General features: G+C 37.2%; 1 protein-coding gene across 1 annotated transcript; it reads left to right on the top strand.

The window, feature by feature from the left end:
- The first annotated feature begins 34,960 nt into the window (after positions 1-34,960).
- Positions 34,961-130,562, top strand: RERG (RAS like estrogen regulated growth inhibitor). Its single transcript, XM_081058208.1, has 5 exons — positions 34,961-35,341; positions 38,785-38,948; positions 118,754-118,810; positions 127,196-127,269; positions 128,849-130,562. Exons 2-5 carry the CDS (start codon positions 38,888-38,890, stop codon positions 129,254-129,256), a joined length of 600 nt encoding a protein of 199 aa, XP_080914334.1. The 5' UTR covers positions 34,961-35,341; positions 38,785-38,887; the 3' UTR covers positions 129,257-130,562.
- The last annotated feature ends 13,617 nt before the right edge of the window (positions 130,563-144,179 follow it).

Below are 144,179 nucleotides of genomic sequence, written 5' to 3'. Positions count from 1 at the left end.
GGTAGATATCTGTAGTGACAGTTTGGATAAAACGTGCACGTGTGTGTGTGTGTGTGTGTGTGTGTGTGTGTGTGTACCTAAAAAATAAATATAACTGTTTTTCTTTCATAGCAGGGATTTGATCTTTTTCAACCTTTCTCAGGACATCACTATTTTTGTGCTATCAAGTCCCACATTAATGAACTCCTCCAGGTATTGTTATCAAATGTCTGGATTTGACAGCGGTATCTTGAGTATTGCAGCCTTATTCTAATACCAGTATAGACAAAAATTGACATCAAATGGAATGTTCTTAAAACAAAGTGTATATTATTCTTAGCTGGCAGGATCTTGCTAGATATTAGTTTTGTACTGCTGCTATAACAAATTACCACAGACTTAGTGGCATAAAACAATATAGACTGATTATTTTGTAGTTCTCTAGAAGTCTGACATGGGTCTCACTGGACTAAAATCAAGGTGTGGGCAGGGCTGTGTTCATGTCTAATGGCTCTTCTCTTGGTGAGAATCTGTTTTATTGTCTTTTCCAGGATTTGGAGGCTTTCCTCACTCCTGGACTCCGAGCCCTCATTCTCCATCTTCAAACCAGTAAAGTCATATTGAGTCCCTCTCATGCTCCCATCTCTCTGATTCTCTTTTCTGATTTTCTCTTTTCACTATTAAGGATAATTGTGATTACATTGGGCCCACCTAGTTAAACCTCCCTATTTTGAACAGGATAATCTCCCTATTTTAAGGTCAGTTGATAAACAATCTTATTTCCCCTTTGCCAAGTAATATAACATCTTCACAGATTCCAGGGATTAGGATGCAGACATTATTTTGGGAGCCAAAAATCCCAATAAAGTGTTATCACATTTTATACTCGCATGAGTTTCAAATACATGAAATTTATACAGACCACTTTCTTCATTGTGAATCTAATTGAGAGGTGTGTTTTTTTTTTATGTTTTTAAGACTAGTGAGGTTTCTAAAATGGAATATATGATATCAGGACTATTAGGATCAAGTTAAAGTTTCTGCTGTCTCTTTATTCCTACCCCAGGTCATTCAGTGTTATCCTTTAAAGAACATTATAATTTCTTTTAATTGGTTGTACACAAGCTTGAGTTTCTTAAATGGCATTTATGAAAAGTAGAACATAATGTTTATGGAAGATGATGTTTGATAACCTAGCACTTGGATACTTTTTCTCATCTGATGTGTTACATTTGATAAATTAAGGGCTACTATACAGCAGAAAAGTTAACTTAATAATAAATTGTTTTTAAAAATCATAGACTTGCCTTTTATGAGCATATCATTATTCATACAAAGCATGTCATACAAAGGAAGAGAAATTCCATTATATTATATCTTAAGGTAATCAGGATGTATGCAACAGGGTGATTTCCAGCATAGAAAAGAATAATTGTTGATCAGAGATCCAAAGAGAAAAGCAGCTCGTTAAAACTATAAAGTAATTGATTCACAAATTATGCTTAACATTGTTTTTTGCACATCTATGTAATTCCACATGCATTTTGAACACTGACTCTATGCAAAGCCTTTTACTAATGAGGCACTTTGGAGGAATCAAAGCTCACAGGCAGTAGGAGAGGTGGACATGTATAAATGATTCTAGTATGAACCAGCTGTAATAAATACGATGACAGAAATAAAAATTCCACTAGAACACAAGCTCTAAAAAGACAGAAATTTTTCTAATCCCCAAAATTAAGATATATGCCCAGTAATATGAATGAATGCGCTATAGGAATATGAAAAAGGAAACACAAAATTCCAGAGCACTATCAGGGGAGAAAAAAAAAAAAAACTTTGGGCACCATGATTTCTTTAAATTTCAGGCCTTAAGCTCTTAAAGATCGGGAAGAGCGTCATTGAAATGGGTTTCATGACCTCACCCTGGCTTGACTTCTGAAAATGTTATTATCCCTCTCTAACAGTAGGTGGCACTACAAATGCAGGCATTGACATACGCACAAAACCTTTTCAGAGATTTGTGATTACCTACTACTTAGAATGGGATTCATTTGTCTCTTCTTTGGGTCTTTGCCCGACTTAGCTTGAGCTAGAGGAAATAAAATACTGAAGGGAGTAATACAGGGGGCAATTTTGTGCAAGAATAGGCATTCCAGCAAATACTTTGGTTTTCATCAATATTTCTTTGATTAAACTTAGCATTTCAAAATTAAATTTTCTTAAGACTTTAAGTTTGCATTATAGATGTTATTTTATATTTAATGTGTAGTAATTGGGAAAAAAATGCTTTTTTGAATTTGACATATCAAATCAAATTTTTTTTCAAACATCTAACATCATTAACTAATCAAATTGCCTTGGACATGTTAAACTACCACAATTCTAACACATCTGGATTATCTTGACTGTTTAACTGTCTAAGCATACAGATTTTATTAGAATCATCCAAATACAGATCTAACAACATCTTACTAAGCACTGAACTTATAAATAAAATTAATCAGATTTACAAATGTAGTAGATCAAATTCTTGTAAGCACTTCAAATAGCTTGAGACCCAGACCACAAACAGAGCGTCATCATGATTCCCTCCTAATAGGACGAAGCCAGCCATGTTGGTGTGGGCTCTTTTGCATTGTCACATTTTTTGATTGTCACGTGAACAAAAGCTTTCTAAAATTCTGTCTTTTCCTCTGAAATTAATTAGTTTTACATTTATTTGATTGCAACCCAGTGCCTTCCCCCAAGTAATCCGTCCCCTAAATTCAAAGGGGATTTTCAAGTCCTCGGATTTAAAATCCATTTTTTTAAAAATTATTACGTGATGGAATTCAGAACCTCTTTCTTGGGCTGGGGTTACATGTCTTTTCACTTTCATAATTTATGTGTCTCGCTCACCCCCACTTTAGACTCATTTCATTGACACTAGCCTGAAACTTCCTTTTCATCCTGTAGCAAGAAAGTACCTTTGTCTCACACTGAGTTCCTGACACCAGACACTGGAGTCAAGATATGCAGTTTTGAGCTTTTGATCAAAATTGTGCCAGACATACAGTCTTAGCTGTTAGTTTATGGAATATGGTGACAGTCAGATGAATTTCTCTACTTTTCAACTCACCTCTGCTTTCATTTTCATATTGTCTATTTGCCTACCATGGCCAAATGAATCAGAGAATTTTATCTGAACCTAAAGTATCAGACACTGTCAGAGATCATAGTCACTCGATGCCATAGTTTTACATAGAAGGAATGCTGAGGTTCCTCTGTTGACTTGCCCAAGGTCAATTAGCTGGAGAAGGGCAGAGCTGAGCTAGCACCCAGGGATCATTCTCTTCCTCTGAAGCTCCATTGTATGTGATGCGGGTTTCTGATGGGGGCAACCTGTGTCTTATGCAGTTATAAGACGCAGGGAGTCATTTTATCTGATCCACTTATTTTATGGAAGAGAAATCAATAATCTCTAGCTCACATAACAGTGACCTTAGAAAACGACTTTATTTTATGGACTTCAATGATAGCTACTATTTTTAGAATAAGTACCATGCACCAGAACTGGAATAGCTATTTTCATGTATTAAAAAAAAATGTATTTTACAGAAGGTATTATTAACTAATTAAACATATGAGGAAACTGAAACTAAGATGTTAAGTAACTTTCTCAAGGTGAAAAATAAAATCAGAAATGAATTTCAGAAACATCTGCTCCCAAACCAGTGTTATTTCTTTGGCATCGGAAGGCCTCTTCATTGCTAGCATTTTTGCTTAGTTCTAGTGTTTCACCTGCTTTTTAAAAAAATATATGAGACATTAGAATTTTATTGTTCAGTAAAAGTTTATTTCAAAATTGCTTTTGAAATTATCATCTTTCATCTGGGTATATTACTGATTTTAAGTTAAATCTCAAATGACTGTTGGTCAGTGATTTATATAACATAGGTTCTAGATGGAGCCCTACAACCATGATTTCTGTTTCTCTCCTTCTAGACAGAGTGAAAAATAATTTTTGAGAGCCAATATTTTGGAAATACTTGATTTTAGGGGGGTAACCACTGCAATTGAAGGTATGCGATGTCAGGAACCCAGAGGTAGGTGGTCCCAAGCTAATACAGCCTTGCTGGTAGGACCAGGGTTTGGTCCAGATTTTTGCTCCACAATCTGTGGTGTTTGCTTTAGTCCTCATGCTTCTGGCTTCAGAGTGGAAAGCTATACCTGCCAGCATCTCTACCATATCCCATACAAGGAGAAGGTCCCATTATATCAAGAAAGCAGTTTTCCAAGGAGCCCCAGGCAGCAGATTTTCTCTTTGTGTCTCTCCACTCCCATGAAGTCACCCTTAGACAGAATGATACTACGGGAAGAGGATTGTGGGTAACTGTTGGCTGAAATAACCCACTGAAGATGAATCACCAAAAAAACCTCTGGGACTTAGAAAAAGAGTAGACAAGGGATGAAAACTCAATGACAAATCCTGAAAAGTATAAGCCCGTTATAGCCTCAGGATTTCAGCAGAGTCAGGAAATACTTTGGGGCCTGCCATGCTCCAGAGTACTATGCCAAGTTGGGGAAAAAGCTAAATTCACAAAGTGGGAACGGCTCATCTGTCTCCCAGGGATTAGTGTTAAAGTACGCATATTTTCTCTTGAAGCTCCTTTAGAAATGAATCAAGTTAACCACTGACATATTAATTCTCAGTAAGTTCAATGTAGCAAATTTCTACTTTAAGTTTTGGAAATGATCTTTATATTTGGTTTACCACCAGATGAAATAGTTGGCTTTCATTTATGCACATTGTTATATGAAGAAAAATATATACCTTTAAAACTATAATCACACTCTAGTATTTCAAATGATGGATAGCACAAGTGTAGCAGACACTGCTAACTCTTTCCCCATACCTGTTTTCTTCTTTCTCCTTAAACAAAATCACATTGTTGTCATTGTTGTTTTATTTTACCTTCTCAAACTCAACTAGGGTGGCTACGTGACTCATTTCTGACTAAAGATTGAAGCCATTGAGTGAACCCCCCCCAAAATTAAATGTTTTTATTGTAAAATATCATTAAATATAGAAAAACATATAATGTGTATATTCAGTTTAATAAATAATTATAAAGCAAGCCCCTGGATAACCATACCTATCACATTTAACATTTTTGTTTGGAATAGTCATCCATGTTTTTTTGTTCGTTTGTTTGTTTGTTTTCTTGTCACTAACTCTTTTTTTCTTTAACATTTTTTATTAGTTTCAGGTACACAAAACAATGTAATAGTTAGACATTTATCATTTATATCCCTCACACAGTGACAACCCTCTTCCCCCATCCACTACCCCTCTGACATAGCACACAGCCATTACATTTCCACTGTCTCTATTCCTAATGCTGTACTCCGCTTCTTGTAACTACATATATATATAAAATTATAGTTGACATTCATTATTGTTCAGCTTCAGGTGTACAGTGCAGTGATCAGGCATCTACATCATCCCTGAGGTTTTTATGCCACTTTTGTCCATTTCTTTTCATTGTTGCAAGGTGTTCCATTGTATGAATATACCCTGACCTGTTTATTTGCCTACGTCTACTTTGTGTCTCATTTTGCTTCTTATTACACACTCTATGTATGTAAAACCTGGTGTATAGAAATCATTATGTACATTGATTAACTAAAATATTATATACTTAAGAGTGGAATTGCTGGATTAAGGAGTTATGGATACATTTAACTTTACTAGATGATATCAAGTTGTTGTTCCAAACTGTTTGAAAATGGTTGTCAGCCTACTGTATGATAGTTCCTATTGCTCTACATTCTCACCACTAATTGGTAGTGTTGCACTATTGCCAGTCTCATTGGTGTGTAGCAATATATTATTACTATTTTAATTTTCTTAATTATTAGTTTGATCAGGTTTTCCTTGGTTTGTGGACCACATATTAGTTTGCTAGGACTGCTGTGACAAAGTTCCACAAACTGGATAGCTGAAAGAGAAATTGATTGGTTTGTGGTTTGGAAGCTAAAAGTCTGAGCTCAAGAATCAGCAAGGGTGGGGGGGGGGTTCCTTCTGAGGGCTGTGAGGGAGAATGTGCTCCATGACTCTCCTGGTAGTTCACCGGCAAAGCTTTGTCTGATTTCTTGCTTTGAGAGGAAGGTTAAGACCAAAATTTAAAAATTTATCCATGGAGCTCCAAAGAATAATTTTCATGAAAAGCAAACTGGCATAAAAGATTCTTAGAAATGTAGCTTTTGCCTTTTTGAAACATGACCATGTTAAATCAATTACATAAGAATGCAAGAATCTCTTCCTGTGCCAGGGATGAAAGGGTTGTCTACCTGCCCCAGATGCTTAGATCTTTTGCTTCATAGGAGAGAAGATTTCAGAGAAGTGGGTGATGATTTGTGCTTGATCCCAGGTACAACCAATCACCTCCTGAATGACAGCACCACTAAGCAGGGGAGTTTGCTCCCATTTCTTCTCTTCCCCTTAATCTCCCTCTCAGCAGAGGGCCATGGAAAAGAGCTAGCATATGTTCATGAATTTTTCCTTTGTCTGAGTCCTCCAGTTATTCCAAACTGATATGCTTGCTGAATTCAGCTTAATAAATAAGTCTAGGCACCAACAATCAAACTACTTTCCGATTGGTGTAAAATCATGTACGGTAGGAGTGAGTCATTTCTCTTAAAATGCCTTTTTGTCATAGATTGGGAAATGATTAGGGTTAATTTTATACACAGATTCAGTAATAACAAAACTCATTTATTTATTCATTCATTTACATTTCATTTAAAAATTTATTGTCTGCCTATTTTCTGCCAGGCATTGTTCTCATTGCTTCGGATACTATTTCCCGATAGAGACATGACTCACTTCAGCTATTTCAAGTACTTACTCACATTTCATTTTCTCAGTGAGACATTCCCTAACTCTTTGTAAATTGCAAACTACCTTCCTCCTGATTCCCTCTTTTGTGTTTTATTTTTTTAATATATCACTTAACATGTTTGGTAATTACTTTTTTAAATTCGGTATCTACACATTCGAAAATTTGCTCTTTAAAGAAATGAATGTTTGTATGTTTTGGTATTGCTGTATCCCAAGGGTGAATGTGTGTGAGGGTGTATGTGTTTTAGATGTTGTAAGGCCTTGTAGTTTATTGTAAGGGTCTTAGATTTTACCCTATCTAGATGAAGAGCCATTGGAGGGTTTTGATAAAGGAGTGACACAATTTGAGGTACATTTTAAAGAGATTGCTCTGACTGCTTTATTGAGAGTAAACTGCAGGGTCAGGGGGAGTGGTTAGGAGGTTAGGGAAACAATTTAGGGAGGGAGATGGTGGTGGTTTATACCAGATTGATGACGATGGAAGAGATTAGCAGTAGATAGGTTTTGAAGGCAGTGCCAACAGCATTTGCTGTGGAGTCTGGGAGAGAAGAGTTGCCAATGGTGCATAAGAGAAAAAAGTCAAGAATGACTAGAATTTTGTCTGGTGCAAGCTGAAAGATAGAGTTGTCACTAAATGAGATAGAGAAGATTGTGGGTAGAGTAGATGTACTGAAGATGAGCAATTAGTTTTTGACTGCATTTTTATGAAAAATCATATAAGCTATCCCAGTAAAGCTATAAGTAGAATATAAAAGTCTAGAGTCTGTAAGAGAGGTCTGGACTGCTATGGGAATAATCAGAATAGAGATAACATTTAAAGTCATGAAACTGATGAGCGTGCAAAGAAGAGAACAGATGTAGAAAAGAGGAAAAGTCTAAGAACTTAAGCCCTTGGGTGCTCTAAAAATAAAAATTAGAGAGAAGAAGAAGACTCACCAGAGAAAATATGACCAGTACTTTAGGGACAAAAACAAGAATGCATGTTCTGGAAGCCAAATGAAGAAAGAGTTTCAAGGAAGATGGTCTGTGAATAGTATCCATTGCTGCTGGTAGTTTAAGTATGCTGAGAATTGACCATTGTTTTGAGTTAGCAATATGGAGGTCATTGGAGAGAGGATTTAGAAGAAAAAGGAAGAGAGGAAATAGAAATGGTGAGAACAAACAATGCCTTGAGGAAATCTTGAAAAAATAATGAAGCAGAGAAATAATGTTTTGTGGTTATAGAGTGTTTAACAATCTTCAAAGTAATTTCTCATTTCTTTTTTCCATTGAAACTCTGCATAAGACAGGGAAATGATTTTCCATTTCATAATTAGGAAATTAAATCTTAGGAGGGTGAAGTGTCTTGGACATTATTATGCAGCTTGCAGATGACGGAGCTGGAAACAGAATCCAGTTCAGACTTCTAGTCCAAACTGTTCTAGAACACACAGTGCATATGCCATCCATGGTGACAATAAATCCCGCCTGCTTAATCGTTCTGCTTGAGGCCATGCGCAGCTGGGCTAATCGTACGTCTTAGTCCACTAGCTGATGTTTCGCAGGTTGATGAAGTAATTTGTTTGTTCAGCTCCAGGAACCCTGTGGGTGTTCAATATGTGTTAATTCATTGATTGATTCTCAGAGGAGAGTTGTAAATCCCAGCATGTTTTCTTTATTGAAGGATATAATCACAATTCACACATAATCACTAGAATCACATATTTACTCCTCAAACTGAGATCCTTTTGATTTTCTCAGTGACAGCTGGGGACCTCATTTCAGTTGCTGCTTGTAGTGTAGAATCATCCAAAGGGCCATTATTGTCATAACTAGCACATAAATTTAATGTAATGTTTATAGCTGGGAGAGGAAGTTATTCAAACACATAATATGCTTTCTTGGCCCCATGCAATTTATTTTTACAGGAAACTAGTTAAGTCCAAATTAATGGCCATCAGATATGGATGGGATGTTTTCCAGAGATATGTGTAAATATGCATTTATGTCCTTATGTTACAAACAAGGCTTTTATGAGAGGCCATCAGACCACCAAGTGAAATTGCCGGCTGTTTTTATGTTGCTGTGCTCCAGCACAGAGAGAAGAAGCCATATATATATTCCTGGAATGAAGGGGTCAGTGATACTGGGAAAATGTTTTAAAATGATAAATGATAATGGTATTAAAAAATAAATAGAATTATCCCAATAAAGAATTGGAGACAAACACATGAGGCCCTGCCACGACCCTGTGGGTTCCCAGGTGCTAAGATATGAGTACTTGGACCTCACAACGTTATAGAGGCTTGTAGTCTACCTCAGAGAACCATGGTAGAAATATTTCAGTGGAATTGCGCTATGAGTGGGGTCAGAGAGCTGAAATCAAAGAGCTCTCCTCAGCTTCTAAATAGCTGGAGAACGAGGAGAGTGGGTATTAGAAGTCTGCAAGCACACAGGTTCGGGAAGAATTCCTGACCACTAGTGATGTTCATGACACTTAAAAGGGAGACAGATGTTTGCTTGAAAGAATGTCAATGTTCACATGCAATTCACAAATATCATGTTTATGTGGATTCTATAATCATCTATACATATGTAAACATATATCATGTGATTATGTATTGTTTTCTATGTGTAGCTCTTTATATTCACAGTCCTTGTAGAGGGGGTGTGAGTTTCCTGGGCAAGAACTGTTAAATTTTTTCTTTGCTTGATTAATTTAAGTCTAATTCTAAGCTCCTATGCCACCAGTGTCTCTCACTACATCCTAAATGTCCTCCAGGATTGCGCAGAGATCCTGGGATTTTATGCAAAGCAGATATTTGAGATCCACACTGGGAACCACACAGGATCCAGTATGACATCCACACTGGTTCCAGCTCAGATGCCCATTGTTTATCAGCCGTCTTGGTCCTTTGAAGTCCAGAGCCCTGGTGCTCCTTTACGGGCTGCAGCATGGGGTCGTGGCAGGTACTGCAAGTACCGACAACCCCAGGGCACCACCAGAAAGCAGTGCGTTCCCATTCCTCTTGCTTACTGGGCTCCATCCTCTTTCTATGCTGGGAGACACTGGGTTCTTTCTTTTCACTCTTGCTCTCTTCTCACAAAGATCCTTCTCCCCTCCACATTCTGGAAGCATATATCTTTCATGAGTGTAGGCTTTTCTAAAGCACAAGATTGATTAGGTTCATACAGTTTCTACGATCTACCAGTTCGATTATAAACTACCCGCTTGGAGGCAGGAAAAAATAAACTGCCATAAACTGCAAGGTAGAGAGAGGATGAACATTGCGAATCCAGTATATTAGATTTTCTAGGAATGCTTGGTGAGATTATGAGATGAAAGGAATATCCTATAGATTAGTTCTGAGCTCTCTATGGCAATGTGTTTGACTCAAAGGCTGCGTATTTTTGTTAATCCCCGTACAATAACTTTACTATAGCTCCCTTTAAAGTGTCTTTACTTTTTTTTTTTTTTTTTGAAGTTGTGGGGCATAGAGAGAAGCAAAAGAAGGATTCCAAGGAGATAGAATGTGAGCATGGGAGAGGGAATGGGACGGTCACAGAGAGTTTTTGTATCCAGTTACTTGCTACTAAAATCCTAGAATGCTGTTCTACAGAAGCGTGAGTTGGAAAGCTCACTTTCATTTCTTCCTTTTGCAATGCGTTTTCAGGTGATAAATGACAAGAGCCAAAGGGGAAATGGAGAAAATGGAAAATGTTACAAAATTAGAGAAGGAGGTGGTAAAGAATATTCTAACCTCTCTAAATCTTTTGGGGAAAAAAAATGCTGCTGTGAGTTGTCTCTCTGTAGCCTTCCTTTTCGTCATCTCACTTCTCTTCCTCCTCGTTCTTTTGCTACACACACACACACACACACACACACACACACACACACACAATCTCTCTTTGCTCCTATCCTGCCTGTCGCACTGCTATCTATCTCTATCTTCCCTGATTTCTAGAATCTTTCAACTGTACTAAGTAGTCATAGTTTTACTGTAATATATTTCTGAACACTAAATTGAATAATAAAAAATAAATTCTTAACTTGTAGAATTCTAAATACCTTCTCTATTTTTCTATGCTTTGGTTTTAATAAAATCTTCAACCAAGTGGATGAGAAATCCAAATATAAGGACCCAAATGTGTCTGGATCTTGTTTTATTAGCTTGTAGACAGACAAATTGCATACTTTCTTCATGTGGTAGAGAAAACTAACTCCAAACTAACATTGACCAAAAGCCAAATGTGGTTGAGAGAGGCAATCCTTCAGTTGATCTCAAACAAAGCATTTTCTTATTCCTATGTATTGAACCACTACAATCAAACTGAGATAAACCTGACTTTAATTTGCTTATCTTTGTTTTTTAATGACAAGGAGAGTTCCCAACAGATCGTGCTCAGAAAAATGTGTAACGTGGTGCCGACCTGGTGGCTCAGGAGGTTAGAGCTCCATGCTCCTAACTCCGAAGGCTGCCGGTTCGATTCCCACATGGCCCAGTGGGCTCTCAACCACAAGGTTGCCAGTTCAATTCCTCAAATCCCACAAGGGATGGTGGGCAGCGACCCCTGCAACTAAGATTGAACATGGCACCTTGAGCTGAGCTGCTGCTGAGCTCCCGAATGGCTCAGTTGGTTGGAGTGCGTCCTCTCAACCACGAGGTTGCCGGTCGACTCCCGCAACGGATGTTGGGCTGTGCCCTCTGCAACTAGAAACGGCAACTGGACCTGGAGCTGAGCTGCGCCCTCCACAACTAAGATTGAAAGGAAAACAACTTGACTTGGAAAACAGTCCTGGCAGTAAACACTGTTCCCCAATAAAGTCCTATTCCCCTTCCCCAATAAAATCTTTAAAAAAAATAAAAGAAAGAAAGAAAAATGTGTAACGTCATTATGTAAACATTTTATCCCTTGTTTCTCTTAATATTTGTTTTTCCTAATGCAAGCTGATTCACTAAACTTTCTAAATAATGCTTTAAAGAAAGAGGTCTTATATAATCTGGGAAATGTTCAGCATAAGAAGGTGGGGATGCAATTTTACTATGATCTGTAGAGAAATTTAGGCACAAGTCAATATGTCATAAAAATTTTTGAGATCATGATCCATTCTGGGACACAAAAGCATTTTTATTTAAGAACCACAGTATATGTTCATTTTAGTTAAAATAGCATTTCAAGCAACACAATTGAAGAAACTTATAGTGGTTGGCAGTATGGTGATGAGGAAATTGGCCAGGTAGGTGGGAAAGAGTAGGTGCATATAGTTGGATGGTGTGGGAAAGAGAACATCAGTGGGAAGGAGACACATTATCAGCTCAGAGAATCCAAATTGTGGAGTTGAGTGCTTATATGCTTATTTTATCCTCTACCACTTTATGTAAGAGATTTCAGGCCATTTACAAAGAATATGTAATAATGTACTAACACAGTGATTCTTAAACTATTTGTGGTAAAGAGACAGCTTTCTTTCTCTTTCTTACTCCCTTCCCCATCCCTCCCCCCTCACTCCTCTCCCCATCTTCTGTCCCTCCTTCTTCCCTCCCTCCCCCACCTCTTTCTCACACCAACACAGACTTCTACTTTTGAAAAAACAATAAGAATGAATTACCAGAAAAATGAAATATAAAGAAAACACCGAAACCAGCCTCTTCCCTTTTCAGCCGGTTGAGTTCACTAATTATATGCCTAGATGTTATGGTGATGCCAAATTGCTCTCAATTTTAAATGCTTACTCTCAATTTCTGCACTGATTCTGCCACAGACCGTGCTTTTAGCAGCACTGTACCACTCAAATATAAATTAAAACAAACAAAATGAAGCTGACAGACAAGCAATACCCCACAGCCTCCAGAAAGACACATATTAGAATAGGATGTGCCCCTGCTGAGTTTGCTCTTGTACTTGGTTTTAGACTCCGTTTGCATTTATATAAATCCCTGTGCTTTATATGCAGTAGTAATCACTATTTTCTGGTTTGTAAATGTTGGAAACTTAACTAAACTGATTTCAGTTGGAAAGGCGTTAATTTACGTAAGTCCTAGGAAGACCATAGTTTTTACTGACTTCAGAGATTCTTGGAACCCAGCGATGTGGTTATCACGTAACCTCCATTTTCTTTTCCTTCTGTATCCACAAGCTTCTGAATGTATTGGGGGAGAGGAAGCAGGTGCAGGAAGAGCACCTGGACGTGCTTAAATGGAAACTTCACCAGTGTTTGAGTGGCCCTGTGCTAGAAATAAGGGGTATCATGATTTAGAGGGAAGTGCATGTTGAGAGCCTTCACCCCACTCTAGGTTCTCAGTTTCTGAGATGTGAGGAACTTGGATCTCACAGCTCCGTGTAGAGGTGCCAGAGTTTTGGAGAAAACATGGGACTGTGGGCTTGTCAGGGGGTTGGTGTGGAACGAGAGGTGTGTGTGCCATAAGAACATGGAGTGGGGCTGCTGCAGCAGGGTGACAGCCAGGAGACATGGCTGACTGTGACAGGGGACTGTCAGCGTCCAGGAGAGTGCTAGCACCCGTGCCCTGCAGGGCATGGACAATGAGCTAGAATATAAGCTACCAAGCGAACAAGGAGATGGTCTTGCAGAGGCAGTCACAAAGGAGAGCACTCTGCCACCCTCGTCTCTTGTCCTTATCCAGATCCAGAGAGGACAGAGTCAAGAAAAGCCAGAGGCCCTCCCTCCACTCAGAACCACCGGGAACTGCAAGTGCCACGTGGGCTGATGGGGTGGGGAGGACAGCTGCACTGGATACAGGTGAAAGCATTCAAATAAATAGCATGGAGTCTTAGAAGCTGAATGAGACAAAGTGATAACATGTGACTGAAAACTTAGGGAATTAGGCTGAGATATTGCCCAGGAATATGCAACCTAGCAGGAAACAGTGGCTTAGCAACTATTGGGAAAGGAAAAACCTGTTTGTGTTTACACCATAAGCGTTGAGACGCCTTAATAAAATGGTTACATAATTAATCACTGTGGCTGCTATGTTGAAAGATTAAGAAAGGGCCACCAAAGATGTGGAGAGGCCAGTTAGGGCACTATTTTAGAGTGATCTGGGTGAAGCATGATTGTGCCCCAGACAAGGATTATAACAGTAGTTATGGGTAACATGAGGATGTACTTTGCAGATAGAATCGACAGGACTTGCTAAAATATTAGATTTTTATGGTGGGAAGAGGAAAGGATCCCTCTTGGTTTTTTTGGCTTGGGAGAGGGGATGGCTGATAAAGCCTGGTAAGAAGGCGCGAAAGGCTGGAGGAAGAATTTCATCAGTGTTGAGGGGCTACAGTCAAGTTTGGGACCTGCTAAGATAGAAATGTCTACAAAGCATCTACATGTAGATGTCAAGTGTTCAGCTAAATATTAAAGTCTAGAGCTCAGAGGTCTTCACCTCTAGGTAGATCAGAAGAGTGCAAACCATTATTTGGAAGGATCTGCACCCAGTTAGATAAAAGGAGAAAGCAGTTTATACAGTTTCCTCAACCTGTCTTTTTAACTCCTTTCTGTTGAATTGTTCTTTCCCTCCGCTTGAATAGAGAAATCTCATATATATATTTTCCCAGATTAGTATCAGGCTACATAAAAATTCATTGTATTTTCCAAGCTATTAAAGTTCCAGATACTCATCCAATGTGAAATCTCTGCTCTCTCCTATCTATCCCATATTTGGACTCTGAGCCCCACAGTAGGGTCTGCCTTCAATGATTGTGATTGTTCTGGGCCTCTGCACGACTCCAAGGAGCTTTAGTCATAGAAGAGAAATAACTGGTATGATTGAAATGCAGCATCGGTGCCCTCTGGGGAGGGTGGAAGTGAACAACAGCTATCCACCGAGCCAATTCCTGCAGGAGTCACTTCATTCCTGGCAAGGAGTCTTCCTGAGAAGGGCCTGTGGGGACAGAGCCCCAGAAAGCAGTTTCCAGGCTCTCGGCCTCATGTGGAGAGGTGCTGGCTCGGATAGTAGATGGCCGTCAGCTGTGGCTGGTTGGCCATCAGCTGTAGCCATTAAGCCATTGGTCACTGATATAACTGCTGCGGCTACGGAGGAGAGCCGAGGAGAGTGAAGGAGGAGAGTAAGGAGAGTCGAGGAGAATCGGTCGGTTGGCAGCAAAGCGGACAGCAGATCGCACATCGTGTAAACCCAGCCTCCAGTGAGACCATAGTGGTATGACTTCCCTACCTATGGCTCTGTGGGTGTTCCTTTCTGGCCTCACCATGTCCTGCGTTCTTATGTGGGGAGCGGGAGCAGAGACCCCGCAGGCTGCCCCGCCAGACACCCTGCACGACAGTCCTGTTTCAGGACAGCTCATGAAGTGCACATTTGACAGCTGGAAAACATACATCTTTACCCTGAGTTTGAGAGTTTGCAATCCATCCCACTGAAACCTTCTTTTCTCTATCTCTAGAGCTCTTTATGTGTCCTTTGTGGGAGTCTAATACTAGTCCTTATGTGTTTCAAAAGTTGTTCAGCTAAATGTTTAGTTAGTTGTTTCACTCAATGGTTCCCACAGATAAGAGGTGAGTACCCATCAACCCTAAAAGCTGAGTGGAGAACATGGAGGAAATCTCTAGCATACTGACAGTTTCCTCCAAAGAAACCCTATACTACTGGCTGCTGCAAAGCCCATTGATCCACTGCCTTCCTTTGTACATTCTGAAGGGAGGCAATGGATTAATGCTAGTAGTGCTGGTTTCACAGTCCCCCAGCATGACTTCCCCAAGTGACTTAGCCTCTTCTCCAGGCTATGGAAGTCCTTGCTAAGAATTGTGTTGTTCTCAGCCTCTGGGGCTGGGGAACTTTACAGTTCTCACAGTGTTATGTAGATGCAGGCATCATCTGCACAGAGATAACATTTAAACTATAGGACTCCTGAGAAAATTTAGAAAGAGAGACAGAGAAAATGAGGGGCCCATCTAACACTCTAAGAAGCACCAATATTCAGGTTAAGGAGGAACCTGCAGAGGTGTTTAGGAGGGGATGAAGACAGAGATGAGAGGAAAAATAGATAATAACACATTATTTTAAAGAGTAAAAGGTAGAGTTCCCATCTAGATCCTTCTCTACCAAAGATGAAGTTTGCTTTTGCTGTTGTTCCTTGACAGATGTAAATACATTAGTCAATGTTGGGATATACTGTAATTTATAATAGGATTAAAAGCATTGGTGAACCAAATATTATAAAATGACCTTTTAAATAGAAGTAAATTGCTTTTAGTTAATTTGATCAATAACAACATCTAACCAATGGAAAGTACTAGTGAGCATATTTTAGTTTTAAAGTTTTGTGAGGCAAGAAGGAGAATTTAAATAAGGAGGCAAAAATTAAAATAAAAACAGAAAACCCATCAATCAACCAAAAAAAAAAAAAAAACAAAATAAAACACCAAACATTGGGAAAGCAGCCAGTATTCATTTTCACTCTCATATCTAAATACTAGAACATAATACCTGGTTCTTTTATTTGATTTTAAGAAGTTGACATTTGAGCTGAGACATCCATTTCTAGGCTGAAGTAGAATAATCATATTGTACATTGACATTTTTTACTGTTCAAATACATTTCAAAGGAATAGTCTTAAAAATATTTGGCATGAGTGAATATATAAATGAATTAAAAACATATGTAATAATGTACTGTTGATATAAGAGCATCCAGACCTGTAGAAAAATTTTATACTAGTTTATTAGTTTATTTGAGCCAAATAGAGGTTACACCTGTAAGCAAGATTTCAACAGACTAAAAAAAAGTGCTTCCCAGAATGACTGTTTGCAGTTTCTTTTATGCATCTTAAATTAAGGAGGAAAATGTAAGGAAGATTACATGAAGGTGGGAGAAACCAAGATGGAGATTGGATTACAGGACAGTTAACAAGATTATGTGCTTTCTTGAGTGTGGTTACATCTCTGAGAGGTCTGAAAAAGAGGCTTTCAAAGGTGTGTTAACCTTGATGCACAGAAAGAATGGATAGGGCTTGCTTAAGGCAAAGATAAACCTTTTTCTAAAGAAACTATAGGCCTGGGGAATGGCTACCCACCATGACCTGCCTGGTTAGGAATTTATGATCAGTTCACCCCGTGAGGTTACTTACCTTTATTTAGATTTATTACAGTGCCCCTTTTTCATCCTCAGTACCATCCCGCAAACAGCATGAAAATTTGAGAATGTATGGAAAGTCAAGTTAATATTTCTCCACCTGCTTTCCAAACAAGGCATCATGTTTTAGTTAAGGAATGTGCTAGAATTTATCCTAATATAATCTATGCTCTAAAAAGCTTTTAATTATAAATTTTGTTTTGACTTTGTAGTTCAAATTATTTTGACTTCTGGTGGAGACAACAATTGTGTATATAATTTTAAAGGGAGGTTTAGCTGTTAGGGTTAAGAATTAATTTTTAGATTTGTTTAGTTTTAGTCTTTCCCTAAAATAATTTTATAAAGACTCAAAAGTAAGACAAAAGGACTTGAATGATATTTTATGCATTACTGGAACAACAATTATTGTCTGTGAAGTTATTTTGGACTAAAATATAAATTTTTTGCCATTTTCTAAACTCTGGTAAATAACTTTACACCTTGGAACCTAGAAATTCTAACTAATACATCAACTCTTTTTCTGAGCAGTGATAATAAGAACTTTGCCAAGTAGAAAACAGGTTTTCTGGCACAAAGATATGCCTTCCTAATCATATAAAGTAGTAATTATTTTCATTCAAGGCTATTTTTAAGTTGTTTGCACCTGCTTTCAGTCCTGGCCACAGTGAAGCTGGATCTAACTAGACAGATCTAACTAGGTAGATTAGTTAATAAAAATCACTAATGGCTTGCTATGATAAACGTGAACAGAAAAAAACAGTGATTCCTGTTTTCTTTAAACTTCATCATAGGAATTCACATTTAAAACATCATTATCCTTTGTTCTCAAGCCACTCATTTTCCAGTGGGACAGCTCAGTTTACGTCTGCAGATTCTGTACACATGTACTGCACTGGAGCCAGTTATCCAGAAAGCGTGGCTAGACTTTTAGTCTCGGAAGAGTAGATCCAGGCACAAGCAGTATATTAGAGGGGGTTCTGGTCAGTGCTTAGTCCACCTGGATGGTTCAGTTGCCAGAAAATGAGGAAGCAGAACCATGTCACAGAGTTGTTTATTAGCAATGGAACCAGGGTCAGTGTCCCCTATGGTTGCTAGGAGTCACTCCAGTGTCAAGTCACAGGGAGCCAGGGATACCACACTCACAGGCTACAAACAGCCAAGAGTGTGGGTAGAGCAGCAATTCTCAAAGGGTTATGGGATTTCTGATCACTTTTTGTAGTTTTATTTAAGTTATTATATGTTTACAAGTAATTACATGTGCAAATGAAAATACTCGAAATGTATAGATGGGTATATAATGAAAGGTAAGTACTCCTCCAAGCCGTCAGCACCCTGCCCCAGAAGAAACCACTGTAACAGTAGCTTGTGTATCCCCCTTCCAGAAATGAAGGGGGATGCCTGTGTGAGTAATCTTGTACACATGCATGAAGACAGTAAAATATAGAAATTGTATCATTTTGCTCTTTCTTTTCATTCAACGACATATCTTGGAGTTCATTCTTTATCAGTGCATAAAGAGGTGATTTATTCCTTTTAATGACTTCTGCTGTCTTTTCATTCTATTAATTAGGGCTCAGCTTAACTTTATTTCATCTAACTTACAGAATCTTTGCCTTATATTTAAATAAAATTAGATGGATTAAGCATCTAAGAAAATATCTGGTATGGAGCAGACTCTTCTGCTTCTATTTATGTGACATTAAGGAAGTTATTTAATTTCTCTAAACTGCAGTTTTTTCATCTATATATTAGAGATATAATAATAATAGAGATACTATAAGAATAGATCTACTATCTGCCTGGATCATGTGGCCAGTATGACTGGCTGTCTATCCAATGTGTGCTCTATCTTTCAAAGTACAAAGTCATTTCTGGGAAGAAGCTGTCTAGTCAGAGACTGCATTTCCCAGCTCCCGTTAGATCTAGTGTAACCATGGAACTAAGTTTTGCCAATGAAAGATAAGAAGTAGTAATACCTATCAATTCAAAGCAATTAAAACCATAACTACATACTAAAGCATATCGTTGGGGTAAAGATTAAATTCAATAAAATAACATAAGGAAAGCATTAAGGCATAGTAGTGCTAAGTAGCATCTATTATTAATATTATAACCCTATGGCTCTCCATATGAATAACCCATAGTTTTTCCTGTACTGGCTTTAATAAGGACACAATACTTGGTCAGGTGCTCCAAAGTCAAGTGCACTTCAGAGAAGCATTAAGGAGCAATGCAGATTTTAATTGAAGAAACAAAGAAGTGAATTTACATTGCACACCTCATAGCAATCAACTTATTAATAATCTCCATTACACGTTCTTTCTCCAAGAGTGATTCTTTAGCCAATAGGTATACCAGTCAATAGTCTTTCTTTCTTGATGTTTTTCCTATAAATTTCTGAATTATTCACTAGTGGCCCAACAAATTCACATCCCACCTAAAACTGACATGACCTCACTTAAAGAACTACTCAGGGTGACTGGACCTACCCTCCATAAAAGGCAATTTATCAGCAATACATTGTTACTCAATTTGCCTTTTAAGAGTCTCAGCTCTTATTTAATTATATTATTAAAATATTCATCCAACAAAAGTGAATCTTTACCTAAAAGGAACTTTTTATGCTAAGGAAAATAAGATTCATTTCTCTTACTCCCAATTGGAATTATAAAGAGGTGTCTCATTTGACTAATTGCATTCAGGAGATTAGGAAATACTCTCTTTTAGACTAGAATCAACAGGCTCAGAGATAGCTCTCAAGGGAATCCTTGAGTTATCCCCTTAAAGGCAACAACTGCCAGCCAGCAACAACTGTTCTTGTGAGATTCACCACCGCTTTTGTTTCTGACCCTCTCTTGGCAACCCTTCACCCTTCTCTATGGAATGTACTTTATGGACTCTGCCCCTGCATATGCTGAATTTGGTCCCAATGACCTACTCCTCCTCCCTGTACTATCTTGGGCAATTCCACCTTTGTATTCTTGCTCATGTCCCCTTCTCTAGGACTCTGCATTGGAACTCAGCTTCAAAGACTTCCCATTTCACTGAACCTCTGGGACACTTGATTTCAATCCCTGGAACCCTGAACACCGCAACCCCGTTTATGTGCAGCTGATGACTGTTCTTTCAGAAGTTACCATCCTAATGTCCAATGAATCTGGGTCTACCAATAGGTTGTGGTACACAAAAGGAAGGTGGAAAGATACAGGCAATCTCTGTGACTAACCAGGGTGCAAGTGTAAAGAAAACTCCTTGAAAGTGTTTTGGAAGAATGGAAACATGTTCAGTAACTGTCTTCCCCCAATAGTTACTTAGGGTAACAGTTACTTCCCCCAAAGTTCATACAGGAGATGAACTTTGTCTGAATTATTCCCTGAAGTCTCCTAAGAATCTAGCACAGTACTTTGGATATATCAGGCCCTCAATGTTTGTTCAATACATAAATTATATAGATAACCTAGAAGTAAAAGATCACCTGGTCAAATATATAGTATTTTGCAAAACCAAATCGATATTCCATATTTAAGATAATATAGCTAAGTAATCCAATAATTACTATTAAAGAACAAAATTTGAAGATCTAATTGGTTTTATTAAGTCATTCATGAATCAGGAAACATCCCATTTTGCAACTAGAAGGGACTTTGAAGGGTTGTACAAAATGGAAGGTTTTTATAGGCAGAAGGGTGTGGTAGGGGAGTTGTTAGCAAAATAAAAGAAAGGATTATTTTTAGACCAGGTCATCTTTGGGAGCAAAGGAATGCCAGGGGTTTTATCTGGCAAATTACCTCACTAGTCCCCAATCAGGGAATTCCAGACTGATTAGTTTAAAGTTCTACTCCTGGGAGAGGCTGAAGCTCCTATTAAGTTAGTTATTAAGTTTTAGCTTGGTGATGTGGCTTAGCAAAAGTGACTCCATTTTGGCCTGTTGTTTTCTTTTTTTAGCATTACTAACTTTGTATATTTAGACAAGATACTCTTAAGGCTCACCTTCTTTATTTCTAAAATGAAACTAACGGTAGAGTGAAAGAAATTGCAACATCATTAAAGTGCTATCTGAATGTCAGAGACTATTGTTTTTTCTCATATTGGCAATATGAGGTTGATAATCTGGTTGTTACAATCTGAGGATGTTAATCACCTGGAAGTTTGTTGCATTATAATAAAAGTAATGTGTCTCCGTGACAACTTTATAGGCGTTCATCTCCCGGCTTGCTGCCCCTGAGATGCTGGGCAAAAGAGGCATTCCTTACCTTTAAAATGAATATAATGCTTATCTGCTTCCCTGTTAGGTTACATGTATTAATTCAAGGATGTGTACCAATTCATCTATCCTAAGATTTTTCTTGTCCTGGAGCAAGAATGTGTCTGTGGTTAAAAGAAACAAGCAATTCTTTTAATCTGTTATCTGTGTTTTAGATTTTAAGCCTGCTGTTTTCTATCAAAATGTAGAAACAACTGTTAAAAACTTTATGAAGTTTATTTAATGCAGAGATGAAAACTCAAAATTAAATAGTTCCGTATTCTGTTCTTGCTGTTAATAAATCCCCGTTAACTTCATAAATAAACTATTTCCTGAACTAAAAGAAACTTAAGTGTATTGTCACAACATATTAAAAGCAAAACCTTGTAATGGTTTTTATCCATAGAGGGTAAACCTGAGGATACTTCCATAACTAATAAGTAGCTGTAAAATGAAGGTCATTTCATTATAAAGTGGAGATTTAGAGTAGTAATGGGCAATGTCTTCCAGGAAGCACTCAAATCACAAACTCTTTTTATTCCATCAAAGTTGCTAGAGAATTTTACATCCCTGAATAGCAGCCCTTATCATAGCAATGGAGAGGACAGTGGAAAACCTCCCTCCTCATAACTATGAAAGCTTCATGGAAAAAGGAACACCCTAGTCTCCTAAGACTAAAGGTCATTTCTTACGGAATGTTTCAAGATAATGGATAATGACGGAAGTCAAATTTCAAAAGTGTTTATTGAAAACTGCTGTTAAAAATCAAAATTCAACGGAGTAAAATTTAAAAAACTTATTGGCTTTATTCAAAGGTTCATGAATCAGACACCATCCCATCTAGCAAATGGAAAGGAGCTCTGAGGAGCTGTACGAAATGAAGGCTTTCATAGGCAGAGGGAGCAGGAACAAGGAAGTTATACTAGCAAAAAGGGGATGGGTTGTGGCAAAGTCAACTTCCTTTAGGAGATGGCAGGGGTCTCTCAGGCAGATTATTACCTAACTAGTACTGACCAGGTAATGCCAGACTGACTAGTTTAAGAGTGCATCCTGGGGGAGGCTGATATTGTAATTAAATTAGGTATTAAATCTCAGTTTGGTGATGTGGGGCTTAGCATAAGTGACTCAATTTTGGGCCTGTAATTTTTTTGTTGTTTTTTTGTTGTTTTTTGTTGTTTGTTTTTTTTTAGGTACCGTGCTAGGCTAGGACTTTGAACAGGGGCCAGCAGCACCAGAATCCCTGACCTCAACAAAGGGAGAAAGATGGGTACTCTAAACACTGTATCTTCAGTATACACAACTCTCATACTGCCTATAGATTTGATTATTTCATAGGTTCCAGTATTTTCTTATATAAGTCAATCTTATGTTGTAATGCTTCCTCGTAAGAAAAGTTATGCTTAGTAAAATAATTCCCACAGAAGAACAATACTAAAGTAGATATCCCAGCCTTTATATCATGGAGTGACCATAACAAGGCTCATACGTATTACAAACAGCACTGAGATGTCCCATAGAAAGCTTGAGAATGCGGGAAATAAATTTGCCTTCTTTGAGTTACAGTAGTGAAATTGTCAATAGTAAATAACAGATGTGAAAAGAAACCAATAGATTGTCTATAATTGGATGATAAGATTTTGAAAAGTATTTTATCTCTGAACTGGGGATAGAATTTGATTATAACTTAATAGCAAACTGCCTAATCAAATTTATTATATCCTCTCCAGGGAAAGAGAACAGAAGAGAGTAAAAATTTAAAAAAAGAAGAGAAAAAAAAAAAAAGGCTGGGTTCTCTTTTCTGGGTATATGGTGCATTTCAAATATACAAAGATATCCCTCCTACTGCATATACACAACTGGTACATATTTCTCAATTTAATAAGAAAATAACATAAAAAATAACTAAAAATGAAAAGAATGAAGTATAATGTGCCATGGTCTACTCCAGATGAAATGTTCCCTTGTGCCAATTTTATATTATTTGGAATCCTAGTGAATATTATTTTGCTCTCTAGATACACAAGAAAGAGAGTGACCAGAATGGGCAACTCAAACTTTCTGGTCACAAGAAATTGATGTGCACCATTAAAATTTAATAGCCAGTCCAACGTATGTGTGTCTATATTTTATAAGTTTCAAGTAATGTGAGTCAGCTGAGCTCAATCAATTCTGAGAACTGAAGTCTGAGAATTAGACCACGTTTTATTGTACAGTCTAAAGATAATGCTACTCTAAGAGGCCTCTTCCTAAACTGATAACTAGAGTTATTTTGATAACATCCCAGTCTAATTGCCTCCCACTTTTATTATTACTTTTTTTTACCTTTATAAACATTTGAGTGGTATTCAGCTTCTATTACATGCACCATATACCTGACACAAATGATAGACATCATAGATAATTCACCAAAGTGAACTAAGACTCTTGCTCTCTTCTCTTTCCTAGAAGAACCTGGGTTGGGAAATAGTCCCAACTTTTCTATGGTCTGTAAAGAGCTAGATGACGAGAAATGGCTTCCAGTTTACATTCAAATTCTGCCCATGGAATATTGACTAATGTAAAGCCAGCTTTAAGCATCCCTGCCTAATTCCACTGCTTTGCCCGCCTACTGCCAGCTTCTCAAGGTTGGGAACGGTGCCTTCATCAACTGAGATTTCTCAATTCTTGCCCAGTTCCCAGTCCATTGGAATTTTGTAGACACGGTACCTAAGCAGTGCCCCTGTTTCACAACCAGTTTTGAGTTCAGGTGGTCAGTCCAGATGTTTCCATTCCATATGGTTTTTCCTCTCAAGAGCCTGGCAATCCTTACTTGCCTTTACAGCTAGCGACCTCTTTGAGCTCACCCAAGTTCATCAGTCAGGGTCAGTAACTTTGAACTGCAAAAGAAATGAGGTCTAATTCATAATGCCAATCTCCCCTGAAGGCTCCATTTACCTCTATTTTAAATTCATGGAGGCAAAGAGATCTGTAGGGGAGACAAACTTTATGATCCCTATGAGAGTAACTAAAACTCAGGCTCTTGGCAAGTAAAAATAAGCAAACTTACAATAAACAAACTAACTCCTCCCTTTAAATTCTTTTCCCTAAAACAACACCTTATAATCCAAAAGACCTCTTAAGTAGTTCTTCCTAGAACAGAAGGAATCGGCCCCACTGATGTCACCACAGAAAACTTTAGCAACTTTAAATGTTAGCTTCAGCTTCTCTCCCTCCAAGAAATAATTGAATTTTGATCAACATCCAGAAATCCATTTCATAGCTTATCTAATGCAATCCTCACAAGAATCTTATAAAACAAGTATTATTGTTCTCATTTAACAAGCATAACAACCTATAGCCCAGACAGACAGCTAAGTGGCAAAGCCTAGATTCCAACTTACGCTGTTCCGCGTCTTATGCATGACGCTATTGTCCCAATTAACACCTGGCAGGAATTAATTTATCAAAATGCTCTGTCACTGAGCCAGGAGATAAGAAATTGAGACATCAGACAGGTACATTTGATAGAGGTATAAGTGAGGAGAGGAGGACAAATGGAGATGAGCCATGCAGGTGTTCTACTCAGAGAACAGACTCAAGGTACATTGTAGTTGAGAACATGTGGACTTGGGCATCTGGGAGGAAGTGGAAAAGAGGATTCCTAAAATAAACAATTGTCAAACATAGTATTTATTTAGCGCCTACCAGCTTTCGCTTTTGCTTATCTCTGGGTCACAGATTCTTGCTTCTGTATTTTGACTTTAATAAAACGTGCCTCTCTGTCCCCCTTTGATTTGACAACTCCCCACGCCTCAATATCTGCATATTTTCACCTTGTCATGTCCTACCCACTCTATGCAACCCTAATCCCTGCCAAGGTTCTCTGGTTGGGCTGGCAAATCAGTTCATATTAGGTGAATGTTTCCCTAGCTTTTTGTCGAATGATGTAAGAATAGATACGTGCTATGTAATACAAGGGCTTCTCCTCAGAAATGCACGCCTCTCCTCTTCTACCAGCCGGGATCAGCACACTAGAAAGCCTCTGAATACACAATTTGCCTCTCTTGCTGTGCATTCATCAGACTATACGATGCAAAACCACACAAACTTTTTTTAAATGTTTAAACATTTTTTAAAAATAGTTTTGATGAGAGGTCTGTTTACTTGATTTGCAGGAATTTAACAAAAGGGTTAGCGGGATTTTACCTAGTCTATATCTTTTGTGGAGTTTCTTTAACTTGAGACTTGATGATGAAAACAAAAATACATAATCTGAGAATGATTTATGTTGTAAATTTATGAATAATCACACACATTTGCATATATTACACAATAGTCTTCTGACATTACTTTCCAATTTATTCCTGCTAGGGAACTAGTTCAAGTCTTAGTGGCAGCTCGGCCAGGAGAACCAGCTCTCCTTCCTTGGTTCCCAATTTATTACATAATCCAGATTCTTCTGCCAGTATTAAGTTATTACTGTTCCATTCTTAGCTGACAATCACTTCTTTGTATTGGAACTAAGGAATTCTCAATTCTTGTACAATTAAAAGTTCACTTTCATTATAGACCTTTAAGGTACTAAAATGTGAAGAAAATTGCTTTCTGCCAATGTTTTTGGTAAACACTTAGAAATAACTTGTCGGTCTGTTTTGCCCACCTCTGAAACACAGCTCTGTGCATATTAAACAGTAAATTGTAAATGTGGGGGTTTGCTTTCCAATAGGCTCCAGCAATACTACCTCCTGATAGTACCTTCCTAGCTAACAGGAAAACAAGGGGAAAAGGCAAGTTATGTGTGAAATGTAGAAAAGGGTACTTTCAGCAAGGCAACTAAAGGTGACTGCGCTGGAATCGGGCTTTTACAAAAGTGAGCCCTTTGTGCAGTCAGCCCCGGGGTAGCACTAATATGCCATGGACCAGCAGGACTAACAGCATGGCTCTTGCTCCCAGTCCCAGAGTCTGACATGAATGACAGCTTCTTTCAATTTACTTTCATGGCTTCCCATCATCACCCTTCATGAGCAAGCTGGTTACAATGTTATTCACAACCACCAGAGAAAAGTGTATGAGGCATCTTGGCAGCGTTCGTGTAAGAGATAAAACTGCAAAATCCAACCATTTATTCATTTTTACACTGATGATTTTGCTGCAGATGGACCAATTTTCCTTGACAAGCTTTTCCAACTATCTCCAGAATACATGTATTAACTTTAGAGTTCATATTTTCTTTATTTTTTAAATAAAAATGTAATTTTTATTTTCTAACTAACACATATATCTTCATTATATGGTAAACTAAATCAAACAAACTAAAATATTAAATAAGCTTAGCACCTTTTTATTTACCAGCACCAACCTTAGATGTCTCCCAGGGGTAACTGCTTTCATGTTTTTGCTTTATATCTTTCCTATATTTTCTATGAAGTCATGTGTGTATGTGTATATGTCCATATAGCAATAACATAGATTGTTGTTTTTTACACAAAGGATACTGTATTTTATATATTGCATCTTGTTTTGTGTTGGAAATATTTTTATGTCGGTATATATGGATGTATTGCATTTTTAAAAGATGATGGATAATAGTTCTAATTTTAAAATATATTGTTTAGATGGTTAAATAGACTAAATAAATTGTGCTTACTACATAGTTCCTTAAAACCATGACAAGGTTGCACTCAGTGAGGCACGTGCGTAGGTAAGACCTGAAAAGATCTCTAAAACAGTGGGGAAAAAACCATTTGTAGATTATAATTCAGTAAGTAAATTTTTTTTAAAAAATGTATATTTTGATGTATGTGTATTCATGTATGAATATGTTAAAAAGGGTGGAAGCATACATCCTAAACTGTTAAGTGGTTGGTTTTATTTTGCTGTTGGCTTTAGACTTTGGTGTTGGTGTGAGCTTTCATTTTTATGACTGTCTTATTTTAGTAGGAATTTTGGAGACACTTAGCCAAGGACAGCTAATCAGATAAAATATATTAAACCAGAAATTACTATATATTTATCATATGCTTAATTATCCATAGATTATACATATACTTTCTTCATTCTATTTATTTTGGTCAACAATAATGAAAATGAATTGAGTTCCATTTCAGTGCCAGGCACTACATTAAGCTGTGGATAAATGGTGAATAAAGTTGTAATATTTTTCACCTTCTATAGTTTTCCCTGTTAGCTGTTTATCTGAATCAGGTGGTGGCTGTTATTAAATTTTAAAATTTCTAGTAGCTGGTGAAATATTTTTAGCCTTCAACCCCTACTCACTCATTTTCCTATTTCACTATCTTCTCATTCTAGTCCACGGCCATAATATCAACTATATTCATAAAATTATTATTACATTTAAGAATAGTTTCTTCTTTCAACCTAATATAAAACAGAACAGCTAGGAAAATGACCCCAGTGCGTATGGTTTCTTAACCTTTTCTTAACCACACACCATATGTCTGGTTATTTCATTCTATTTTGTGAGGTTTGAAAAATGTTCTGGTTCAGAATTGTTTTCGTGTATCAAGGTAAAGTTAAAAAGTGGAAAACCCGGGGACTTTCCTAATTTAGCTTTTTACATTGACTATGGTAGGCCAGTTTTCATTATTAAAATGTTATTTCAGGGTCCCACAAATTGTCAGAACTTTGAGAATGTGTTTCTAATTTCCTGCTGTTTATTAGGTTAAGATCATCTTATATCATCTGAGCAGTATTAATAGCCAATAAAATCTTCTGCTATTTCATTTGAATTTATTAATTTCTTCAAGTCCAGCATATATAACTATTGTGACTACTAAATTACATTCACTGTGAACAGATAATCTCTCTCTGTTTCTCAATTTTTCTTTCACTATTAACCTGCATACACACAAATAATCTTAAAACTGTTCTACTGCCCACTCAGAAATAAGTAAAGACAAAAGTGATAGAATTCAAGAAAAATTTCCATTTTATTGGGACAATTTAATCTCCTCATCTCGAAAAATAGTTTCAATAGAGATGGACTGCTGAGAGCTAAATTTGGTTCAGGGATTATGGTTCAAAAATCTACTCAACTAGAAATTTGCTTTTGTGCCACATATGGGCATTCACTGTGTTTTCCATTTCCTAATAAAGGGGGCTATCATTACAATAATCCTGCCCATCATGGCAGGGAGGGTGATTTAGACTGAGGAACCTGTGCAAAAGTGATACAGAATTTTGGCCATAGCTTACTTTCCTCTAAGTATCCTCATTCCTAGTATTTTTGTTGTCGTGCTCAGAACAACACAAGCTAGGGAACTGAGAATGGAAAAGAGAATGGAGGAAATCAACCTTGGCCACAGCAAGGAAATCTTACAAAAGGAGATGAACTCAGCAACATTATAACTACTAGAGCATAATGATTAAAAACATGGGTTTTTGGACTGACTCTCACGTACGCAGTGATATGGGGCAAAGCTCAATTGCAGAACTTCCATTTCCTTTTGATTACTGTTTTCATGGCATAACATTTTCCATTTTTTACTCCCAGTCTATCTGTGTCTTTATATTTAAGGTGTGTTTCTGTAAAATACACACACACACACACACACACACACACATATGTATATATACACACATATATATTTGCATTATTTAATTGGATACATCTTGTCATTTAATTAGTGTGTTTAGTACATTTACATTTAATGTAATTACTGATATAGTTAGATTTAAATCTACTATCTTATTATTTGCTGTCAATTTGTGCCATCAGTTTCTTTATTCCTCTTTCTTTGCCTTCATTTTTATTAATGATTTTTATTTCATTTAATCTTCTCTATTATTATATTTTGGGATCCTTTTAGTGTTTTCCTAGAAATGGCAAATGCATTTTTAAATTATTAGTGTATCTTAAGTTAGTAATTTTGCCACAGCCAAAACTATGCTTTCCCACCTTGTCTCCTATTGTCGTATATTTTACTTCTGGATATTATTTTACCTCAAAAGACACTTTAATGCTTGTGTATTTTAATAGTCAATATTCATTTATTTTTACTCATATATTTACCCTATCTGAAGTTGCTGATCACTACTTAAATTTTTTTATTTCCATCTTAAATAACTTTCCTTTTTTTATTGTTCTGTCAATAAGTGCTCTCAAATTTTTTTTATCTGAGAATGATTTATTTCAGTAAATACAGAATTCTTGTTTGGCACTTTAAACATGTTATTCCATTGACTTATGTCTTTGGTAGTTTGCATTGAGATGTTATTACTCATTTTTATTGTTTTTTTCCTCAAAAATAGTGCATCTTCTTTGTTTTCCTGGCTGTCCTAAATATTATTTCTGTACTCTGTTTTCTGGTAAGTTGACTGTCATGTGCATAGGTGTCATTTTCTTTTTATTTATTTTGCTTGGCATTCAAAGAGCTTCTTGAATTGGAGGATTACTGTCTTTCTTCAGATTTGCAATTTTTTTCAGCCATTATCTCTTCACCTGTTGCTTATATCTCATTTTTTCCTTTCTTTCTAGAATTCCAAATGCATGTGTGTTAGACTTTTTGACCATGTTCTACATTTTTTTGTGCTGTTTAGCTCTTTTCATTTTTTCCCTTTTTAGTTTATTTTGGATGTTTTCTAATGGCATATCTTTGCATTCCCTAATCTTGTCTTCTGATCTTTTCATCTTCCGTTAAACCCATTAAATGAGTTTTTACATTATATAGTTCTAAAGTTTTTTGGATGATTTTCATAGGTCTATTTCTCTGTTGAAATACTCAAATGGATACAAATGTAATAAATATTTAGTATACTATCTACTTTTGTCTAAATTTCCTCTATTGTCTTCAGCACAATAATCCTAGAAATTTTGAAGTCCTTCTCTATTTACTCCAATGTCTAGTTCATCTATTAGTCTATTTCTATTGACTTTTATCTTTTTATTGTTGTTGTGTTTTTTTTTTTCATGTTTCTTTCCTGTCTAGTAATTTTTATTCTATGTGTTATGGATGGAATGTTAGTATCCCTCCAAAATTCATGTTGAAGCCCTAACCCCTAATGTGATTGTACTGGGAGATAGGACCTTTACGTAAGTAGTTCAGGTTAAACGAGGCTGTAAGGGTGGGGCCCTAATCTGATAGGATTAGTGTCTTCATAAGAAGAGATACCAGACAGTTTGCTTTATCTCTCCACGTATACAAATAAGAGGGCATGTGAGCACCCAGCAAAATGGCAGCTGCCTACAAGCCAAAAAGAGGCCTCAGAATAAAACCTAACTTGCCAGAATCTTGATCTTGGAATTCTCAGCTTCCAGAACTATAAAAAATAAATCTGTCATTTAAGTTACCCAGTCTTTTATGGCAGCCCAATCTAACTAATATAATATGCTTGACATTATAGGTGATAGTTATAGTGACTTTGGATTATGTTATCTATTTTCGGGAGGTGTTGAGTTTTGTTTTGGCAGGCATTAATTTACCCGTGGATGAACTTTTTCCTGTCAAGGCTTCATTTTAGTCTTTGTTTGGGGGATAGGGTGTATTTCAAATTCAAGTTATTCCTAGATAATAGCCCTTACTCATATTCTTAAAATACATGGTCTTCACTCCTAGAATAAGATCTTTCTGAGGTCTCATTTGAACGTCCAGGCTGTTCACAAACTTCTCTGAACCCTGGCTAGGCTCAAGTCCATTGTCTTCCCAGGACTCAGAGATCTCTGGAATCTCCACTTATCTTTCAGACCCTAGGAAGCTGCTCTTTTACTAGGTCTCCCAGAGACTCATCAGGCAATGTGCAACCCAAGAAATAGCCAAGGTCCTAGGGACATTTCTATGCAAATATCTGGAGTTGTCTCTCTGTGGATAGCCTCTGGGATACTTTAACCTTCTTAACCCAGTTGCATTAGTAGCCCTGAACTTGAATCTCTTACTGTTGTGCAGGTTCAACTTTCATGGACCAGGGCTCTTAAAATGCCCCCAAGGAGAAAACATGGGTGAATGTGGGACTAAACTCAAGTGCATTTCCTCTGTTAGGGATTACAGCCCTGCCTTGGTTTTTTTCCAAGACTTCCAAACAGCTATTTTGTATATTTTAGTTAGCTTTAATAATTGTTCCCCATCAGAGGGACAGTCCAATCATGATCCAAATCAGACTTCTCCTTGCCCAATATTGAGCTAACTAAACAATAACAGCAGCACACACACACACCTCAAGTCAAAACATGATCATTAGCAGCTGCAAAACAAGGAAAGGGATATGATTTCTTGCCAAAAAACTTCAAAATGAAACTTCTAAGGAAATAAAAGATCATGGTATAGACTGCCGTGTCTTCTAGAAGCAGAATTAATGAGTCATCAAATCCTGAGTATTCTTTCTCACCAGTGATGAATACCTCCAAATTTGGAGTGAAATAAACTGAGCAACTATCTTTATCCTTTTGTGGCAGCAAGTGGGAACAGAGAGAGTAGTTATAATGAAAATGGCTTAGGGCTCCAAGAATGAATTAGGGGAGCCATCTCAAGCCTGAGGGAATCTTTTCTTTGGAAATGTTGTCTGATCCTGACTGTCTACACTAGATCCTGGTACAGGGTCTTTAATAAAACCTCAGAGAAAAGCAGATCATGTAACCTTTAACAGAGGCCGCACAGAGACTCAGATGATCTCTTTTCTTTGCTTTATCTTCTCATCTCAGGAGGTACACAGAGTGAAATGCTCAGCCCTCAAACCCTTGTTTCATAGACAAAACAGGTCTCAGATAAGGTAGGAGCAGAGTCAAGTAGAATTCACTTATTATGTATCACTGAAAAATATATCTGATTAGAAAATAACCAATATAATAAATACAAAATATGTAGGAAAAAGGAGGAAAGAATCATAGTAAGCAAAAGTAAGGTAAAGACAAAATAAATTAAAAACAAGGAAAGGAAGAGATGAGTATTCTCAGTTATACAATACAGCACCTATAAGACCATGAAATATAACCTAATGAAGAAATAAAGGGATTAATCAAAATCAAGAATCAGTAATAGAAAAACTACAGTAAAATAATTAAATGAATTTATCCCATTTAAATATAGAACTAAGTTTAGCCCACTTTGGGAATTCAAATTACAAAACAAATGTAAATATTATAAATCTTGATGAAGAATAAATAACACAGAAGTAAAAGTATAGGAGGAAGGAAGGGGGAGTGAGAGGCATAAGACGAGAGGTAATTTCTTTTTAAATCGTAAGAAGTCGAGTGATATTGACTAAAACAAATATATGGTTAAACATAAATATATTTATGTGCGTATACATATATACACACACACATATATATAACCATGTAAATATAAACAAATATAGGTTAAACATAATGTATTCAGATCTGAGTTTATGTAATAAATTTAACTATAGAGGAATCTTTAGGGTAAAATACCTCATAAAGTCAATAAACACCTAAAGTCTTCACATAATCATTAGCAGCTGCAAAGTTCAGTCATCTTTTAAGGTTCTCTTTGATTTCTTTATCTTCTGCTTAATTAAGAATATTTTAAAATTAAAAATAGCATTTATTTATTTAAAATGGTATGGTAGCACTTAGCATAGCCATATACCATTTAACATATCTATCGATTCTTCTATGTTCTACAGATTCCTGAATGATTGTCCTCTCATGATAACTGGTTATTTCTGGGGAAAAAAAAAAAAAAAAAAAGGTTATTTCTGAATATTGATTTGGGGGCTGATTTTCTACTTCCTTGCATTTTTTTTCCTACTACTTGAATTATTTACAGTGAACATGATTAATAACTACAGATACACACACAATTCTAGTTTTTAATGTTCTAGGGTTGTACCGACTCTTCATCTACTAGTTTGTGTTAGAAGCTTTAGCTTAAGCCTAAAGCCAGCCTAAGAGACTAGAGGACGACAAGACCTCTCGCCAGGGGAATTCCTGCCTAGTGAACAGATATTGTGAAGTGCTAAGTGCAAAATGTTCTCTGTCCTTACCGACCCATGAAGTAGGCAGTATAAGGGAGAGTGGCTCCTTTTTGCTGCTTCTCAGAGACAAAGGAAATACTACCATTGAATGTAGGACACGTACTGAAGATATAGCACTGGGTATCAGGCTCCAATATAGTGACTCATCTCTCTTCGTATACCCACCAAGAACTGTAGGCTGTCAATGCAAATACTTCCGAGTAGAGAGAGGAGTGCTGGGCTATATGGGCTCAGAAGGAAAATGGAGAGAAACAGGTTCTATAGACAATGTTCCAAAGAACTGCTACAAAAGGTACTGGATTGAGCTTTCTTCAATAATTCTAATTAGATAAGCGTGGCAAAGTCAGAATTTCAGCTTAAGTCTCTGTAAATAGGAGATATATATCTATATCTATCTACATATCTACATACCTATCTATCTATTCACAGATATTTTGTGTTAAATCTTTCTATGCATACATGAGTTGCTAGGGAAAGAAAGTAACATGTGAGAACATCTTAATGCCACAAAATTCTATGTAATTGGATTTCTATAAAATTCTACGTAAACATCCTGGGCAATTTTTTAAATATAGTCAGCTTCAAAGACTTCCTGCATGCTGAGACATGAAATCTCTTTCCCGGGTTTCTTTTCTGAACTTCAGACCCATATGTTCAACTTCTTACTGGTTATTGTATCCCCCATTCAGCATGTAGAAAAGTCAAACTTCCCCTGTCACAATTTGTTCTTTCTCTTCATTCTACTATTTTTTGAATACCCACTAGGTGTCAGGCACAATGGTAGAGGCTGGCAATACAGAGATACATACTATATATCCCTATGTTCAGGTGATTCAGGTTTAATGGAGAAGACTGGGAACTAAACATAAGCACAATGCAGACACAATGGTAGATAACAGGGTGCTCTGAGACATAGAGTCAGGCCATCTGATTCAGGTGTGTGTTGGCGGGGGGAGATAGCTTAGTGATCAGGAAAGTCATACAGGATAAAATTTGAGCTTTCTCAAAGAATTAGCAGTTCAATTCCCGGACAGCTAGGCAATTCCAACATCCGCCACACATCTAGCTACTCCATTCAGTCTGGCCCAAACTGGTGGCTGTGGTGTATCTCCAGGTCAGCACTGGCCCTGGAAACTGCCTCCCTGGTTACGTCTCTTCCACCAAAGACACACAGCATATTGTTCACTTAGCTTTAGGCCCCTGTTTGCTCAATATTAGAGGCCACCTGGTATCTTGGTAAGAACATCCAACTTCTTAAGGGAAAAACGACAGCCTAGGTATTTCTGCTCTTTTGATAGTTTTGGTAAATCATTTAACTTCTTGGAAACTCACCTCTTCATCTGTGAAAGGCTAGTAATTACAATACTAGTGCTTACCTCACGGGAGGGTGTACATATAAAATGAGATGAGAGGTGAAAGCAGGTCTAACATATAACGAATATTAACCATCTTTGTAAAGTTTTGAGCATGGGAGTATGACTTTGATTCAAATATTATAATGCTGATCTTGTAAGGAGGATGTGAAGCTTTTGGAATTTTCTCAAATCTATAACTATAAATTTCAATTGAATGCAGTATTTATGATCCTTCTAGCATCTCTGTTTCCAATCCGGCCTAATCTTCATTCCAACAAGATACTAGCCTTGGACAAGTTATTTATCCTCTTTCAGTTTCCTCTTGGTTATCATGGAGATAATTAAATGTACCTCAAAGGGATGTTGTGAAGCTCATTTGAAGTCGGGAATAGAAAATACTACGTAGTGATGCTTTCACACGCAACATTTTGACTGAGGAAAGAGGTCCTTGGGTGAGAACGTAGAGGCGGGGAACTGAGCAAGGGAAAAGGGACTTGGGTGCAGCACAGGGGAGGATATTCCACGCTCTCCGGCGGGAGGCAGTTCGGCGGGAAGAGCGGGCTCCCGGCCCCAGCAGGGGTCGCCGAAGCGCCGCAGTGCAGCATCCTGGCGGCCGAGCTCCGCGGCTTCCGCCGGGCTAAGCTCGCCCTGCCGCAGTCCCTCCGCCGCTAGTGGGAGCGAGCGCGAGGGAGGAGACCCCTGTCCGTCCGCCCATACTTGCAGCTGCTGCCGACGCTCCCACCCGCGATCGCAGCAGGAAACACAACCTGCACCCTGGGCTGTGCAGCGTGGGAGGGTTTCGCGGTCCCAGGGAACGATTCTGAACTTGCAGGAGACCGCGGCTCTCCTGGGCCTGGAGAGTGTGAACAGGTGAGTGTCACGCACGTGCCCAGGTGGCTCTTTCGGGACGACTTTCTGTAGACCCTTCTGTGCCTCTGAACCCTTGGCTTCTGGGTTGGTCTTCCTGGTCACTGGATCCCTCCAGGTTGGCTTGGAGGTTCGCTGAGAGGGAGACGTAAGTGCTGGCGCCCGGAGTTTGACAGCTCCCTTGGAGCTGAAACCGAGAATGCCGTTTTGACTTAGGCTGCATTTGTCCTCTAGGTTGAGAGCAAATGACCTGTAGTCAGTCCTCAGTGGGCCTGTTGATCATTCCAGGATACCTGTTGCTTTGGGAGCAACGCCATAGCCAGGGAGTCTTGAACAATTATCCTCCTCGCTGTGGGTGGTGCATTGTAAGATGAGGGAGAATTTCTGGTAATGAGACCAGGAAAACTTGATTTCAGAGCTAGAAAAGGAGCGGCCGGGAGAGAATCTCGTTCCCACGACCAGACTAGATTCTTTGCTTCCCTAAACAGCTGCACTTCACTTTAATGATAAATACAGAAGTTAAAAAAAAAAAAACAACAACAACTATTACCTTATAAAGATGCTTGCTTTTTTTTTTCCTCCAAGAGAAAGTGGAAAGCATGGTTCTTGATAAGTACAGTCTTTGGAATGATTTGTTATGAATAAAACCTTTCTTTAAATAAAATTTAAAAATCAGGTTTCTAGTAGTGACCTAAATGTCACAGATCTAACACATTATAAAGTCCTGGAAGGTAGCCACTTTGTTTGTATGCACTTGGCATAAATGTGGAATGAATCAATTAATGCATTAGTAATAACATAAGATTTGGAGGCTAACTTCTTTTTTTCTTGTTTCTAAGTGTTCTTTTAGTTCCTTTATGTTTAGAAAAAAATAAATCACCATTTAAATATCTCGGTGTGATTTTAGCTGTAGGAGTGACAGGGACTCAGAAGTTTTTGTGCTAATAAAGCATTGTCCACATGCAAAGTGAATGGCAACTTCTAGACTCAGACAGAATATTTCTGCACAACAAAATTAAACCAAATGTATTTTTTAAAGATCCATGTTATGGAAGGCCTTGGTTTATGAATTATTTTGAGTATCAGAAATTTGGCAACAGGTCACTTATTACAAAAATTTGCACATTTATCTTTTTTTTAATCTTTTTCACATTTTCATGTGAGAAATAAAATGTTGAAGGATGTAAGTCAGTTTTGTATATTCCTCTAAGTAATTTTTCTAAACATGATATAAGAATGACAATAACCAACTTTATTTTTATTATAGTATAAATTTAAAAAACAGCCCAAACAATTTCACTTTCTTATGTGAAATTCCTATGCCTCTGAGGCCATTTGGGAGTCACTGAAATATTTGACCTAACAAATATGTTTTTGTTTTTAAAATCACTTTTGATGCTACTTTCACTAAGCATCAATCAGATAATTACTTAGATTTTATGTGCATGGGAAACAGACAGTTTTCCATGAAATAACAAATTGTTGTTTATAACTCTCCAGACACTTTCATGGACGATGTTTCAAAGAAATGCTTGCCGTTATTATTTAGAATTTGTATAGTTAATGTATCTCCATATATTATGTTTCTGTGAAGCTTCTGTGATGAAGCACTAACCATAGAAGCCTTTTCTTACTGAATACATATAAAATAACAAATAAGAAAGTCCTTTTATCTTTAGCCAAAATATGGGATTGGACATATTACAGATGTTACAGCTTCTGGTTTTTGTAGTATTAATGATTACTAAGAATCTTTTTTCATTATTGGGGATGAAGTAAACAATAGCTAATGTTAATGTTGACCTTTACCTCTTTCAGAGGATGGTCTGGCACTTTAGAAATCAGCAAATACAAAATTTCTTAGGTACAGATTGGTGACTTAGATGCATAATGAAGAAAACAATTATGTGTTAATGTCTTTGTAGAAATACGTTTTCAGAAGGATTTTTACTTTTATCCTTTACTCGAGATGCTGTTTTTGAAAATTTGTAGATGACAATATGCTGGCAGGAGCAGTTTACATGTAAAGATAACAGATTTGTGTCTCAAAATTATCTTTACAGTCTGGAAAAATGGATGAAATGAAGATTGATATGATTAAGTTTAATAAGGATAAAAGTGAAGTCTTGTACTTAGGTTTAAAACATTGATTGCAGAAGTTCAGAAAGGGGGGTCTGCAGTTCAGGTGGAGGATGTGAGCCTGCATATGAGTGGTCATCATGGTCAACCTGGTCAACCACAGTGCCCAGATAAAGAATAGGGAAAACCTCAGTGAACTTTGGCTGGGTCATTTTGTCAGCTCAAACCCCAAGTGGTGAATGCAGTGGGTGCCATGTTTTGAGAGTGATTAAAATGGCAAGTGCCAGTGGAGAGAGTTGCATATGGTGAAGAAGGAAGGTGAAGGTCAAAAACCATAAACAAGACCATACATCCCGTGAGGAACAAGGGAAGATGCCAGCCCTCATTTGCCTAGAAAGTAGAGCCTGGAATGGGGCAAAGGGTCCTCAGAGCAGCTAGGCTAACTTGAAGGGTTCTGAGTGAAAGAAAAGAAAAAGCTGCTTAATGCTTCCCCCTCCCTCCTCTATACCGGGAAGTGGTAAATTAGACACAGGATGCTTGTTGGATGGTTGTCTGATCATAAGGAAGGATTCCTGCGACAGCTGGAGGATTTCCTCGGTTGATCCCAAGCCTCCTTCCAGCTGTACATCCCATGTTGGTGTCAATCCTAAAACACCCACCTATATAAAATGTGTGTACACTGTATATAATTTCTGAAAATGTTAGGAAAATCCAATAAACTAATTTGCTTGAGGTTGTCCCAAAAAGCGAATCATTTATCTTTTGTGTACCAGGGCATGGTGCACAGAAAAACATAAAAACATGAACTAGATGTTATATATCAATTGCTGGATTGTGCATATCTGTCACATGAATTGATCATGTGATGTAATATGAACTGAGATCAAATTTAAACCTTGAAATACAAATTCAATTGTATTGCATTGGGGTTAACTAATATGATGTATGTTATGTAGCCCAAAGGGAAATAAAGAATTCCAAATGTGATTCCCCATCACGTTTGTATATTGGATGTTTACAGACACAGGGTAAATATATGTATTCACGTACTTCAAATATTTATCAATTACTGACCAAAAACAATGCTTTCATAAAAAAAACTTTTTCAAGAAGTACTTTAGAAAATGCTATCGTATGTGAAAATATGTTTTAGAACCAAAACAGATCTAAGTTCAAGTCCTGGATCTGTCATTTAATTAGCTGAACAGTTTGTAGTAAATTACTAATAGCCATCTCAAAGAATTGTAGAGAAGATCAAAATGGAAAATGTTGATAAAGTTGAATGATGGCTGGCATACAGAAGATGCTTAATAAATATTAATTCCTTTTCCAGACACCTATGAATTGCCAAATCTCCTTTGTTTTAGGATTGCAGATTTACAATGATATGGTGAACCCAAAGGCCGGAACCAAAACAATTTTCTCAGTTTTCTAATTTGGACAGTAGTGAATTGTCTGCTAACATCCAGCATGGCTAAAAGTGCAGAGGTCAAACTGGCAATATTTGGAAGAGCAGGCGTGGGCAAGTCAGGTAAGTTGTGTTATGGTTGTTTGAGTGTGTGTGTGTGTGTGTGTGTGTGTGTGTGTGTGTGTGTTTGTTACTGCCTCTTGGGATTGGGCAGAAAGGTGGTTGACATTTCTCATATTCTCATGTGTTGTTCTTTTAGATGAAGTCTCTTTCTCTTTATCTAGAACTTTTATTTTGCATAACCAAGTTGTATGTATTCTTGCTTATTTGTGATAAAGTATCTCTGTTGATATATATAAGGCAGTGGATACATCATAGGTCTTTGTATTCTAAGGAAAGATATTAAACAAACCTCCAAAGAAATCAGATTACGGAAATTAAAAATATATTTGCTCTTTTTTCTATATATGAGATCCTAAAGGGCCAATTTTATATCTCATGCATCTTGATAGTCTCAGCAACCGGCTAAGACCAAGCATGTGTCGGGTGTTTAGTAAATACTTGTTGAATGAATATATCTTTACAAGAAACAGAATTGCATTATTGTCCAACACTTCTAAAATTGGGAAGGACTGGTGAAAACTTAGAGTGACCGAGCTAGACGACTATTGCCAGGGCCTCTGGGGTGAATTTAATGATCAAAATCTGGCTCACATTCGTAATTCTCGCTAAGTAATAAAGGCTTTTTTATTCGCCACCTAAGAAAAGGATTGCAGACCTTTAAAATTAAGGGTGAAATGGTGGAAGTGAAGATGCATCTCATTCAATTTGAAAAATATATCTCAAAATTAAAGAATACTAAAGTCGATATTGCTGAAATGTCAGGGCAGCATGGCTTTTCAGATAATGTTGCCTTAATCTCTTACCGGAGGAGAGGCCTGTAATTGACTTTGCACGTGGAGCTTTTGGTTCTTAGGAAATGACTCAAACAGCTATCTAGTAGGTGTGTGTGTGTGTGTGTGTGTGTGTGTGTGTGTGTGCGTGCGTGTGTGTGTGTGCAGAGGGAAGCCTGTTGGGATCATCCCATACAACAGGTAACCACATAATCTTAAATGAACTCACATGAGCAGATTTTAATTCTGTGATCAACCTCTCTTTCCTACCTGCCCTCTGCTTTAATTGCAGCAGTAAATCTTCCCTATTCTAAATCTTTCTCTCTTTTTTCTTTCAATTTTCTCAAGCGTGCTTTTTCCTGCCATCACCCTTTTCTTCTGCTTGCTGCTGGCTCTTGCCTCTGGCAGAAGCCAAGGAAAGAAAATAGTCCGCAAGGCTAAGACACTGCCAGCCTACAAGAGATTGAAGATAGTTAAACTCCTCCCCACTAATCTCCTCAGTGTTTCCTGATAGCGTGAGAACCTAATTTCTGTAGCTGGTGGAAGGATCTGGAGAATGAGGAAACTGTTCCAGTGAGTGCAGGATGAAGGCATGGGAGTGTGTGGGAAGGCCTGGGCTGCCAACATGGGCTCATCTAAGTCTTTCGTGAGTGAAGGCTCTAGGCCTGGAGCTGACTGTTTATTGTTTATTATTCATTTATTCATTCATAGGCAATAAGGGAAGGGCATTTCTAACCTCAAATCATTTACCAAAACAAATTCCACATGGTCTGAAAAGTTAAAAATTCAATTGAGAGAACCACTTAGCTGTGTGTATATCCATCTTTCCCATCTATACTCTCTCAGTGCAAACTGTGTACTTTCTGTCAAGGTTGACCCATCAGCCTGAGCTTTGTCCCCAGTTTCCTTTGTCTTCCCCCAAATTGTTTCAATTATTGTTTCAATACTTCTTCTCATTCTTTACTGACCATTTTTCCTTAAGCATTTCTTGGTTCACGCTCCATCTTTTTCCTTTTCTCCAAGCATATTGAATGGAGGCTCTACCCTTACTGTCTTAACTTTTTTTTTTTTAACCTTCCATTAATTGCTTAAAATCTTCCATTGCAATCATGCTACAGAAACTACTTTTGTGAAGGTCACCATCGATCAATAACCAACAAACATAATGCACTTTTCTAAGTTCTGGTCTTCTTGGGCCTCTTGTTACTGTTCAACACAACCACTTATTCTACAAGTCCTTCCTTCCCAGGATCCAAGGACATCCCACTTCTTGGCATTCCTGCTTCCTCCCCGTTGTTCCTAACCAGCAATTTCATGGGGTCCTCTCCGTGAGTCTACCTCTCAAAACCTGGGACTCCCAAGGATCTACATACCGTCCTCTTGTCTTCTTACTTCATATGCTCTCCCTGGGGCTGAAGAGAACACCTGCCCACGAGTACAAATTCTGCTGAGCTTGGTTTTATGTTATGTAAAATGCAAAAGCTGAACTTGTTCACTAAGGTCCTTGCTAACTCTAAAATTCTATGAGTCTTGATTAATACAGACTTGGAATTCTTTGGACTGATTTTTCTAACTACCTTTTATCCATCCTACCATTTATATTTATTTTCATTTAGGTGAAATGACAATGACAGATTACACGCCTTGAAACAATTGCCTTTTGTCTGTCATGTATACACAGATCATGTTTTCCTATTTCAACATTAGACTGTTCTCCTGAGACCTTGTAACCACACCTCACATTTAAAAGTCTGACTACCAGTTTGATTTACCCATGGGAGACAATTCTGAGACCTGTACCCATAGTTCAGTAAACACAACCACAGAGTACTTCATAGCTATCAACTTTGAAACCAGACTGTAGCAAGACTGAATTCATGTTTATTCTAATTCTTTGTTAATATGGATATATGATGTCTCTGCCTAGTCATTGTACCGCACGTACACTTATTGCACAGATAAATCAGATTAGTATCTTTTGTTTTTTTAAGTCTGCAAGAAAGTCAACCTGCTGGAATGTAACTGCCGCTCCTCACTTACTTATATGCTTCCCCCAAAATGGACATGGTCTTTGCATGGACTGAATCTGTTTCTCTCCAAATACCCAGCATTCAAAGTATTCCTCGGGAAGCCAGATTGAGATCTTGAAGTGACAGAAGCTGAGTGTCTCTGTTTTAACTTGGGTCCACGTGAATTGCATTAGAGGTCTTAGGTCTCACCTGTCTCACCCACTTTGTCCACACTCAATATCAAGTTGGAATTTGGGGTAAATAAGACCATATTGTCCATTTGCTGACAGAAAGCAGTAGAGCCTAGAGTGGAAAGAATGAGCTGTTTGATTTGATTCCCAAATCTACACTTATTAGCTGTGTGAACTTGGCAAGTTACTTAACTTCTCATTTCTTCATAAGAAGGATATAATAGTGCCTGTCTCAAAGAGTTGTTGTTAGGATTGAATAAGTTATTGCATGCAAGTTTACTAGAACAGCACCTGGTATATAGTATGTGCTCCAGAATTAGATTAGATTATAATTTTTTTGACTTATGCTCATTTTAATTTATAAGTTATTTACTTTATAAGTTATTAATTTATAAGTTATTAATCAGAGATATATTTACATTCACATGGGTATTTTGGTTTTTAGTAAAATTCAGAAAGTTTATAAGACAAAAATTCTCTATTGCTACTCAGCACACCCAAAATACACACAACACACACAACACACACACACACACACATGCTTTCTCTGTTTTTCTCTCTTAAATCATCTGGTTAATGTCAATTACAACTTGACCACTAATGATCATAGAACTTTTCGTGGCTTATATCTTGAAAATCTTGGAAAATAGCCAGAAATATGTTAGTGGCATCAGTAAATTAACACCCTTAAATTTAAAGTGCTTCTGGTATGTAGTACACAGCTTCCTAAGCCCAGGTAATAGATAGGTCCTCTATGTTTAAAACAGAATTTAACGTTAACCAGCAATTTTTGTTTGATGGGTTGACCACAGAAGTGATATTGCAGGCAAAATTTAATAATGTGTCTATTACTAAGAAGCACTGATAAAACGTGAGGCGTGAGTGTGTATGTGTGCGTCCTTGAGCACACACATGGCAGAATTTAGATGGTCTTTTTTATTGGGAAGATTCTTTTTCCTTCTGTCTAATTTTACCTCACAGTTCCGTCATACACTGAGCTTGCTTGCTGGCTAGAGAACTTTCTGACTTGGTCTGGTGGGTATGCTGCTGCAAAGCACAGAACAATCGTTTCCCAGCCCATTCCATCTTCTCTTGCCCCAGCAGGGCAAACACTTACCGGTACCTTCGCTGACTAAGAGAAAAGTCCTAATCACATGGCATGTAGGACGTAGATTTCCATACTTGTGTGTGTCAGCTACACTTTGATAGGCTCCAAGTAATTAAAGCAATAAAACCTGCCATAAAACCTAGAATGCACACCACATTTATTTAAATGCTTCCTGTATTCATATTATTAAGATTTATAGTGAGTGTAGGTGGGGCTGAGAGAAAAACAACTGAAATTTTAAATTTAGTTTCACAATTGACATTGTCATTTTAGAACTGAAATATTGTGTGCCGTAGTGAAATATATTTCTTGAAACAGCTAGCCTTTTTCAAAGTTAATTGAGTAATGCTATCCTCTATTTCAAAAGCCAATTGATGCAGTCATCCATGAAGGCTTAAGTTCATAGATTCAGATTGCCTACCTAGAAATTAGGTGCCAAACACAAACAAGTTGTGATACTTTTTCCCTTCACACAAAGAGAAGTGATTTACCTTTTCCTCCCATTTTTTTGTCCTTACCTGCTCACTCGCTTCCTCTCTCTCTCTCTCTCTCTCTCTCTCTCTCTCTCTCTCTCTCTCTCTCGCTCTCTCTCTCTCTCAATTATAAAAAGTTTTTAAAAGGATTTCATCTTATTTTCAAGTAGAACAGGGACCATTTTGATTTTCAATATGACTTTTCCAATGAACATCAAATGCTGCTTTAACATATACATGTATTTTATGGTTGTGGTATGTTTATGAGATCTCATATATTCTCATATATATTAAATAAAAACAATATCAATAATCTCTTAGATACATTAGTTTCCTTATGTTATAAAACTAACCTTTGTATTTTAGAATTTTTCCTCTACTTAAGTAGCTATAAACCAGTTTGTTCCCTTCACTTAAACTTAGTGGTGTAGTAGGATACTTCTTGGACATTGTTTTCAAGGCACTTCTAAAAGAAGAGGAGAAAGACCTAGGGTAATTGGGGCAGGTAAGCATCTCATTACAATCGTGTAGTTATTTTGCAGCCTTTATTAATGATATAAAATGTATGCAAAATTTAATATCAATGCATAATATATCTATGTTTGAATATAAAAACTATTTTCCCCCAAACCAGGGACTAAAATGCACTCTTCAGGAAGAGGTGCAGGTTGGTCTGTAGCTTCAATAACAGCTAGGCTTCAGGTCCAGTTTGGGGACCACAAGCCCAGGAAATAGCCTCACCTGCATGTGAGAACTGGCAGCAGTCCCTGTGCTTTTACTGCTTATGGTCCAATCAAGTCCTTGGTCATCCTTGTTCTAAGATTATATGATCCTAATGCTAAATTAAAAACAAATAATAAACTGTCTAAGTAAGAAAAGGGACAGACTGTATTTCAGGTGGGGGCAGAATTTCCACAGCTCCTGAAAACGTGTGTGTGTGTGTGTGTGTGTGTGTGTGTGTGTGTGTGTATGAAGAAGCCTTTCCTAGATGCTTGTTGAAATTGAAGGATTACCAGAAATGAGGCCCTTTAGTTCCTTGTATAGTTTATGGTTAGAGGGATAATTATTTTCTAAAAGATTGGGCCGAAGGAGGAAGGTGGCATTGAAACAAGTTTGGATAGGGCTAGAAAAATAGCCATTCTGTTGTCATAAAGTATGGTGATATGGTTACCTGGGGGCTTTCGAGCGTTTATACCTTTCTTAACCTGCAAAGATAGAAAAACAAAAATAGACAAACAACATAGGTGAGTTGATTTTCATTGTTTCTTCCACCCCAAAAAGAATAAAAGCGTATTTTCCAATTGCAGGTATATACCTATCAACATGTGTAAAAGTCAGACCTCAGTGCAAAGCCAAAGTTACACTGACATTTCTTGCATGCCCAAGAAGCAAATCAAAGGTGAGGAATGGTGCTTATGTGGGCTTAGAAAAAGAAAAGAAAGGAAAAGAAAAAATTAAAATCATCAAAATCAGTTGTTCATTGGTGGATAGTTAAACATTTTGTAGGTTGGCAATGACCAATTTTTAAGCTGTTCTCAAGAAAAATATAATTAGGGAGGAAACAATACTGGAAAACAAAACAAAACAAAATCACACACTGTTTTCAAAGCCAAAATAACATATCTCTGTCTCTGCTTTTGGAATATATTATTAAAATTCAGCTGCCCTTTATTGTTAACTGATGACTAATTTATTCATTGAAATATTTTCCCATAGTTATCAGTCGTCATTCAGTTCCATTTTGATTTTGACTTGTTTTCTTGGCAACTGACAAGGACTAACATTGAGAGAAGAAAGCAAATTGTAAATCATCCTTGTAATTCCCCTTTTTATTCCTGGTATTTCTCCAACTTATGGGTTTGGGGAAATCAGCCAAATTTTCAAGGTGGTACTGGCCTTGAAGCCAAAATTCCAGTACAAACGCATCTCTGTTGCTACAGCTGCCTTTGAAAATTGATGTGGTTTCAGAAAAAACAGCCATAATTCCTTCCATCCCATTAAAAATGAAAGTAGTTATATTATAAAGAAAAGGCAATCTGAAGCAGGTAATTTCAGCATGGAATTAGCAAATACATTAAGCTAATATACACACACATATATAAGAGAAATCCTTACCAGCATCGTCGTGCCACAGCCAAGTCTGGAGTCTTGGTTTGTGACTGTGAAGGCGTTTGCAACTCTACTCCGAACTGTTTTCACTTTGTATCACTCCATTCTTTTCCACATCCTTTCAAACACCTTACATTAGGAAATGAGAATTAGAATTTTATCTGAACCTTATAAAACTGATGAATGTTGTTTTTATAAAAAAAATTTCCCATAATCAATAAATAACCAGTTTTTTTTAGCAGTACTCGGTATGTTGCCGTTCAACAGCTAAGAGTCTCCGCAACCTGTATATATAAGAAAGTGCTCCTGCAATGTAATATTCCATTTCTTATAGGTTTGGATCAAGTGTAAGGAAGCTGCTGAATCATTTTCTGCTTGAGAATCCATTTCTTGTAATCAAAAAAGAACATGCTGTACTATGTCCTGTCAATGTGATGGGACAATTTAAAAAATGCACCCATTGTACTGACTGGAAGATTTGGGGTTAAAACTTAAGCCTCATCCCAATCAGGACTCTTTGTATTCATCTGCCAAAGGATACACTCATTGGCTTATTTATTTATTCATTTATTCACACTGGTGCTGATAGGATAGGCTCTGAAGGTACTTTGAAAAATTACAAGAGTGATAAAAATGTGGTCTTAATACTATGATGTTCTTGTTATTGAAATCCATGCAGTTCTCCCTTGTGTTCCTTAACATGTCTGTTTGGCAAAGCAGTGTGGGGGGTTCTCTGGCTGTGCATTGCTGGAGGCCAGAGCGACACACTCAGTCCAGCAGTTGCTGGGAGCGTTCCTCCCCGGAGTACATCACATTGCAGACTTCACGGAGATTTTTGTTTCTATGCTTTGTAATGTGCCCTTTCAAACATGGGAAATGAATAGCTATTGATTTGTTTTTTTCTTTTCTTTTCTTTTCTTTTTTTTTAAGATCAGTAGGTAAGAGGGGAGGTGAGTTGAGAAAAATAATTTAGTGTTCTGCCTTATTGGAGAAGGAAGTATGACATGTTACACAATTTTTTAATAATCAAATCTTACCCTTATTAAAAAATTAATAATTTAAACACAGATATTTTCGATAGAAAAATTTCTCAAATAATACACGTATGTGTATATTTATTTCCCTATTATCTTAAAATATGGTCTTATTTATTCATTCAATTATTCATTCGACAGGTATCTGTTGAGCACCAACGGGGTGTTCTAGAATAGTTTGCACATGGTACAGAATTCACGTACATTCCAAAAAGGCAGAGCAGTGGCTGCTGGATCATTTTCTGCTTAAGAATCCATTTCTTATTGTAATCAAAAAAGAATATGCCGTACTATGTCCTGTTAGATCTCTAGAGCTTCACACAGTATTTGACACAGACTGGGTCCTCAGTAAAACAAATACATTGTTAGACTATGTGGCCTATACACGCTCTATAATTTTATTAAGAGGCATATATTTTAAATGCACTCCCTATTATAACCAAAGTGGTTTCCTGGCCTGCACCTGAATATCTGCAGTGACAGGAATTCACCGTGACTGGAATAGATCCATCCGTGTATGAGTCACAGTCCTCCAGGGAAACAGAATCAATAGGACACACACGTGTTCTATCTATCTATCTATCTATCTATCTATCTATCTATCTATCTATCTATCTATATCTACCTACCTACCTACCTACCTACCTACCTACCTGCCTACCGTGTTTTCCTGAAAATAAGACCTAGCTGGACAATCAGCTCTAATGCGTCTTTTGGAGCAAAAATTAATATAAGACCCGGTATTATATTATATTATATTAGACTGGGTCTTATATTGATTTTTGCTCCAAGGACTCATTAGAGCTGATTGTCCAGCTAGGTCTTATTTTGGGGGAAACACGGTACCTATCTACCTATCTATCTGGGCTGGCAAGACCGAAATCTGTAGAACTGGCTGGCAGACTGGAAACTTAGGCAGGAGTTAATGTTGCAATCTTATGGCAGAATTTTTTTTCACTCTGAGAAACTTCAGTTTTTGTACTAAAGGCCTTCCAGTAATTGGGTGAGTCCCACCCACATTATTAAGGCTAATCTCCTTTACTTAATGTCAACTGATTGTAGATATTAACCGCATTTACAAAATACCTTCACAGTAACCCCTACATTAATGTTTGATTAAATAACTGGGTACTATAGCCCAGCCAAATTGGCTCATAAAACCATTGCAACAACTCTTTCTGTTTGTTGCTCTACCTTCATTGGAACCAAAAGCTGTTCATTAGTTTCTACTCATTGACTTTAAGTTTAACCCCTTAGAGTTACATAGAGCACTTTAAATTTCTCTGTCTTATGACAGCCCTTAACATATTTGAAGCTAGCTAACTAACATGCCTCAACCCATGCCTGAGTTTCTGCTTCTATAGTCTAGTTAACCATAGTCACTTAAATGGCCCTGCAGAGACCATGGTTTCTAGTCACAGCACCATCCCTTTTGTTCATTCTACCCATGCACTCCAGAAATGTCTGTTTCATTTCCACACCCCATACTGGGTGATCCAGTATGGGGTGTGGAAATGAATGCAGACATTTCCGATGTGGGAACAGACCAGGTCAGCGCACAGCTGTGGTTTGGCTATTGGCTGCTGTGCTTCTGCTAAGACAACCTAACGTCACTGTTGCTTTCAGGGTGACAGTGGATGATGCAGTGTTGGCTGCTGTGGAGTTCACTGCAAATGAAGTCTTTTTTAAAAAATATGTGCTGTTGCTGAGTCAAACCTTTCCAAACTTGTACCTGAATATGTGTATGTTTAACCCAGGTGCAGAAGTTTATTTTCAGCCTCTTAGATTTTCTCTATCCTTTTGGCCTGTCAGGAGCCTCTTGTATCCAGCACAGGTCCCTTCCCTACTTTCTGTCATCTAGAAATATGTGAGTTTGGGAACATTACAGGCCCTTAATGCTCTTATTGAATCATAGAATATTCCACGTTGGTATTATTTAGCTCATTGAAATGATGAAGAATCCCAGTGAGGTTTTTTTGCATAATAAAGAGTTAGTAAAGAAAAACAAGGGTCTTTGGCTCTTGGTGTTGGGGCATTCACGTCCTATCACATTACTTCCATGTTCATTAAACAAGTTCTGTTTAGATTTTCCATGAAAAGGGTCATCCGGGAGGAAGGCTCACAGTTATAATCCCTTGTTTAATATTTTATTTAACATTTGTTGTTGCTGTCTCACATTCTTGTCTTAGGGCTCAAGGTACATTGATATATAAAGTGTATAATAGTGGTCAGCGTTTGTTGGTCCGAGTATCTGTTGTGTTCCGAAAGTCATTTTCCAGAGACTCATTGCAAGATGTACACTTCTGTATTAAAGTGGCTGAATTTATGTGATTTGGAACTGTTGCTGCAAATCAGAGCTGAGTGCAGGAAAGGGTTTTCTTCACTAGTTTATATTGTTAGATATCCAACTTTAGCCTGCCTCAGAATCACATAGAAGGCTTGTTAAACTGTGTGTCAGGACCTGATCCCCAGAGGTTCTGATTCTGTAGGCCTGTACAAGGGCCAGAGAATTTGTATTTCTAACAAGTTCCCAGACGATGCTGATGAACCACATTTTGGGAACCCTTGTGTTAAGTCTGCTAAATACTCAATTTCCACTGGAAATTGAGTGGTTTCGGCTTTGAGAAAGCATATAACTTTTTGTGAGCCTCATGTAATAGACATTGAGTACTAGGCACGGTCATGGGTATTGGCGATGAGTGGAAAACAAAACAGACAAGCTCTCTACCTCCACGAAGCTAATATTCTAGTGGGAGTAGGCTAAATGAGCCAAAACTAATTCTGTGGGGCAGAGCAAATGGGAGGCTTTTCTGTGGTTCCATAAGACTAGAATTTTTCATTCACATCGTAGTAAGGTAAGTTTTGTTTAAAACAAACAAAAAAAAGGTGTAAGCCTCAACAACTGTGACATGCTCAGCACTGGTTTTAAGACGATACTTTGAGCTATTTGGCAATAGTGAGAGTGAGTTCGGCTATACTGCAGTGTTAAGTGTCTGAGGGTTAAACATATAGTCCAAGACCATGGTACCAAATTTTCTACTGAGAGAAGCTAAGTAACCCACATAGGAATTGCACCCATAACCTTCAGCTTAATAACACCAAGCTCTAGCCAGTTAAGGCTAACGTAGAATCAAATTAAACTAGGATAGTTGTTCTTTCTCCAACATTTGGAAAACATGATTTTAAATTGCTCTTTGACAGTGTCATTTATAAAACTTATGCAATGGTGTGTAGACAGAACTGCAATATTAAGAAAAGTTCGTAAGTTTCCACTGTTTGGGGTAGAAAGATAACATCTTTCTCTCAAAGATGCATTTCCCTTTCTTTTAAAAAGTATTTTTAAATGTTCTCTTTTGTTGTATGCCAGTGGGCAGTAGTTGAAGAGGTGAAGTCAAAATAAAACAAGTAAGAATAAAATATTGTGAATATGTACCCGTCTGAAAAGTATTTGACTTCTTTTTGCATTGTAAACCCCATACATTATGACTGAACTTAACAGCTGAGCCAGCCTCCTAGTCATTTGGCAATACATGTTGATTTAGATGTTTTAAAGGAAGATTCAGCTACACATGGTAGCATGAGTAATGGTTATCTGTTCCAATGCCTGGGACTATTTTTCCATTCAAATATTTTATATCTTGAATCTGTTTTTCTAGCAGTGTTCCAAAAGAGGTGAAATCAGGAACACAGTCACTATGCATTTAAATCCTTGAGTCCTCAAATTTAACCCATTAGTTGTTATGTCTCCCACTTATTAATTTACAAATTTCATTAATTATGAAATTCCCCGCATGTTCCCAACTCTTCCACCCTCTCCGTCCTCCCATCAAAGACCCAATACAATGTCGATATTTGTGGGAAAAGTCCAGAGAACTATATGATTGTCCTTGTTTTCAGGGACCTTATAATGTTTTGCCAGGCATGTATGACTTAGAAATTAGGTAGTGATAGTTTTTGTTCCAGTAGAATGGTTGATTTTTATGAATTTTTATCTTGAAACATTTTTTAAAAATTGTCAGAGTTGCGAGAACAGTACAGAGAGTCCTTTCATACCCTTCACCTAGCTTCCCCAAATGACAACATTTTACATAACCACAATACATTATCGAAACCAGGAAATTCTCATGGACACAATGACAATTATATGGCATGAATGCAACTAAGCTGCAGATCTCAGAATGATTCCTTTTTTATTCAATTCAGGCCCAAGGCCCATTCGAAAAGCTATTTGGGGGAGGGATACAGAAGGTGAGCCTTCAAGAAAGGATCAAGCTCATCATGAGTTTTCAAAAGCTGAAATCTAATAAGCTACTCAGTATTAGTAATTTCTATGTTGAGGTATGTGCAATTTAGCATTTTAGATCGTACATCAGACAATGTTCTAGCAATCGTTCAGGCCTTAAATGCTATAGGAATTGATGAGAGGAAAAGAGAAATCAGTGGGAAATACTTGGGGAGGCCTTGAAAGAGACAGTGAAACTAACATACTGTAAGTTCAGTGGGATTGTTATGGTGAGGAGCAGAACAAGTTTCCCTCTTATTTTTTATCTTTCAAAATTCTGACGTTTTCTTCCTACCAATTCAAATATGTCATCACTGTTGGAATCAGAAGGGGAGAAAGGACAATGAAGTGATAAAAGCGAGGAATAAGAACTAAATGATGTTTAGGAAGGGAGACGAGCTTTCGGGATCTTGCTGATTCATTCACAGCAAAGGCCCTTTTAAAGCTTCCAGAGTTAGCTCATCAGTCCTCATTTTCCTTCAGTGCATGGGTTTGGAGTCCAGTCTGACAGACCATTTAATTAACTGTGTGCATGGGCAGCTCACTTAACTTCAGGGCACTATAGCTTCCTCTTCAGTAGAATGCAGATGATAATAGCCATCTTACACTAGGGCTTTTGTGCACCAAAACCAAATGATGTATAATACAATCAGCAATCAAAATATATAGCTAATGCTTATATTATTGACTGTAAGCCAACAACTCTTACAGGACTGGACATGTATGAATTCAGATAATCATCACAACCAATAAATCTGACTGTTTTATTATCCCTTCTTTACAAATGAGGAGTTTGAGGTCCAGAGGAGGAAGTAAGCAACTTGCCCAGAGTCTGACAGGTAGTGATGGGATTCTGGCAGAGCTAGGATTGAAACCCAGGCCGTTTGCCTCTGGTGTCTGTGTTTTTATCCACAGTACTCAGAAAATTTCTAACAAAATCTCATGCACAACTGTAGGTGCTCAACAAATGTTTTCTTCCCCTCTCCCTCTCTTGTCTTCTCTTTCTTGTTACCTAGAGACATTCATTTAGATTAATCAATAACTATGAAAAGTACTTTACTTCACTGGAACCACTACTAGAGAAAAGCGAGGAACCAGAGGAAACTGCAATTAAACTACGAAGAGATCTTATAGCCTCACATGACATTTTTATTCAATTCAGTTTTAAAATAATATTTCTATTCCAAATCCTGCCTATGATTTCATTCTAAAAACTCTTATTTGGCTTTTGAGGCCCAGTAGTATGTGAAGGAGGTTGTAAGGGAGGAGGATGGGAATTATAAAGAAAGATGGAAGAACTTAACATTTAATATGTGAAAAATGTGAAGTGTTTTAAACATCCTCAGCGGAAAGGGAGGATACATTGATAATTTGACCTGGAAGAGGCCCAAAAGCAAAACTCAGAAGCTTTTAAAAATAGGAACATCCTAGCATGTCAACATTTAGGAAAATATATAGTCAAGTCAAAAATTTTAAATGATGCTACGTGTTAAAAATATTGGATTACAGAGATTTCCTTCATTATTTATTACAATAGGACGGTGTTTTTTTCTTTACTGAAATACAAGATGTTCTTGTGAACCAAAGAATCAGGCCTCTACATAGGGCAAAATGCCAGAAGGCTTCAAATATGTTATGAGAGCAGATTGGGTAGGATTGGATCCCATCAGATAAGTAGAGATCTTTTATCTGCCATGAATAATTCGTGATTAATTATTGCTGGAGACTTCTAGGTCAATAAATATTGTTAAAGCCTATGATACTTCTCATAAATGCCACTGTCATCTTAATTGATGACTGCTTTTGATTCCATAATTCAATATTCAAAATTACATTATGGTGGTGCCATTTTAGACAAATAATTGTCATAAACAGACTTCATGGCAAAATGGAAACTTTACATATACTTTTTTCATGTCATTTTTTCAGATTCAGTAAAAAGAAGGTTTTTGTTCCATACAAATTAAGAAATTCCTCAAACCAACCATCACGAGGAAACATGAGTCTTTGTAAAAGTGTTTAATTGAAGGTACCATGAAATAAGAGTTTCAAATGATCTCTTATTTATGCAATGTAGCATTGCCATAGTTAGTAAGTAAACACTTTTATCTTACCTGGTCACTTATAGTATATTCATTATAGTCTACCAAATATCATTGTCTGTCTGCTCAGCCAAATTTGTTGTAGGGTCCTGTACACCTTGTGCCGAGTTCCAGTGTCATTCACACTATTGGTAGGTTTTATTTCTAACATGTCTGGGTTTGAATGACCCAAAATTTACTGTGAAGTAATTTTATTACAGTGAAAGTGTTTCATTTTATTGAGGCACAAATGCAAACAAAAAGAAATTGCCAGGAAATATCGAGTTCATTTTGGAATGCTTTTTCTATGACGATAAAGGGAGAAACAAACTGAATTTCTCAAGCTCACATTTTAAAGATACGGGATAAGCCATTAGATTAAATTAGATACTTTTCAAATCTCCACTGTTATTCGATGAATGTGCATGCGTGCATGCATGTGCTGGCTAAGAGTGCTACTCCAGAAAATCAGAACCTACACCAACTATGAACAGTAGTGTCTTCTGTAGTTTAAACCTATGGAAAATGTTGTGATATTAATGGGCTTACTAGTTAGTTTCTGTGTAGACTCACGTTTAGCTTTTTCTCCATACGTGGCAAACACTAATCTAGAATATAGGAATATATGAAAAACATGTGACTAAGAGTCGAGAATTGAAGTAAGAATGAGAAGATTGAAATGGCACCTGGTAGATAATGTTGGGGCAGGCAGAAAAAAAAATCACTTATGGTCTTTTCAATAAAAAATGCCTCAGAATGCTATCACCAAAAGGAAACATTTGGTTAAAATGTGTACACTATGGAAGCAACAGCAATTGCATATTTCTAAACATTTGCAGTGGAATAATCCTACCTTATGTTGCCACCCAAGACTTTACTCATACCTGATTTAGGTAAGGTAGATAATGAGATTCAGGAGTTTTGAGCTGAGGAGGTCTAGAGAGATTTTGCACATTGAGTAGGTACTGTCATGGGTTGAGAATACTGTGAACCTTAGAATGGCATGAGTGTATTTGCATGTGGAATTCCCTTTGGTGGCCAGAGAGAGGAATGGGAGGGGCAGAATAAACTGCTCCAAATATGTTCATGTGCTAATCTCCAGAACCTGTGAATGTGTTACCTTACATGACAAAAGAGACTGCAGGCTTCATTGAAGGTAGGAACCTTGAGATGGGGAGATTTTCCTAGATTACCCAGGTGAGCCCAACCTAATCACCTGATTCCCTAACAGTGAAGGACCTTTCCAGGGGAGGTCGGAGTCTAAGGTCAAGGGGAGATGCGACAAGAAGGAATGGTCACAGAGATGTAACATTGCTGGCTTTGAGGATACAGGAGGAAACATTAACCAAGAATTGTGAGTGGATTCTTGAAAGTGGAAGAGGCAGGAAAATGGATTCTCCTCTAGAGCCTCCCAAGAGGCCCTGACGACCTGTGTCAGACTTCTAACCTACAGACGTGTAAGTGGTAAAGTTGTGTTGTTTTAGGGCACCAGATTTGTGATAATTTGGATTCTTATGCATGAAAATTGAGTGTAGCTCCCAGAAGCTTTGATTTCATATAGTAAGAGACTGCTGAGAATCAATATGCTCTTTCACAGAACAAGGTCTCTGAATCTGTGCATACATTTTCCCTCTTCCCGTGAATTTCAAAGTATCCTGTGAAAACTCAGGAATGGAGTCCAAATCAGACTTAGGGAAGAGCAAATGAATGGGGATAACCAACATCCTGAAGAGTCATAGCTAGGCAGTTTCCAGGTCTAGTTGATCACACTGAGTGATCCCTTGAGTGAGACGTGGCCTGAGTGGACTTGAATCCTGCACCTCTTTGGGCAAAGAAGGTGCCTTTGAGAACCGTGCACGTAGGAGAGGAGGCTACTAACAGTAGATCAAGCCATATGGATTTATCAGTGGACAGACACATTCTCAGTAAGAGAGAGGATAGGAAAATGGAGATCAAAGAAAACAAAGCCAGATTTTGTGAACTAACGAGAACTGAGGCACCAGATATGGAGCCGCCAGGCCAAGTGACATCGTCGTGGACAAAGTAGTTTGCGATCTTTAGGCATCTTTGATTTCTGTGGTCCTTGGCTCACCTGGCCATTCTGAGGGGACAGATTTAAAGGAAGCAAAGTTGATGACACAGGGTGAAAGACTCCGGCTCCTTGATAAAGGGAGTGTAGTATCTGAGACAGGCTAATTGGTGCCCCTAGGCAGTACAGAGCAGTCTGCCCTTCTTTCTCTCTGCACTAACCCGTGCATGCACACACTGAAGATAGGTGGCTACAGACATCTGTTCTGCTTCAATCTGCGGAGTCAGGAATTTATAAAGCAGAGGCCTCACATTCCTAAGGTAACTTAAATTAGCTTCTGATATTCTGTTCTCTAGGTTTGATGGCCCATACACAGCAAGTAATAAAAATAGTTTACTTTATATAACACCAGGCACTTTGCAAAGTATTTTATTTATCATATCTTATTTAAATAGCTCACCTTGACACAATAAATTAGGTCTCATTATAATTTTTCTCTTACAAATAAAGAAATTGAGGCTCAGAGAGGTTTAACAACTTGCCCAAAGCATACATGCAATAAATAGCAGAGTCAGTACTTGAACCCAGCTGTTCTAACTCCAATGCTACCTCTTTCCAGTTTCTGGCCCTGCTCATACTATACCAAACAAGGTTAATAGTTCAATCACAGCACTCAGGTAACAACCAAAAAACAGAAATGTCTCCCAATTGTTTCACATTTAACTGTTTATAATTCATGAGATTCTCATTAATATCTAGAAGAGACTGCATTTTGTGATACCTGCTAATAACTATAACAACTTTGTAGCCCAGTGGCCAGAATTCTTGGATTCAAATGCTGCTATTGTGCTTCCTGGATACACTAGAATGTAAGCTACAGAATGCAGACCTTTTTATGTGTTTTGACCAGTGCAGTAGCCCCAGCACCCAGACTAGTGTTTGACATATTTTAGGTGCTCAGTAAATATTTAGCAAGTAAAAGACTGCCTCAGTTGTCATTGTAAGTATTACGTAGAATAATCCGTGAATGTACTTAGAACACTGCCTAACAACCAATAAATGCTTCGTGTTAGTGATTGTTTTATACATGAGATTGAAGCCCTTGATCTGTGATTGAAGAGGCCTGTGGTCCCTTGAGATGGCAAAGATGAGGAGGTTTGATTGTTTTATGATTAGAACCATTCTCCCTCATTCTTGCCCTTTCTCATTTCTCTTCTCATTCTCACCTAGGACTGTTTCGTTTTAGTGGCAGCAATTAAGAAGGATTACACAGTATTTATAAAATATAAACTGTACTTTGAATGCTTAAGAATAGCCTTTCCTCTCTAGTATAATTATGTATAAAATACCTTTCTCTGAATGAATTACAGATAGTAATTGGGGAATTGATACTTCTAAAGGTCTTTAAAAACAATCTCTCACCTCAGAGAAGTGGCATGGGTTTTGTTTTCAGTGTAAACTAAATGTTCACCAGTGATCAAAAGCTTTTCCTGCATTCATGCATTTACTTAAGTCGACTCTTAGCATATTTTTGGTGCGAGGTCCACAGTCTTAGAAGCAGAGGAATCCCAATTGACCTTTACACCAGGGCTTTAAACTTGAACACAGTCGCTAATATGAAGCCCATGCTTGGGATTGCATCTGCTTGAGAAATACTTCTTCAGGGGAAAAGAATAAGACAAGGTGTCACTTTCTAGCATGTTTCTGCCAGCCTGATAATGACCTGGTAATATTAGTTATCTCTGTCCAAGGACCCAGGGTCATCTCTTCAGTCAGAAAAGCTGTGCCTAGGTAAAACAAAATGTTCTTTTTTCCCCCACACTCATTTCACTGGGATGGGCGACATGCTCATTCCCACATATCTCTACTACTGGGCTGCTTCCTCATTTGACTTAAGATGAATCCTGCTCAACAAATTGTTGACTGGAGAGGGCTCAGTCGTGTAAACTTGTGGAGGGAATGCCGAAACTTTTCCAGATTTTGTCATGAAAGGAGAAGGGAAGTTATTGGATCACGTTAATCAGGTAGGCAGAGGTCACACAATCAGCTTTGGGGGTGTCTTTCTGGGTGAAACTTGTGTGTATCCCATGAGCACTGGGATGGATGGCTATGTCCCTCCCACATGCTGGTCCATTCAGCTTGTATAGTGTTGCAAGATACACAAAACAGAAAGCCATCTGATTGAGTGGCTCTTCCCCTTAAGTTTGGCATACATCCAATTTAAACCATGATTCAGGGACAGGAGCGTAGGATGAGAACTGAAGCTGTGAGCCGTCTGGGGAGGAGGATGAGATATTCACAGTATATTTATCATTAGTGATGCAACTTCTAGGTACCTGCTTGCCTCAGTTGGTGCCATATGGCAGCCAGCACTCTTTTTTTCCCACCTTCCTGAACTGATTTTTTTTTTTAACCTCAGTTCAATTTGAGACAAATCAATGCTAATGGGCTTAGGTAATTAACCAAACCAACAGGGAAAAAACAAAACAAAACAAAATCACAGCCAAGCTTGCTGTGCATTAACAAAGTAAATGGAGATTTTTTATGGGTGTTTACAGAACCAGGATACACGATTATTCATGGAACATGGTGAAGGCCACCTAGTTAGCAGAAAGAAAATGGGTGGGCAGAGAAGACTGAGAGATTAACAATGACCTCTCTCTGTTGATCCAACTCTTTGTTTCCTAATTAGTCACCCTTGGCATTCAGGGCAATGCTACTTGTGTAGGAGGCAGGAAGGGGATGTGAAGTTGTCCTACGAAGTTTGCACCACATTCTAATTCTGCCACCTTAGGCTCATCCTCAGTCCTACTGGACCTTACCCAAAGCAACGCTCCCAGGGGCATTGTGGGAATCTCCTTAATTCTGCCACCATCTCTAGATGGCTACTTAGAATCTTTCCATTTCAGCAGTGATTTGTTCACTAGCCATGACTATAATGATGTTCAGAAGAGCTTTACGCAAGTCTCTTTGCAAGCATTCATTTGATAAACTCTCTAGCTTCTGGCTAGTACATTGAACTTTTCCACAAAGTGAGTGCTGGAAGATAATACAGATAGATATTTTCAAAACACAAAACAAAACAAAACAAAAACTCTCCATTTCTGATGGATGTGAAGGGTGAATCCTTGATATAAGTTATCATATGCCCCCTGGCAACCCAGAAATTGGTCTTGCAGAGATAATGGATATTGAAATGGCTGTAGAAATCATACTTGGAGAATCTAACACCACCAGTAAGAGTTTCTCTATGGATTTCATCAAGTTCTCAGTGGTCAAACAACACATATCCTACAGCAGCCAGAGGGTGAAAAGTGGACATAGCAAGAGATCCTGCTATTGTCAACAGAACTGCTATTAACCAATAAGGCAAAAGAGAACATCTTTCTTGGCATCTGTGCACTGGACATCATGTTAAGCATTCCTGGAAGAGATGGGCTCCAGGCTTTGAAACAACACCAAGACTGTATATATAGTGTGTGAATCTGAGGTAATGGAATGCTAGTAAAAGAGCGAAGCGTTCCTCGTACAGATTTCACTGAACAGCAACTTTTTTCAGGAGATCTGGCTTTTCTTTTTCTTTTTAATTAAAAACATTCAGTCTAATAAAACCTATGTTCAAAATCATAGGTTCTAAGGGAAGAACTTACATATTTTGGGAACTGGCGAGCTGCAGAATATGTGCAAGAGTAGGAGAAGAGTGTCAAGAGATCAGTTTCTTGTGACTGCTGAATGATCACTTGTGATCACACTTCATGTCTTTGCCTTTGTTCCCTAACAGCAGGCCTGGAATGTGCTGTTGGAGGAAGTCACTGTTTGTTATTTAGAGTCCAGCCTGGCTCCTGTGAATGTGTGTCAAGAAAGTGTAGATGTCCTCCAGCTGCATACTCTCTCCTTTTCACCCTTCAGCATATGATTTAGCATAATCCCCTGAAGGTTCTCAAAACAGGGAAATCATCTTAAATCCTTGCACAGAGTTTGTGAGTCATTGTTTTGATTGTTCTTGTAAAGGTACTTACTTTTTCTTCCTCCTGGCAAAGTGAAATCTCACATTCAAATCCTTGTGGGGGAGGGATGGGAAAATAGAGAATAAAAAGGAAGCAAATCTTTTTATAGTATAATAACCTGAATCATTTGCCTCCCATTGAAATTTGGGAACATGAAAATGCATGCAGGGGAAATAACAGCCAAGTGTTCTTAGGCAGATTTCTCTCGTTTGCAATGATATTTGTAATTCTCTTACTTATACCCTGTTTCCCCGAAAACAAGAGTAGTAAAATAAGACTAGGTCTTATATTAAGTTTTGCTCCAAAAGATGCATTAGAGCTGATTGTCCAGCTAGTTCTTATTTTCGAGGAAACACAGTAGTATCTTTTCTATCCAAACCAGACCCAGAGTCAAAATGCCAGATAATCAGGATTGTCTCCCAGCTCTAAATTCAGTACTCTTTCTGCCATATTGTATTGTCATATGTCCATTATTATGTCATGAACCCATATAGGTTTCTAAAACTGTCATTATGTCTTAATTTGAGAGAAGCAAAAAAGAGGGCTCCAGTGTGGGGAGCATGGAAATGGGCATAGAGTTAAGACTATCACAGTGTTCAGAGAAGCAGGTATAATTGTCCAATAAAAGGAATCAGAATTCTTAACGAAATGATCGATTCCAGGGCTGGGGCAGACAAATGAAAAATGAGCATGAAACATCTTGTGGTACCAGAAATTAAGGAAGTGCTGAAAAATAAGAGGCGTGTCTATCAACCCGAGGGACTGCTAATAGCCAGAGATGGAACAATGTGAGCAAACCAAATAACATATATCCAATAATTGTATTGATTATAACCCAAAGGATAAAATGGACATCCTTGAGTCCGTACTGATGTAAACAAGTAACTGAATAAATAAAGAAAAGAGGAAGAAATGACAAGTTTCCTTATAAAACAATTCCAATTAATAAATGCAGAATGAATGAGGGAAATAGAACTTTAGAACAATCACAGTCATAATTGCTGCAGATAACCATTGATGGAGTTAGCAGGTAAAAGTTTGAGCAGAAACAGAATATTTGCATAATCTCAAAGTATCTCTCCTTAAAATAAATACTTATTAATTACAATGGGAAGAATAATAATTTTTCCCTTTGTAATTAGCCTGGCAGATACCACCTTCAAAGAGTGGAGGTCAGCATCACTAAGAAGGAGGCATATCGACATGGTGATGGGAGGCACTGAAGAGGGCACTTAGCCACTGGCATTCTTTCCAGTAATGCATAACCTCAGTCTAATCATGCATGAAAAGCAGAAAAACCCAAATTAAGGGACATTCTACAATATATATATATATATATATATAGTGTTTGAAATGCTGCTTAAAATGGTCAAAGTCTAGAAAGACAAGGAGAAACTGAGAACCTGTCACAGATTGGAGGAGACTAGGAGACATGATAGCCAAATACAACATGGAATCCTGGATTGTATCCTGGAAGGGGATGGGGGGAGGACATTAACAGAAAAACTGATGAAATCCAAATACAATCTGTAGTTTAGTTAATAGTGTTGTGCCAATATTAATTTCTTAGTTCCTTTCATTGCACGATGGTTATGCAAGATGTTAACAGCACATGAATGTGAGTGAAGGGTATAGAGAATGCTCTGTACTATGTTTACAGCTCTTGTCAGTCTAAAATTATCTCAAAATAAAAAGTTATTGGATGGGTGATAGTTATCTCTCCATACTTTGCAACTCTGGAAAATGAACAGAGTGTAAGGTATCTGGGACAGTGGCAAGATAGTTGCTTATAATAAAACTTGGCGTTTGTTCATTCAACAAATACTCAGCAGCCACTAGATTGAATCACTGTCTCAGGGATGTAGCAGCTAACAAGGCAGACAAATTCTACCAAAGCAGTAAGGGCCAGAATAAAGGTAGTGTGTGGTTCTATGGGAAAACACAAAAGCAACACTTAACTTAGGTGGGGGGCATCAGAGATCACAAAGCTGAAGATGAATATGAATTAGCCAAGTTCAGATTTGCTGGGGGAGAATGGGTGCAGGGTGGACCATGGGAAAATCGTGATGTGTTTCGGGCATAAGAAACAGTATAGCAAGAGTGGAGGCAAGAGAAAACATGGAACTTTTGAAAATCCAAAAAATAGTTAACTTGGCTGGATCACGGAGGTCAAGGAGAGCTAGAAAGGTGAGCAGAAATAAAGTCATGTTAAGAAGTTTATAACTTCGCCTAAACTTGAGGGGTCGCTAGTAAAGAGCTCTAAAAATGGAGTGATGTTATCAGATTTATATTAAAAAAAAAAATTACTCTGGCTTCTGTGTGAGGAATAGATTATACAGGGGGATGGGGCCGAAGCAGAGGGGTAGAAAGACCAATTAGCAGACTAATTGCAGTAGTTCCCAGCAAGGGATGGCGATGGCCTTGACACAATGGTGAGTGCTTTAAAGTGCTTTAAAGAGAAAATGGACGGATTTAAGAGGTTTTAGGAAGGTATAATCAATAGAAGTTAATGCTTTGATTGTATGAGAGTGGTGAAGGAGAGGAAAGATATACTGTTTAGAATATTCATTTTTACATCTAGAATCTGTAAGTCATTTCTTAGTCTACACATAGATCCATACTATCATGTATGGCAATGGAATGTGACTCAATATGATTATTTTGAGATCTGTGATGATGCTTACATGGGTGAGACAGATACACAGTAAGAGGACCCATAATGAGTCATGTCCCTTCCCCTTGAGTTCAGGCAGAAACTGTAACTTGCTTCTAACCAATAGAAAATGTCAAGAATGATGGGATGTCATTTCTGTGATTAAGTTACATTACATGAAAGTCTTTCTTAGCAGGCTGGAGTGAGAGAGACCCCCTTGCTGACTTTGAAGAAATAAGGTGCCATGTTGTAAGAGGGCTACATGACAAGGAATTATAGGTAACTTCTAGGAGCTGAGAAAAGAACCAGCCAAAACACAACCAGCCAAAAAAAACAGACAGCCGAAAAACAAAAAAAGAAAAGAAAAAGAAAAGAACCTTACTCCTACATCTACGAGGAGCTGAATTCTACCTACGACCTGAAGAGGCTTGAAAGTTGACCTTTCCCAAATCAAGCTTCTGATGAGACCACAGTCTCAACTGACAACTTGACTGCAGCCTGGTGAGACCCTGAGCAGCGTAGTTAGACTTCAGGCCCAAGAAACTATGAGATAATAAAGGGTGTTTTGAGCCACTAAGTTTGCGGCAATGTGTTATGCAACCACAGAAAATGAATACACTTGTCCAGATGCCTTCATTCCCTCCTTTGTATTTCCTGTCTTTAGCTCTGTGCATTATTAGGGTCTTAAGCCAGGGATCTTTCTTCTTGCTTTTATCTATCCTTCAGTTTTCAGCTGTTCAACCTGGATATTACAAATATTAAAAACTCTCTTTGGCTCTAGTACCAGAACTGGGTTAACTTACACATTAAGGAATATCTTACCATCTTTGGACAAACATAGAACTATGCTGTGGCCATAACCCATTACCAATGATATTTGCTTTAAGGTGTTGGAGTGCCCAAAGGTCTTCCTGCTGTTTAAACCCTGAGGAGCTACTATAGACCCAAGCTGGCTTCCTGTGTTCTTCTGGGTCCCTTACAGTGGGCCTGGTGGACATACGGTGCTTGCAGACTTTATTTAAGCTATCACCATCTGCTTTAATTCTTATAGTTCTTTGAAGGCCCCCTAACCTCATCCTTAAAATGGACTCTATATAGTGTATCCTCAACTCCTCCCTGTTTTACTAAGAAAAGTAACATTTTAGATTGCTACTAGGAAATGGATCGATGATTATGAAAATAGCGTATTTGGGATGTTCATAGTCTAATAAATCACACAGGTTCCTTAATGTTTTGTATTGTTGCTGAAATCTGTGATAATTAGGAGGCTGTGGCTTTCTGACTTTTCTGGGAATTTCTGAGGACAGGATTCACCATGCACTCTACTTCTGAGCCCTCACTTTTAGTGACGGTCATGCAAGTTCCTTTCCTAGACTCCTTCTTTATAATTGTCTAGCTATAGAAGTATTTATTCAACCAATGTTTGTTTACCACCTACAATAGGCTAGCCTCGATCCAAGGCTCTAGGAATATAGTAATGAACAAAATAGTTAAAAACAATAGAATTTGCATTCTAAAGGGAAGAGTTATCATAAGAAAACAAATATCTACAATGTATATTGTGTCAAATGATGATAGCTATAATGGGGGAAAAATGGGAATAGAAGCAGTGTTGAGGGCTGCTATTTTAAACAGAGTGTTCAGAGAAGATTTCAATGACAAGATTGCATTTAAGCAAACATCTGAAGAAATTGACGGAGTGCATCATGTGGTTATCTGAATAAAAGCCATCCAAGCAAAGGGATCAGCAAGTGCAAAAATCCTATGTATGCAAGGACAACAAGGAAGAAGTCCAGTTTAATTGAAGAGAAGAGGAATAGACTGGAGTGGAATGGAGTAAGGGAAAGAGGTCAGAGGCATTCTTGGGGGTGGTGAAACCATATAGGTTCTTATCGGTCACTGTAAGGCTTTCACTTTTACTAGAATGAAAGCTATTGGAATATTTTAAGCAAAAGAGTGACATGATATGGCTTATGTTTTAATAGTACTACTCTAATTTCTATGCTAAGAATGGAATATGGTTTGTGTTTGAGGAGGAGGGATTGAAAACAAGGATAGGAACAGAGAGACAAGTTATGAGGTTATTTCAATAATCCAGCTAGGACAGTGCAAATATAAAATATTTCCATCATCACAGAAATTTCTATTTGACATATTGGGAGGAAGTACAATGTGGGATACCATGGCTTCCTTTGCTGACTGATGTCAAGAGATCAAGGGCTCTCTCTCTTTAGAGGGCATGGGGCGGGGGGAGAGGAGGGGTTGGGGAGTTCTCTTAACTCCTGCCAATGAAGAATGAAAAGCTGTGGAAGCAATAATGGATTCCTCCTTCTCTCAAGTAGAACATTTATTTTTCTCTAAGACTTTTGATTTTGGCTGGAAAAGCCCTTTTGAAGAAGAGCAAATAAAATCTTATTACAATTTTAATATGATATTAGCATAAGCACACATTGTGTCCACCCATTATGTGCTAAATACAATTTAAATGTTATCTCACTTTTATCTTCACACTTAGTGTGTAAAATATATGTCAATTTATTGGTGAAGCCAAAGTTGAGAAAAAATAAATGACATGCTCAGGATAGGAGCTAGTGTTGGAGCAAAACTGGATTCCAAAGACCATCTCCTTTTCATTGACAAAAGTTACATTGCCTCTTTTCTGGGCATTTCTTCATGCATGATGATCAAAGGAGAATGTTAATAGATTAGAAATCTTTGGATATGTGTTTGTGTAACTTGAATATATCTGTAGAGAGAGACACTGTGACATTCTTCATGTAATAGTGGTTAACCAAGCTTGGAACTTTGAGCAGAGTGTGCTTTCTTACCCTTTGTCAAAGCCTATTCTATTACAGCCTGAAAGATAAACATCTTTTCTTCAAGGAGGCATTAAAGCTGGCCATGTGAGAAAAAAGAACACACTGGTGGGAATACATGAACATTGAATTGGGTGGGGGTAAGGGACAGAAGTTATGGGCTTGACTTTGCCACTAATTAGCCTTATGACCTTGGGCAAGTAAGTAATCCATTTCTCCGGATATCTGTTCTACACCCTTAAAATAAGACTGCTGCCTGTTTAAGAGACCATTCTCGCTCTGGGTGTTCTCTATAACCCAGCAAGGTGTTCTCTCTCATTTACTCTGATGGGAAAAATTTTTCTAGGTCCTTTGGTATTTGTTTCTTTGCACCTCCAATTTTGGCTTATTTCCTGGTAATGCAGAGGAAAACAATATGTAACCACATAATATTATAGTAAAGTCTTACTTCAATGTAATTCTCCTGGTACAATTAAAAAAAAAAAAGATCTTAACGTGTTTAGCTTTGCAATTAAAAACAGCCAAATGACCAAGAAGGAGTAAATATGTATGGCCTTAATTCACATTTGTTCTTAACAAACGTTAAGAGCTAACAGGGCTAACAGTAACCAGCGTTACTGAAATATGAGCAAATTAATAATAGCGCTGAAGAACTTTCTGGCTGCCAATCAAATCACATTTAAATTTTGTATTAATATGTTAATGTTTAGCATTTGGTTGTGTTAAATACTGCATTTCTTCTCAGGTACATTGTAAGCTTTGTTCTTCAAAAAAAGTAGTGTCTTTTACTTAGATTTCATTGTTGTGCCTTAATCCTACTTGTTGACTTGAATGCTAGTTATATCACCTCTGGAAAGGTCAGTTTTTATAAAGTCTATCCTTCTTCCATTTCCATCTCCTTCAAAATTATCCTAGTCATAACTAGGAGAAGAGATTTATCCAGTTAAGAGATTTGAAGAGTGAGAGATGAGCTAGACAGTCTAATTATCTCTGTGGGAATCTTATTTGAAACCAATCTATCCCTTCTGTTAATTTTTTTTTAATAGGAAGAAAAAGAAGAAAACAAAACAAGCACCCATGTACTCTTCCATTTTCTGCTTAATAACAAAGTTAACAAGAGGCTTTTCCTGGGTATTATTCATTGACTGGGATCATTTGGGCTGTCCCCAGGGCCATCGACTCTTCCCAGCTGCTCCATGAATCTCTGGGAAATCCCCAGCACTGCAACTGTCACTATATAATTAAATACTTTGTTGTTTTCTGCATGGTCCTGTACTTTGGCAGCTTATTTTCAGTCATAGCAGGGCCTGTTCTTTGGCACTTATGCCATATGGCTGTGAAGAAGTAGCTTTCTAATCTTTCCTCTTTTTTATTTCTTGTTCTTCTCTTTCTGAATCAAGCAGTTTCCTCCTCATCCTCCTTCTCTTCTTCCTTCCCCTCTCCTTTGCTCCTACTTCTTCTCCCTTTCTTCTTCCCCATCTCTCTGACTCAAAGCCAGATTCTCTAAACAACCATATCAGATGAATGGCAACTATTTTTTTAATATTCATTCTAACCTCTTCTTCTTGAAGATTTAAAATTTTAGAATTAAATGTGCATTGCTTTTATTTAATTTAATTTTTTTCTTTAAATATTTATTTGGGGGAGAGGACACCACACTTCTACTCAATTAAGAGAAATACTTTTAGCAGTACAAAGGTGGCTTTTTTTGTTTTTTGGGTTCTTTTTTGTTTTGTTTTACACTTTTCATGCCAAGAATTCATAGGGAATGTGTTTCAGCAGTCAGGCTCCTTTTCATTGGTTCTCACAAAGTGTCTTCTCTGGGTGAGGCAGGCTACAAAACCAGGTACCTTTCTCATTGACTTCCATCCTTTTTTGATCACTTTCTTTCACCCATTTCAGGAAGCTATCTCGGCTCTTAGTGTGCTTCATATGCTCAATAGGTACATTAGTTCTCTTGGCAAGAATCTCTCCCTTAACTTGTTTGTTTACAATAATGCCCATTGCATTGTGGGTAACATTATAGCCCCTTCCAGTTTTGCCATAGTGGCATTTGTGGGGCATTCCTTTTTGTATAGGGCCCATTCCTTTGATGTGTACAATATCACCTTTCTTGTAGATTTGCATGTATGTGGCCAAAGGAACAACTCCATGTTTTCTAAAAGGCCTAGAGAATATACAGCAGGTGCCTTTCCTCTTTCCCTTTGTGTTGGTCATTTTGACAAATTACTGGAAGATGGCGGTTTTGGCTGAAAGGCAAATGTGCATTACTTTTAAAAAATTTTTCCCATAAATGTAAATCTTTGGCTTAAGCGAATGGTCCAGCAAACATCCAGACAATATGGGTTACCATAAAAGCTGAACAGGAAAAAGAAAAAGTAATTTCACTTCTTGATGTCATCATGCTAGGAATTGCGTAATTACCACACCCTGATAATACAGAAAGGTATTTTAAAATCATCATGTTTCCCCAAGAGTCAGCCCTCAGCATTTTCCTTTAAGATATCCTATTATTGTTTAAAAATGATGCCATTACTTTCACATGTTAGAGAGATTTCTTACCACTAAATGAGGCATTGTCCCCTAATGGATGGTACTGTGATCCCAGGAGATCTAGGGGAGTGAGGAGTTCTAGGAGCAGATGGTCACGGAATTGAATTACAAGGTCCCCAAGGAGCTTCCCTACCCATTTTTGCATCTCCTGTCCATTGATTCTTAGCCTTTGGGTGCACATTAGAATTAGGTGGGGAAGATTTGAAAATCCTGATGTGTAGGTCACTCCCAAGAACAATATGTGAGAGGGTATCTTGATGGGGAGAGAGCATTAATTCAGTAACTCCAAAGAAGAAAACAATGAGAAGTGGCTAACAGTTCCTCTTGAGGCCAGGTTTTTACAGTTATAAATTTGGCATCTGCCTTGGTATTTCATTTTCTCCTTCAAGGGAAGCAGTGTAGTGGAACAGGCAATCCTTGAACTCTGGAGTCAGCCCTCGGTAAGAACTGGCCCCACTGCCTCCACAGCTGGAGGAACACTGTTGACCTCACTGAGCCTCAGTTCTCTTATTTGTACATGGGAATAATTACACCTAGTCTGTATGTTTGCCATGAAGTTTCAATAGGAAAACACGAATAAAGTATGTCGATAAGGTGGGCACTGCCTAAAAACCCAATATGGATGACTTATGGTCTCATGAAGGTGGTTAGCATGATGCTACTCCACAAGTCATTTCTCTTCCACAGTACATGGTCCATCACTCACAATTCTCTTTCATGAATCCATTGTTTTGAACATGTTTTTCATTCTAACCACAAGAAGCTATCCCCTTTGACAGTTTACTTGTCCAAGTAATGTTTATCCTTCAAGACTTAGCTCGGTTTCTACCTGTGAAGCATTCTTCAACTTACTTAACCAGACCTAGTACTCCTCAGGTAACTTTCCTTCTGAACTTTGTACCTACCTTGTAAGGGTAAAAAGCATGCTAATAATTTGAAGTCCCAGCTATTTTTCCCGTTAGATTCCAGTTGTTAGGTCAGGAATTAAATCCTTTTGTTTTGTATCCCAGTGCCTAGCACCATACCCAGAACAGAGTAGGTGCTCAATAAACATTTTTTGGAATGACTGAACAAATGAATTCTTTTAATAGCTCCTTCACAGAAAGTTTGGAGTTTGCCCAGAACACTATCAGGAGTCAGAATGGAGAGGAAAACACTGAACGCTAGTCCTCCAATGGTAGAGATGAGCTGGTAGTCAGAGAAAAGAAACTTGGAAGATGGAAAGAGGATGGTCAGATGCCATTAGCCTCTCAAGGAACAGGGTTTTGGTTGCTTATTGAGAGTTCAGATTTAATTCATTCAATTGAATTGAATTGCAAACTTCCTGAGGATCTTCCATATCCATATTGTTTCCTATGTCCACTGACTCTCAACCTGTGGTTGCATATTGGAATTACCTGGAAGCTTTTAAACAATTATAGGCAATATCCTAGATAGGCATCGGCATTTTTTAAAGTTTCCCTAGTGATTTCAGTGAGAAGCCAAGGTTGAGAGCCATTGCCTAGCCCAGAACCTGGTTTAGTTCCTTGTTCACAATGGAGTCTGAAAAATCTGTTTTCTAATTGCGTAACTGAAACTTTCACTCATTGCCTGACTCCCTCATCTTAGCTGAGAATGAAAGCAAATAGCAATGTTTTTTCCAAATACTGAATTTTAATCAGCACAAGTCTTTAAAACTGCCAGGAGCAACTAATTTGTAGCTTCAGGGAATGAGTCTTTGTTATTACTGGGTTTTCACTGTGTGCTCATTTTTGCTGTCAAACTAATATATTATGTTCTTAGAGCGGTAAGACAAGTCTGAAACTATTGTGGCAGGAGATGCTGTTCCAGGGAGGGAGCTAGAGTGCTGAGGCCTATTTCTGCCAATGGTCCATTCATGTATCTTATCATCAGAGCAAGCAAATGATTCTCCCCTGTAGACATTGGTCCGTTCAGCACTCAAAGACTGCTAGGCATGCCCCCACACTGTTGCTCTGAACTTAACTGTTGATGTCAGAGCAGAATTGCATAGCATCACATGGGAAAGGGAAGAATCCATGAGGATCAAAATAACCTGCACTCCAAGAAGTGAGAGAATGTTTATTGCATATTTGGGGACAGCGGGTGAAGGAATAGAGGAGATGAGGAGAAAGACCATTTTTAACTCTGAATGGCCTTACCATCTTGGAAGTAAAACAAAAAAGTACTAATTTCCAACCAAGCTTTAGAACGGGGGTGTCCAAACTGCGGCCTGAGGGCCAACTGCGGCCCATGATCCATTGTTAATTGGCCTGCAGCAAATTCCAAAAATATATTTAGTTTACTTAAATAAACCAGGTGAGGCAATACGTACTTCACCTTGAGTGAGTGGCCCGGCTGTTTGTGTATTTTACCGCATACGGCCCTTGGTGAAAAACGTTGAAAAAAGTTTGGACACTCCTGCTTTAGAACCTATGGATTCATGTTGAAACGTGCAATGCCAATATGCTGCTGATTGCTTCTGGAACACTGGCATGCCATATAGAGAAACTTTTAAAAGCTCATCTTTCATTAGCATTCCTTGAGGGGGTGGAAAGGATGTTGCTTATAGATTGGCACAGATGTGTGTCATTAAGTAGACTGACTTCTAATTGTTCAGAAGAGCATTGCCATAGAAGAAACAGTTTAACTCTTTAATCTTCACAGATGTTTAATGTAGTACCTTATACCCCACGTGCCTAAGAATCATCTATTATAAAGATAGCTGGTATTTGCATTCGTTTTCTATTGCTGCATAACATATTACCACACATTTAGTCACTTAACACAACACCCACTTATTATCTCACAGTTTTCATGGGCTGGAGTCCAGGAGTGTCTTACGTAGGTTCCTTGCGAAGTGTCTCAATCTAAGTGTTGGCTGGAGTACATTCTCATCCAGAGGCTTGACTAGGGAAAAATCTGCTTCCAAGCTCATTTAGGATTTTGACAGAATTTCTTTCTTTACACTTGTATGCCTGACGTCCCCATTTTCTTGCTGACTGTCAGCCAGGGACATCTCTCAACTCTAAAGCTGCCTACCGTTCATTGCCATGTGGCCTTCTCACAACATGGCAGCTTACTTCTTCAAAGCCATCAAGGGAATCTTTCTCATTCCAGTCTTGTATTAGAGAACATAATTAGGAGAGTGATACCCCATCACCTTTGCCATGTTCTGTTGGTTAGAAGCCAGTCACAGATTCCACACTCAAGAAGGGGTGTGAGGGGAGGTGTACGCAAGGTTGTGACTGGTTGCTGAGACCCTAGAGTCTGTATTCACCGCAATATTCTAAGCAGGCATTTCACTAAAGTTGTTAATTTAAAAGAACTAACTTTGTAAAAGTGGCATTGTGTGGAGTAAAAGAAAATGTACTGGGATTATTGTGCTCTGGGATCATATAGTTCCATGGCCTTTGACTAGCTAGTTAAACATTGAGACTCCGTTTTATTTCCAGGAAAATGGGAATAACGGACATCTACTTTATAGGGCTGTAAATATAAAATTACACATGTATTTGAAAGTTTCTGTAAATTGTTCAGTGAATCTTAGTTTCCATTAAAAAGTTATCAGCAGAGATTATTTTAGTGTGTCTGTGTCCTTTAAGCCCAAGATCAAGTCACCAAGATTAAATCCTTCTTCCTTTAACTCAATTTCTGGAATTTTAGCAGCTTCTCTGAAAATAGTGCTTTCTAACTATTTTCTCTAGCAAGCTTGAATTCCTATATGTGGGGTCAACCTCCAGTTGAATCCTCCAGGGCCAGATTATATACAGGGAAATATAATCAGGCAAATAGAGGTAACTTAGTTACCATAAGCTTTTCCCCTCCCTACAAAAAAGATGGAAGAGACACTTTTTGAATATGGAGAGATAATGAAGGTCTTAGAATATCAAACTGCAGGTCCAAGAATTTCATCCCAGCTCATACTGTTCCTTTTTAGGGAATGTGTTTGAGGTTTTGGTTGCTCAAGAACACTATTTTAGGAAGAGTGACCATATCTCAGGAGCAAAGAAACTAAATGTTTTGTGTTCTATAGTCTAGTTGTTGAAACATTACAGAATTTGGGTTCAGCTTATGTATATTCTGGCAATTATGGCAATCAACATGAGATCTAACTATTTGAGGGAAATGAATATTATATAAAGATAGCCATCAGAAAAAGGGTGGGACCTTGTCTGCCTAGGAATGAAGTACATGTTGGGGAAATCACATGGAGGCTATTTGTGCAGTGCTTAGTTTATGTATGACAAATTACTGGAGCTGCTTTTCTGTCACTTTCCATCAGGTGTTATATTAGGTTGAGGGAAAATGAAATTACATCTAAAACAGAATGTCTTTCTTTGTTTCTGCCCCCACACTTTTTGTGTGTGTGTGTGTGGTATTTCAAATCATTCCATCTAAGAGGGACTTTGTAAGTACCTCAGTTCACATTCTGAAAGAACTCCTGAAGGTTGGGCCTCTTAAGCAGTAAGAAGTACAGGAAAATCACATAGTCGCCCCCAAAGTGACTCGGTGCTACGCATTTTTCACAATTCGCCTCTGACTGCTTTTGTGACACACCCTCTGTCATTATGATTTGCTGTCGTTAGATGCTATTAAATTCATCAGTTCAAACACACTCTGTTCCCAGGTTTACAGCTTGTAATAACGATTTGAATCTCGGTGCATTCCTGATAAATTAGGTCCATACGATCACGTAGCATGCATGGGGAAGAAGGTTTACTGGATTAAAAAATTTCAGACATTCTGGTTTATTGTATCTTCTTGAGGAAAAAATTTTTGTAGGTCATGTTTCTTTCTTTCTTTCTTTTTCTTTTTTTTTTCTTTTTTTTTAAGAAGCAAGCCAGAAGTTTCAAAAAGCCAATGACATTTATTTGAGGATAAATAAGGCCTTCTTCCCTGTACAATGAGTCCTATATACAAAGGAACATCTTTTCCTTTTGTTTGGACTAGGCCCATTCGGATTAACTACCTGTCACTACTGTACTAATATGTTATTCACATTATTAAAAAACTATACAATGTAGACATTTTTAAAAAATTAGATTCAAATTAATAGAAACAGAAGTTTGTTTTCTTTCTAAACCCCTTTGGAGACAACTGATAGGGATGAGGAACAGACTGAAAGGTGGTAAGTAAGCCTCCCATTTCTTCCCTTCTCCTGTTTGTGCTCACCCTTGCATTCTGACACATAAGTGGCACTGGGTTTAACATGTGTGTCTGTTGGTTGCAGGAGCCGCAGAGTGACAGCAATGTAGAGTGGGTTCCATAAATTCACATCACAGATTTTACTTTTAGAAGCTCCTAGGCTTCCTACAGAAATTTGATAGGCAATCAGACATGCTAAGTGTTTGCTTACAGTCTCCTCATTATACTCTTCATAGAAGATGAAGAGAACCATAGTTTTGATAAAATGGGGCATTGTTCCCAGCTGGATTCATGTCAGGCTAACTCTGAAATGTGTTAGTTTAGGCTTAATCAGCATAAGCCTTTGCTTTCCACACTATTCCTGGGCCTATGTAAGAGCAATGCTTTTTTATGAATTTAGGATAAACTATAATAAAACATTTTTTTCTAAAATAATATATGAAGGCCAGTTATTTAAAGAGAAGAAAATATTCTAACAGCTTTCTAATTCTTTGACATCTCAGAATGACAGATTGTAAAATAAACATGCTGTAGGCATAAAACTTTACATAGCATCAGGGAAAACATTCTTCCTGAATTAGAAATTATGCACCTGAACTAGACATTTGGATCAAATACCATTATTTCATGCCTTCACTGATTTTTTTCTTCTCCCTAAAAATCTATAGATTCCTATATTTTTTAGCTGACCAAAAAAAGTCTTTATCACTATATCTTTTAGGAAGAAGACACAAAGTTTTGAGTTTCAAATGGTTTAGAATGAGTATGCCATTACACATTTACATTTATAGACAAAATTATTTTTATTTGGCATTTATTTTTCAAAATTCTAAACCACGTTGATTACTCAATTTTAATACTCTAGTACTTTCTTGATCATAATTATATGTTCTGTCTGTTTCATGGGTTTATGTTAAAATTTAAAGGATATTGTGACTGAAAGGACATTTTCTAAACCATTAAATGATAGATAATGAGTTATTATTACGTTATGTATTATTACATAATATTGTATTATTGTTATATATCAAGTTATTATTTTTACATTCATCGCAATTTAGGTCTTCTATTCCACACATCTTCCATCCCGATTTTTCATAATGTTTGGACAGGAATCTCCCATTAATTCTTTCTTAATGAGATAATGTCTGTAAAATAATTTGAGGTCATCAGGAAGTGAAATATCATTGTTAAGTCAGAATGTGAACATGAATTGTTATATCAATAATTTGTTGTTGATGTCATTTTGGAATCAACATGTATATGCAGTAAGCATATATTTTGCAATTTAGCAATTGGCTTGTCTCTCCTAGAATTACATATATGTTTTTAAAGACTTCAGATGAGGAGAAAAGAAATAAGACTCATAGATCTTATATCTATGAGTCAATATTTGATTATTTTTAAACCCTGAAACTCTTGTTAGCCCATAAGCGATCCTTCAGTCCTGTTATGTTTAAGACCTGGGAGGAATTACCTGGTGTGGTTGGATAATTCTTTTAGCAAGAAGCCAGGAGACCCTTTCCAAGCTTAAGCTGTCAGTTGTTTTCTTCTTCTGAGATAAAATTGTGTCGTGAACTGTAATTTAATTCTTCAAAGTATGAAAGAGAAAATGACTGGATTTCCAGATGGCTCCTGTCAGGGTCCATAATGACATTCTTCCAGAGTTTACTCTGTGAATAGCAAAGCCATTTGGCCACACAGGGCATTTTGCACCTGCCTGTATGTGTGACATCACCTATGACCTTTTCTCCACTCTCCACTCTCTCTTCACTGACATAAACATAGAGGGCCACCACAGCAGACTTTAATCATTTCCTTTCTTCCAATGTGGGATGGAAAGAAGGTTCACCCAGACATAATAACAAAATAATAAAATCTGATACGCCAGGAATTGTTCTAAACATTGTACATATATGAATTTATTTCTTAACCCTATGCAATAGCTAACATTATTCCTGCTTACAGATGGGGAACTTGAAGAGAAGAGGTTAAGTAAGTGGCACAGCCAGGGTTTGAAACCTCACAGCCCTGGCTGCCAATACCCTATACTGTCTCCGGACAATAACTCACTGCTCACTCTCTAAGTCTGCAAAGCCCAGCTATTAGCAATCTTGATGAATGGGGTGTCTGTGAACACAAACAAGGAAACAATTCCCTGCCAGCTTTTGAATTGGATGTGGAATTTCATAAAAGTGTTCTAGCTTAATATTTCACATATTGTTTGGATTATTAAGATTTTTCAGGAGGAAGACGACTAGCTTGTTGGCTGTTGGGTTCCTGGGTTAAATCCACATGACTCAGTCATTATGGGACTCGTTCAGGGCCTCCTCTGTCCTGGGAGGGTGGAGGCTTTATTTGAACTGCTATAATGTCTTCTAAATGAAACCAGAGTCTCATATGCAGAAGGTGAACCAAAACCAGATTTTAAAAGCTATTGATGTTTATGTTTGGTTTCTTCCTGGCTAAAAGATGTTTCCCAAGAAAAAGGAAATCAGTGGAAAAAATGAATGTCTGGATGCAATAAAATTGTCACTATTAATCATTTATACATGTTAGAAGAATTGAGACTGAGAACATATGAAATATCTTTATATATCATGGTCTGCCTAACAACCAGAAGCAACCTAGCTGTGTGGTCCTATTCCCCAGTTTCGATGAAGAATACTGGAAAATTCTGCTTTCCACTCATAGAGCTGGGAGCCCCTCCTCTCACTCCTTACCACATCAGAAGGGGAAGATACATCCCCATGGAGTAGAGTGAGGTTTGTATCCTAGGAGCGAGGCTGACAGATCCACCTCAGAGATTTCTTCATCAGCAGTGCAAAGGATGGATGGATGGATAGAGGGTCAGCACCATCTAGTTCCTAGCAGACACGAGGCTCCACATCATCCCTACTGACTTCAGCCCGTGTGACTTCAGTCTCAAAGCCTGCGCCTCCGGTTAGAGGGTGCTGTGGATGATTAATGGGATTTGCCTGAAGGGTGTGGGGTTTTGCATTTGAACATTCTTGGCCACAGTCTTCGGAGCTACTGCTTGCAGGAAGCTTGGCTGCCGGGCCTGTGCAGAAAGACAGGGCTCCCCCTTATGCCAGAGCCATAGGCAGTAGCTCAGGCACCAAGCCCCCAGCTCTCCCACCGCTCCCTCCAGGATAAGGACAGGTTTGAAGAAGGCCTCTGGGCAACAGAATGGCCCAGGGCAGGGGCTTCCAGAGCCCACAGTAGATGTCCCTTGTGGGTTCATTTAACATTGAAAATAGGGCTACATCTTTACTTTTTATTTTATTTTATAATTCAAAACTGTTCACTTCCTTGTCAGCCCTCTGCAGAAGAATTCCAAGGTCTCAATTGCTTGTAGAGTAATATTTCTCTCAGTTTGAAAGGACAGCATTACATTCTATTTCTTGACTTTCCAGTTTAGGAAAAAGGTAAATTCCTAGCTAAGGAATTCTGTTGTCCTATCTTTTTTTCTTTTGTTTTCCTTCCCTGGAAACCTCTTCAAACAGATTCACATATGTGAATTTCGTGTCTCTTCTTCCTCCTTCTTCTGAAAACTACTGAGCTCAACCCACCTGCTTTTTATTACAACTTTGGCCTGGCCACTGTCCCTGGTGATCTGTGGTCAAGCTTGTGAAGTACTATTCCATGCACTTCATGCAATGTCCAGACATGATGTTTGGAAGCTCCCGCTGTGCTAGGGAATAAGCTGCAATAAAGCACGACTATAACTGGAGCTGCCCACACTATAGCCCTCAGTGTCTCATTTTGCTTTCTCTTTACATTGGTAATTTTCTCTGGGAAAAGCCGTGAATCACTCTGTTGTGGCTCTCAGGGATGGCAATTGGAATAAGAAAACCCGTAGGCATTTTCTCACACATCTCTTAATGCCTTGATATTTTTGGATGTTACCTAGCAGCAAGCAAATGTTTCCTAACAATTTTTTGGAGAAAGATGCAACCTAAATATGGAAGCTAATACATTCAGGGGAATAAGCCAGATATTTCAAAAAATGTTGGTGGAAAGTCAGAAAATCTGCACATTTAATTGCAGCGCTGAGGGCAGGAGATTGCTTTCGAGCAGGTATGGAACGCTCGTCCTGAACTTGAACAGTGACTGATGGCAGAGATCTTAATGCGGTTCTACAGTTCAATTTAGACACATAAAAGCAGTGCAGAACCCCAGCTTTCAGACTTTCTCCAAACTGCGTTGGCTTTTGAGACCTTTTGTTGCCAACTGCCTTTGAGATTGCAAAAAGTTATGACCGATCACGTAAGAAGAAAATCACTGCTGTCTTTAGAAGCAATTGTATTAACTAAAGGACAATAGAGGGCTTTAACTTGGTCCCAGGATAGCTAAGAAGCATAGACACCCTCACTCCTGCCCCCCCCCATACACATACATACACATTCCTACCCCCACTCTTCCCCACCCTCGCATAAACACACATTTTTTCTTGTTCCACCACTTCCTTTCCTTTCTTTCTTTAACTTCTACATTTCTGAAGTCCAAAATTTTTGTTTAACTAGGGGAAACAATTGTTTTAGGCAACACATCAGCTACAGAAAATAGTAAGTTATAATTTCAACACGAACTCTTAGTAATTAATTAAAACTCCTACTGTAGTTACTCCCTTCATGTAACTGAGATGAAAGAGTTATAGCTGATTTCTAACACAGCTTTAACTCCAGAAAACAGGTTTGTGCTGATAGAAGGAAACTCTCTAGAGAAGCAGATTTCCCTCCCCCCTCCCCCACATTTCTAACGGGATGATTCCTTCACAGAATCTCCATGTAAACTGGGGAACTTGGAGACTAATGCTGTGCACGTGTCCTAGATGAATGTCTTGGAGGTTTGTAGAAGTCAAGCTTTCCTTTTAATACAGTCATTTAATTTATGTTTATGATTTGGCTCTCACAACAGGTTTCATTATCCACCTTTTGCAGATGAAGACATTGAGGCTCAAATGTAGTAAGGAACTTGCATAAGGTTACATAGTTAGTAAGAGAAGTACCTGGAATTTAAATCTAGGACTCTATAAATTCAAAGGGTATTCTTTCCCCAAATAAAACAATGGTCTATAAAATGAATGAAAAGAAAAAAATGGATATTCTCTTAGGTGCCTCCTTTGACAGTATCGATCATTTCTGATACTTTAATTTTGCAGAGCATAGATGAAGTCCATTCAGTAGTGCCAAGGTCCCAGTATTCATATTTTTACTAGAGACTTGAAGAAATATATAATAGTAAACATTGCAGAAAACATAATGATATCATTTTCAGTGGGGTGGAAATGTAGCACATTTCAGTCAGAAGAATGGTTGAAATGAATAAGAAGAATATAGTTAGCCTGTTCTAGAGAACTTAGAGTTACTCTTAAACTTATTTCATTATAGAATCACGTTCTTCTTTATACATGGTCGAAATGAGAGAATTGCAGAGTATTCCTCCTTTACAGCAATTATCTTTCCCCTTTCCTGCTGCATTTCAGCAATATTAATATGAAATGTGTTCCTTTAGCCATCCAGGGAAGAGTTTCAACCTTTTTGGAGGAAAAGCTAAGAAGGAGCTATTTGGAGATTGTAGCATTTAAATGTCTAAATTTAGGCTTTCAACTCCCTTTGTTCCATGTGCTCTGTGCTTCTGGTTAGTACCACAAATAGTAAATGTAGTATCATGGTTATAAGCAGCAAAAGTCATTTGATAGGTGATGCAAGATGAAAAAGAAAGAGATGGGGTCAGGAGGTGACAATTTTAGTCTCTCATTTTGGTCTAAATTTTTCATTCCTTATTGTCCTTCATAGGCTCTATAATTCAAAAAACTTTTTTTGTCTTTGCTATAGAGTTTTAGATGTAGCCTAGGTGTTTATAAAATAGAGGTTGATAACAAATGTTTCTCTTTAAGCTGACAGATTTGGTGTCTTCGATTTTCAATATACTGTGATTATTTTTACTGCTTTTCCTGTTCAAACATGGAGCCATCGAACTTATCAGAAAGAAATATAGCTTGAGTTGTTCTAGTATTAAGCAATGGTATGAATTTCAGAAGAAACTCACAAGTTAGTCAGGTAAATTATAGAGTGAGAATTTTTCTGTATGAGTTTTAAAGTTTTTAAGAAATTAGAAATTATCATGCCAAATATATTCTTAACTTTATTTGAAAGTAACCAAAGGATTTGCACACCTGTATATCATTTAGATATAGAAAAATCGAGTAGGGAGATTTTCAATGAGGTCAATGGTTTTCGCACATTATGATAATATTTTAATAAAATATCAGAGAGGTTTTGTGGCCAAGTAAATTTGTTTATCCTTCTTAATTCTTGTTTTTTTAAGGTGTGTGTGTGTGTGTGTGTGTGTGTGAGTGTGTGTGTGTGTGTGTGTGTGTGTGTACGGCTAATTAATGGAAGTGAGTTCTTTTATTGAATGAGCAAATATTAGAAAGGTGCTATAAGGTAATGCATTTCCAAATGGAACAAGAAATCTTACATCATTCCAGTTTTTTAAAAAAATATTAAAATATCTTTAAGGAATACGAAAATAAAATACCAACTAAAATTTTGTGTACTCTGGTATATTAAATTAGATCCTTAAAATCATGAAAGATGGATGGATTTTTTTTCTTTGCATTGTTTTATAAAGAACTTACAGGCATTATAGCAGGCAGTTGTAAAGATGTGTTTCATCAGACTAGCATTCTAGCCATTTTCAAATACCAATGTAACCAAGTACCTTATCTCTAAGAGCGAAAAACTAACCTATTCAGCATCTGTTTTACAATTTTATCTAGTGTCCTACTTCAAGCTGATACTAGGTTCACATACTCAAGCAGATGTGCACATTGAACAAGGACAATATAAGCATAAAACCTATAACAAGGGAGATGAAAAAGCCCTGCTATGTTCTGCAAAGGTCTGATTGCATAGGAATATTCTGTTCTGTTCTCGGTACCAATGATAAGAAAGGCATAACCAAAATAAGGGAAATAGAAAGGTGGGTCACTTAGGAAACTGAACCTTCTATGTAATATGAGGAACTATGTGATATGAAGAAGGGGCTGAAAAGAAGTAGAAAAATTTAGGTTTCTGCCACATGTCATACATTCATAAATTTTGAACTAAAATTTGTAATCACTAAAATAAAGTAGATGAAACTAATGATGAAGACTCACATATAATGTATGAATTTTTTGACCAAATTCCATTTCCCTTTAAGAATAAATAATGGTAGGAGACTTTTGGAATGGCATAATGAGGACCTCTATAAATTTTCCCTTTCATCAAAGCAATGAAAACACTAGTAAAATTATCAAAATCAACTTTTTAGACCTCTGGAAACTAACAAAGTCTTGTAACAATGTGAAAAGAGCTTATTTAGGGAAAACTGATGAACCTCATTAAGAACTGTAGGGTTTCTGATATTTTTAACTTTATCTACGATAATCACTCTTTTTCCAGCTCTGCAAGTAGCCTTGAAAACCAGAAGCCACACAACCATGGTAGTTATGAAAAATGACAGCCTTGCAGTCACTACAGAGGCAGGCAGACCAGATTTGGAGCACCTCAAAAAAACTTCTACCTGCACCACATTGTCACTATTTGACTTATCTCACAGCCTCTGAAAAAGCTCATTCAGGCTACTTGTGATTTGATGTGACTCAGAATATCTAGTGTAGAAAAAGCCCTATCCCTAGGGCATTTGACAAAAATAAATAAATAAACAAACAAACAAACAAACAAACAAACAAATAAATAAATAAATAAATAAATAAAATCAATGGTGATTGTTTTACATTACAAACAAACAAAAGCCTGGCCAGAAACTTAAAAGGAAGGAAAATATGATGTCCATAGGACATTTTGAAAAGCTCAAACATACTGCCAGGATCTAGAGGCTGTATTCATGTATAAAGCTGTATGCATGCCCAGGAAAGATATGAGAGATTCCCAGTCTCTCCCCTCTGGCTGACCTTGAATCTCTGTGCAAATAAAGTCTAAGGCAGAATAGAAAACTGACTGACCGAGCATTGAAACGATGTCCCAATACATACATAGAGCCTGACAGTAAAAGGTGGAGCACATATTTTTTCAAGACATTTAAAGAAATCTCTGACTAATTATTAGCTGATTAATAAGTTAACTGAACAGACACTTGAGCAGTTACACACTAAAAAGAATACAAACTTTACAGGATTGGTCCAGGAAAGCTACAAAACAGACAGCAGCAGCAACAATAAGAAAATAATACAGCAACCACAAAACCTCAGTTGGGAGGGCGTGATCTAATTTCCAAAGTTTCCATGTTATATTATTTAAAATGTCCAATTTCAACAAAAAATTATGAGACACACAAAAGAATAGTAATGTATCATTCATACACAGGAAAACAAGCAGTCAATAGAAACTGTCCCTGAAGGAATCCCAGATCTTGGACTTACTAAACAAAGACTTTATATCAGCTTATTAAATTTATTCAAAGAACTAAAGGAAATTCTGTCAAAACAAGTAAAAGGGAGTATGACAATGAAAGTTACCAAATAGAATATATCAAAAAAGAGACAGGAATTATAAATAAAGAACCAAATAGAAATTCTGGTTTCAAAGTTATGAGAACTAAAATGAAAAATTCACAAGCAAGGCCCAACAGCACATTTTAGCTGCCAGAAGAAACAATCAGTGAACTTGAATATAAGTCAATTGAGATTATCCAGTATGAAAAAAAGGAAGAAAAATAGAACCTTAGAGAACTGTGGGACACCATTAAGAATTCCAACATATGTATAATGGGTATCTCAAAGAAGAAGAAATAATCAGAAAGATTATTTTACAAAACAATGCCCCAAAACTCCTCAAATTTGATTTAAAAAAAAAAACCACCTATTAATCTAAATATTCAGGAAGATAAAAAATAATTTCATTAGGATAAACTCAAGGAGATCCACACCTATATTTATCACAGTAACAGCTTCAAAAGACAGAGAATCTAGAAAGGAGCAAAAGAAAAATTAGCCATCATATGCAACAAAGCCTCATTATGTGTAACAACTGAATTCTCAGAAATCTTGGAGACCAGAAGGTAATGGGAAGACATATCCAAAGTGCTGAAAGAAAAAGATTGTCAAGTGAGAACTCAATATCCAGAAATAAGAGGGAGAAATTAAGATACTCCTCCAAAAACAAATCAAAGAGAATAATTATTAATACATATAGCTGAGATTTTGACCCAAAGGGCCTTAACATTGCAGAATTCCTCAAACTTCCTAATAAGGTGGCTGTCCATCATATGTTCTAAAAAACATGTTCATTTAGAACAAAGGTCAGTGACCATAAATTAAACGAGAGTTTAGCCTCCAAACCAACATATTGTTTCAGAGATTGGAAGCGATTGATCCCTGCTTCTTTATGAAATGCACTTGACAGCAATGATTCTGAAAACTACAATTCCAGAAAGTGTGCCATTAAAAAAAATATATGAATATTTTATTTTTAGAACAGTTTTAGGTTCAGAGATAAAGTGAGTGGAAAGTGCAGAGAGTTCTCGTGTAAACTCCTGCCCTCTGCCTCCTCCCTCACTATCAGCTTCCCACACCAGAGGTACATTTTTTTGCTATTAGTCAACCTACAGTGACACATCATTGTCATCGAAGTCTATAGTTTACATTAGGGTTCACTCTTTTAATATCTATTTGTAAATAATTTAGAGCATTAATTTTATTTAAATAAAATTTTATCTGTATAGTAAAGTGATCCTAAGCCATATGAGTAGTTGAATTCAGTTATGAGTGCCATTTTTATATATGTATTTCTAACTTATGTTAAATTTGGTGGGGTTTACAACAATTAAAAATATAAAACACTTTGCAAGCTGGGTCTTCTGGTCTCCCCAGAATTCCTGCATTGTAGATTACACACACATACACACACACACACACTTTTAAGTGGATGATGTGTAGATATGTGCCCCCCCCCTTCATTGCTTATGTGGTGTCTGGCTTCTGTTACTGTTCCCACCTCCTGCTCTCTATAAAGTGTGGGTTAATCAGTGAAAGGGGAAGTTTAGTATGGGCCAGGGATTGATGTCATGTGAATGCCTGGCTAAGAATATATAAAACTAAATTACTCTACACATTTGAGAGGGAACCCTTTATAGCTACAAGGAATGCTACAGATCTATCTTCATGCATTGCCTCTTGTAGAACCTGTTATGAGCTGAAACCATTTAAGCCTCACCACTTCAAACCCTGTAGGTTTGTTTGGGTTTATGGCTCATTTCACTGGCAAACAAGAGAGAACTACCATTATCTTGTTTTATTTCCTTGACTTGAGATCCCTTTGTATCTGTAAACCAGAACTTTCCTTCTCAAAAGTCATTAAAAATAATATTCTCATATGAAAAAGACACCTTTAGTGTATCAGCAGAACACATCTTTTGTTTGGCTATCTGTCTGTCTGTCTGTCCATCCATCATCTATCTACCTACCTGCCTACCTACCTACCTACCTACCTGTCTGTTTATTTAAATTTAGTTTCCAAAAAGAAGAAACATCTTATGGATAGAAAGACCATGAAGTTTTTGGCAGGGCTGGGTTCTACTCCTTACTATGAACTTGGGAAGAAAATAAGAATCTGTATCTTTGCTTTCTCACCTATAAATTGGGGGAAATAGTACTAAGTTTACAGGTATTTAAAGATTAAGAGAGATCATGTATTTGGAAGCACCTTTATTACCTATACCGCAGCAGAAAAATGTTATGTAGTGGTGAGTGGGTGTGGAGCCATCATCTCTCGTCGGTCTCCAAGTAGGAACCAGTAGCACACATTTGAGACACCACTCACTGGAAACAGAAGCACAGCCTGTGAGCAGAAGTGCAGCCTGTGAGCACAGACCAGGGTGAACTAACAGTCCATCAGTGAGAATACACTATGCCCATAACATGACACCAAAAGAAGGAGACTTGCCATTCTTGAGATTTAAGTTTCCAAAGACCTCTCACCAATCTTTCTTCCTTAATTTGAACATCAACACAACCTTCTGAAGTAGTCCAGGCACAGATTATTGGCTCCATTTTACTACTTAAAAAGTCTGGTGAGTCAAGGGCTTCCTGGAGGTTCTGGAATCATGAGCATTAAAGTTGGATGGAGGCTGAGTCTGCAGACTCAGAATAGGATGCCCTCACTCGCTGGGTTGCTCTGTTGCTAACAAGGCAAGCAGTGTGAGGGCAGTGGCTGGATCGTGATTATACCTCACTCCTGGTTTGTGGTGGATGATTGAAGCTACAGAAGATGCCTCCATGTCATTAATATTAAACCTGAAGACAGCACATAAATCTCATGACATGTAATCTTATTAGGAAAGTAGGGAATTGCACAGTTTTTATTATGATGGAATGTTCTATTAAAGTGGAGCCTTGGAGCTCTGAGTGTGACAACAAAAAGCCTAAGAGCTTAATTGGTTAATTAGATGAGAAGCAATCATAAACCAGACTTGCAAGTATAATGTAGGGGAAAACTGAGGTCTAAAATTGACCCTACCTTCTTGCGGGGCATAATTTCTAATTATTATTCAAGTTACAAAGGACAAATTGTGAATCCATGTTGCCTATCTGAAAGCCTTTTGCCTTGATTTGGGAAAAGAACCAATTAAAACTTTACTTTTATAGCCAGACAGGGGGAAAAGACAAAACAAACAAACAAAAAGCAAAGATTTGTGTCTTTATAAAAATTTTAAAAGTAGAATCTTATATGAAAAAAGACTATTTACTTAAATGTAACTTATATAACTAGATTATCTATTTTTAAAGTTTATATCCATCAACCATCTTTTAAAAGCACCTGTTTCCGTCAGAAACAGCTTCCATCAGAACCAACTCACAAGACCGATTTTGAGGCACATTTACAGGATTACAGGATTATTTTAAATACCAGCATATGTGATGTCTCCTCCAGAACAATGATTCTCAACATGTGGTCTTCAGACTACCAGCAGCAGCATCTTGGAAATGCAGGTTCTCAGGCTCCATACCAACCCCACCTAGTCAGAAACTCTGAAGAAGCTGGCGTTCAGCAAGCTCTGCATTACAAGCCCTCGAGGTGATTCTGAACTTTGAAAATCACTGCTCTAGACGAGTCAGGCATTGAGCTGGGGGTGCGATGGGGTTCTTCCAACACAGATCCTAAATTCCCCTCTGATTTCACTATAGAACAAGCAGGGAGAGCCAGTGTAGAAGCTGGACTCGTCCCACTGCAAGTAGACAGAGAGTCACATTCAACCCAGGCTGGGTCTTGTCTCTGGAAAATTCTGGTGTGCTTAGGCCTCCAGCGGGGCCCAGTTGGAAAAGTCAAGTCAGACTACCCTTCAGGAATCTTTACACATGCCCTACACTAGGTAAGAAAATCATCCTCTTGGCATGCACTTAGCAGAGGGGATATCCAAGGCTTGTTTATGCATTGTCCTCTTAATAAGACTTGTCTTCCTTGTAAGACATTATATTCTCATTGGTGTTTTGACCTTAAGTGATGAGAGAGAGCATGACATTTAGGTTAATAGAATCTTAGGGTCAAAGGAGTTCTTAAAAGCCGCCTGGTCCAGCCCTTTGTCAGGCAGTATCGTGGTTGATTAAAGCATTCTGAGTAATAATAATATTAATAATAATAATACCTGTGAAGTACCATATCTTTTATAATTCTGTGTGTGTTGACTTGATTTTCAAGTAACCTCTTTATTAGGGAATATGAGTATCATCATCATCGTCGTGATGATAAGGAAACTGAAGCTCAGAGAGGCTATGACTTTTCCAGAATTCCAAAGTTAAATGGGAGAGTCAAGACTGAAATTCATATTTCTCCCATCCTCTTTGCATCACACCTCCATAGAATCAAGGAATTAGATTAAATGGGATGAATTGCATGAATATGATTCTCCTTGCAAAGCCATGAGAGTGGATATTCCTTTCAATATCTTTTGGACCATAAGCATCCCTGGGATCACTAGCTACGTTCTCTTGCTCCTCTGCCCTTGGCAGCCACTCTCCTTCACTGCCTCCACCACACATCCTTGCCCAGGATGACAGCAGAGCAATGTCTCCTGCTTTTAAGAGGTTGATAACAACAGAATTGTTTTTGGAATTCTTGCCCAAATTAGAAATGATGGTTTCTCACGGAGCTAAGTCCTCCTTCACCTTGTACATACTGAAACCTACGCATGGTACATACACACCACCTACGCGTCCTTTTCCACTTCTCTTATAACTACTGACTACACTTAGGAGATGATTGGGGGAGCTCACTGCAGTCATGGAGCAGACTGTTGTGCAAGCAACTCCTTTCTTTATCCTTCTATCTAAAAGATTGAGACTGAAGGGGGAGAGGATAAGGTTCTAAAATGAGCAAATTGCAGAGTAATCCTGGGGGTTTGGAGTGAGGGGTGAGGTGATCCCTGAGCAGAGTTTCAGGGAACCCTAAAAATGTACCATGCTGGGAATATCATGGTTATTGCTAGTATTATTTTTTAACCTTCTTGGATCCCTGGTACCAACTCCAGGGCATCATGACCCCAGTTTTACAAATGTATTCTGCTCATGAAAGCCTGCCCAACACATCTGGGGAGGGCTGTAATTTAAAGCCACTCCAGTCACTGCATCCTATAAGTGGAGGTATCTTGTACCTCTAGTAATTCTTACCACCACGTATGACAACAAGATAATTTGCCCAAGGGCAGGCAGTGCATGAAGGAAGGAAGCCCAGAATCCCACATCATCCATTCCATGAGGTCCCTTAGGGAAGCACAGACTGTATATTTTCAGGAAGTACAGTTTATTATGTTGTTTGAAAATGTTACTCTGAGCAACAGATGTTATTTTTGGAGCCCAAGCAACTTTATTTTCGTGAAAAAAGCCTTGGCAGAAGTTAAAAGATTGTTGGCTAGAAGAAGTGGTTGGTATATGGGGTTCCAATCTCGTCTCCTTAGTTGTAATGTGACAGTTTACATGCAGAGGCAGAAGTCCGTAATTTGCAGTCTTCCAGTGGCTGCCGCCCTGCTATGACTAATGCTGCCAGGACTCAGCAAGAGGACAGAGAAGGAAAATGGCCGAGCATCTGTGTCCACAGAAGCCATTTGGGTTTTGGTACACTTCATGCCCCCTCTTCATTTAGTTTGCGATCTGCTCTAGAGAAGCGGTTTGAAGCCTTGAAGAGAGCGCATAATCATCAGTGCCAACAGGATTATGTAAAATTTGCTCTCCCGTTTTGGTGAAGAGAGCACTTCACTTTCAATTAACACCCTTTGTTGGATTCTCTCCAGGGGCAAAAGTTCAGTTTCCAAAGGAAATTTGGTTGTATTTCTATCTTATTTTCATACACCTCTCACTATTTTCTGCTCATTCACATATCTCATAGGTAGCAAATTAGTGAAGGAAATTAAATAGGAAAACTCAATGTGGTTGCTTAGTGTCCCAGGGGTGATCCCAGTGTAAGGAAATAACTAGTGGTTCTGTTTCCCCAAACTGATAGTCTACAGATGAAGACATGGTGCCTCATGGGAAATTCCTGTTGACCACATCAAGGAGGTCCAATCTGGTGAGTGGGGACACTCACTGGTAGTAATTAAGGACATCTCATAGATGGCTGTACTGAGGCTCCAGATGATTAATCCATTTTGGATCAGCAGCCCAACTCAAAGTTGAAGGTTCAGGCCTTGCTCATATCCTTTAGAAGAAAGAATTAATAAGAACTACTTAGGCTGTCAGGGTCTTAGAAAAATCCAGCAGGTCCAGAGTAGGCTTTTGTAGTGAGCTGGAGGTTAACTTTATGTTGGCCCAAACACTTTGGTTGTTTAGGGAAACGCTGAAGTTTGGCAAATAAAGTTTGGAGCTGACTTCAGAAGCACTGGAGAGGAGGATGAACCAATCTAGGCTCCCTGGGAATGCAAGTGCTGATGTGAAGCTTGCTTCAGTCAGGATTGGCTCAGAGATCAGTGGAGCAGGATCTACTGGGGTCCGGCCTCATTATCGGTGATGTGTGCTGGTCAACTACCTGAGTAATTTTTGGTTCATTCCCAACCTTTCTCTGCTCTTCTCTGTTTCAAATGGAACTACACTTCCTTGGGCCCCTTGGCCTTTACCTTCCTAGTATGTTTGGCCAATGTGTCAGAAGATGGAAGGATGGGAAGAAGGCGGAACCACCGTATTTCTCCCTCTTTCTCTCTCTGTTTCCTGTGGTGTCTCCTGCAGTAACTGCATTTCTTCTAGAGTTCTAATTACTTCAAAAAATCCTCTCCTTCAGTGATTCCATCTCCCACAAGGCAGTCTCCACTGACTTCAGCTCCTTCCAGGAGGTTCCAGATTCTTTGGTTACCAACTTCCTCCTTTTGTCCCTTCAGTGCTAGTTGTGATTATAGCTTTCTGCTGTTACCTCCCCATCTCCTAACTAGCTTTTCAGTTCTCCCATCATTTTGGATAACACTTTTCTTCTATTAAAAGTCCTCTGTTTGAAAGACCTAGAGTGGTTTCTGTTTTCCTGCCTAGACCCTATGACACACTCCCACTGAACAGATCTGGAATTGTGTCAGAGACCATCTGACTATTAAATTACTTCCTTTCCTCTACTCCAGATTTATGACCTATTTACTAGAAACATTTCCCCTTTCTAGCCCAATTATTCACATCCATGTTGAATTTTAGTTCTTTTGGATCATTGTCACTTTTGTCTCAAATCTGTATTTTCATCTTAAAATTAACTGGTACTGTTTGAGATACAATCTAGGAAAAATGGCTCTATGAGCCACAAAATTAAATTATAAATGTTAATTTTCATCCCTTCTTCTTCGCTCCAGACTGAGTCATCCACCTTTCCTAGTATGTTATTCCTTTCTCGTTTTGTCAGGCCACCTGGCAGAGAGTGTGTCTGCTCAGGTTTGCGTACTGCTTCCGGCATTGTTGGCTCCCAGCAAGAGAAAAGTGCACGTGATTTCCACCTGCAGCTGTCATATTTCAACAAAAGGCAGAATGCCATGTCATCATGAAGCCAGGGAGCCTCACTAACACAGCCATGGACTGAAGAGCAAATAATACTTGCATCGCTTCAGCAAAGGGTCAAAAGTCTTAGCAAAAACTTAGGCTTCATGTGACTAACTTGCTGTAAAGCTATTGCAAATGGTAGTAATTTAAACTGTTCACAATACAAACATATATTATAGGCTTCCAAGGGCAGGTGTTATGTTGTAAGGAGGCCGGGTTGTAAGGATTCCTCACTATGCCAGTCATTACCTGTGTGACCAGAAGCAAGACTTTCTTTTTTCTGCGTCCATTTTCACATGTGCAAAAGAAAAGAGTTGGACTAGATAATCTCTAAGAGCCCAGAAATATAATGTTATAACTGTGCAGTACATTTGGTCATGATTATTTTTATTCTTCATGCTTTATTTTCCTTCCTTGAGAGTAAAAGAGATCCCCATGAGCAGAGAAAGAAAAACCTTCGCTCCTCTCTTCTCCCATCCCAGTATTAACCAGATGCCTCATTATCCCTTTGCTCTAGAAGCAGTGCTCTAGCACTTGGCTCTAAGAATGGGAGAAAAGACTCATGAGGTTTTTGATTTTCATTTATGTGGTTAATATTCATATCCCCAAGCTCTCCCACCTCTCTGAGCTGGAGTATGAATTTGATACATTGGAAGGCGTGATCTGATTTTTTTTTTCTTTATTCTGATTGATTCATCCCATGCTTTCTCCTGGTGGCAGTGCCCTGTATGGGCTTTGGCCTACTTTGCACATAACCAAAGAAGGCAGCCTTTACAACAATGAGATTTGGGTTCTTCTGCCCTCAAACATTTCTCTTCCCATTCTCCTACCTTTGTCCTGAGTAAGAAAACTGACATAGTCATAGGAGACTCATTTTGATTAAGGCGGTTTCTCATTTTTCAAGTTTCAGCTTAGACAGCACTTTCTTAGGAAAGCTTTTTATTTATACCCCAAGTGTGGATTAGAGTATGTTTCTACAATTCCCTCTACTTTTCTTACCAGAGAATAGATACCAGAACCAGACTGGGTTTAAATTCTGCCTCTGCCACATAGTAACTGTGTGCAAGTTACTTAAGCATCACAAGACTTAATTTTCAAACTTGTGAAATGGAAATAATAAGAATTTTTTGAGGTTTTGTTTTGTTTTTTTTTTTTTTAATGTAAAACACTTAGAACAGTGCCTGGAAATTAGTAAGTGCTCAACAATAGTTTGTTATTATTATTGATTATTATTAACATTATTGATTGTTTACTTGTCTCTGTCACCAGACTCTAACTACATGCAAATAGAGACTGTGTCTCTTAGGCATGGTTGGAGTCCAAATTCCTGATACAAGGCCTGATACAGAATGGGTGCTACATAAATATCTATTGAGTGAATGAAGGAAGGAAGGAATGAACCTCTATAATCTCTGCCTAAAATGCATGTACTTCTAGGAGAAGCAACTGAGTACATAGGCCATTCACACTAAGTGAAGGGAGTCTGGGTAGCTCCCAAACAGGCAAAATATAAATAGGAAGAAAGTGGAAGGGAAATTTAGAGCATACAGAGAGAAGGTCTGTGCTCTGTGGCAGGGGCTTTCAGCAACTAGCTTACCCCGGAGATAGGAGAGTACTTAAAGAGAAGATGAACGGGCCCCAAAGAATACACTTTCATCAACTCTGAGGTTTCCCTTGGGATATAGTCCACACATGGAGGTTTTGCTGTGTGGTAATTGCTTTATACCGGATAGACCTGAATATCCAAACATGCCTCAGCTTGTAAGAAACATTGTTCCCTAAAGATGTCAAATTTTCTGATATTGATCATTGTACTGTTATTATATTACAAAATATTTTTACTATTAAAAATACATGTTGAAATATTTAGAGGTAAGGATGCACAATATCTCCAACTTACTCTCTAATATTACAGAAAAATGTGAAAAAATATATATCTATATAAAGGTGAAAAAAATAATATACAGAGAGAGACTGATAAAACAAATGGGACAACATGTTAATAATGGGTGCATCTGGATAAAGAGTGTATGAGAGTTCCTTATTCTATTTTCATAGTTTTTTCTGTTTGACAATACATTCCAAAAAAGTGACCAAAGAAATACTGAAAAGCAAAATTTCCCCAATAATTTGCATTTCACTAGGATAAGAAAGAAAAGCTCAGCTTCCTGAAATAAGCAGCCAAAGCTTTCACTTCCTAGTCATCCGTTGTCTTTGTGCCTTTGTGTGTTTTGGAGTTAAAGTTCTGTTTTAATTTTTTGGTTTTGTTTTGCTTTTGTTTTTTGCATTTTTAAGTATAAGGTGAGAACAAAAAAAAAAGGAAAAATGATAAGTTTAGCCGTACCATGTAGGGACAGGAAGCAGTGGATCAGCTTTAGCACAATATTTTCATGAAACAGGAATATGGCTGTTTCCCAAGAATGACCATAAATTACATCCTTCAAGTCAGCCCCAACTGGTGGGAATTCATATGACAAATTACTTGCTAGTTCTCAAGCTTCTTGCACGTCCCTCATGACATTTTGGCAAAGCAAAACTGGGGGTGGCTAGATTGTAAAATATTTCCCCAAATTACAAAATATTTTAGAGCTGATACCAGACCTACACTCTTATCTGCTGACTACAAATAGTTTTCAGCTATTCTGGTATGATTGAGCCTCTGCCTTATAGGCAATCTAAGTGGCCTTTTCTATTCTTCTCCTGCCTTCTTGTACTAAAGATACCTAGAGTCCAGAATGAAAAACAGAGCCTATCCAATGAAGGGAAGAATCTAGAGAAGATTGAGGAAAAGAAGCTGAAAGAGAAGACAGGCTGAGAGATGACTGACATCTGTATCCTGTCCTCATTTTCTTATTTCACAATAGGCAACGGATACTTTATGACAGGCAAAGGGTTAGCATTTTATTATGCATTATCTTTTATTCCCTTAGTATTTCTGAGATGGGCACTATTTTTATCCCCATCTGACAGTTCATAGAACTAAAGTTTAGAGAAGTAAAGTGACTTCACTTGCCAAATGTGAGTGGCAGCGTTGAGATTTGAACAAAATTTTGCCTGACATCAGAATCTCATGAAACTTTATCCTATAAAACCTGTTTTATTAACTATATTGATCACCTCACTCTTATTTCTTTCTCCTGAGGACTCATGGTGCAATGGTGATGCCATTCCACACTCGCGCATAATTTGTTGCATATTCTGGTTTAGAAAGAAAATACCAACAATTATTACAGGTTTTCTGAACCCAGAAATTTCATTACCCAGAAAATTCTATTTTCATTACCCAAAAAATTCTATTTTCATAGTTTTTTCTGTTTGACAATACATTCCAAAAAAGTGACCAAAAGTGGACCAACAAGCCTCATCCAACCTACAATAGTATTTGGTACAGAGTTACCTCTTGGCATACTGTCAGCTTTTGAATTGACTTCTGAATCATCGAAAGATAAACATTAACTCTTTTGAAGTTGGTAATTATAACACAATGGCTAAAAACTAATATGGTATTTATTTGATGTGGTATGTGTGGTCAACTGCTGTTTCAGGACAGGTGAACGTCTACATGAGAGTTCTTAACATGCAGTCCAGACCCACCAAGGAATCTATAGACAGATTTCAGGGGCCTGTGAACTTGGATGGGAGCACATTTCATCTTCTCTTTCACTACCCTTTACAGTTTATGTGAACGAAATTTAGCACTGCCTCCCATGATGAATGTAGTACAAATCACAGTCCTGAAAGTCACACCTAGGACTTTCTCACCAATAGAAATCACAGATTTTTCAATCATATCAGTTGTTGCTCATATTTTAAAATGTCATTTATGCTCATAATTAATTTGAAATTATAAGTTTTAGGTAATTATTAAACTTGTGACTAGATCTTATTTAACATGGTAAGAAAGAAGCATGCAATTGCTATGTCACGAATTTGTTCTTAACAAACTTTTGTAACAGTATGCCAACCATTTTGAAATATTTTAATAGTGCTATTTCAACTTAGCTGGTTTTATGTGTAATTATATGTTTGTCATGTTATATGTTTTTAAATATTATTCTGAGGTCATTGGTTTACAGGTTATGCCAAAACGCTGTATGGCACAAAAATGGTTAAGAACTCTGCTCTGTAGCATGAACCCATCACAGCCTAGTAGGGAATACCCTAGTTTGACAACTGGCTGCTTTCAGCATCCCATGGGGGTGTTGCAGTGACCCCAGGAATAGAGAAAGGCTCTAACTGCTAGAATGAGATAACTGTTAGGTACTACTAGGGCTTCCAACCTAGTACTTCTAAGTCGGAAGAGGGAAGCTACCCTCCCCCACCCAGCCCCAACCTCTTCCAGGACCCAGAAGGTTGGGCAGTTACTCTGCCCAACCCCACTGCCTGTTCTCCTCCCCACTCAATTTTAATGAAAGCAGCTCTCTGGCAGCAACTCCAGTGCGACCCCAGTGCTCTGGGGAGTTGGGCCTGTGTTAGCAGGCCACAGGGGTGGACTGCAGCCAAGACTTTTGTGATTCTCTCCACCCTCATTTTCTTGTGAAAACACAGCCCAGGAGGACTTTGCTGGAGGGTTGATCAACTTAGCTATATATTTGCTTTGCTGGAAACTTAAGTTGTCCTTTTATGTGTCATTTTCTCTATTTTTTTTTTTTAATCCTTTATTTTCTAACAGGCAGATTCTGGTCACACCTACACAGGTGGCACCAGGTGTGTGCATATTTTTCTGATAGTCACAATGCATCACAGATCCTTACTGTAAAATGAAAGATGAAAAAATTTAGTGGTGTTAGATTACTTTATATATTCTAACACTATGCCTGCCCTTTCCCCTTTATTTTTAATTGCTTGCTTTGTATACTTCATCTAGGTTTTCTTGTTGGGTCTTTTTTTTTTTTTTTCAGTCTGAATATCCCTGAGCTGAGATTCTCATCGTTGTCAATCATTTTATACATCCACGAGGCATGATCAAACAATACAATGAATGTTTAAATAAAAAAAATTATTACAGTAAAAACACATTGCCATTAATCCCCCTCAAAATACTTCCCCTATTTGATGTATTTAAAAGTGTATTTCAAATACACTTATCCCTTCATTCTTGCTACTTTCTGAAGCAGTTCTGGAAGTCCTCTTTTGTGAGTGTCTTTAATTGTGCTGTGGTGGCTGCCTCAATATCCTGAATCTTTTTGACTTTGGGGAAGAGCCAGAAGTCACATGGTGCCAGATCCAGTGAAGAAGGTAGATGAGGACACACTGTAATTTTTTATTTGACATAAATTGCTGTACCAGAAATTATGTGTGACACACAGCCTTGTCATAAAGGAGGATGGTTTATGTCACACTTTAAAACACACCTTCTGTCAACCGTAGCTCATATCCGACTGCACCTAACAAGTTGAAACTTGTCACAGCCTGTTACTAAGGTTCGACATGCCACTTCCCATGTAGAAGATCCCTGCCTTTCTGTTGGATGGTACTTGGCAGCAGCATTCACTGTATCTTTTGATCACAACGGAAAGGCTCTGTGTCACACATTCCTCTGGCGCGGCAGTTTCTGTCAAATAAAAACATTATGATGTGTCCTCATCCACCTTATTCACTAGATATGGCACTGGCTCTTCCCCGAAGTCAAAATGACCGTGAAAGGTAAACATTTTGAATTGATTCAGGACATTGAGGCAGCTGTGACAGCGCAACTAAAGACATTCACGAAAGAGGACTTCAGAACTGCTTCAGAAAGTGGCAAGAAGGATGGGATACGTGTGTTCAAAGTGAGGGGGAGTATTTCGAGGGGGATTGATGGTATTGTGTCTTTTACTGTAATAATTTTTTTTTTTTAATTTAAACATTCAACGTATTTGTTGATCACATCTTTTACTATTAGGTTTCTTTTCCGAGTCTCCTTGTGGAGCAAGGATCAACACCGTGTGGTATCAGTGTTTAAATGCCTAAGCGTGTGTAACTTACATTTCAAAAAATGAGAACGTGTGGTACTATAATCCCATTTAAATTAGCTTCTCTAAAGCTCCTTCATTAAATGTCAGGATAGGTCCACTCTGAAGTTTAACATATTTAAAAAAATATAATTTTAAAAATTCTGCTTGCCTGATAGTTTTTAAGTCTTTATCTTACCTAAATAATACACAGAGGTAATGTTTATAAACATGATTGCTGAGAGTGACTGAAGCAAGTTTTAGCCTACATTGATTGTTCTGTTGGGCAGGGGTCCAGTGAGCTGTCACATAATGAAAGCACCAGAAGACTTGCTATGTTCTTTGGCCATCAATGGATGTCCATGGTCACTTCTTGTAATTCCAGTGATGTTTACATTTTGCAAATTCTCATTAATCAGACTAGTCTAGCTACTTGGCCAAATATACCTGGAAGGAAACGAACTGCAATCAACCCTTGGTTCTTTCTGACAATTGGGGCCACTTCTTCTTTCAGGAGGAGCAATGACCAAACTCGACTTTGTTTGGCTTCACAATGCAATACGTGAGTGTTTAGAACAGATTTTAGAATCACAATCTCCTGATTGTGTCGGTCTGGCGGATTTTAAAAGGAACTTGCTTAATGTGGATGACAATGTGAGGTGGTCCAGAACCTGATCAGGAGGTCAAATCTGAGAGCAATCTGGACACAACTTCTGTGCTCTGTTGATTGCCAGGGACACTTAGTGGCTAAAAGGGAGGCAAAAGACAGGTATTAGGAATACATATCTGTCTTTGTTTCCTGCAGCTGCCATAACAAAATGCCACAAAATGGGATGCCTCAAACAACAGACATTTATTGTCTGACAGTTCTGGAGGCTGGAAGTCTAAAGTCAAGGTGTCAGCAGCGCATTGGTTTCCTCTGAGGGCAGAGAGGGAGAATCTATTCCAGGCTCTCTCCTAGCTTCTGGGAGCCTCAAGAGTTTCTTGGCTTGATGACGTGTTCTGCCTGTGTCCACACATCATCTTTTGTCTGTAGATGTTCGTCTCTGTGTTTGAATTTCCCCTTTTTATAAGGATGTAGTCATATTAGATAAGGAACCACCCTAATGACCTCATCTTAACTTGGTCATCTGCAAAGACCCTCTTTCCAAATAAGGCCACATTCATAGTTACTGAGGGTTAACAGTTCAATGTCAGTATCAATTTAATCCATTACCATAGCTATCTTGAAAAATCACCAGAGAGGATGATTTGTAACTATTGGTGAAATTTATGTAAATCACATAATTTGCCTTCTGTGAATTTATTTATTCTACGTGTCTTATGTAGATGATAGGATGCCAAAAGTAATGTACCATGAATATTCTTTTTCTGTGAATTATAAATGCTTTTCAACCATTCCTACATTTTCCAGGGACCATGGTTCTCTATTATTTCCTCATAGGCCTTATTAGCATTTTTCTGAATTTCACTGCTTCTCCTTCATTTATAAACACTAGACCCTTTCCCTTTTATGCCGGATAAGCACATATCTAAAGATTGAGGTAAAGAATTTCTTTTGTAAGAAAAGTGCTTGTCTAGAACTCTGTTATTTGGGAAATTTAATTCAATTTCATTTGTTTCAGACATTTAAAGTCTATACCACTGGTTCAAATTTTTCACTTTCCAGGACAGTAACCTTCACAGTGGTTAGCTATGTTCTCTTAAAGTGGCAGACAATTGTTATCAAGTTTAAAATAAACACCTGTCACAACTTCCTCCATTCTTTCTTTCGAGAAATGCTAAAGAAACCTTGGGTGACAGTAGGACTCTGTGGAATGGCTGGAAAAACACTGACCCAGAAAATAAATGTGTAACAAGTACATTTTTTCCATTACTTAAGGGAAATTGTGGTGTTAATTCTTTTCTTAATCTCTGGGCTAAGTGTAAATATGTGACTCACCCAAACTAGCTCATTCTTAGACCATAAATATTAGGAGGGATGACTTATGAGGAGGTCCTGTTGCTGTGTAGTGAGTAACTGCTTGTCTGCACATATTAATTTAACAAGAAAACATTTTCCTGAGTAGCATCACATTAAAAGTAGTAGAGCGTTCAACATAAGTAAAAAAGCAGTATTATATTTGAAGGAAAGTTATTATGACAAAATAATCTTTTCCCCAAATAATAATGTAATTATATTAGGCTTTAATACCTAAGAACATGTGTGCTAGATCTGGTTCCAATCAAAAAAGTACTATTAAATTTCAAATACTACGTGAAAATTAACTTTAAAAAATTTATTTGTTCATAGCAAATTTCTATGCCTAGTCCATGAAAAACCACAGGGAGATCTTCCAGCTGGATCGGTTTTCTCAGTTCAAGTTGTCCGCTTCATTCCTATGGCAACTAGGCGTGATACAAACGGGACAGTGCCATGTGTTCTCTGTCTTAGAGCAAACCCATACTACTCATGTGCCAAGGATCAGGCAGGACAAGATGAGGACCTCTGTCTCACCTTGTCAGAGGTGGAGACATAGTCCCTTGTGTCCGGGTCTATTCTGTTAGAGAAAAACACCACTAAAGATAACAGCTGCAGAAAATATGTAAAAACTACCGATTACCGTAGGTGTGACAGAAATATTACTCAGTCAGGTGAATGGGTATATTTAGAAGTTTTCCAAATCAGTATAGGACAGCCAGAAATATTAAAGGAGAGGCATTCATTTTCCTCAGTAATGAAATTTTTACTTCTATGACTATGGTAATGCTGGTTTCTGCTTTCCTTTCTGCCTATTCTAGTGGCACATCCTTCTGGGACTTCCACAGTGGCTTTCCACAATGACTGTGGCCAATATTCTCATCACTGACCAATAGTATCTATCAGTGCAAAACAAAATAGCATCAACCTTCTATGTCTTATAGTTCCCAGGTAATTTCATGTGCCTTGTAGTTAGGTCAGAGCCTTTTATTTATATCCAACATACAGGCAAGAAAGTGGTCTTGTCATTAATTTATACCACCATGGTGACAAGCTCAGTACTTAGCACATGGGAAACACTCAACATGTAAAATAACATTTTTATAATCAAATGGTTAAACCAATTTAAGGCAGTCACAACAGTGAGTGTAACATATGGATCCCTTCATAACCAGGAAAAACTTACCTGACTTAAAAAAAAAAGCAAGCACAGTGAAAGTGGAATTCTCTTGACTTCATCACATTAGCTTTCTCGCTTAGAAATGGCGGGTAAAAGGGGGTGTTCAACTTTCCCTGAGTTTTGTATATACTGGTAGCGCCCTCTGGTGGCTAGTAACAATTTTCTTGCACCTCTCAATTCCTGGACATTTCGTTTCACCTGAGAGATATGTAGTATCTTTTGCTACTTAGTATTTTTCCCCCCATCTCAGAATTACTAAGGTTTGCCTTCAAAGTGGCTTGGGGCGCTACAGTCTAAAACCGAAGTCACTTGTGTGTGGTTTAAATATCTAACGTAAATTCAACTGAAGTGAATATCAGTTTTTACCATTACTCTTCAAAGTCATTCAGTTGCCAGTTTGGGCGCAATTTAACTGTTGCGTGCAAAGGCTTGGCTGGGGTGTGTTTATGTAAATGGTTCAAAGCTGTGGATTGTGTGTCTGACAAGCTGCTTCCAAGAAACAAAGGAGAAATAAGCGTGTTTTCCATTTAAAAGACATGTGGTTCTTATTGCCTTACAGAGATTGATTTTTGTTTTCACTTGATTTTATTTTTAAAGTTGGTTTTCCACTGTGAAATAAAGCATGTTCATTATAGAAAATGTTGGAAATACAGAGGGAAAAAAAAATCACCCATAGTTCCCCCAAAGCCAAGACTGATTTTAAATATAGTCTCACAAGGTAGACTGTTTCCTGGAAAATATTCTAACGGAGCAGGCTCTAATTGGACTGAGAGTGAGCATGTCACTTACCTTCCACGCAACTGTTTTCTCTATTTATAAAGTGTGATGATAATATTGCATTTATGTACTTCCATTTTCTGTCTCAAATTAGGCACAGCAATTGCATAATAATAATAATAGCAACCATTTATTCAGCACAGAATTTCAAAGCCTATCCCTAGAGTTGCCATTTACCTCCTGCAGAAAAGCAATTTAGCCCACACTCAATTCTTCTCTATAACCTCCCACGTCTCTTCCAGCATTTGTTCTTGTAATAGTAATAACTACCATTCATTAGGTCCTTATTACATAAGATAATACAGTGGTTAAGTATGTAGCCTGATTGTATTTGAATTCTGACTCTTCTCCCTAATCGCTGTGTGATCTTGGATGAGTAATTTAAAGTCTGTGCTACAGTGTCCTCCTTTGTCAAATAAAGGCCCTGTCTCACAGCGTTTTAAGGAGAAAATTAAGCCCCTAGAACAGAGCTGGGAACATGAGGCGCACTCTGTAAATGTTAGCTGTTATTATTAGTATATTATGATGACATATTAGACATTATACTAGTTCTTCATATCCATTATGGCATTTAACCCTCATAAAATCCTATGAGTTAAATATTCTTATCCCTGTTTCAAATAAGGAAAATTAAGCAGTGATCCTCAGTGACTTGTGCAAGTCACATGGCAAGTTACCCCTTAGCATTTAAATCCTGGCTCAGATCGGACTGGATATAAAGCTCAAATTCACCATCTCCTTTTCAATGTAGAGGGTTAACTGTTAGTTTGTTCCTTTATTTCATTTTTATTGAAGCATAAGATATATACAGAAAAATGCACAAATCATAAGTTTGAAGCTGTGCAAATTTCCACATAAGAAAAGCACCTGAGAAATCATCACTGCAACTGTCCAGATCTTCAAAAGTCCCCTCATGCCTGCATCCAGTCACTAATGCCGCCAACAGTAACCACTAAGTTCACTCGCAATGCATACATTGGTTTGCCTGGTTTTGAACTCTACAAACATGGATGTATACAGTATAACCTTTTTTAGTGTCTAAGTTCTTTCACTAGGTTTTATATTTGTAAGATTTATCCAAGTCATTCATTTTTGTTACTACAAGGTGCGACAATTAAGTTTGCGAACTTGTTGCAACGATGTTGCTAAACTTTTTTGATATCAGAGGGATCATTCATTTTGAATTTGTACCAACTGGACAAACAATTAACCACGTTTGCAGCTGAAAAGGCTGCTTGAAAAAGTTAGACGACCTGAATTTTTCGCCAACAATTCATGGCTCTTGCATCACAACAATGCACCAGCTCATACTGCACTGTCTGTGAGGGAGTTTTTAGCCAGTAAACAAATAACTGTATTGGAACACCCTCCCTACTTACCTGATCTGGCCCCCAATGATTTCTTTCTTTACATGAAGATAAAGGAAATATTGAAAGGAAGACATTTTGATGACATTCAGGACATCAAGGGTAATACAATGACAGCTCTGGTGGCCATTCTGGAAAAAAAAGTTCCAAAATTGCTTTGAAGAGTGGACTAGGTGCCGGCATCAGTGCATAGCTTCCCAAGGGGAGTACTTTGAAGGTGACCATAGTGATATTCAGCAATGAGGTATGAAGCACTTTTCTAGGAAGAGTTCGTGCACTTAATTATCCAATCTTCGTATATAGTGTTCTACTAATTGGCATATCACTATGTATCCATCCTACTCTTGGACATTTGTGAGATTTCCAGTTTGGGACTATTATGAATATCGCTGCTATGATAATGTTTGTACGTGACTTTTGGTGAATAAGTGTATATCATGCCCTTCCATTGGATAAATATAAAAACAGAATTTCTGGGTCACAGGGGAAGCATATTTTTAACTTTAGTAGATATTGCCATGTAATTTTCCAAAATGGTTGTATCAGTTTGTACTCTGCAGCGAGTTAACTTTTAACCTATATAAGAGAATTACAGGTCACTTTTTATTTTTAGAACACATTAGAACAAAAGGCATAGTTTGATCTAAATAATTTTTGGATTTTAAAAATAAAAATCAGTAAATAATTATTTGCTCCTGCAAAGCACTTGAGTTTAAATTTACGTACACAGTAGAAATGATTCATTTTAAACATAAATAGTATAGTATGAGTGAACTATCATGACATTTAAATTTAAAGGGATAAAATCAAAACTAAGGATGTGGTATTTCTGACGAAGTGGTTCATGAATAGAATAGTTTGCTTGCCGTGTGCTTAGAAGTGTATTATATAGTCATTATTTTATAGTCACCCATGACCTGTGTGTATGCACCCAGGATAAGCTGTTTTAGATCGGGGATCTTGTCCTTATCAATTAGGGAGATTATAGAAAGACAGAAAGGGCCCACATTAGAAAGTCTTAGCAGTTTTTAACTTCTTAGAAGCGAATCCATTGCTCAGAAGAAATCTTACTCTGAAGTGCAAAATGATAACTAGAGGTGCTGTTGTGAAAGAAGCAAAAGTGAGAAACCTCAGATCTCCACCGACCCTACCTTCCTTTTTGTTCCTAGCAGGTCCGGAGCCCTTTCACAGAACTAAGGCATGTGGTGTGAGAAGGAGGAGTGCCTGCATCCTGGTGATAAAATGCACTCCTCTCAGTGGCCTCAGTCAGTAGGTAGTAACTCTTAGGAACAGTATGCCAGGAAGGAAGGATTCTAATGCCGTAGTGAGAGTCTGCAGGCTGGTCCCAGATATCATTTATACATATTTCTTTTAAATATTTTATTTTCTATTTCCTCCAAATCCAGTATCAGAGTGATTGACAGGTTGGCACAAGCAAGCAGATAGTTAATTGTTCAGTACAGATAACCTAAATACTGACATAGGAATCATCAGGTACGTGTACCTTTCTGCATTTGTCCGGTAGATATTTGGGGATAAATTACTAAAGTTGGAATTCCCTCCATTAGAGTTAAATCTCCCATATTCTACTATAGAGCAACGCTCTGCCCCTTCAATATATAACACTGGTCATATCCTGCCGTGTTCTGTTGTTGTTTGTGAACATCGCCTTCCCATCAGAACTGTGAAGACAGAGGATGAGTTCTGACTTCTGCTTCTGTAGTTCATTCCCCTTCCTGGCCAACAGGGCCGTGCATGGTGTTTCCCTTTTACATAGTAGGTATGGATACATATTCTTTGCTTTAAGTATAATGACACATTTTAATATGTATTTTTAAATGCTACGAATTCATCAGAATTCAGCTTATATAAGGGAAGCCTGAGATGAAGTAAAAAAAAAAAAGAAAAAAAGGTGAAATTTTTCTTGATTTTAAGAAAAGAAAAAAACAGCCCTGTTTTTCTCAGTCACTATGAGACAACATTGACAGTTAAAGGACTGCTAATGAATTTAATGGGATCCATGTCCAAAGGACTGATGTTCATGTAGAGACCAAAATTTCAGTGCTAAATAGACACATTGATATTGGAGATGGAATATCTGAGTACTTTTTAAAATTTCTAAATGCTTATGGAATAAGTGGTTTAACAAAAGAGACCTCCTCTAATTCACTTCATGTCCCCTCAGTGCCACTACCCTTGGCCTCGGTGGCTGATTTATCAAGTCATCTCATCTAAAGCGTATTCCTTAGTAATTAATACATGTAGACTATTCCTCACAAAATGTCTTGTGCTGCAATGAATGGAAAGATATTTGCAGTGCCTTTAAGTTTGATTCTTGCAGTACTCAGCTCCACATTCTTCCATGCCATTACAGGCATTTGTTTCATTTGCTGTTTTTTTTGTTTGTTTGTTTGTTTGTTTTTATTAGTTTCAGGTGCACAAGACAAGGTAATACTTAGACGTTCATCACTTATATCCCTCACACTGTGAACCCCCCTCCCCATCCCCGATCCACTATCCCTCCGACATTGCACCGAGCCATCACATTATATATATAAAATTACAGTTGGCATTCATTATTGTTCAGCTTCAGGTGCACAGTACATTGATCAAGCATCTACATCTTCCCTGGGGTGGTCTCCCAAATGGGACCTGTGCCCATCAGATACCCTACAAAATCTTTACAACATTATTGATTACATTCCCCAAATTATTTTTCAAAACCCCTGAGGCCATTTTGTGGTTACCGACTGTTTTTTAGGTCACTTTTTTACCCCCCAGCTCTGCATTCTTTATTTATCCCCGTCTTGGTTTATTCCAGTTAGCATTTGCAGTGGTCCTTTTGGAAATTCCCAAAGTCCCCAGGAAGGCCAGTCTGCCTAGACTTCTCGGTATCCTTAAACTTTATTATCTACAATTCACTTATAATTTGTTTTCAATGTACCTATGAACTTGTCTTCAAAGAAAACTTCTCCCACTGGCTTCTTTTCTCTCAGTTCATTTTATCTAAGAATATGCTGGGCTCACTTCCTGGGCTGTATGTCTGTCTGCTTTCAGCTTCTGCAGTGTTGTCTTGGATCTACCTAACCGCTCTCTCCGTGATTGCAGATCCCAGATCCCAGATCCAGACACTCCTCCATGTTATTCTTAGGGAATCAGATGTACTTTACATATTATATTTCACATTTTATTACTATTCTACATCAAGACTCGTAGTCATGCTGTTCGATCTATGAGACATATTTTTAATCCTATAGAAGTTGTAGAAGGATTAGCCCCAATTTTATAAACATACATTTTCCCAAGCAGAAAACAGTTCAGTGGTTTCTCCTTTCTTGTTCAGCATCTCAGTGCATACATTGCTCACAATCTACCTTCTAATGTATTCAACTCTTGTCTTCATATAATCATTCTAGGGCAATGCTTGTTTAGTTGAATGTTCCTAAGTAGTTCATCACATTTTGATAGAGGTGTTTTGGGTCAAATGGCATCATTTCAGATAAAGGGTCTATGTGTACATATATTTTAAAACCAAGTTTCATTTTCCACATCTTTTATCAGTATAAGAGGAAGCTAAATTATGCCCTCACTATATATAGTAAATATATCTACATAATTACAGTTATGATTCCACTTTTCCTCCATCTTTATTCAGATTAGTTCAGCCTGAATTAACTAAAGACCATTCCCTCAAATATATATCTCATTTGGCTTGTAAAAACCCAGTTTTACTTAAAGAATGTTGTGAAATGCTTTTTTTGCTTAAAGCAAAATTTTACAATAGGAATAATGTTCATTTTCAGACCAAAGTTTTAATCTTTTTGATATATAAGATTAACTTAAGGTCATGTAATTCTGTAAACCAAAGCCAGAAAGTCTTTCTGGTCACCAGTATAATTATAACTTTCATCCAGTGTTTACCAGGGGATAGTGAATTCATTTAGTTAAAATGAGATCCCCAGGCTTAACTGAAGCAAACATAGCCTTTTGTTTTGTTTTGTTTTTTTCAGATTTCACTAAATTAGATTTATGAACTGGACACAATTAAAAGCTTTAGAATGCCAAGAAAAAGGCAGATTTGAAGGAGATATGGATTTTTCTTTTAAGAATATTTGAATAAAACACAAATAAAAATAAAACTGAAAAGAGGGGTTCTTAATTTAACATTTCTAAGTTGATTTGCTTAAAGCTCATCTGCATGCTTTTGTCCTGCTTGCCAATCCAATGCAAATGCCAAGTCATGGAAGGTAAACAGGATTTGGGAGGCCGCCTGCTCAGGAATGCAAGGATTAGCCTTCACTCTGCTCTTGATTCGTTGCTGTCAGTCTAAATGGGCCCCATGCTCTGCGCTTCAGAGAAAGTGCTTCATTTTATACACACATAATTCTAATGCTAATCAAAAGAGTAATATTGTACCTTCTATTGTGGAACAGTAGACAGAACAGATAAACCTTTCGTGTTGGTGGACCTAGATTTGATTTCTGATAAAGCAGCGTACCCAGCTGTAAGAGAGCATTAGTGAATTACTGAAATCATTTAAATGATTTAGGTACCTCACCTACGAAAATAAAATAAAAATACCTACTTTACCTTGCAAGGATATTGTATAGAAAATATATAGAGGGTGACCATGTAATTTATCATCCTAAACAAAATTCCCTTGAGAATGAAAGGTGCATTAAAAATTATGCCAAGATAATAGCAGTATATTATATTATATTATGTTATATATTATATTTATTAATTATATTCCTGGGTTTTATAATATAATAAATATAATATAATGTAATATAATATATAATCTATAACATTATAGTTACTATATAGTATACATTAAATATAAAAATATTATTAATATATAAAATACATATAAATTTACCATAATGCAAGGAGGCTGGTACATTGTAGCACCTGGTGTCAGTTCCTTTACCTTTTATTTTGGAACATTTAGAGTTTACAAAACACTTTTACATATATTATGGCATTTGATAATCACAAGTCTTTTCAGGTATATTTACTTGTCTTGCTCTTATAAGTAAGGACACTAGAGATTAGAAAGCATAATTACCCTGCTTGAAATTTGAGGGAAAGTAACACAGCTGGGATTCAAATCCAGTCCTTATCATTTCAAATACATTGTGTTATTTATGTTTCCCTATAAATTTCCCAGTTTCCCCCAAAGCGCTTGTAAACACATTTTCTATGCAATTGTGGTCTCATGTGGCTCGTACATTTCTCTGAAACACCTAGTTTTGATCTCAAATCTTATTCTGTGCTTTGACATGAAACTTAAAATAGTCCATGGGATGTGAGTTCAGTCTGAAACTTGAGGTGTTTCTTAGGGGACTAATAATGGTCAGTTCAGCCACTTCAGGGGTTTGCTGCCATCTCTTTACCCTCTGGTATGAGATCTAACATACATGGGCTTACATCAAGCACTGGAAGTTCTTCATCGCTTGTCTCTGCAGGTGTCTGCTAACATTGGTTTTCAGGTGGCCTTTCCCCTGTGCTTCTATCCGCTGATGAACTTGAGTGCATCTGCTGTTGAAATCCCGTCAGACTGTAGGATATGCTCAAGCCTGCTGGCTCTTGAAGGCACATCTGTGGCACTTTCTGAGTCATAGAACCAGTATTTGGATGTGCCCTGGGTCCTATTTGGCCAGTGGCTCTGTGGCCCTATTTGAGATTTATCTGCCTGGTCATACCATTAGCTGTTCCTCCTCAGCTATGGGGGATTCTGTGGGGGATCTCAGGGCAAGACAGGCTGTGTAGGGAGAGGTTCCCCTGTGTTCTAAATGTCCAAAAGCTAAGTAGGGATTCCTTTGCCCCTTTTTTCTTCTCCAAACCCACATCACTGCCTCACCCTAGGAGGGAGGGGATATAGGTCCACATCAAAATTTCTCTCACTTGCTTTTCTCTCTTCTCTCTCTTCCTAGTCCAGAAAGAGTATTTATCTGACATCTGAGGGATGTATTTATCTGACATCTGAGGGATGTTTAGGGATTGGGAGTAGCGAGCCGGTTCTGGTTGTAATCTCATTGTTAATGTCAAGATCTTGGCCTTTGGGATGCTAAAATCCAGGAATAAATATCTGGTTTCTCTTTGTATTTGTGCTCTGGTTTACCTTCCTTTGGGGGGAGTGGAGGTCAAGGTCTGATTTAAAGGTAAAAGAAAATGGCAGAAAAATCCAAGAAATTTCCTACTTAAAAAAAGAATCACTTAAGTAAATGCTTTACCACATTATCCTCCACTCTCATTTTACAGCTTTCTGTCATTTTGTTTTAGTCTTGTTTCTATAACATTGCACATTTAAATTGTATTTGTTACGCTACTAAATAGTTGCTGAATATACGTATCACTAAATGTGCATGATTCACAATAGTGTCTTCAAACAAAATGATGACTAGTAAATATTTAAGATGGGTACGTCACCATGAATTGTTACGTGAATTAGAACCTTTTGATGATCTCTTAAAAGCTTAGACATACTTCTCCATTTCCTCTTCCCCGTAATCCTTGAGCCCACTCTAATGAAGCTGTCATCTACACTAGTCCACGGTCAATGATTTCACACAGCTAAATTCAATTCTCAGTCCTCCTCTTAATTATTTGCAACCTTTGAAGCAGTTGATCAATCCTTTCTTCACGAAAACCATTTTTTTCATAGCTTCTGGAATTCTAAATGCTCCTAGCTTTTCTCCTACTTCACTTTCCCAGTCACCTTCCCTGATTTTTATCTCATCAACCCAACAGCTAAAAGTGAGAGGTGCCCCAGAATTCAGGATGCTCCTAGGTTCATACATTTTCAGGTGACCTCATTCGGTCTTGTGTCTTTAAATACCATCTTTATACTGACATTTATAAACTTATGCCTCTAGCCTGGATCTCTGCCCTCAGTTCCAGACTCTTATATCCCACTGCCTCTTAGCAGCTTCCTGACATGTCTCAAAGATATCACAAACTTATCTTGTTCAACACTGACTCCTGATCTTTCTTCTAAAATCTTCTCTACCGGTCTTTCCTCATCCCAGGAAATTGCACGTCATCGAATTTCTTAGGCCATAAACCTTGGAGTCATTCTTCACTCTATTCTTCTCACACTACATAGCCAATCCAGCAGCCAATCTACTTCCCACCACCTCCACTGTTGCTTGGACTGCCATGATCTCCGTTATCACAATAACCCCCTTATTGTCCTCCCTACTACTTCCCTTGCCCTACCCCCATAGTCTATTATCCACACAGCAATCAGATTGCCTCACTTTTTTCCTCATGATGGTCTGGTGTTGCTCTGCCTCCAGTCACCATCGTTACACTCATCCATCTGGCTCTGCATGACCTCCTCCCCACCCTTCGCCTCACTCCACTCTTTCCTTTGTTTTCTCTACTCCAGCCACAATAGCTGCCTCCTTTTATTTAAACATGGCAAGTGTCTTTCTGCCTTAGGGCTTTTGCATTTGCTCTTCCGTCTGCCTGGAACGTTCTTTTCCCTGATATTTAGATGGCTCACTCCATTACCCATTATGGGTCTCGACCAAGATGATATCTTACAAGTGAAGACTTCCTTGATCACTGTTCTTAAAATAGTGCACCATTCCATTCCCTCCATTCCTCTTTCTTTTCTATGCTTCATTTTTCTCCATTGCACTTATCACCATATAACACATTATTTATTTACTTGTTTTTTTGATTTGACATTTTTCTTCCTGTATAGGAATCTTAAGACCATAAAGCTTCAGGGATGAAATTTTGGTCTGTTTGTTTACCTCTCTAAGAGAGTCTGGTGCTTTATAGTTGCTCAATAAATATTGAATGAATAAATGAATGAATGAATGAATGAAAACTCAGGGGTAATACTGTTACTCAGTAACCAGCTCAGTGTTATGCACATTATAGTTGTTAGTAAAGACTTGTTGCATGAATGAATGAAATGCTATGAAATGCGATGAGCATTTGTCTCAAACTCTAAAACTTACTATATATATATATATATATGTATATATATATATATATATATATATGTATATGTATATGTATATGTATATGTATATGTATATGTATATGTATACATACATATATAATGTATATTTATATACTTAATTTATCTTTTCTTTGGTTGTTCTCAGATAGTCTATGAAATAAATCATTAATTACTGTTAACTTCTTTTTTAGTGGGCTTAAGCAGAAGCCCAGAATATATATACAGGGTAAATGAATTTGGTAGTAGCTACCAACATGATCTACCACTTTAATATACCATCCATCCTCCACCCTGCCCCCCTCCAACAGAAGAGCATGTACCAAAGAAGATCATTGAGCCACATGCCTTGTTTTTGAACTAAGGGTTTTGTGAGGTCACTCTATTCTTTCTGTATCCAAATATACTCCCAACTATGGTGCAGATTGCTTTTATACCCCACATTGTGAAGAATGAATGAGTTTGGAATAGCTAGAAGAGAGCTGGTTGAGTTGTGTGCTTTTGCCAATACATGCATCAAAATCTGTGCCACTTATTTCAAAAAGAGAACATAACAGATGATAGTTTCAGAAAGTGTGTATAAAGATATGCCTGTGATTTTTTAGAAGTTTCAATTTTATCTAATGAGAGAGACTGATATTACATTTTTTATCTCTCTCCTTAAGACCTAAAATATTATTATCCAGAGAAAATGCCAGGAAAGCAAAATAGAAAAAGAAACTAATTAATAAATCACCACCAATAATCTATAATTGACATTCAAATCACACCATTAGCCTTATCAATCATACATCCATATTGGGATCATGTATATAGTAAATAAATGAACATGACAATGGTTTGGTTCGCTTTTAAAATTAATTTATTTCAGAACAAAGGGAATAAAACAGATGAAGTATAAAGTGAAATCTTTTTATGAAATACTCCAGTGAGCTGCATGGGAACATAAAATTCTGTGTGTTAGATTTTGGTTTTGTCTGATAATTTACTCTTAGAGAAACTGCAAGCAAGCGAATATGCTTGTGTCAATTAGGGTGAAAACATCTGAAAGAATCTGAAAGAATAGACTAAAGAAACCTCCTGGATTGAATAAGTGATTATAGCAAGGTTACAGGATACAAGATTAGTATACAAAAGTCAATCACTTTTCTATATATCAACAATGAACAATTAAACTGTCATTTTCATTAGCACCCCAGAAAGAAATACTAAGATACAAATCTAACAAAATAGGTATAAGACATATATGAGGAAAACTACAAAACTCTGATAAAAATAAATCAAAGAGAACTAAATAAATTCCACGTTCATGGATAGGAATTCTCAGTATTGTCAAGATGACACTCTTCCCAACTTAATCTCTAGCTTTAATGAAATCGCAATCAAAATCCAAGCAAGGTACTTTGTGGATATAGACAAACTGATTCTAAAGCCTATATGAAGAAGCAAACAACCCAGAGTGGCTAACACAGTACTGAAAGAGAAAAACAAAGTTGGAGGACTGACACTACCTGACTTCAAGATTTACTATAAGCCACAGTAATCAAGACAATGAGGTATTTGTGAAAGAATAGATAAATAGTCAATGGAATGGAGTAGAGAACCCAAAAATAGATCCACACGAATAATGTCAACTATCTTTAACAAAGGAGTAAAGGCAATACAATGGAGCAAACATTCTTTTCAACAAATGGTGCTGAAACAACTGGACAGCCACAAGCAAAAAAAAAAAAAAAAAAAAAAAAAAGAATCTAGATACCGAGCTTATATGCTTCATAAAAATTAACTCAAAATGAATCATAGACCTAAATGTAAAATGCAAAACTATAAAACTCCTAGAGGATAACATAGGAGAACATCTAGGTGATCTTGGGGATGGCAATGGCTTTTTTAGTATGACACCAAAGGCATGATCCATGAAAGAAATAATTGACAAACTGAACCTCTTTAAAATTAAAGTTTTCTTTGTTAACGACACTATCAGGCCACAGTGAGAAGACAAGGGACAGACTAGGAGAAAATATTTGCAAAAGACATTTTAATAAAGGACTGTCATCTAGAATGTGCAAAGAACCTTAAAACACAAACTGAAGAAAATAAACAATCTGATTAAAAATGGGCAAAAGATCTGATCAGACACCTCACCAGAGAAGATATATGGATGCCAAATAACTATATAAAAAGATGCTCCACATCACAGAATTGAAAATAAAAAGAATGAGATACCACTACACACCTATTAGAATCACCAAAATCAAAACACTGGCACTAAATGCTGGTGAGGATGTGAATTCTCATTCATTGCTGGTGGGAATGCAAAATTGTACAGCCACTTTGGAAAACAGTTTGACAGTCTGTTTCAAAACTAAACATACTCGTACCATACCACCCAGCAGTTGTGCTCCTTGATATTTACCCAAAGGAGTTGCATATATATATATATATATATATATATATATATATATATATATATATCCACACATAAACCTGAATATAGATGTTTATAGCAGCTTTATTCATAATTAACAAAACTTGGAAGCAAGCAACTAAGATGTTGTAGATGAATGGATGAATAAACTGTCATATCCAAACAATGGAATATTATTCAGCATTAAAAAGAAATGATCTATGAAGCCATGAAAAGACATGGAGGGACCTCAAATGCTCATTACTAAGTGGATAATGCCAACTGGAAAGGCTTCATACTATATGATTCCAACTGTATGACATTCTAGAAAAAGGAAAAACTATGGAGACGATATCGTTGGTTGCCAGGAGTTATGAGGGACGGAGGGATGAATAGGACAAGGTTTTAAAGTGGTAAAGCTACTCTGTATGATACCATAATGGTGATTATATGTCACTATTCACTTGCAAAACCCATAAAATGTACCACCCCAAAAGTGAACCTAATGTAAACATGGAATTTGGGTAACAATGATGTGTTAATATAGGTTCATCAATTGTCACAAATGTACCACTTTGGTATAGCGAGGGAGGCAGTGCAGTGTAGGAGTAGGGGGTATATGGGAATTCCCTGTACTTTCTGCTCCATTTTGCTGTGCACTTAAAACTACTCTAAGAAAATGAAGTCTATGTTTTAAAGATATGAATAGACAACTCACCAAAGAAGACATATGGATGGCAAATAATCATATGAAAATATTCCCAACATCATTTGTCATTAGAGAATTGCAAGAAAACAACAACATAACACTATGCAGCTATTAGAATGGCAAAAATCCCCCCCCCACCCCCAAATCAAAACAAACTGACACTGTGAAATGCTGACAAGGATTTGAAAAGACGAAAATTCACTCATTTCTGGTGGGAATGCAAAATGGTGCAGGCACTTTGGGAAACAGTTTAGCAGTTTCTTATAAAGCTAAACATAATCTGACCATAATCCAGCAATTGTGCTTCTAAATATTTACGCAACCAGTCTGATAACTTATGTTTGCATAAATACCTTCCGGTGAATGTTTATCGCCAGAACATAGTTGCCAAAAATGGGGAGTAATGAAGATGTTCTTTAATTGGTGACTAGATAAACAAACTGTCATATAGCCATACATTGGAATATTCAGTAATAAATAAAAATAAGCTCTCAAGCCAGGATATGACATGGAAGAACCTTAAATGCACATGCTAAGTGACAGAAGTCAGACTGAATAGACCACATACTGCGTAATTCAAATTGTGACTCGACACATTTACCAATGGATAAAAGTGAAGGAGGAACCATTCTATCTTACTTTTTTTTTTTCTTTCTGTAGTTTTGGAATAGCTCCTGAATAGCTCGTGCTGTCTTCAGCCTTACCTGAAATCCTCCAGTTCATCTGATATAGCAGTGAACTTTATAAAAAAGATGATCGTGTCATCTTTGTGTTTATAATACTCTAATGGCTTCTCATTGTTTTAAGGCTAATTATAAATTCCTTAGCTTGGTTTATAAGCTCTTCATAACTTTTCCAACCCAATCTCCCACAATTCCTCTCACTTACATCCTTATTTTGTTAGGCTCTAGTTCTCCATACACACAATGACTTTTGAAGTCTCTATGTGTTTTTTTTTTTTTTAATAAGATTATGAAGATAGCAGTAGGGGCAGTTATGGGGCTACAAATGGAGATATCCTATTGCTACGGGTAACCCCTTATACCCCCCCAGACAAGAGTCGTAGGCATAGCCTATTAAACCTATATGGTGCCCATATAGATAGGAAGCAAACTAAGCAGAGGGTATGTGTAAGCAGAGTAACTTGTAAGATCCTTGGTTCTTCAGTAAAGAAGGCATGTAGTAGTAGGGTTATACAAGATATTCCTCTGCTTCTCTGGGATACTTAGTCACTTTGACTCACTTTTTTATTTTTTAATTAAAGTTTATTGGGGTGACAATTATTAATAAAGTTATATAGATTTTAGGTGTACAATTCTGTAATACATCATCTATATGTCAAAGTGTGTGCTTGCCACCCAGAGTCAGTTCTCTTTCCACCACCATATATTGGATCCCCTTTACCCTCATCTACTACCACCACCAACCCCTTACCCTCTGGTTACCACTAAACTATTGTCTGTGTCAATGAGTTTTTGTTTTTCATTTGTTTGTCTTGTTCTTTTGTTGTTTTCAGTTTTATATGATTTCAGTGAAATCATATGGTTCTCGACTTTTTCTGTCTGACTTATTTCACTCAGCATAATAATCTCAAGATCCATCCATCCATGTTGTTGCAAATGGCACTATTTCACCATTTCTTATGGCAGAATAGTATTCCATTGTGTTTATACACCACAACTTCTTTCTCCAATCATCTATCGAAGGACACTTTGGTTGTTTCCATGTCTTAGCCACCGTAAATAAAACTGCAATGAACATTGGAGGACACTTGTCATTATGTATAAATGTTTTCAGATTTTTGGGGTAGATACCCAGGAGTGGGTTTGCTGGGTCATACGGTAATACTATTTCCAATTTTTTGAGGAACCTCCACATTGCTTTCCAAACTGGCTTCACCAATCTGTATGCCCACCAATAGTATATGAGGGTTCCTTTTTCTCCACAGCCTTCCAACACTGATTATTTGTTTTGTTGATGATAGCCATTCTAACTGGTATGAGGTGATATCTCATTGTGGTTTTTATTTGCATTTCTCTGATGATTAGTGATGTTGAACATTTCTTCATATGTCTATTGACCATTTGTATGTCTTCTTTGGAGAAATGCCTATTCAGGTCCTCTGCCCATTTTTTAATTGGATTGTTTGTTTTTTTGTTGTTGTTGAGTTCTATGAGCCTTGTATATTTTGGATATTAGCCACTTATCGGAGGTGTTGTTTGTAAAATTCTTCTCCCATTCAGTTGTTTGCCTCTTTATTTTGCTGATGGTTTCTTTTGCTGTACAGAAGCTTTTTAGTTTGATATAGTCTTATTCATTTATTTCAGCTGGTACTTCCTTTGCCTTTGAAATCAAATTCATAAAATGCTCTTTGAATCCAATGTCCATAAATTTAGTATCTAGTTTCCTTTTATGCATTTGGTTGTTTCAGATCTTATGTTTATGTCTTTGATCCATTTTGAGTTAATTTTGGTACATGTGACAGACAGCAGTCTAGTTTCATTCTTTTGCACGTGGCTATCCAATTCTCCCAGCACCATTTATTGAAGAGGCTGTCTTTTCTCCATTGTATGTTTTTTGGCATCTTTGTCTGACTCACTTTTATGCCCCAACAAAATCCAAATATTTTCAGTTGCCAATTTCTTAAGTGCTATAGTAATAAAAGCATAGGGGAAAAAGTTCAGATATTAACACATGTGTTTTCTCTTCCAGAAAAAAGTAAAAGTTAAAAATCCAAATTTTATATCCAAATCTCTTGAAAGTTTAGAAAAATACTTAATACAAATAATTATATTTAAATATGATGCCTTGTTATAAAATATTATTTTTAATTAAAAATTAAAAAATTGTAAATTATTAAATTTAAACATCTAGTTTGACAAAGTTAGTAATTTATTTCTTAAGCATCACTCATAATTAAAATGAAGAATCATTTTCCACTTATATAAAACCGGTTTGAATTCTTGGGCCCAGAATCCATAGCTTTTGATTTATTAACCTTCAAGATACAAATGAAAAGACAAAACCATGTGTTGATTACCATATGAAATTCCTCTTGTCTCTACTTTCAGTTTAACTCCAGAAGACTTACTGTTATTCAACCATACAAGTTAACTTTTTAATTTAAAATAATTTTTTTCTTGATTTTACATTCTTTATAAGCATTCCCGTACGTCTGCTCCCTATCAAACATGTTAGGAATTTAAATCATGGTCCTGTTATTTTTTGCATTCTCATTTGTCATTATAAAACACAGTTGTCACTATCAGATTAACTCTTACCTTACCATTCCATAACAAAATAAGTCAATTTTCAGGACTGGAAATGCACTGAAGCTAGACTACCAGGCTAAGTTTTCAGAGACATGAATGCTTTCCTAATAATTATTGGGAATTATACCATTTATCTTTAGAAAATTTTTTGTACAGAACAGTGACATTTATTCTGTAACTCTTTCTCAGGGTGATATTTTTGTCAGAATACAGGATAAGTCAATATTTTCCGGCTTAAACAAACACAATCATTTAAAAGCAATCCCTAGACCCCCTTCTGGAACTAATTTACTTCTTATTTTAACTTCTGGCATTATAAAATGTTCACTTTTACATTGCATTAATTTTACATTTCCATTAAATTGCTAAATTTCTGTTTTATGGGGCTTGAGGGTTTTTTATACCAATTTATTTTGACTGTCACAAGAATAGAACAAGGGTGCAGTTGAGGTAGAGGGTGGGGGATGGTTCTACTTCGGAAACTGCGGCTACATGAACAAATCTTCTCCCATGGCTGATCTGTTAATTTTCTTAGTTCAGCTAGAAAGTTGGAGGGGTTGAGGTGGAAGAGGACTTAGAAAGAAATAGAGGTCATTATGAGTATGAAAATTGAGTTCTAAGCTAAGTCCTCTTCTCTTACTGTGAACTATCCACTAGGGACATCTTAACCATGCACAGTGCGCTTACCAATCACTAGAAAGTGTCACTCAAACAATGATTACTTCCTCCATCTTCAAGTTGTTATGTCAGCTGCCAATGGAACAGTTCAAGCAGTGCCTGGGACATGGTAGACATTCAATAAACATATATTGAATGTATGATAAATGGGTAGATTGAATGAAAAGATAAGAGGATGGATGGATGGATGGATGGATGGATGGATGGATGGATGGATAGTATTTCTATATCTGGACATTTTCATTAATATCTCATGTTCAACAGGTTCAAGTCCAACCTCACTTGCTTTTGACTCATTTCCCCACTATATTCTGCCTCTGAGAATAGTACTACACCCAGACCTTTATTCCATATTGACTAATCCCTCTCCTTCACTCTCTACATCTAATCAATAAACAATTTTTATAGGTAAACAGATCAAATGGAGCCATCCCCCTACTCAGAACCCCTGTGTGCCCATAGACTTCAGCATAAAATGCATATCCTCAGTGTGATATATAAGCACCTTCAGAGTCTAGGCTCTGAAGAACCTCACCACCTACCCCCAACATGGCTCCACCCACACAGCACTCAACCTACCCTGTGCCAATATCTACTGTCTAGACACTAGAAAACAGTGATGAATAAAAGAAATTTCATGTCCTCATGGAATTCACATTCTAAAGAAGGAATCGAGTAAAATAATTATAATAATCGTAATGATAATATATAGGCATTTCAGTTGTTTTTATTATTACTATTATTATTACTAGTGGTGATGGTGGTAGTAGTAATATTTGTATATTTATGGAAGGCCTGACTGGGAGACGGGCAGCAAAATGATCTCATCTCATACTACACTGGCTATTACTCATTCTGCTTTAGCCACATTGGCCAGCTTAATGTTCCTGAAGCATATCAAACATGTATTCCTGCCTTAGGGCCTTTGCAATGGCTGTTCCCTTTTGTTGGAACACTATTTCCCCAGATAGTTTCCCTCATCTCTTTCATTTATCACCTTCTCAGTAAGGATTACCCACATATATTTTAAATAACAATTCAAGGTCTTCATCCCCCAATGCTGAATCCCCCTTTCCCTGCTCTACTTCTTTTATGCCATAGCACTCATCATCTCCAGTCTACTATGTAATTTATTATTTTTATTTTTTATCTGTCTCCTTCTATTGAATATAAAATCTGTAAGGTCAGGGATCTTAATATGAATTGTTTACTGGATTAGTCGAAACACCTAGAACAGAACTAGCACAGAGTAGGCACTCAATAAATATTTATCCAATGAGAAGAGAGCAGAGGATGTGACATGAGTTATTTTAAGTTTTAACAAAGTCATTGGCAGCTGAGAAGAGAGGGGTTTAAAGGGTTTTGGGGTGCAGTTGAAGGGACACCACTGAGAAAGCGATTGTACTATCATTAACAGGTAAAAGCATGGGATGAGAGTGGTAGTGATGAAAAATTGTATGCCATAATGAAATTACAATAAAATTGGGTGCTAAATAATATTGAAGTTTTATAATTGCCTCAGTAAATGGTGAATGTAACCTAAGCATCTCATCCGCGATTTAAATAACAATAGAGCCTTTAACAGATTATCACGTCCACAGATGAAAATTACTTTCCACACAATGAAAATTACTTTCATTCCTTAGACTAATAATTTACATTAAAATATGATTGGAAACTTAAAAATAGAAAATGCATTTGTCTTTTCCATGGATAATCTGACAGAGAGAGAGAGAGAGATGAAAACAACAGTTTCAAAGAATGAACACATCACATCAGTTTTTCAAAATGGTTTTTGATGTTTTTTATTGCATTTGAAATAGATTGGATTTTTAAACAAATGTGGGATTCAGTTGTTAAAACAACCACCAAATAATGATGTGTTTCTCTTAAAAAAGAACATCGAAAATGTTTATATAGAGTTCATGAATTAAGCCCAGCACTACTACCCCACTGGAAGGAGGCTTTCTGAAACTGAGCCAGTAACCCACAAGTCAGCAGAGAACATTTATCAACAACGAACATTATGTCTCAAAGGTGTACCAGAATCATGCTTATATTAACAAGCAAGTTCCTTAGAACCAATCCGCAGAGCTAATTTACTCCAGTATTAGACAAAATTCAAACATGGTAGCATTATTAATATGGCTTATCAGTCTTCAGAATAATAAAAGTACTGAAGTAGGTGTACGGATAGGTTATTAGAGAACATCTCAGTGACTATGGCAGAAAAGAGAAAGCCATGATATTTGAGAGAGGAAAAGATTTTATTTGTGTGTACATGAAAGATATATTAATATACACATTCAAAACCTAAAAATACTTAAAAAGCCTTAACACTCTAGAGTTGTTTTGCCTTAACCACACTACAACTTCTAAAAGTATTGCCACATAACTGCACAGGGCACTGATCAAGGTTCTTAACTAAGATCTAGACACTTAAAAATGATTTGAATTATGTTCCGTATATGCTCGATTGTGAAGGACGATGGAGTGTCTAGTGCATCTTAAAAAGATTTCTTTGAGAAATGATTAAAGTTTAAATGGTCTTGCAATCGGGGTACTTCCAACTTTAGTTATGTAAAAAAAAATTGTTAATTTTAATAGTGCATTGCCTGACGATGCCAGGTAAATGAAGGTTGCAATCTGTAGAGTTAAAACTCCTATTCTGAGAAAAGATAAAACTCTTTCAATATTGCAGTTATGTTTACTGCTGCCCGGTGCTTACTATTTCATATATGCAAAAAAAAAAAAAAAGACTCAGTCTCTAGAGAGTGAGCAGTGACAGACTGAAAATTGAAGATAAAAACACAGTGTGCTCACTCACTGTGGGAAGTATTGTAAGGTCAGTGGCCTGCTACTTTAGGCACTGCAAAAACTTTGGCTCAAATCCAGCCTTACACTCTGTAATTAGAAAGAACATCGCTACTTTTAGTCTCCAGCCAAGCCACGTATACTTGTGGTCTGTTTTATGAGGTTCTCGTTGCAATTTGCACTGTGATCGCTCATATAAGACACTATGGTAGGGGCTATAGACCTCGGTTGATTCTAACACAGGGAGAGACTGACAGTAACTTTCAAGTAACTAGTCTTATTTCTTCAAGGAGTATCTTTAGACTTCTGTATACAAGGTATTTCTGTAAAACTAAAAATACCCTAATGATAAATATTTTGTAAGCTATAAAATATAACAGACATTGAGTCTTTAGTTAGGGTCGATGAGATCCCAGGAAGGCCATCCCAGGTCTTCAGAGGGCTCGTGAGCCTGCTGAAATTATATGCCACTCTGTGTACATCTATTGTTCCAGGGAAAGGATCCAAAGCTTTCATTCCATTTTTAAAGTATCTATGATACTCTCCTCCAAAAAAATTTTTTTAATATTAAAACCACTGTTTTTCAACTATAACCCAGTATAAGAAAATGTTCAGCATGTTTCCAATCCATTTTTAAGGACAATAGAGGCCACAAATCTCAGCACTTCTCTTTCTCTGACCCATCTTCTAGTTAAATGTTATCCAGATGGCCTAGGCCTTGAATTCGGTTTAGGGTAATGGATAAATTACAGACTTTGGAAACAGACTGCTTGGATTCAAATTCTGACACAGCCACTAACTAGCTAGGTGAGCTCAGTTAAATAATATAACCCCTCAGAGCCTCAATTTCCTTATCTGAAAAATGGAACCAATCCTCGTACCTGCTACCTAGAGACGAAGTAAAGGCTGAGATCATGTAAAGTCCTTAGCACAGTTCCAGATCCTGAACCTGCCTTTACGTATTTTATCAGCACTACTTTTGATGAGTTTTAATGAGTTATTAATAAAATCCTTAATGTGGAGTGTTTTTTGTAGTATGAATAACCATCTAGTGGTCTTTTCATTACAGGAAGAATTACCACATTTTTAAGTCAACTTTATCAATCATTATCAAAATTTAAACCTTAGACACCGATTTTGTGATGTCTCATGTCTGAATTCATTGTTTTGCTAAAAATTTTATATGTGAGCATTTTCACACTGTGATCTTTTTATTTGTTTTTAACCATGTGACTAAAGAAAGAGATCTAAACTGTTGATCAATGCACAATAAACCTACCCCACTTTTTAGGCCACAATATAAAATTGAAAAGGTATTTTTATAATCATAAATAAATGTTTTGGGTTTATATGCGAAAGAAATATAACACACATATAGTTTTATGGGCAATTTCTCTTTCCTTATAAGGACAATTAGAAAATTAACAAGTTTGTTTCAAATGTTTCTCTTTTTTTCCACAGCGCTTGTAGTGAGATTTCTGACGAAACGTTTCATCTGGGAATATGATCCCACCCTCGGTAAGTCAAATTTTGTTTTCTCCTCCTTTCCAAAGTTTATGCCCCATAAGAAAGAATGACATTTTCTGTTGCAACATTTTTAAGCACCTTGCAGATGTTTTAAAAGTGCTTTGTTGAATCATACAAAGTATTTCTCTGGGAAGCTAGACATGTTGCATGCTGTCTGTGCTTAGAACCCTGAAGGATTTTAATGCGGAGATGAAGAAATCAGGTCCCACTAGAGACAATAAGGAAGTGGGTACGACCTAATACTCTTCTGTTAGGAAATGTAGTATCACTCTAACGGGAGAACGAAGATACAGTGGGCATGGCTAGTTTCATGTGAGATAGAATGGCATGATGAGGAGAGTATAACATTAAAATTAAACTTGTAAATAATGATTTTGGGAAAATGTATCTATAAACTGTGTTTCTTCCCCTCTTCTCTCTGGTGAATTTGATTTAAGCCTATTTAAAAATACAAAAGAAGAAGCAGAAAATAGATATCTGTGCATCTTGAAAGTAGAAATAAGGTTGACATATGAAGTGTTTATTACATGTATTGTTCATAGTCCAAAACAGAGCATGTATTAGAAATATATTTAGTTATCATCTTCAAAATAACACTGAAAATCTAAATTAAACTTCAGATTTTACTCTGCAGGAAGCCTTTGAGTATTTGTTTATGCTTCAGGACCCCAGTTGGTTTCATAAAGAGCAATTACTTTGAAATCCAGAGGAAGAGAGAAAGACATACATCATTTCACTATGAGGCACGGTGTCCCCATCTGGGCTCACTTAGAATGGTGAAATTGGCAAAGATTATTCCTGGATTTTTTTTCTTGTTTGTTTGTTTGTTTTGTTACTTATGTTTAGTTTAATAGAGAACCTTTTCTTTTCCCTTGTGCCTCCTTTCATTGCTTTTACTTATTCATTCAACAGATATTTGTTAAATGACTCCTATGTGTCAGATTCTTCTAAGTGCTCAGGATAAATCAATAGGCAGAAAGAGAAAGCCATGGGTTTTTTTGTTTTTTTTCAGCTTACAATCTAGTAAAGAAGGAAGAGTCAATAAGCAAATAAATATATGTCAAATAGTGATAAGTACTCTGAAGGAAAATTGAACAGAGAAGGGAGCAGAGTGATTTTATTATTTGTTTGATTTTTAGCTTTTTAATCTGTCTGGAACTTATTTTTAGCAAGAAGTACAAAGTGAAGACCCAACATTTTTTCCAAACAGTTGACCAATTATCATCCTATTATTTATTACATAGCCCCCACCTTTCCCCACTACTTCCAATACTGTCTTTTCTACAGTCCTCCTTGGGTTTCCACGAGGATTGGTTCTGTTTTATAAAACGACACAGTACTTGCACATAACTTACGCACACCCTCCTGTATACTTTAAATCATCTCTACATTACTTCTAATACCTAACACAATGTAAATGCTATGTAAATAGTTGTCATAATGTATTGTTTAGGGAATAATGACAAGAAAAAGAATCTGTGCATGTACAGTAGCACAGACTCATACTACTACATAGTACATGTCGGCACCAACGTTAACATTTTTTTCACGTATATTTGATCTGCAGTTGATTGAATCTGTGGATGCAGAAACTGCAGGTACAAAGGGCCAACTATACTCTGGCTCATTTACACTAGGATGCAGTTCTAGATTTCCTTTTCATATCTTACACCAGTACCATACTCTTTTAATAATACTCATAGTATGCTCTTCAGAATACATTGATACCCAGTAGAGAAAACCTTCCTCCTTTATCTTTTTACAAAATTATCTTGGCTACTATCTCCAGTTTATTCTTCCAGGTCAATTTTGAAAACTCTATCGTAACATGACATAATTTTCATTAGAATTGCTTTAGAACTATAAATTACTTTGAGAAGATTCATATCTTTATGATAGTCAATCTTTTGATCTAAGAGAACAGTGTGTCTCTACACTTATTAATCTTTACTTCTCTGTTTTTGCTTCTAAGTAAATTGTTTTTCGACATCAATAATTTTGAACATGTTTTTAATATAGCTACAATCTAATCTTAAATGATATATTTAGATCTAAAAATATATTTGTTTTAAAAAATTCATTATCTATTGTTCCACCTAAGTAAATACTTACTCTCCTCTTATATTTTCTATTATTTATAAAAGCTTTACAAAGTTTCTGAGACTCTTAATGATTAATGGGAGTTCAGTGGAAAAATACTAATTTTATTTTTGTTATACCAGTACATTTCAATGAAAGATGAAGCTTATAAAAAATGATTTCATAAAAATTTTGAACTCTCTCTAAATATGTTCCAATAACTAATGTATACAGTATCTTAGGTGAACCATTTTCCCTTTTGTTTTATTCATTGTAAAAAAGCAACTGCTATTAATAAGACTCTGCCTGCATCAGTTATCTGTAATTCAGGCTTCCTTCACTAAGAATAATGAAACTTTATTGTGTGACCTTGCACTGTACCGCTCAAAAAGGATTTCAGCTGCTAAGCAACAAGAGTGTTGATTAGACTTCAGAAATATCAGATATATGACTCACTCCCAGGTGAGGGTTTCATTAACTCATGATAAAAACTGGATTTGTGTGTGTGTGTGTGTATGCTCACGTGTGCTAGAAGTCACTGATGTTCTAGCCTACAGGAGTTCCCAACCCATTTAGTCCAAGAGTAGTCAGCATTTCCCGGACTTCATACTACCATAGAGTTTCAAATCCACCACCAAAAGGGAAAGCTACATTAAAAAACAAAGTTGAATATTTGCAAAAAGTAGTCTTGAATTCTGAATTCAGTGCCTTCATTAGAAACATGGGGTAGTTGTTTTAACCTGGAACAGAATTATTGCTTTATGAAAAGCTGAAGGGCATAAATACCATTTAGCATGCTAACAAAATTGGAATAGTTACTGCTTGAAATTATTCTATGAAGGAAATGTTTGCTACTATAGCAGCAAGTGATTCCCAAACTTTTAGATTTCAGGACCCAATTTTTTTTTTTTTTTTTTTTGCTTTTGTTTTGGTATTCTGTGGGCATGTGCTTATGTGTGTGTGTATGTGTGTGTGTGTGTGTTTTATGAAGAGGTAATATCACAGGATTATAATTAGGAATTTAAGCAAGGGGCAGAGGGTAAAAAAGAACTAAATGTATTCACTCTACAGGCACTTGTATTTCATAAGAGATTGAAATGTTTTTAACATTCAAGAGTTTTGAAGGATATCATCTAAGAAAAATGTTCAATCATTTACATTGAACAATTTTAGTTTTCCTTAAAGTTGTTTCATTTCACTGTGAAATCGTTGTCAGTGAAATCTTTGTCAGAGGCCAGAGCTGGTCTATGAATGGCATTTGAATATCACCACTGCAGCCTGTAAGATTTGGGATTTAGACCATCTAACCAGGCAAACCACTTAATGATGGTGGCAGCCATGTTCTGGTTGCAGAACAAGATCCATGTTCTGATTAGATCCCAGAAGAGAACTGAATCTCTCTGAGAGTCGTATTTACCCTCTGAAAATACTGATAATGGTCGAGAATACAGACAAAAACTTAGATCTTATTCAATTGTGTGTGTGTGTGTGTGTGTGTGTGTGTTGGGGGCATTTAGAGAGAAAGAGACTGCATTTCAGCACCTGCCACATAGCAGGCACCCTACTATGTGTTTAAATGGATCATGGTGTCTGTTAGTGAGGACTCAGACAAGAGTGAGGATAGGAGCTAGGAGACATACTGGACCTAAAGATGATTTCATTTTGTGGTTGGTTCTTCCCGCCTGCATTGTATACAGTTCCCTCTGCTTGGAAAGGATCAAACAAAGGAAGGGACACACCCAGAACAAACTCTCTCAACTAGATACTGAAGCAAAAGTGCTTAACCGACTCAAAGAATTATTTAATGTTGGCACAGCAAAGAACTTTGAGATGGTTATTTGACAAATACAAAAACAAGTCCAATAAAGTAAGTTTATCCATGATTATGTGGCACATTTGTGGTTAGACCAGCAACAGAACTCAAGTCAGTACAATTTCCACTCTAGCACAAATCAACATTACTAACTGCTGTTGTTACTGTATTGACCAAATGTCCATATTAATATGTTAAAATTTGGAAGAACAAAAAGCTAAACTGGTGAAAGGATTAACCATAAACAACATCCCTTTGAGCATCAACTTCTCTTAGAATATTCAAAATATACTTCTGTTTATAAAAATGTTATTGAATGTGGATTTAAAATTATGTAGTTCTCATATATAGTGAAATTCAGGTCTAATTTTTAATATGCTTAATGCCAACTTGATACTAATATTGGTCTTACAATATGTAATATTTTGGTTCACTTAGAAGTACCTCTAAACAATCATACCCCTCCCCTTCATTAAAAAAAGACTCAAAATGACTATTTTCTGTTAGGATGAGCAAAATGAAAAGTGTTTCTACCCTCCCAACACATGCACGTTTTCTCTAATGTTTTAAAATTAATAGCAGAGTTTAGCTTCAAGAAGTACTTACTACAATTTTTAGAATTATCTTTAGAAAAGATAGCACATGAATGTACAACATTTTGCCTCTGTAGGTAACGCTTCCACTTTTTTATATGTAGTCAGGGGTTCCTAAGGAGGGAGAGAAGAAACCCAAAGGAAAAAAATGCTGAAAATGGCATGAAACCAGGATTTAGCTTGGATGAAATTACCGCTGCCACCCGCGGCTATGTCTGTTGCAGACATTCTCTCATTTCCTGCATTTCATCGTTTTCGTTTCAGTTAACAAACAGCCAAAGAATCACACAACTTCATACGATTTCCATTGTATTCTATTTCCCCCACTGCTGTCTTCTGTGGTTGAAATACATATCCTATTTATCATGGAAGCAATAGAGAGAAATGTCCCTGTCTGTCAGACGTTTGGTGCAAAGAGATGGAATAGAGCCCAGAACTCTGTTTTCCAGGCTCCAGAGCTGATGCCAGTCCTTTTAAAAGGGAAGGCAGCACAAAGGTCATTGTAGAACAGTGGAGTGAGAAATAAAAAGGGCATGGATTCCAGCATGTGTGCTGCCTTCTGGGCCTCTCCTCCTCAAGCTGGAACTCTGAAGATGAAAAAGAAAATAAATGATGAGAGAATACTTGTAGATGAGTCGTTGCTGTAAATGGTATTTTGGAGCATTAAATCACTCACAACAATAATCTCCCATTTAACATAAAAGACTAGGAGATAGAAGGTTCTGGAATTGAGAAACATTGGACACAACCATGTATGGATTACGTAATTTAGGAGAAAGACAATAATGTAAATTATGCTTATTAAAATATATTGAACAGAATCTCATTTTTTAATTTTCATTTTCATAAAATGCTTCAGCAATGTGTCATGCCTGTAGCAATGACCATTATACAGTGCTGATGACAGGTAGAAGGCTAGGTCATGCTACTTAGTTAAGCCTCCTTTCTGCAATTAGTATTTTGAGTAGATTATATTTACAGCAAAGTACATGAAACTGTGGTCAGAAAAGAACGGTAAAATAGTTGATGAGATGAAGAAATGAAAGTCAGAAACATGAGCTAGGTAGGAAAAAATAAAATAAAAGCACTGGCTTAGTGGCTACCTTGATGGGAGAGGAATTTCTTAGTGATTTGGGTAGTTTAGGTGCAAATAATTGAGTTAATGCTTAAGTTAATCATGATGCTCTATTCTTGGTACCACGTCATGTATATGTGAAGCATTAATTTCATTTGCTTTTCCCCACATCCCCCAATCTGATACCATAGCCCTCTTTCCTATAGGCATATAATGTAATGTGTTTGATACTTACCATAATCATTAAAAGCCAAAATTCCTAGTCAGTCTTTCTGGGTTCCAATCTCAACTCTACCATTTACCAGTGTGTGACCTTCAGCAAGTTATTTAATACTATTGTGCCTCAGTTTCCTCATGTAAAATGGAGCTAATGGTAATACGTACTTCATAAGATATTTGTGAGAATAAGGTGAGTTAATATGAGTAACATTTAGAACAATCTTGTTCAAATGGTAAGCAGCATGTGCTAGCTAATATACGAGCATATATTTTTGAAAAATGTTTTTTTTGTATATACATATGTTTTAAATTTATATAAATTTTATCTTGCTGTAGATCTACCTGTAGAGGTAATCACGTGTTGTTTTTCCCCTTTAGTCTTTTAATGTGTTAAATTGCATTGATAGACTTTAAACACTCTTTGCATTCCTGAAATAAACTCTACTTGATCATGATATACTTTTCTTATAATAGCTCTCAGATTCAACTGGATAATATTTTATTTAGAATTTTTTAATCTATATTTAAGAATGAAACAAGCCTACAACTTTCTTTTCTCTTTTTCTCTTATTACTGTTGTATACTTCTTGAGTCAGCATAATGTCCCATAAAAGGAATTAGGTAGCTATCCTTTTTCTATTTTCTAGAACTTGTTTAATGTTTAACAGAGATCTCCTATAAAGTCAATTGGATGTAGTTGCTTTTTATGATTATGAGAGATCTACACTTAGTGTTTAAATTTATTTACTGGCTATGATCTAGTTAAGTGTTCTATTTCTTATTGCTCCAATCTGTGCATTTTTTCTCCTAGAATTTATGAGGGCTTGAAATTTGTTGATATATAGTTCATAATATTTTATTTTTATTTCATCAGAATATGTAGTTATTTCCTCTTTTAGTGCTAAATTTTGTTTGACCGCACCTTTTCTCGTAATTTGCTAGTTCGTATTGCCAGATTTTTACCTCTCCCCCTTTATTTTAATCTTTTCAAGCACCATGTATTGGTTGTGTTAACCCTATCTAATTTTTCTGCTTTTTTTCTCCTTTACTTCTGTCCTCATATCTGCTTGGATGTTTTCTGTTTTCCTCTTCTAATTTGTTGGGTTGAATGCTTAGCTCTCTTTATTCTATTCTTTCTATCATGTCATCTTCCGGAATAAGGTAAGTACATTAAAACCTGCCTCTGGTCTCTTCTCCCAGTTCCTCCGTGATATATTGGTATTATCTAGATTTGTAATGCTGGATTGCTTTCGATACTGTTTTATTGCTTTGCTGCTCTCCTTTGGGATCTTCAGTGCAGTTTTGCTGGCGAGAAGTCCAGTGTTAATCTGAGTCATGTCCTTTTGTTCAAGGTGAGGTGCTTTTTTTCCTCTAGATCCTCTTAAATTTTCCTCTTTTGCCATTGATATCCTTACACTTTGCTGTAATGGGTTGAGATATGGGACTTTTATCCTCATGTGTCCTGTTAGTCCTTTCGATCTGAAATTTTTCAGTGCCTCTTATCCTGGGGAATTCTGTTATTACAATTTCAAATGTTTTCACTCCTTTATCTTATTCTCTCTTTGAGACTCATTTTATAAGAGATAATATGTCTATTTCTTTTATCTATATCTCTTATATTTTACTTTTACATTTTCCTTCTTGTTATTTACTAATACTTTCTGGGAGAGTTCCTCAACCTGACCTTCATCAACTCGGTCAATCATTTGTTGTGTTTTTTATTTCATCTGCTCTAGTTTTCACATAGAACAGCACCAGTTGGTCTTTATTTTAACCTCTGGTTTCTATTTCATGTGGTGAGGGGCACACTCAGAGCCACCCAAACATGTTGAATCTGCTAACTTCTCACCCCTGAAGAGCTTGGGGGGCCATTCTGATATTCATCTACCAGTCTCCAGCTGGTACTGAGCTATCATCATTTTTCTACCTTGAAGAGGCAACATGGGCAAAAGAACTCTGCTTTGTTCCATCTCTCCTCCATGCTGTCCAGTGCTCCTCTACTTTTCTCACCAAACCCAAGCACTGGGGTCCAACCACTTTCTACTGCCACGAGTATTTCTTGTAGCTTTACATGGTCAGTTTTTACATGGATAGCCATCCACCTCCTTCCACTGTGTGTTACATTTCCAGGGTTGCCGTCTGGAAAGAAATTAGCAACTCCTGCTTATGTGTCATCTTCTCAAGAACAGTAATTAACAGTGATTTCCAGAAATGGGGTTTTTAGGAATATGACAGTAGCATGACTTCGGTGGGAATTATTTTCTTATTTTAGGATGTGGAGGTCTCATTTTAGAATGAAGAGCCCACCAAGAAGCTGGCTTCATAGGAGAATAAAATCAGCAAAGAGACTATCCCATGCTATACCCTGAAAGTCTACAGCTCTCATATTAGAACCTTATTTCCAGGAGCTCTAAGAATACAAAGACGGCACATTTTTGCAAATCTATCCTTTCCTTCCTACTGTGCACATTCCCTTATGCTACAAAGTCAGACATATTCCTATGACTAATTTGTAACTTTAAGCATCAAATCAAACCATGCACTTATTTATCGTTTTATCTTTTTTTTTTTTTTTTTTTTTTTGCTCATTCCCTCAGAATCAACTTACCGACACCAGGCATCTATCGATGATGAAGTTGTCACCATGGAGATACTAGACACCGCTGGTCAGGTGAATAAGAAGTGCAGCTAGAATATTTTCTGAATCAAATAAAAATGAGATGTGCATAATATGAACAAAAGACACTTTCCTACAATTAATCATGATGCCTAAAGACTTTTCTCTTTAATCATCTAAGTATTGATATGTTAACATATTTGCAACATCTCGTATATGCATTTTTATGTGAATTACCCAGTACTTCAAGAAGGTTGTGAAAATACCATACTATTCACATGATATCATCTAGAATACAATTGCCCGCCTATATTTTTGGAGATTGCAAGATATTAGTAGATTTTCATGGTTAAAGGTGTTTTGAAATGCTCTGATAAAGCTGAGCAGGTATCTTTACTGGGAAAGTTCTCAGAGCCTTTAACATGCTTATGTATAAGGTTAATCCTTAAGGGGTTTAGTACATGTTATATTCCAAAGTTATAGGACCTCAGAAGCTTTTTTCAAAATATTTTATTTTAGGAATCTCTCCTGTAATATTCTTTCCAGACCTCACCACAACCTACTGAAATTTGGAGCGATATCATTGAACAATAACAATTTATTAAAAGGAAACTAATGTAAATTTGTTTTAAGTTCAATCAGTTCTGAGATTACAAACATGTTCATAGATAGGTTTAATTCCCAAGAATAGGAATGGCCACTAGGAATGAGAATTAGGAAACTGAAGGATTCCATGGTGCTTTTCAGTGACCTATGACCCCAAGAAGATTTGAATTCGAGTACTTAATCCAAGAAATGTTCTCATAACTAATGATACACTTTTCTTTCTCATCACCACCTCTTTCCTATATACACTCTCACCTTCTACCCAGAACGGATTCTACAGAGAATCAGAGAAACACATACATGCCAACAGAAGTCATTTGAGCCCATGAAGCAATGCATTTTCTAATCACAAATGCTACCTTTCTAGGAAGGCATAACCACTCCCTTTGAAAATTACTTCAAATGAGTTCCTATCATTACTGGTACTGTACCATAGTTTTGGAATATTGAGATAGAGGGAAAAAGCCAAAAAGCCCTGGCTTTGATTTTGATTCTCTATATAATTTTCTGTGTACTGTTTTTCTGCTCCTAGTGGCTGATAGTCTATAATCTGAAAAGAAAGGAGATTACAACAAAACAAAACCAAAAAATCAAAACCATTTCACTAAACTGTGCCTGTAATTCTGATCTCTAAAAGGTGGAGTAAGGTCTACTTGTCTGTTACCTGTTTGCTAATTATTTCATTGTGAGGCAAAGACTCAGAGGCAATGTGCTCAACTAAGGTGATCATTTCTTTACAGTCCCTGTGATTCAAGATCTAAAGGTGTGGCAAGAAAAAGTTAAAAGCCGAAAGTCAAGGTCTATGCAGTTAGAAAATGTTTAGTTTCCTTAAATAGCTTGCGATGAGTAAGTAACACTTCCATTCCACAGTGATTGAGACGATAAGCTGTGCAAGCAGATTATTGAGAAATTTGAATGACACTGAATATAAGGAATGGTAATTAAGGGACCACTATCAGCATTAGCAGCATCTATATATTGTGACTACCGCCAAGTTTCCCGATTGCCCTTGTTTTCTTGCCAACAGGAAGACACCATTCAGAGGGAAGGACATGTGCGGTGGGGGGAAGGCTTCGTGCTGGTCTATGACATTACTGACCGCGGAAGTTTTGAGGAAGTGCTGCCACTGAAGACCATCCTGGATGAGATCAAAAAGCCCAAGAATGTGACTCTCATCTTGGTGGGAAACAAAGCTGACTTGGACCACTCCAGACAGGTTAGTACCGAAGAAGGGGAGAAGTTGGCCACAGAGATGGCATGTGCTTTTTATGAGTGTTCTGCCTGCACCGGAGAAGGGAACATCACCGAAATATTCTACGAGCTGTGTCGAGAGGTTCGTCGCCGGAGGATGGTCCAGGGCAAGACAAGGCGACGCAGCTCTACCACACACGTCAAGCAAGCCATTAACAAGATGCTCACCAAAATCAGTAGTTAGGCAGTTCCATTCTTGTGAAGGCCCTGCTGAGGAGGGTCGGGGAATCAGAAACACTTTCTTGCCCTTTTTCCCTTTTTTATCCTCCAAAATAAAATACTTCATTCTTTGTTCTGACTCTGGGAAATGTCTGGGCTTCCTCATGTTCCCACCCTCCTGTATGTTGACAAGCTACAGAGTGTTTTATGCAATTTCAGTGCTGACAATTACTCCTTTTCCTGTTTCAATAAGATACACTTTATTGCAGCATGAATCACCAGAGATTCTAAAATGGCTGGGTTCATATGAAGCTATTTTTAAACATCTTCACCTTGCTTCAGTAGGTTGACGCTTTTTTCAAAGGCATTTTAAAATTCTATTTCTTGTGAAAGACTACAAATGATTGCCTTAAAAGTCTAAAATAATAGAAAGTACAGTAAAAACACAGGAAAAGTAGCTGAAATATTGGAGCCCTAGTTTCTATTTGAAGCAAGAATTTTTTTCTGAGCTATCTTAAATTATCTAGTTTTTCTTTAACCTTTATTTAGTTCTTAAACTCAAACATGTTTTCACAAGGTTTTCCATTGTGTAAGAGAGTTCCATTTCAGTTGGTTCTCTCAATGATCAATTGAACATAGCACTCTAATTCTTCTTCCATAGCTCCAACAAGATTTAATTATAATAGGGGCAGCAGTGCCCTTCAATTCAGTTCTTGCTAGCCTCTTTCTCACCAAGCCCAGAGTGATGTAAAGACCTTAGGAATCTTTTTACCAAACCCTGACTTTATTGAATGCTAACAGAGTATATTGTTAGAGACGTCTGATTCATTTCTCTCTCTGCTTATCATCTTAGCAGAAAGACAACAGACCAAAAGAAAGGAAAATTAGGATGAAGCTTAACTATCCCTCTGGGGAGCCAAGGGTCTATGCCAGACACAGTAAGAAAAATTAACCACTGATTCATTAAGTTGGTTACATGACTTCTTCTAATATTTTGGAAATCACTTAGAATTCAGAAAAGAATAGGTGATTAAAGTTCACTATACCTGAATAAATGTGTATAAAATAGATTCTTATATTGTGAAAATATAGTCTATAACTAATAAAACTTTATGATTCTTTTTTTCTTTATTATCCCCCATATATCAAAACTTAGGCACTTTATTTTAGAAGAAAATATATATCTTTTACATATGGGTGTATTTATAAATACATAAATATATGTATAAAAATTTGTAAGAGTTGGAGGCTTTAATTCACCAATGCATTTGGACAACTTGGTGTAACTATTTTATGTGAATATAATAAAAAAGCATAATTTTCACATTCTTTCACATTAGGGTGGTCTTTTTTGTGATAACATGAAATGTTTGTAATTTTAGGAGAGACTTGAGGGGACAATTGGAATGCAGAGTTGATGAATCAGTGAACATGATATAAAAAGATAAGCTCCCTTTTATAATAACAACTACTATTTTGGAGTGGTTAGGTGCTATTTTAGGCACTTTATGTATTATCTCACCTAATCCTCACAATAACCTTATGCAAGAGATGGTATTATGATTACATTGTAGGGATGAATGTATTGAGCCACAAGAAAAAACAAGTTTGCACAGCCTTTTAATGGTGAGAGCCAGGATTTAACCCAGAAAGGCAAAGTCCACCCTGGAGCCCATACTGATATCTGTAGAATATTAACAGGCTGAGATATGGCTCTTGTTCTTGAGCTGTGGGGATGAAGAAACAGGAAGGAGAACATTTAGGAAAGACTTGCTTCACTGATGCTTTCATTCAAATATTAACAAGTATTTATATAAGTCAGACATGTAACTTGACACAAGTTAGTCCCTTTCATTGTGTCTGAGCTGAACCTTGAAAAATATATACAAGTTATTCAGGAGAAAAAGATGGTGAAAATATGCTAGGCCAAAGGACTAGAATGAAACCAAGATATGGAGACACAAAAGGTGTTGGTTAAGTGTAACAATTCAAAGTAGTTTAGAGAGCCACATATACCATTCTTCAAGAAAAAGTGGAAGGGATAACAAAGGGAAGGAAGTAAAAGAAAGAAAAAGAATAAGGGGTTTGGAGGTAAGAAAAAAAAAGGCAAAAATTCATAATACTGCACTAAATTTAGGTAATTACATATTAAAGGACCAAGTAGTAACTTAGCTGTGATTGACTTTCAGGAATGTCCATTTAGACAGGGTAGGGAAAATGAAAGCAGATTAAGATTATTTTTCAAATGGTCCCATCTTCTAGAATCACTATCTCATTTATTTTTTTACTTATACTTGGGGATGAAGCTCAGCCAGTTTCTATTAAGAGAAAACTCCTAAAGAAACATAATGACTACCTGGGTGCCATCTTAGGTCCAACACTAAGGAAGTAAAATTTATAGTCACCAACACTAGCAACTTCCCCAGACATATGCATACAAATCCAGACCTGTTAAAACATCATAGAACCACTGGCTTAAGTCCCAACTGGTAATTACAGAAGAACAGGAGATTGTACAAATACAAATTAGTTATTCCTTTCACGCTCCCGGCTTCTCCACATAGGAAGGTTATAAACAGTTGTTTTTTAAACAGTATTTTAATGATGGAAACCTGTGTGTTCTTCAATAATAATGATGGGTTATCACCACGCTACCACTACCAATGTTTGCTGTTTCTAGTTGCTTTCCTTTTCTTTTAAGATTCAAAAAATTTTATTTCTAAGTATTGTGTTTGTACTCATATGCCTCAGAGCACTGAGAGAAGGATCCCATAATTCGGGACCTCCCATTTAAATAGTATGTGTAATGCTTACATGTACATAAACAAACACAACATCTTGGGTTCTAGTATGTATAATACCAACCAAGTTTTCTTGTTAAAACAGCCTATGCCCACTTTGAGGATAATAAGAAAGTAGCCAGTTCATTGGATCAAATTTAATCATAGTAATGTTGAATTTAGTTGTCCTAAATTAATAATCTATTGGGAGATACCGAGGGAAAAATAAATAAATAAATAAATAAATAAATAAATAAATAAATAATAACAACAATATAAATATCTTTTCTCCATAGGTTTGAAATGCTACATTTAGCAATTTCTGTATCCCTATATATACGGTTCTATTTTTATACTACACTACCTGATTTTAAATGTTTATTAAAAGTTATACTATTAAAGATAGCATGTTGTTAGTATAAAAATAGACATATAGATCTATGGAACAGAATAGAAAGGCCACAGACAAAACCTCACTTCTATGGTTGATGGATTTTTGATGAAAGCACCAAGAAATAGAAAAGAATATTCTTTTCAACAAATAATGCTGGAACAATGTCATATCCATCTGCAAAACAAATAATCATCAACCCATACTTCACATCATATACAAAAATTAATTCTAAATAGATCATTGACCTAAATATAAGAGCTAAAACTATAAAACTTCCATAAGAAAACAATCTTAAGGGAGCAAATCTTTGTGACCTTGAGTTAGGCAAGGATCTCTTAGAATGCAACAGGCACAAATAAAAGCAAAATTTACAAATTTCTCATTTTAAAAAGCTAAGAAAATGCCACGGCATGCCAGACTGGGAGAAACATATGTAGAAAATATATTAACTCATCAAGAATGCATATCCAGAAGATATATAGAACTCTTAGAACTCAACAAGATAAAAAATATGGTTAAAATACTGGGCAAAATTTTGAGTAGATAATTCACCAAAGAAGACATACAAATAATTACATGAAAAGATGTTCAATGTTATTAGACATTAAAGAAATGCACATTAAAATGACAATGTGTTACCAGGACACACCCAATATAATGGCTAAAATTTAAAAAGACGGACAATACACAGGTCAGTGAGGTTGTCTATTTGCAGGAACTCTCATACATGCCCACTGGAAATGAAAAATGATACAGTCATTTTGTAAAACGGTCTTTCTTAATTATAAAGTTAAACATATACAACTCAGTAACCCTGTTCCTAAGTATGTCTCAAGACAAATGAAAATCCATGTTCACATAAAGACATGTCTGCTAACATTGATAGTAGCTTTATGCATATTTGCCAAAAAACTGGCGACTCAACTTTCCATCAATGGGTGAATGAATAAATAAATTACGGTGTATCTTCACCATGAAATATTAGTAAGCAATAAAAAATGCAAATTATTGCATGATTCTCAAAGCATTATGCTAAGTAAAAGAAGCCAGACACAATACACTACATATGATAACATTCCATCTATACAAAATTCTAGAAAAGGAAAACAATAGTAAAAGCAAAGCTGTAGTCACCAGAATCTGAAGGTTAACAGATGGGAATAGACCACAGAGGGCATGAGGGAGTGAAAATACCCTGTATCGTGATTATTGTGGTAGTTATATGACTATGTGCATTTTCTGAAATTCGTCAATTTGTAAAATTAAAGTTGGTTTATTTATTGTATGTACATTATACCTCAAAAATTCTGATTAGAAAAAGAAACATTGGTCATTTGGGAATTCAGCAAGGACGGCAAATTACAGAAAACCATTCTTACATCTATTTAAAACAAATGTTCAGCATCTCAGAATAGGTTTATAATTTGCATCTTTTCTACTCCTAATAAAGTATCACTGTTTTATTTTAAAATAATGGTTTCACTTAAATTCTCCATGCTCCTATATCATTTCAGACTCCATGGCTGAAGCACCTCCAATCAGTGGAGATCCATTGCAAGCGAATGTTTCACTCTATTTTCTTGTGAATCCAAACCCTTTTATTTTTCCTGAGGAACCAGGAATGAATGCTTGGGCTTTTTGAATTTGGAAGCATGTGTGTGTGTCAGTCTACTCCTTACGTGTTTTATGAGAGAAGAAAATAATTTGGTTTATTCTATGAAAGAGTATTTTAAAGAATAAAAACCTCACTCTTTAGTAACCTGGGGAAGTGCTTGATGATGCTTTCTTGATGTTCTTTTGTGATTTGTGAGATTCTACAAGTATAAACATTGTCATAAAATCTTCTGTTCTATCATCCTCTTCATCTTCTCGCTGCTTGGGGAAGCAAAGGGCTTATTGCGAAAAGCAAGCTAAGACAATGAAACAGATGCAGGATATTGATTACTTCTGTTTCCTGAGCTTCTGGGTCAATCTGTATACTGCTAGCGTCCAACTAGGATTTATGTTCCTAATATTTGCTTGTAAATTGACTTTTTGGAATGCTGAATATAATTTTGCTGGAAAGCAAAGTTGAAAATCATATTTCGGTTTTCCAGCTAGTCCCCAATAACCTGTTTAACCCATAACATAGCACTTTTCATAGCACATTTCAAAAAGAACAAACATATTTTCAGCATCCTCTCACCTCTCCTTCTTTATCTCTTCCACACATGCTAGTGTTCCCCACCCCCATCCCTTGAACCTTTGACTATATACCTTTTTTGGGGAGTGGAGCAAACTAAGAAATTTTAAGAGGATGATTGATAACACAAACACATGTGACCGGAGATATTTCAAATAGCCTAGAAAAGTGAAAGAACATATTTTATGTAAACTAGAGGAAGGAATTATTAGAAAAAAAGCACACATACTCAGAAGCAAGTACAGTTTATAGGAGATGAGTTCCTATGAAGTGCCTATAACTACAAAACAGACAAAAGGGACTTGGTGAGTGTCTAATTCACCAGCATTTCCTAAAGCAACTTTTTGAGTCTCTAGAGTGCTCCTAGTTATCATTTTAAAAAAGTGTGTGTATGTGGGGGGGGGGTAATTCTGTTTCAAGTGAATTTGGGAAGCAGTGGATTAATGCCAGAAAAACAGGCTTCATTATTGCATGACTTCTTTGAACTTCGCTGTGCTAATGAAATGTTGTCCATCAGTAAGAGGGGTGTGGCAGCACAATGTTGCCTAAACATTGGCCGTGGTGATGCACCTCAGAACTAGTGTTCTGTGAACTGTATTTTAGGAAGTAATGTTTTCGTCTTACCTTCAAAGAATTTCTCCTACATCGTCAAGGCTGACCTTGAATAACACCAGTGATGGAGATTCTTTGCTCTTCAGGAGGGTTCCTTTGTAACATATGCTCTCATTTGAGTACAGCTGCCCAAGAAAAACATAATGTGAGCCATATATGGAAGTTAACATTTTTCTATTTTAAATTTATTAGCGTATTATTAATTGCCTGAATTTTAGTTTTTGAAATTAAAAAGGTTTACATTTAAAGTAAAAAAGAAACCCACAGAACTCATTTAATATGTTTTATTTAACCCAATATATCTAAGATACTACCATTGTAGCACATAGTCAGTATAAAAATTATTAATTCATGGGATATCTAACAATTTTTTTTTACTCAGTCTTTGAAATCTCATGTGTACTTAACACTTTCTGTGGATCTCAATTTGGATCAAACATATTTCCAGAGCCCAATAGCTACATGTGGTTAGCGACTGCTGTATTGGACGATGTAGCTTTAGAATATTTACACATCTTTCGAGTCTAAATTCTCCTTTACTTGAACAAATCCAGTCACTAAGAAAACTGAAATTAGAATCCTGAATTTTAGATGTGAATGTGTTCTTAGAAATCACTTACCACAACCCTCTCAATTCTATAGCAAAGTAATGAAATAGCAATGGAGTTGGAACACAGGTTCCTGGATGGCTAGGTTACATTCTCCTGGTCCCTGATATACCATACTGTTTTACAATTGAAATATTAGGATTGCATTTATAAAAAGAATTGTTAGCTTTACCTTTAAAAAAATCGTTGCAGAATTCCCCTTAAAAATTGTCCACCTCCAGAAAATTCAATATGTGTTTTTTAATAAAAATTCAATTTGCAAACACATTTTCCAGACTTCATCTACTACATCAAGTGATGCCACCTGCTCATTTTTAGTGCCAAGCTAAAAACAGGGCATATTTTGTAGATTAAAGAGCAACGCTTGTCTGTTGCTACATTTTTTTTCTGTAGGAAGTCCTTAAATCAGTGGTTTAAACATATAATAAACTCAGCAACCACAACCAAATTAGCAATGTGCTAGTCTTCTCCATTTCTCTTATAAGAAGGGACATCGGCTTCCATTTATCTGCTTTTGTCCTTAAGCCAAATAAATTACAACTTGAATTTTAAAATTCGCTTTGCTAGTTTTTCTAGCAAACCTGTTCTATTGACCTTGAAAAAACAATAGAAATAGGTAAACTGAGATTTAATTATCTACACAACATTTTCCAAACTATTTTTCTTTTTTTTTTTTTTTTTTTTTTTTCCAAACTATTTTTCTAAGGAAAATTAGGGTATTTCACATCCATATTGATTTTTTGCAAAAAAGTGGGTCTCTAGTTTGCTAGCTTAGCTTCATTACTCTAATTCCTCGTTAATAGTAAATATTATGCACCCAGTCAACCAGAGCACCAAATGAAAACTTTTACAGGAGACAAGAAATACCATCAAAGGATATGTGAGAATAAAGCAGGCAAAGCACTATCTACCCATCCAGGTTTCTCAGGGACAATGACAAAAAACAAACAAACAGGAGACATGCTGCTGTGGTTGTCTTCCCAGTCGAAATTAATAACAGTGAATCAACATCCTGTCTCCAGCCACCATCTTGGCTAGAGACAATCCATTAAAATCACAACTCAGAGTGGGGAACAGAAATTATGCTGGACAAATGTAGGATGCTGATAAATGATCTGATCATGACCATCAAACATCATGAGCAGTTAGAGCAGATTGGAACTCTTCTCACCAACTGTAATCACTGGGCCCACAAACCACACTGTTGCATCTGAATTCTGGTTAGCCTAAAACTAAGCTACACTCTGGACTGCCAACCCCCAGATGTCACTTCCATGTTGCAAATCATGTTCTATCTTAAAGAGTCAAGAGTAAATCATGAGGGGAAAAACCTGAACTCATAAGTAAATATCCCTTTCTCCTGGGACCATCTTCGTCAAAATCTACTAGGAGTACACTAATAGGAAGGCAGCATATCCCATCTCTACACAGCTTGGGGACTGTAAGAATCCCCAGGCTATCCTGACACAGCTGAGCACTCAATTCCCTATGGTAACTTATTAAGACTTAACATCTCTTAGAATGCAATAAAGCAAAACAAATTTACAACCACTTTATTGGAAATGCAGAGGAGAGATACACATTTTAGCAAGCAAAGAATAGCATATAGAAATTAATTATAAGATATTAATTACACCAAAGCTCACTTTATTTTTTTCCTCAGGTGAATCTTTTATTATTTTAAACTGAGACTTTTTTCCCCAAGAATGGTAGCATAGTCAGGGTTATAAGTATGTTTAAATGTCTATTTTGCTAGAAAGAATACAAGTCATGCTATTTTTATTTTCAAGAGCATTCTGGCAAAAATTAAAGACAATTCCAATTGTGTCAAACACTTAACGAATGATAAATTCTACTCTCTTCCTTTGAGTAAATAAATGGTGTCTTTCAGTGAAGTGGTGGGAAATAGATAATGTGAAGGCTCCTTCTTAACACTGACCTTTGCTCCAATGACCCTTTGGTCACCACAGAACTTTCAGCTATTTTCTTTAGTTCCAAATCCCTCACAGCCAAGTTTTCAAGTTCTGTTTCATCTCCCTCTGTCAGAACTCCCTGGCCAGCCCTGTCCTTTTCATTTTCTGCTGCATGGCATAGGCTCATCTGTTCCTCAGGGTCATAGAAATCTGGAAAGTCAGCTGATTTTTCACTGGTCCAGTTAAGGAGCTTGGTTCAGTTCAGCCAGTCTATCATACTGCCCTTTTAGATCCAGTTTGGGGGGGAGAGATTTTTCTCATATCCCAAATTCACATCCTCCTCAAAGGGCTTTTTATCCCACTAGTCATAGTTGTATTCTAGGTAAGAAATTCTTCCCATTTAAAGTCAATCCATTTTCAAATTTTCACCATCAAGAAAATTGTCATTCATGTTCTTTTCTCTCAAAATGGCTGCTCTTCCACTGGGGAGGTTCATAGTATGGGTTGAGCAACAATCCTAATCTCTTCCTCTTTTCAGTGGTGTAATGGGGAGCATATTGTTTGCCTTGCAGCCTAGCTTCCTCCCTGTTCTCTTTGTGTTGTAGGTCCTTTTGTTGCTGTCACTTCCCTGGGGCTCCTTCCTCATCCTCACTAAAGCTTACTTTAAAAATCAATAATATTTTGTTTAATCAATGTTTAATTTGTCTGATTTTTGTGAACTTAATAAATACTCCTAAGGGTATTTGACCATCTAGTCTTGTTTTCATTACTCAGGGTCCCTGAACTTGTCTGACGCACGTTCTTCTATCATGGGGCTTCTCAGGAACTCGAAATCTAATGGCTCAATAGAGAATACTATGTATTTTACTTTCTCCTTTCAATATAGAATCTTCCAAATAAAAATTGCCTTTTTTTTAACAAACTCATTTCTTTGGCACATAAGAAATACATGACCTGTATTAGCCAGTACTGTACATTTTCAGTCAGAGCTGACAGAAACTATGCAACATGGCATAAGCATGATTGGGAAGGTCAAGGATAAGGGCTTTAGGCATGGATGGATCCATGGAATTAAAGTACAACAGGATTCTGTCTCTCTATCCACAAAACAGAAAAAAAAACAGCGACTGGTCAGCCCAGGGAAAAGAGAGATTTGGTGAAATTCTCTGCTGGGAAAAAGCCTATAGACCTTGAGTGTCCTGATGTGGGTATTAGATCCACCCTTAAACGATTCACTGTGGTCAGTAGGTTGGGTACTGTAATTGCTCAAGACCATGTTTGCTGTCAACCCTTCTGGCTGGAGAGACAGCTCCACCTAGATAATATATAGTAGTTTCCCTATAAGAAAGAGTGGCTCTAGTTCTAGGAGAATGGGGACCTAGATAGAACGGGGTGTTTTTTTGGTTTGTTTTGTTTCTAAACCATTGAAGCAGACAAAATGGAGCTCTATGTGAAACTGCTAGTGTGCTGGTGGATGTGTTTCTCTTTGCTACTGTCACCCACAGGTTAAAAAAAAAAAAAAAAAGGATCGTTTCTGGCTAAAGAACATAGTCTGCCCTTGTGTTTTTCTCCAATTATGGTCATCACCAACTGGTAGGTAGGGATTCTCAACTCTCCATTCCTTGTGAATGGATTGGGGCACACTGGTATTTCCTGACCTGAGAAGAAATACCTCTGTAAGATCTGAAGTGGTTTTATGTCACCAGCAGTCAACCTCAGCTCCTTTAAAAGATTCTAGAAATTCTTCCCAAGGTTGTTCCTGTGATCCCTCTGTTCTCACCAAAAGAACTACCTCAAGGCCTGTTTCTGAGTTGTGTTGCATTTCTCCTCTTTTACTACCATTATTTCATCCTTAGAAAAATAAGGTCCTTTTTAGAGTCTCTGTGTGAATTCTATTTGTCCAGTGACCTCATTGTTAGCTCTTTCTTTTTGTGATTTTTGAATCAGAGCCTCTGCATACTCTGTGTTTAGCTATCTGGATTCTCTCCATGAGAAAGTTATGCAATTAGCAGATTCCCCATCCTATCTTAAAATCACTTTTTACTCACAATTCTCATCTCTCTGCCCACCTAGACTAGCTGTAAATTTCCTCTTTCTCCAGTTCTGAGACATCTTATCTTTGTAAAATACTATATTCAGGGAAATACAATGTTGTTTATAATTTAAAATATGCTTGCAGACTTCTGCTTTATTTTTGTTATGTCCTATATTCTATATTCACATAGGATCTATGTGAAAAATCATCTCTACATTCACAATACTCTGTTTAGATGAAATTTATTTTTCCACAGTTATTTTCACAACTGGTGAAATAGCCTGCCTGTGATTATGCTGCTACCTGTACCTGGAATACTATTTCTATATCTGTCTCTTTATACCTTAAAGTGTTTATACTCAAGTGTCCATTTCTAGAAAACTATTTTAAGGAAATTTTTAAAAGACATAATATCAAAGATATTAATGGCACTGTTAAGTTTCAACAATAAAAACCGAGCAAACAAGAAATTATATCCAGTTATAAGGAATTTGGTTAAAATTATAGTATAGGCAAATATATCTTATATAGACATTGCAATATTATTGACAAAATTTAAAAATACATGGGAGCATGCTGATGACCTTTTTAAAAAAGATAAATGGAATATAAATTATACAGATAAACCTCAACCATGAGATATGTAAAATGTAAGAACTATTCATAAAAAAAACTAATAAAATGCTAGTGTTGTCTCTTACTAGATTATGGAGCACTGCCAAGTAACCTGCCCACGCATAAATTTTAGGATAAGAAAGATGAACTATATACAGTATTAAAAATAAATACTACTTAATATTAAAGATTCAGCTTAAATATCACCTTTTCAGTGAACCTTTCACTGACCTTTCTACTCTTCCTTCTTTGTTTTCTCACATTACTTGTCTTGTAATGATCACTTTTTAACTTGCATTGTGATGATGTATGTTTTTGTCAGTCTCATGAACCAGAGCATCATTCTTTTAATTATAGGAGTCATGCCTTGTTTTGATGTTTGTTTCAATAGCCCCAAGGACAGAGTCTTCTAAAACCTTGGTATCATTTGCAGTAGTTGTACTAAATTGAAATAAGAATTGTAGTTCTCCTGATCTTTAGTTACTACAACTTCCACCTTCTATATTAGTGAGCTCCTGAGGATGCAGTTAGGGATTTAAAAACATCATCAACAACAACAAAACTAGCATCCAACATCTGATCCATAAGTAAGAGACACCTGACATCAGCTACCCAGATATATTTAATCTCTCAATGAAAATTATCCTTGTTTCCAGAACAGGAGGCAGGGGGAAGGAGCAATGTATCAGAACTAGAATTATAGCCCAATGACACAGCCAAAATTTAAAATTTGGGAGCATGTAATCTGTGATCTTTGTCCAATATGAAAATGTCACTTTTTTTTGACATGTCTGCATCCAGAGTCACAATCAAGGCTTGGTTTTGATCCCTGGTTCTAGTTGTGACTACGGAGCCAAAGCCACCAGCTTAAAAATGTCCAGTTAGTAAAGGCAGTTATTTGTTTCCGTGGGACCCAAAATAACGTAGTTAAGACTTTTTAAAATCTGAGGTTAGCAAATTGATCTGTGGTCTTGCTTTGCTTAAAATATGACCTGAATGTGAACTCTGAGTAGTTGAGTATGGATACAACCGACTTATATTGCAGGGTTCAAACCGTCAGAAGTCTGAAAGAAGCAGTTTCTCTTACAACTCCCTCCCTTTCCCTATTCAAATCCACTTTTTCGTTTGGTGTCTCTTCAACGCTCTGTCTTTTTTTCCTCTCTCTCTCTCCCTCTCAATCTCTCTCAATATCTGCTATATTGTGAATGTCATGCAGGGCGTCCGGCGGGGTCTCTGCTCCCGCTCCCCACATAAGAACGCAGAACATGGTGAGACCAAAAAGGAACACCCAGGGAGCCATAAGTAGGGGAGTCATATCACTATATTCTCACCAGCAGCATCCACCTCTCTGCAATCCGTTCTTGCTAGCTCCCATTCCTTCTAGCGTAGCCACAGCAGTTAGATTAGTGGCCAATGGCTTACGGGTTACAGCTGATGGCCCACTAGCCACAGCTGATGGCCATCTGATCACAGTTGATGGCCATTTACTACCTGAGCCAGCACCTTTCTATGTGAGGCCCAGAGCCTGGAAACTGCTTTTGGGGGCTTTGTCCCCACAGTGAACCTAGCCTATCATAATTTGCTGCATAGCAAATGAATAGGTTCATAACTAAAACTTAATTTCAAAGTAATCACTTCTTAATTGTATTTCTTAGTATTTTAAAGGGAATACATAATTCATGATAACACTTTTTAAAATCCCCTTTCTTCTTTTACTCCTAGTATAGTTCCTCTGGCACATTTCTGCTCAAATCCTACCCCCCCCAATAAAAACAACTCCCACCCTTTCTCCTTTCATTTCCCTAGATTCTGCATTATTAAAAACTCAAAGAACAAATCTAAAGGTGACAGACCTTTATTTTGATGGGCAATACAGAGAAAGAAACTGATAATAAAGTAAAGGAAAGCTGAAACCATCTTTGATGGGGAGGAAAGGGGAAACACCTGGAAACTGTTTACATTTTTAATTTGTTCACCATGTTTGCTTCCTATAACTACCTTTGGGTCTTCACAAAGGAAAGGAAACACTCATTTTCACTAGTTATTAATAATCTAAATTATTCCTCTTTCCCATTTTCTTCATATAAGCCATTTGGAAAGCTGAAGACAAAATATAACAAAAGTTAAATATTTAGTGCTTAATGTATGCTTGACATTGTGATTCATGCATTTCATGCATTATTTTCTTTAATCCCCAAATCAAATCTATAAATTAGATATTGCCACCATTTAACAAATGACAAAATGAAGATATATATATATATATATATATATATATATATATATATATATATATGGCAACAATTTCCCAAAGTCACTTAGATAGTAAATAATAGCAAAGCAAAGGTTAAACTCTGATATATTTCACTGTGAAACCCAAATTCTGAAGTGCTGTCTCATGTTGCATGAATATAATAAAGTATGAAATGTATTGGCTATCTCCTTACTTCCCATGCACTGAGCAGCACTGGCCTCTACATGCCTGTTGGGGAAGAGAAACATACCAAGACAAAAATGTATGTGTACTCCCAGATTACATCATCCGTTTATCTTAGAACCAGCTCAATAAGTGTGACTTTCAGGAATCTTAGAATATGGCATTAATCTCAGCACCACATTTGGTATCACATATTACATTTTTACAACAAACCACTCAAGGTAAGGGCAGTGACAGTAACATCTCCATCTTATTGTTAAAGAATTGGTTTAGAGAAAATGTGTCCAAGCATACTGTGGTAGGCAGAATAATGACCTTCGTTATTGTGAACCTGTGTATGTGTAACCTTATGTGGCAAAAGGGACCTAGCAAATGCAGTCAAGTAGAAAACATTGAGATAGGGAAATTATCCTGGATTGTCCCGATAGGTCCAATCTAATCATGTGGGTCCTTACAAGTAGAGACTTCCCTGGCTAGAGTCCGAGAAAGAGATGTGACCAGAACAAACACAAGGTCAGAGAGATATTGACTAGACCCACCATTGCTGCCTTTGAGTACGGAGGAAGGGAACCAAGAGCCACGAAATGCAAGCAGCCTCTAGCAGCTGGAAAGGACAAGGAAATATATTCTCCCTTAGCGCCTCCAGAAAGGAATGCAGCCCACTGACACGGAATTTGATCCCAATCAGAAACATGTTAGACTGCTGACCTTCAGAACTAATCAATGAGTGCTGTTTTAAGTCCCCAAGTTTTTGGTAATTTGTTACAGCAGCCATTGAAAAGGACTACAGGTATGCAGTCATAAGTAGCAGAGGGAGGGCTGGATTCCTATTGTTACTAATATGTGGGTACTGCTATCTGTCACTATATTAATCACTTCAAATATTATCATAGTCTATAAAACTAACCTATGAGATAGATGCCATCCTTGTTTTTCAGATAAGAAAAGTCAGAATGGTTCAATTACTCACCTAAGTTCGTATACCTGCCAGTTAAAAGAGCTGCCTTTGCTATTGGCAAATCGTGTACGTTTCCAGCGTCCCATACTGCTTCATGGCTTTGAGCTCTTGACTTCTGCCAGAGACTGCCTTCAAGACTCAGCCTGTGATTAGCACAGTTATGAATTACATGAAGTTTGTTCCAAGCATTCCCCAATGTGCAGTGCCTTTGAGCAGCGTAGGGATACCCTGAAGTAGGACTTCTAACCCAGATATGCTGTTAGGAGCTGAATTGTGCCCCCCCCTCACACACACCACAAATTCATGTGTTGACGTCTTAACCCCAATACCTCAAAATGTGACTCTGTTTAGAAGCAGGGCCTTTAAAAAGGGAGTTAAGGTAAACTGAAGTCATTGGGTAGGGAAGGCTAATCC

Source organism: Rhinolophus hipposideros (assembly GCF_964194185.1).
Source record: "Rhinolophus hipposideros genome assembly, chromosome: 9".
In the NCBI taxonomy this organism is placed as follows: Eukaryota; Metazoa; Chordata; class Mammalia; order Chiroptera; family Rhinolophidae; genus Rhinolophus; species Rhinolophus hipposideros.
The sequence above is the reverse complement of the archived record's forward strand: the minus strand, read 5'-3'. Positions and strand labels throughout refer to the sequence as shown.

Excerpts from the sequence above, each read along its gene's own strand:
- RERG (XM_081058208.1), top strand. The coding sequence starts at position 38,888 with ATGGCTAAAAGTGCAGAGGTCAAACTGGCAATATTTGGAAGAGCAGGC. Across the intron at positions 38,949-118,753 it reads AGCAGGCGTGGGCAAGTCAG|CGCTTGTAGTGAGATTTCTG; the intron begins GTAAGTTGTGTT and ends TTTTTTCCACAG. Across the intron at positions 118,811-127,195 it reads GGAATATGATCCCACCCTCG|AATCAACTTACCGACACCAG; the intron begins GTAAGTCAAATT and ends TCATTCCCTCAG.